Here is a 113,315-nt window from a genome sequence, read left to right as displayed (position 1 = left end):
GCATGTTCTTTTGGTTCTTGTGAAATGATCATTGCTGTGTGTTCTTCTTGTCAGTGGCCTGGGGCAGATAAGTCCAGTAAAACTCAAATAGTGCTGGCATAGCCCAAGAGGATCAGAGCTAATGTCAGTAATACCTTTGGATCAGGTTGTGACTGCATATACACACTGAGTCTGACTGCATTAAGAGAAAACAATCATCTCTGCTAGAGAAAAGAGGCTGGATATCTATGGGGTGATCCAGAAACTGTGCTCAGGATCAGAATTCATGAGAACTGCTCAAAGTGCTTTTAACACTGTTCCATCTAAAACATTACAAATGCAAGAACAGCGTTACAGTACCAGGATGCTGACCTCCATTAAAATAGGCTCAGGCAGCTTCTCCAACGCTGGGCAAAGGAGGCATGGTACTGTATCTGACTGCTGCAAAGACACAAACGTGAAGACAGGGTAGGAGAGTTGGGCTTGCTCATTCTGGAGAAGGCTTCAGAGAGACCTTGTAGCAGCCTCCCAGTGCCTGAAGGGGGCCTAGAGGAAACCTGGAGAAGACTGCTTACTAGGGCATTAAGTGACAGGACAAAGGAGAATGGCTTTAACCTGACAGAGGGGAGGTTTAGATTAGACATTAGGAATAAATTCTTTACATGGGTGAGGGTGCTGAGGCCCTGGCACAGGGTGCCCAGAGAAGCTGTGGCTGCCCCATCCCTGGCAGTGTTCAAGGCCAGGTTGGACAGGGCTTGGAGCAACCTGGTCTAGCGGAAGGCATCCCTAGCCATGGCAGGGGATTGGAACTGAATGAGCTTTAAGGCCCCTTCCAACACAAACCATTATATGATCCTCTGCACAACAGACATATGGATCATTGTGTATCTTCATGGTCACAGTTAGCTGGGACCAGGCAGTGCATGTTTAATACCTGATAAAAGCAGGGCTGCTCTGAAGGACCAGAGGAGCCCTGCAGAGGCATGTGTGTGCTGGTGTGCTCCCATACAAACCTGACCTTTATTTCCTGTAACTCTGCTCAAACGATAACCATCAGTGGTGGTGGTAGCGGATGCCTGAGTTGTGATAGTTGCATCAGACTCAAAGTGGATTTGGGCAGACAGATAACAAGAAAATAGCCAAGGGCTAATGACAGCAACACGCACCCTGCAATAACCAAGGGCTAATGACAGCAACACGCACCCTGCAATAACCATAGTCCCAGTCAAGGTCCAACTCGAGCCAAGTTTAGAGAAAACCCTAATTGCTGTAGTTTATATGCAAACATGACTACAAGTCAATTATCTTACTCCATAAACAGTGGACAGCCCACAGCCCATCAAGCATTCCTGCACAGCAGTGGGCTGCACACGAGGATCTCTCCTTGAGTAGGGACACCTCTCCAGTTTACTCCTTGAGGCCGAGAGATTCCTTGCTGTAACAGATCCTTGGTGAGTGATTATCAGCATGATAAACTTTGAAATCTTAGCTAAGTGACATAAAGGATTGATTGTGCATGTATAATTCTTTAGGCATAAACTGTTGACAAAATCTTAGACTAAGTCTGGATCTAACCACACAAAGACTCCTTTCTTAGAAGGAGTTTAGAACACAAGGGGGTCCTTTCTGAACCTCACGACTCAACGGGAGGATCTCCTTGACAGTTTTGCCTCACTGTGTCCTTTATGCAGTACATACTCAAGAGGACCTTACCATCAAATCTTGCTAAATCACTGTTGCGTTTACTAACAGACTTTGTTAAATCACTCTTTTATATCAATAAACATATTGCTACCTCTGTCTTCTGAATGAAGTGTGTCATTCCACCTGGGACAGCATTCTCTTTTCAGTAAGTAAACTGAGGATCAGGTGGACTTTGCTCTGGTGCTTTGGTACAAACCTGACCCCGTGGTGTAGCTCTGAGTCACTGGGGCTAAAAGTGCAGCCCACGGCCAGGTCATTCTGCAGAGGGTCCTGCCACAGCGTTAAGGTGCTTTGTGTGCTCCCAGTGTCCTGGCAAAGGACTCCCTACTGTAGCATTGACAACTATTACCCTACAGTGAAAGCAGCCCTCTCCCTTACATAGGGTAAAACTAAGGAATTTTAAAACTAGTATGATTTGTATCGCCTTGACCTTTAGATGGGAGTTTGCTTCTTCCCACTTCTCTCATTTTGAGTGGTGACAACAGGTTAGCCAGGATACTTCTGTCTGCAATCAGCTCACAGCCCAAGGTAAGAAAGCTTGGGTCAGAGAGGCTGCAGGAAAAAGTATCTTTACAATCAGTAAATCTGTTTACACTTCAGATCTCTTTTTCACCCTTCTCTTAAAAACACCCTAAACACATTCCTACTGATGCACAGACTCCAAAGCCTTCCAACCTGGAAACAGTCCTGATTTTGCAATGTCATTCATTACATGTATCTGGTTGCATACAAGCTTTCAATGCTCCTTTGCCTCTTTTTCCTCCATAGTTTGTTGGGTTTACAATTGAATTTAACCCTGTATAGTAGCAGCGTCCTGTCTGGACACTTTTTCATGTAAATCACACACAAAATGAGAGACATCACTCGTGACGGACACTCGATAGATTACTTGACCAGCACTTAGGCAAGACCCAGCCTTGAAACTCAGTCATGTTTTCTTTTGTACATTACAAGCAAGCAGCTTGGATTCCCTCTCTGCCCAGGTAATACCAGAGAAAACAAAACAGCCCCCTACATCACAACAGCAGCATTCTTACCTGCAAATGTATATGTTGCTTTTCGCCAGCTCTAAGCTAAAATGCAGCTCAACTCAAACTTAATTAGACTCAGTTGGAGAAGTAGTAGCTTGTAACAGGTTTTTATTCTTACAGGGTTCTGAAGGCACTTCCAGTGAGTAACAGAACAGTGGACATACGGAAAACATCCATAAATCTGAGATAATTCCACTGGATTTCAGCCCTTATGTCTCAATGTAAGCTGGACATCCATACAAGGCTTTCCTTAAACTCTTCAGCCACCTAAAGCAGCTGCGTCATATTAAAACTGGAGCTGGACTGATCATTCAGAATGAATTTAGCCAGAACATAAATGAGCTACAGTTTCTTCTGCTGTTTATGTGTAACCTGCTTGATTTTGCTTCCTTTACCACTTCTACGAACAATTCTAGCCCATAGCTTTTCACTAAAGCTTGTAAGATTTGATATTTCAGCAGCACAGGTCTTACTGCACAGTTGTGATCAGCATCCAAGCCATGAAGAATACCAGCCTGTTACACTATGGACCCTAGTTGGCTTAGGCAGCTAAGCCCCTACCCGCTCCCTGCCAAACAGGAAGGAGGAAAGAATCAGAAGGGCAAAAGTAAGGAAAACATAAAGACAGTTTAATAAATGAAGGAAAAGGAAAGAAAAAAAAAAATAAACCCCAGCCTAGCCTACTGTCTGGGGCATTAGACTGAGAGATGGAGAAGGCCTTGACATCGTGCAAGCAAAGCAGTAACTAAGACATTGTGTATTATCAAGACTGTTTTGGTCACCACTCTAAAACACAGCACTGTACAGGATGCTATGAGGAAAATTAACTTGATCTGGACCAGGTCCTGCACAGACAGATAAGGGTCCATGGAGCTGACTCCAGAGACTGCCAGCCCATTGCCAGTCCAGTACTGCTGGCATTGCACACACCAAAAACTAATTCTTGGCTTTCCCTCTGCTCAAAACATTCAGTCTTCACTAAAAGTCTGGGAATCTGAGGCAGGGAAATGAAGCAAGCTATCCCAAGTTATTCCTTGAAATAGAAGAAGGGGTTAACACTCAGGGCTGGTGTTTGTCTTGAACCATAGTCCCCCCAGCCCCATTTTCCTCTTGCATCAATGGACAATCAAAGATCTTTGAATTCAGTTTCTACCTCTTTGCTACAAAATTACTACGTTGGAATGTTGTAAACTGAGGTTCCAGTCACTGATGCTTTGTGTTGCTGTCTTATACTACTGTGCTCTTACAGGAAGATGAGCGTAAAATACCTGGAAATCACATAAGCAGCAAGGTAGACTTCCCCAGCCCAACTAGAACCAGATAGATTTGTTTCAAACAGAGCATGGATCTCCTTTGGGAGGGAAGGAGAAGGCTAAGGTGCATTTTGGTTTTGGGGGTTTCTTTTGCATAGCCTTGGTTGGCTTTTTAAAAGTTCTAGCCCTGAGTTTCCTGTTCTGAACCTAATTTTCCCAAGGCACAAGAAGTGACTTATCTGGAATTCATAAAGGATGTCACAAAGCTCAACAGCCAGGATTAGAACCATATTTTCTACTATCTTTTTCCTTCAAGTCAGTGCAAAATGTTACCAAAAAGCATTACTACCAAATGACACTAGGGCTTAAGAGGTATAGGCACAGGAGCCCATCTAGATACACCTGTCAATGTCATGTATATCTGCACGGCATGAAAATAGATGTCTAGGCAAATAACAGATCCAAAGCAAAAAAGGTTCATATGTCTCCAGTGTATTTTAGTGTGTGAAATAAAAGTATGAGTTGGCTTTCAGCAGCAGTTAACCTTCCCCCTGCCGTGATGCAAGGTCTCTTTGCAGGGATGATAAGCAGATCTCCTAAATGCCATATTGGGGCTAACTCTGGAGACTGCAGGTCCATTGCCTGCTTATATAAAGCTTCCCAGGAGTCAGGCTGATACCTTCAAGCTTCTCCAAAAACACGGCTGATCCATAGGGTTAATCTCTTTTCTTGGACCATGAAATAAGCTGCAGTCTAAGGGTTACAGCTGATGCGTGAGACACAATCACCAGCTTGCCGAGCAGCCACTGCTTCCCAGGTGATGGCTTTTGTGCCTGCAAGAGGTTTAGCTGAATGATGCTGCTTTCTTGTAGGAGACACCATGCCTGATGTCACCTTCCCCACTGCCTGCCTTCCACCGCCCCAGACAAGTTTGCAGTGATCACCTTTAGCCCGTGTTTTTCGAATAGGAAGAGTTTGGTATAGCATTCGGGTTTCCCAAAAGAGAGCTGAAAAGCTGGCCAAACAACTTCTTCCTGAAACACATCCCTGCAGGTCCCACACACACACTGAGGTAGCTGTTTCTGCTAAGGCAAGGAAGAGCAGTCCCTGTTTAGAGAGCTTTGGCTGTCAGCAGAACTGCTATTGTCAGCTTTGGTGGAAAATAATAAAGCTAGGAAGGTGTGAGGTGCTGCTCAGGGTGTACCTGCTGGGTGCTGGACTTCGAAACTGATGCCAAGTTGTTCAGCTCTTTGAATTTTCAAAGTGCCAGCAACTGGGCACAGTACAGGTGTGAACATGTTAAGTTTCAGGCTCCTGGGAGCTGATTTCCCTTGTGAGCACCAGACAAGGAATTACTACCACTCGCCTGTCATCACCAGTGTGAAAAGTAGGTGTGATATTTCCCTGGTTCCATTAAATAGAAGGAACCCAAGGTCACTACCCTTTCTTTGTGAAATGGGTCCATTCCATTTTAAGTGCTTCCCTTTGTTTCCTGTGCAGAGAGGTGACATGAAAACAATGCCATCTCCTGCCATGAAATGACAGCTTGCTCCAGCCCTTTCATAACCAAAGTCCTTGAGTTTGCATCTAGGGAGCTTGATGAGGTTAGTAATCAATGCAGCACACAGAAAGCGTTTATACCCTTCAACCTTTTGTACATAAAGAGTTATACTGGTTCTGCCTCTAAAGCTGGAGATTTACATATACGGCTTTCTCCCAGCACTGAGGGAGGAGAAACTGAGGCAGTGAAATCCTGAAAGCCAGCAATTTATTCAAGAAGGGATGCTGAGAGCACTCAAAGGCTCAAAGCTTATGGTATTTTACCTGTAGCTTGCAGCACATGAGACAGAGGGTAGGATTTTCATTAAACCCCAGCATTTTTAGAAACACAAACTGTATTTTCTGTCAAGTCACACTGACAGCCCTGTCCAAGTTCTTTTCGAGAGTTGGTACTACACAAGAACTGAGTGCACATCTCTTGGTGACTCACTACCTGTTACTTGTTGCTGTAGTGGGAGCTGCTCTGAAAGAGGCTGGAAAGGAACTTCTAGTCCTAGGGCCATTATCAAGACCCCTTCTGAGGTCTGCTTAGTCTCCTTTGGCAGTCACCTCACTGCCATATAGTGATAGCAATGGATATGAGCCCTGGTTAATGACATATCTCCAAAAGCTGAAGAAACAATTTCTGCCATGTCTGCCTATGCTAAATGCCTGGGAGAGGGGTACTTTGTGACCCAGGGTTCCCTGCTCACAAGTGTGACTGGAGGATTTCCAAACCTTTCCTTCAGTACTTGGGCAACAAGATACCTGGGAAGAAATACCAGGTAACCTTCCTTTTCCTTCTAAAAGCAGTCTCTGGTTTTCATTACCTCCTCTGTTCGTTTGGTAGCAGCACTTCTTGGGAGTCCTCTCTTATGTAGTTGGGAAATTGGGAAACAGAAATATGACACAATTACCTTCAATTCCCAAAACTATAACCTTTATGGAAGAAAAGTAAAAATTTGACTTAGTCCAGATCTGAAACAGTGAGAGGCACATAATGAGATTACGGGGAGTTTTCAGTGATCAAGGCTCACCCGTGACCTTCAGAGAGGAGAAATAATGAAGTTACTGCCTTTCCTTCCAGCTTCACAGCAGTTTATATCCTTTAATCTCACACACTGAATCCTCTGTTTGCTTGGGCTTTGGAGATTCAACGATCCCCATGTGCAGTTAGCACTGAGCAGAATTCCCCTACTACTTGCTGGTTTGATCCTGGCCACAGCCATAAATGACTGCCCTGCCTCTGTATACACAAGATGTACGTGGATCAGATACAGATTCAAAGGTGCAACACATCTCCACCCATGCTGCCTGCAGAAGACAAACTCATCCACAGCAATGAAAAGTGCAAAGATAAATCAGTGTTTGCTGCTTGATCCCAGGTGACGTTTCTTAGCATCCCTTGGCACATCCCTCTTTGTGCACCTGCCTCACCCCCCAAAAGCCATTGAGATGCTTGTTTTGCTAAGTCCAAGCCTTCTTTTGGTCTCCAAGACCCTTCTACCTGTGTTTCCAGTGAGATTAATTCAGTATTGTGCACACCTAAGTTCTGTAGTGCCCATCGCAGGAGCTTCGGTATCGCCCTAAAACATTCCAAGGGTTTTTTTTGCCATGCCTTCTCTTTGAAGGTATGGCCCCCAACAGGCCAATACTGGCTGCATGTCTTGCAGGCAACGTGCGTTGTTCAACCTGGAGCACCACGTCCTTATTTTTATTTGAACGATCCTTCTTTTGTCCCATAGTACACAAGAACCCCCAGTGGTTTTGCATCTGAGCTCCACCTGGTGCATCTTGACTGCGTGTAGCAACGCCTCAGTGCCCATCCCCACTGTGTAAGTCCTCCAGTGGGTCAAGACATCACCATGTCCCAGCGCTGACTCATGGCTGTGCTCTCACAAGGGTTGATGACAAGCTCTTTGGTACTCTCATTCGTGTCCCCAATCGTCTCAGTGTCCAGACAGAAGCGTGAAGCTATGTGTTCAATGTGTGACCCAACTTTACCCCATCGCTGAGGAGGGAAACACACACAAGAGGAGAAACAGGAGTGAGCAAGCTTCCTCCTCATTATGCTTTTACTATGCTGCTCCTGCATCAAGGGGAGAGTTGTCACTAAGCTTTTGTGGCCTGATGCTGGGAAGTACAGGGTCCCCAGTCCCACATGGAGCAGAGCACACACTGAGCATTTCTCCCATCAGAAGCACACTCATTTAAGCTCAGCCTTTGCTTGGCTTCAGGAAGATAACGTATTACTAACAGCTTTTTTCCCCAGGTCGTTGGTTCAAATGCCAGCTCAATGATTAATTGCAGAGAAACCTTAGCATCTGCTGGCTGACTGGCAGCCTGTCTGAACTAAATTGCCAGTTTTGGTTTGACTTTTGCAGATAAGTATCCAGATCACCACCCACACTAATAGACATCCTTATCCACACACTCATTTAAGAGGCAAAGGGCTGAACAGGCCAGACTCTGTACTCCCAGATCGACTGTGCCTCCCATTTGATGTGTGGTAATACTATACTGCAAGAGAGGGAACTTCAAAGAAAAGGGGAGGATGAACGAAATGGCTTACCTGCTTGTTGTCACCTTCTTTGCAAGGTGACATCAGCACTTGGGAGCCAGGGAAGAGGGTGTACACCGACAAGCACAGCTGTTGCTGGCGGACATGGTGGTTGTATGTGTACATCCATTCCTGCAAAGAGAAAGGAAAGAAGGTGAGAGATCAAGGTTCACTCTTAGTATTCTTTCTACCTAAAAGCAAACACTTTGGCTTCTTGGACGCTGTCCCATCTGAAACCAAGCGCAGACCTCACCAACCTCAAGAGGCACCTGGGCTGGTCACTAGGATGTTTCAAGCCTCCCCAAAACTGTCACTGGGGGACTGCACGTGCCAAAGGAAATGGCTACAAAAGCTGATGGAACAAAGTGGCTCATGAGGCAAAGGATTTCATAGCCAGAACTGGGTTGTGGTTGGGGACAAAGTGTGTGGAAAAACAGCAAAAGAGGGACAGGAATACCACTAACCACACCATGCGCAATCCTCTTTTTCCAAGGAAGAGCAACAGAAATGCTTTGTAGCTGGCAGCAGGAGAGAGGTGATATATAACAAATGTCTGCAAGTCCTGGGATTCTGCTCCCAAATATCACAAAAATCAGGGGTAAAATTCCTCTTTGTATCAAAGGAGTGGGACATTTGCTCTACTGGTTTGCTGTGACCACTGGGCTGTCTTGGAGACTTTTATTTCTCATGCTGCTTTTCATGGTCATTTTCTTTATCAGTTCCTCAGCCCAAGAAATAAACTTTGGAGGAGCAGAGACTCTTTTTCCTGTGTAAAACCTGCCATACAACAGGGGCTCTCTGGGATTATCCTCTTTCTCACTCATGGATGTTTTACTCGGGAGAAAAGGAGAAGTAGCTGATAGTTTGACCAGGTTTTCCAGATGCGCTGGATGAAGCATCACCCGGGTACAGATACACTGCTTAGCCAAGGAGTATTTCCCAGAAGTTTACTCCAATGTTTATTCCAGTTGAATGTCTTCTGTCATTCCCAAGAGCATCTCCTGAGGATCTCAGACTGCCCAGGCAAGGGTTATCCCTCTGCTATTTGCATGTGTACAGGGATGAAGTGAGAAGCGATGTTGGTAATGGAGGGGAAGGCAGAAGTTAGTCTGGATCTGGAAAATTGAAGGGCAAAAGATGTTCCTAGGAGACTGCAATCTCTCCTGGGTGCCAGAGGGGAAGTGAAGAATGGCTGCCCTGATCTCAGAGCTGGGACGCCTGCAGCTCCCCTGACTTTGAGTGGTGGAGGCTTTGGGTTGCATTAGCATGAGTTATTAGAGCAGGGAAACACATCCACCCTTTTGGTATTTGTCACTGTCAGCAGCTCTAACTCCTTTCTCTGACTTCAGAACAGACAGCTGCAGGCATTGAATTCCTAGGAGTATAAATCCCGCTTCATTCAGGTTTTTAGGCTCCTAGAAGGGAAAACACACCACTGCACAGCAGGCCGGACCCACAAGGACTTCACACTGGGATCTCACACCCTTCACTTCCTAGCATACTACTCCTTACCAGCTAGTGGAAATCAAACCTGGCTTTCTGAACAGCCTGCCCAGGATTTCAGCACATAACAAGCATTCATTTTCAAAGCCACAGTCTGCACCCAAAGGGCCTCCTGGCTACTACTTCTTTGTCAGATGAAGCAGGGTTTACCTGATCCTACCGTGAACATGTTCCAGTCATCCCAACCACGCACACTGTCAGCTGCTGTGCAAACCACCAGCCTGGGAAATCAGGTGCCAAATTAGTCCTGCATCTGTGAAGAACCAAGCCCTACAGGGCAAGCTCCAACATCTGTTCTTGGCGCCCGTGCTGCTACAAGCTGCTTTGAAAACCTGCTTTACATTTTTAACCAATTGTTCCTCATTTCAGTTGAGGACAGGGCTGGAGCTGCACCCAGGAGGCTCCTCAGCAGCAGCAAGTTAATCCTGTAACTCATGTATATGTTGAATCCCTCAATTAAATCAGGCCAGGCTCTGTTCAAGCTTTCCTAATATCCACATCCTCTCCAGGCAGGACCATCCTCTCATTCAGCAAAGCGCCATGGGATACACAGGGTGGTGATAACCATCTCTCCTAAGCTGTTGTTTTCATCATAAGAAGTGAAGCCTTCGGAGCTAGATATATGCATCAGTTCAATAGCCGACATTGGATCCTCCCCTCTTGCCCCCAGGCTGTCCTGCTACTGTCTTTATCTAAACTGACAGATTTTCACACAGTTCTATTTTGACAGAATGGCTTTCCGTGGAACTCAGTTCCCTTGAAAATGTTTTATGCACTTCTAATCATGCCTTGTCTATTTTCAGCCCTAGATGAAAGCCAGAGAAAATGATGCAGAAAATGAAGAAATTTGAGGGGGGGTGGGAAGAAGTCACTTGAATACCACAGAACCCATGAAAAGCTTTGCGTTAAAAACCAGGCAAATGGCCATGCAAATGTTTATCTTATCCCATCTCTTCCTTTATTTGTATCAGTTGGGATGACAATTCCCCCTTCTTTTTTTCCCCATGAGAAACTACTTTATCTTCTAAATCCTGGCACAGGAAGCACTCACGTGGCCAGCAGGGAAGTAACAGCAGCAGAACTTTGCACCCCAGGTGTTGTAGTGAGCCAGGCAGCCCAAAGGTGCTCCTAAGAGCAGAGACCTTCAAACAGCTAACATGGCTTCAGGGCTACAAACTGGCCTGAAGAGATGCCAATGGGCTTTAGGGCAGCAAGGAAACCAAGCTACAGGAGGTGAAACTGCAATCAGTTATTTCCTGCCTTTCAAAGACAAAGTTGAAGTAGTGGTGGAGCAAGGAGGAAGAGCGTAGACAGCAACCGCAACCAGCAATCTCCACTCTCCAAAGCCTTGGATAACACTAAGCTCCATTTGAGGCTTGTGACTGTTTTTCAAGGCTTTAGCATCATTTGAGCAGGCATCTGTCACTGTTACTCAGCATCACTGCGAACTGAGGAAATCATTTTAAAATGTGACCTCTGGTTTGGTGTAGCCTGGCAGGAGGAGAAAGCAGCCCTTCAGCCTAGCAAGGAGCAGCCCCATGGAAGCCCAGTGTTACGTGACAGCACTGTACATGCTCTACTGCTGTGCAAGAGGTCAGTTGCACCCTAAAGCTGGGGTAGCAGCTAGAGGAAGAAGCCAGAAGCAACCTCAGCCTTCAATGATCTCTGTAAAATCACAGGGAAGGATTTCCTAAGGCATACGACTGCATGAGTCACCTAAGGATACCAGAGTGCTTCACTCATCAAAGGGCCCTGAGATGGAACTAGCACTTAGACACATCTCAGGAGTGGGAAAGCCAAGCACAAACAGTGCCCGCAGCAGCCCGGATGCAGAGTTGACACCGCTGCCAGACAGCCCCTCTTGGTCTGCTGGCTTAGCCTGGCTCCTGCAGCTCCAGCCATCCTACAGCTAGGGCAGGATGTGCCCATGGGGGAGAGGAGCAAAGACTTTTTCTGTGGAGGAAGGTCAGAAGAGAATGTTTATGGTTGAGCTGCCTCAGGAGGGACCTGCCAGGTTAGTTGGAAGGGATGCTAAATATTCACCAAAGAAAGTGCAGATCTAGTCAGCCCACAGAGCAGCTCAAGCCAACTATACCCCGGACTCAATGCCACATCAGGCTGATAATCACATTGCATTTCCTTCATGATAAGAGTCAAGGACACGTCACCAAAATGCAGTGTCAGGCACTCAGCTCCAAGCCCCACATATTTTGGGGGGCAAGCTTAGGAAATGGATGCTGCAACCTTCCCACTATTCCCTCGCTTGTCTAGAAGATGACTAAACTTTGCATTTATCTTTTGGCTACTGCTTACATGTGTGTGAGTATCTAGGCCAAAGTGTCTTTGTTCGTCTGACGTATGTCAGGTTTCCTGAAGCTGCTAATGATTCAAATAAGTCCCAAAGTCAAATGTCTGTTCCAAACATCTATGGACTGATGCCAACTGACACTTAGTTTGAAAAAACACTACTCACGTCTTCATCAGACAGACCAGGACAAGATTATGATCAGTTGTTTTCCCTCAGATGCATTTCTTCCGTGATGAATTAAATCAATCAGTTCACTTAGTCAATGAGACACAAGAAGACGTAGAGTACCAAGGCTACAGTGGGCAGGAGCACAGGCAGAGCCCGCTGTGCCCTGGGGATGGGCAGCACTGCACAAAGATCTCTGCCAGCCATTACTTCAAGAGCAGGTCCCCATGAGGGCCACCTTGGCAGACAGAGCCTGCTACCAGACCTTTGGAGAAGAAAGAGCTAAGCAGATCCCAGGCATGAGAAGACAGAGCTCTCGTACACAAAGATGAGGGTTTTTCTTGTGCCTCAGTGCCCCTTTTAGGTTTTTAGGACTAACACCAGACACCAGCATAGAGGGTTTGTGAGATCTGCTAAGGGTGTAAATCTGATTTTACTGCAATGAACTCTTCTCAATGTACCCAAAGTATGGATGTGGCCAGAGGGCTCACAACACCCTTTCCCTGCACTACAGATGATAAAACACTAAAACGGAGAGAATTTGATTGCCATCTGACAGCTCCTATTCCTCTGTCCTCAAGATGGTGATGTACAGCACCTCAGATCTTCTCACACCCGGTCCCAGCCTTCATGCATGTAATGTTGGTAAAAGGCTTAGGGAGCCTAGCATGGAGACATCTACAGAAGGACACCCAGGCAACCAAATCAATGCTACTAACATGGATAATAAAGGATCTGGATGGCCAGGATATTTTTCCACAGTTCTTACTGTATGCCAGGAAAGCACAGCTTTGATTTAGCTAATCTATTTTTCAAATAATGAAGCTCAGGATAAACAAGATGTCACTTCAGTATGTTAAAAGTGAAGATTATCGTTCTATTCTGGTATACTAAATATGAAACTAAGTGGCAAGAGCATAACCTGGTGACTCTACCCCCCATGTCATCCACAAGTTCAGGTGGTCTTGTAACAACTGTGTAAGTAAAATATAAGTTTCTATTCACAATGAAAATTTAATTTTCTTGTTTCCATCTGAAATATTCTCCATGGATGCAAATAACAGAGAACTACCCTAGGAAGAAAGAGAAAGATAAAGGGAAAAGGTTTTTCTCTATTCCTGCCTGTGTATTGAGTGTGGCTATTCAGCAATCTGTTTGTAGTGCATTTTTCTGTTCCCCTGCAGAGTTAGTCCTGGATATACACAAGAAATGGAGCTGCCATCCAGCTGAAATGTTGACCTATTGCAAACTGCTGTGGAATCAGAATGGGAAGATGAATATTTTGTGGCATGAAAGACTGAAAAAAATTTCCTGTACAGAAATGTCAAACAGAATGTGTTTGGTGGGAATGAAACAATCCAACCTGTTGGCTGTGACATTGCTCATTTTAAAGTATAACATCAAATTGATGTTTTAGAAAGACCAATACGTTTCATTCTGAAGCGCTACCTTGCAGCAGCAGTTTCCATTCTGCGTTTCCCAGATTTGTTTTTTTAAACAGCCAATTAATTGAAAGTTGCAGTTGTCACTGAAACATCTTCTTTTGACTTCAGCAGAGCTGGCCCTGCGAAACATGATGACCTGCTCCCGTCAGCTCACTTCTCTTGCTGATTCACTGTGTAAAAAGCCCATGTAGCAGTGGAAGAAAGAAAAAGAATTCCAAAATGTGGAAACCAACCCTTACTATTCTATGATTCTACAAGTGTAACTATGTGGTACTTGCAGTTACGTTCACCCCATGGTAAATACAACTGCAAGTACCGCATAGTTACGTATCAATGAGGGTGGTAAAACACTGGCACAGGTTGCCCAGAGAGGTGGTGGGTGCCCCATCCCTGGAGGCATCTAAGGCCAGGCTGGATGTGGTTCTGAGCAACCTAATCTAGTTGAAGATGTCCCTGCTCATTACAAGGGGGTTAGACTAGATGAACTTTCAAGGTCCCTTCCAACCCAAATTATTCTGTGATTCTATTGTCTGAACTGACAAAGATTCAAGTAGCCATTGTTGATTTTACCACACTGTGGAGCAGATATTATTTTCCTGACTAAAGACAGGCACCCAACTGCATGCAAAAGAGATGCACATAATGACATGCTTCATTTGCACATACAAATGAGGGGCATTTTCAACAGCATCTCCAGGCTGGGCCTTTTATATGTGTAGCTACATGATTTGAATGTGTAACCATGAGGGTTAAGGATGTACAGTCAAGTGGAAGCAAGCACACCGTTGCCTATTAAATTATTTCATGGCACCCCTGAAGAAGTGAGTGATTGTTATCCTCCCTGTTTTATAGATGGAAATGCGAGAGAGCTGACTGACGTGCCCAAAATCACAACGGGAATCTGAAGCAAAAGCAGGTTTTGAGGCTGTGTCTTCAGGGTCTTGCTTCAGCAACTCCACTGCAAGGCACATGTGCTTGCTCCTGGCTCTAGCAGTTCCAAGAATATGCTTTTGAGAGCACCAATTCATGTGGCTTTTTCTCATCTCAGTGAGACTGGAAAAAGCAACATCCTCCTCACTAAATTCCCACTAGCTTAATGGGCAATCTAATACTGAGAGAATGCAAACTATGAAGTTCTAAATACCACTGCAATTCAGAGCACTTTGAAAGAAATAAGCCTGAAAGATGAGGGGAAATTACAGCTCTCTTTGCCTTTCTCTGATCAACGCAGATGAGCGGCGCGTGGCGTTCCTGAGCAGCAGTAAGTGCTCAGCACAGGAAGGCACACACAATAAGTGGTCCACCCTGTACTGTGGCTCCTGCACCAGTCCCTGCCCAGTGCCTCCATTGAGGTAAGGAGGACTTACCAGGGTTTAACTACATGGTATCTTAGGAAAGGGGCTGGCAGAACAGTTAATCCTTCAACTGAGCTTTAGCAAACTTAGGAAATCATCTTGAAGCTGCCCCAGAGCCTTCTCTCCAGCCAGCAGCATGAGGATACACAGCACGTCTTACCTGTGCCGTTGCTGCTGTGCCTTTGCTGCTGATACAAGGATTTAAGCTCAGGATGGGGAACTCTTGGGCTTCAGACTTGTGTGATTCCAGGCAGCTCTGCCTTTGCCTGATCATCCCAGTCTGATAGAGCGATTCCTCAGGAATCCTGTGGGAACAGCATGAAAACAACATCCCTACTGCCCCAGGCACATGGGTACTCAAAGGGAGACTCAGTGGGGGAAGGAGGGTGCAGGGGCACTATTTCACCTTCAGAAAATGAGAGTGGCAAGTTCTATTACAATGCTGAACCACTGAGAGCAGTACGTGGACCGGGACACTGCAGAAGCAGCACTCAGAGATGGATGGCTGGCCTTTATAAGAGGCAGAAATAAATAACACTGCACAAGGCAAACAGAGGAGCAAGGAATAGATTGTGAGCAGGCTGAAGGTCAGCCTTCAGCTCACAGAAGCGGGGAACTTTATATCAAACCGCCACAGAACCCTGGCATTCAATGTGAATGCTGCTGTGTAGTGCCATGCATGGCAAAAAAGCAAGTAAATGCTGTGATTCTGCACTCGGCCATTGCACCAGCGGGTCCTGGAGGTATCTCCAAAACTACTGCACCCCTCCTGATGGAGGCTGGGGGAATGGATGCAATGGTTTCTGGAGTATTTTTGGTGACTAAAATAGATCTGTGCAAAAGCAACTGTGGAAGTGCATATTAAGGTCAGCATTAGGCTGAATACAGGTCACAAAAAAAATTCTTTTCACAACAGAATAGTCTTATCATGAAACAGTTTGAAAGGACTGGAAATCAGGTGCAAGCAAGAAACTTCACTACGAGGGTGCTGAGGCGCTGGCACAGGGTGCCCAGAGAAGCTGTGGCTGACCCCATCCTTGGCACTGTTCAAGGCCAGGTTGGACCTTAGGGGCTTGGAGCAACCTGGTCTAGTGGAAGATGTCCCTGCCCGTGGCAGGGGGTTGGAAATGGATGAGCTTTAAGGTCCCTTCCAACCCAAACCATTCCATGATTATGTATGGAAACAGCCCAACAGCTCTATGGTGGATTTTCCACCTTGGGATACTTTTGCAAGGGAAACTGTCTACTTCCCTGCACCACCTGTCCTGCAGCATGGACAGGAGGATACCTGAGGAAGCTCCAAGAACTAAGAGAAATAACTAGTGTTTTGCCCCTCACCAGCCTTACAACAAAGAGCCAAGGAATCTGTAACACTGCTTAGAGAAAGCAGGCTCACAAATGAACCATGTCACACTGTGAACAAGCTGCGTTTAAAGACAGCACAAAATTCACTGTGCACTTCTGTGAAGTCCAAAGGAGGAGGAGACTGTGTCTGGGGCAGGGGACTGGAGGTGCAGAGGAAAGCTCTGTGGGGCAGAAAGGACGGGGCATCCCACTGGCCTGCTAGAGACGGGTGAAGATCGCACATCCATACCGGAGTTCAGGATAAACATTTTCCAGGTACCACTTGAAGCTGTGGCATTTCAACCTCTTCCGCAGCTCCACTCTGCTCTGGATGCTGTGGGAAAAAAATACCATAGAGGTACAATGGAAATCATGAAGCTGAGACCCAATGCACCAAAAAGAAAGGCTGAGAGAAACCCAACAGATACTGCACAGACAGCAAACACAGGAGCACCAGCAGCTCTGTTTTCTTCTCTCTTCTGCTAGAGCTTGGGTGGTTGTTTTGATCTCAGTCTCTTTGGTGGCCTCACTTGGTAAAATGGCATGATGGCACACTGCCATTTTAACAAGGAGTCTAGAGTTTGGTGGATGAAAATGTTCATGGGAAAGTACAGCTGCTTAAAAATGGTTAGTAAAAAAAAGGATGCTATCTGCTATGTGCAAATGGCATTAATTTATTAATGCACTAGGAGATTAATATATTCTGTTTTAAGTTTATAGGACTACAGGAGGCCTTGATTTCCCAGAGTGCCTAAACACACCTTTAAGTCAGCAGAAGCTAATTTCATGGTGAAATATTTCTTTCTTTCATTAACCAGGGCATAACTTTTGCTGAGGGATCCTGCTGTATAGTGGCATTTTCCAAACTCCAGCTCCTCCCTGGGCCAGTCTCTACCTACAGAGATGTTCTGAGCTGGCATTTACAGAGCAGTGGGAAGCCTCCAGTACCTTCCCTTTGCATAGGCTATCTTCTCTACACCCTCATACATGTAGTAAGACAGGGCTGTTACTTCATTCAGTGCTGACAGATGGGGAGAGGATATGGATTCAGTGGAAATAGGTTAGTCACCAGGACTTCGATTTATTTAACCTGGAGATTGAAGAGTAGCCACAAGGAATTTGGGATTGAATTTGGAACCCCCTGTGGTCTAAAGGAAACTTCCTAAGGAAAAGAAGAGCATTTAAAATGAGAAATTAACACAAACCGTTTCGGTCCGCCTCACAGAGTGGTGTTTCTGACTGTACACAGAATGAATGGCAAACTCCCTCCTTCCCTGAGACCAGATGTACTTGTACCTGATACCAAGGGCAGGACTTAGGCAGAGGGGGATTTCCCCCACCTTGATTTGATTCACTCACTGGGATAAACTAGCACAGCATACAAACTAGCTCTTTATATGTTTCATTGCTGCGCTCATAGCATCTGCCTACCATTAGCATTTAATTGAGCGTTACTACAGAAACAACACAGGCGGGTTTCCGCAGCAGGGCAACGTCACCGGGAACACACACTGCAGAAGGCAGGGCACAGTGCACTAAACACTTACTTTCCATAAGGTCTCCCCTGGGCTGCAGGACGAGCAGCGTAGTAGTACTGCTTGAATTCATCCATCCACACCTCCGCGGTGCGCTTGGTGTTCCTGAAGGAGGCAACAAAGGACGGTGAAACCAAGGAAGCCCCCAGGGTGATGGATTGACTGATCCATTCTGCTGTCCTCCCATCCTTCACCCAAGCCACCTTTGGGCCACCCCACCACCTAGTAGAGAAGGTATTCCTCTTCCCCATTACGCCAGGGACCAAACACAACAGGCCAAAACTTGCATGAAGAATTCACCATTTCAAACTGGATGCTTTGTAGCTGAAGCTTCTCGTAAGCATCATCTCCCAGGCAGGTGTGCCTGGGGTTATATCAGTGGCTGGGATGGAGCTCTGAAAAGTGTTGCAAAACTTGCCAAAGATTGAAAGCAAGTATTTCCTTTGCATCAATCCTGAAGGGACCCTCCTGCTTTCCGTTCCTGGATTTCACAGAGGCAAATCTCAGCGTTCAAAACTTAAACCATCCCAGCCATAGTGCTGTAGCATAAATGTCAGTCTTCCACATCAGCCAGGTTTCTGCAGAGGAATCTTCTGTTGGCTTCAGATGGCTTTAACTCTCCTTGCAAATGGCTTTGTTGCTCCATGCCTATCTGCCTACCCCTGCCTGGGTCAGAGGAGTCCTCCAAGCCCCTGCTCCAAGGCAGGCCAGGCTCCAAACTATGGTTACCACATTACTAAGCTGCAGTTGCCATGGGGCAGGCTCTGGATCCAACCAAGTCCCATGTGGCCAGAAAAGGGGTTAGTCTGCATGTTAAGCCAGTATATCACTGGAGCCTGAGCCATCTCTCACACAAAGGCTGTGTGGAAAAACATCAGTATCTGGCAGAAAGATACTTTTTGCTAACATCTCTGTTTAAACAGAGCTACCACATTACATCAGTTTGCCAGAAGCTGCTTCTCCTCTCAGTCTATATACTGTAAGATTAAGTTTTAAATTGACAGATACCATAAGGTTAATGAAATCCCAGCTCCTAATGCTAACAGATATGTATCTCCAGACTGCTTCTCAATCCCTTGCTGATTCATGGTGCTTCTTCCTCTATAAGGCCACTGCAGTAGTCTTAAGTGCTTTTGCTCAAGAGATGCCTAAATCACAGTGTCTATATCTGTACCTAGCCTTTCCCAAACTACACGGTGCTTTTGTCTGGCTTCCTGATCTCATTGGGGTTTATAAGAAACATGGAGACAAATGCTGAGGCTGACACCCAGGCGTTGATTCAGACGTCCTCAAAGTCCCAGACACTGGTGCCTGAGGCGCAGCCAGAAGAACTGTACCCATTCAAGCTCCCCTTGCTCCTCCTGCAGGTGATGCAATGGAGATGCTACTTTTTCACTCAGGTTTGCAGCAATTCCATCGCTGGAGGTTTTGCCACATCCCAGCCTCTTCTGCAGGAGTCTTATTTCACTACTAAAAGCAAGAGCCTTCCCCTTGACTCTCAAATTTGTGCCCACCTCCTTGACAACAGCTGTGTCTTGTGCCCCTCATTGCCATCCTTTTGAAGCAAGACGATACAGGTCCCCTTCCTGCCCCACACACTATGTGGCTGGAAATCAAATATAGGTGTAGCTGAGAGGTGTAATTTGCACTCCCCTGGTTAATTGTCTCATGCAAAGCTGCAGAGAGCCCAGGTCAGCGTTAACCCTGCTGCAGGTGGCTGTCTTCACAAACATAGCTGGAACCCCACACTAAAAGGAATTCCTGGTGTGTAAACGCACACATATGCAGTTTAGCTGAAAACCAGCTCTGCATTAAATGCCCTGGTGTTTTCCTCTGTCATTTACTTAACGGACAACGTTCAGCCTCATGCTCTAAAAGAGGAGGAAATCCATCCTGACTTCACTAGCTGCTCCCATCACCTTGCCCATGCCTATTCCCACTTCTGGACTGCCTCTTTTGTTGCCTCCTGTTTCCAGGAGCCTAGCTCAGCTCATTTCAGCTGGCTGTTTCAGTACCAACTCAGTTTATGTTCCTGTGTTTGTGCATGGGATCCCTTCAGCTGGGATGCCCTGGCAGTTGTTTGGTGTCCCTGCCAGCAACCTGCAGCCCAATGCTGACCTAAGGGTCCAATCCATTTGCTGTTATGGTAGCTAGCGCTCAGAGATATGCTGTGGACATCTCTCCATCTCTGTGCTGGTGAAAGGTACCACAGCAGTGTCCTGTTTCTGTCATGTTATCAACACTAGAAATCCCAAGGGTGAGTCGTACTGACTTGCATTTCTTTTGGCTCCGGGGATTCCTGCCCGGGGATACTGTGAAGTTTTCCAAGCAGATTTTCCTCAGTGTCTTGTCTGCTCCGTGCTCCCCACAAGGCAGCACCTTATTCTGTTTCCCCACAAGACAAAGCAAGCACACTTACTTAATGTATGTATTGGCATTTCCCTCTGGAAAGACGTATGGATGTTTCTTCCGGAAGACGTGCCCAACTCGGCTGCAGGGGATGATTTCGAGGCTCCCTCCACACATCCACACACGGAAAGAGATTTCTACAAAAGAAGCAGCTTCAGAATCCATCCTTACTATCCCAGAGAAGGCTGGATCCTGGCATCACCTCTCACTTCATCCTCTGCCACATTAAATCAGGGTAAATCAATTACCAAAGGGGTTTTCTCAGGCACAACTGCCTTAAAAGTGCATTTCAAAGCTTCTTGCGAGCTGTTTGAAGTCAGTGCACTTAAAACTTGCCTGTAGCACACGTGCCATCACAATAACAAAAGTGAGATAGTAAATAGGTCCCTTTTCATGCAGCCCACTCATATCGCAGCATCATCTTGCCAGTTTTGCGCTCCCCTCATTGCTTCTGCAGTGCCTTTTTCAGTCATTTCCCTCCAAAGAGCTGTCAAGTTCACCAGGAGAGGCCATGAATTATGTTTATTAAAGACTACAATAGTCATTATCTTTATGAATCTACCATTGATTGTGCAAAATGAACAGAGAGCTGTGCATCCATCACCTGTCCTAAAATGAGCAAGAGCTTACCCTGCCCAGCACGTACTTCTGGACCACGAGTGATGATGTTGTGCCAACAAGGCAGATACCTTAACAAAGGCTGATGGTGGGAGCGATTACCCCAAAAATCTGGATACGCTGTCAGTACAGGAAATGCCTCCTAGCTCCTGAAAGCCACTCTCTGGCTATTCCACGTGAACTTCTCAAGGCAAATAAGCCTGTGGCACAATTGACACCAGAAGTTATGGGGCTCTTGGCAGGGAGCTGGATGAAATCCTAGCTGGTGAGGTAGGACTGGTGAGCAGAATGGCTGATCTAATGGGTCCATCTGGTCCTAACACCTGTGAAGCTATGAATCCACAGCTATATTGTCAGACAGCCATGCTTAGACAGAACCACCGTGGAAAAGTAATGAAGTTAAAAAGAAAAGGCTTCTGCAGTTCTTTGCATCCTACTTTATCATCTGTTGACAGCGTAAAGCTGTATGTAGCGTGTACCTACTCTAAAGCTACAAATACTTTTTCACTTCCCACACAGATACAGTCAGACAGGAGGACACCCCTTGTCTTTATCAGCTTGTGCTCTCAGCTGTCACCTCACATATGCCAGCACAAGGATGGCTTGTTCCCAGGTCGGATGCTGACAAGACAAACGCTTGTGGCGGTAATGCCATTTGCGCAGCACAGACAGCGCTTCTGCTTCTCCAACACAGGCACTGCTGGCCCACAGAGATGCCACCCCTCCAAAAACAGCTCACAGCTTCAGGGAGCAAAGGACAGTTGTAGCCTGCACCTCCAGAGCCTCCTCAGCGGGCATGGCTCTACCACAAGGTACACACTGCTGCAGAGCGGATGGAAGCAGGAGGATGGCATGGCCTTGATGTACGGGTCTCACATTCAAGGCTTGAGCCCATCTCCAACAGCTGGCTCTGGCAGAAGGGTCCAGCAAAGGCTGTGGTGGGAAAGCACAGCAGGGAGAAGTAATTCTTCCCCTTCACTGCTGTGTTTACAGGCAAGAGTCGCAACAGCAGCTGGAGCCTCACCACTTTCCCCAGTGCTGGGTATTAACAGGCCAATAAAACGTGCCCTTGCGCCATGTCCTGGTGCTATATTGGGAGCAACCTTAATCACAGCTGCAGGGAAATGAGATTGCAGCACGAGGCAGCTGCTCTAAGCTGCTGTGCTCGGATCCCCTCGCACGTGGCTGCTGCTGTCATTTGCCTGTGTGTCACAGCGCTGTCCGCACCGCCAGCGATGCTCTGTAAAGCAGAAGGGTGCCCGATAAAAGGGAACGATGAGCAGAGCAGCTGTGAAGCACAAAGTGGCTGCTGCGATGTGCCTTCGCCTCCTCTGGTCCTCCTGCTCAGCCTGAAGCACTACAAGGGAAAGACTTGTTCCATTCAGTTCCTTGCCTGCTTCGAATTTAAAGCCGCATGAAAAGGTGGGCTAAGGTGATCTCTGTGCACTGTGAAGTGGAGTGAGAGCACAGTGCTGGGGAGGCAGGAGATGGTGAGGAGTCTGAGCTCTCTGCTCATGTTGTACCCTGCAGACCCCGTTCCAGTTCTAGAAGAAGCAATTAAAGCACAGGTTTTGGCAGGTATGGATGACCCATGGAGCCATCTGTGGCAGCTAAAAAGCAAGGTCTCCAGACAGGCAGCCGAGAGCTAAATGCCTTGAGAAGAGGTAAACTGAGGCACCACTGAAGGCAGAGGAGCAGGCGCCAAGTGTGCTTCACCTGACCCTCAAGAGATATCCTCAATGAGAGTGGCAGCTCCAAGCAACCCCTAGGAGAGATGTGAGCAGCATGCACCAGGCTTGGCCTTAGCTTGGCAAAATACCTTTAGCACTTCTTTCTGCTCTGCAAGTCCTTCTGCCGTTACTCATCAACTCGTCTACAGGGAATTAAGTAAATTTAAGGACTAAAACACCTACAATGTCCTCCTCCTAACCCAAACACACTTGCTTTTGTTTTGCCTGAAGACTCCAACCCCCTCTAGCTGCCCAGTCAATAATATCAAAGGCAACAGTGATGCTCCCCTAACCAGAGTCCTTCATCCCCTCAAGACTCAGCTACCAGAAAAAGCAGGGCTCACTATAAGTGCCCCCAAAATGAGCTGCTGTTGGGTCAGCTCCTGTTGTCTGTCACCAACCCCGGACTGACCAGGGCCAGCAGGATCCCAGTTGCCCTTGCCTGTGTTCTAAGGAGAGGTGAGATACGCTGCACTCAATGGGCATCAGCTTTGAGCAGGGCACACTTCTTCTCTCAGGACGATGGGCAGGATGGGATCTGCCCTGCTGCTATGCAGACCTGCACTTCTTTCTTGCAGTGTTAACCCGCCTAGCTTCCCTTTGCCACACCATCCTGAGGCAGCACCATGCCTTGCAGCATAGCCAGTACATGTTTGGTCAGGACCAGCCTCCCTGGGCGTAGCACCAATAAGGCAAACATCACACTACATAGGATGGGCTATAACCACAAGCAAGGGGCACAATGCCTGCTGATATAGGGCACCAGACAAGCTGCTTGGATGGAGCTTCCCTGGAGGGTGAGCTGCCCTGTCACTGTTCATCTCCCAGGAGCAGCTTGGGCTGGCTGCTGTCAGAGATGAAAGATGAGCAGACATGGACAGCGGGTCAGGCACTGTGCAGCAGTTCCTCTCCTCCTATCTAGTTCCCTTCTTGAATGCTTTTTTTGGGCCACTGATCCAGCTCTCCACTCCTAGTTTTGCTCTGAGCTACCCCACTCAGAGGAGCAGATGCTTTGAGTCAGTGCGGTGGCAAGACACCCACCCACAGAGAGAAAGCATGAAGGAATGAGATCCTACTGCATAACGAGATATGAATAAATAAAATATGCTAGAGGGAAAAGGCATGTGAAGGAAACAACAGTGCCAGGCAGCGGATGGGTTACTGCAAGGCGGCAGCATCTGTTCCCTTGGATGACTGACAGCATCGCTGTGTGTGTTAAGACGCAAGATCCTTCCTTCCTTGCTAGCCATACTCCCCAGAGGTGTGAGCTATTAAAACCGGGTTCTAATCTGTCTCCCTGACATAAAGTGCCTCCCCCTTCTTTCATGGATACAGTCTATTGGTCTGACCTGCAGCATCACTAGGACTTCAAAGAGAGAACAGCCCCTCCTGATCCAGCTCTGTTTGACATGGGGGACAAGGGACAGGCTTGTTACCTCTTTCATGTGCCCTTTCAAGTTTGCATGCAGGAGATTTCTTAATGCCCATCTTGGCCTGTGACAATGGGCAGAGGAGACTGAGTTTATCCAGCTCTTAACCTTTTTGCTTTCAGGCAGGAAAGTGATAGCGTGAAGGAGAGCCTGGCAGTGCTCAGCCATCTAGTGATACAGGAATGGAAAAATAGCCATGTTACTTTGCTTGCAGCATGCCAATGGAGCTCCTGTTGCAGGCACTCTGCAAATTCAGGGAGGCACTGATGTCTCAGTTCATAGTTTCCAAATGCTGTTGTCAGACAATGGAATAAGACACGTCTTTGCTTTATTAATGAGAAAAATAAGACCAGGAAGGAATAGGAGGGTGAATTTGGTGTCCTCATCTGTTGGTAATACCAAAGCTGAAAACTCCGTGATTTACGCATAGAAAAATCAAAGCAGCATGGAAAGCAGAAAGTACAAACAACTGCTCACTTCTCATCACTCATGGGTCCCTTACTCATCTGATACCATAACTTATGAATGTAAGAGAGAGAAACCATGCAGAGCATTCAAGGCAAGGTCCAAAATGACCTTGTAACCAGCTGGCATGACATAGGAAGAGAAGCCAACACTGCAAGGCGTATGAGGAAGAAAAGCGACTCACCGAAGTTCTCCCCACCCCAGATGTCCATGGCACTGTCGTACTTCCCCAGGTGGTTGAAATAGGCTTTGTCCATCACAAATAGCCCCCCAGCAATGATGGGAGTCCTGCAGAATACGTAAGGAAGAGGGGACACACACTCAAACACTGCCGCGGCACCTGAATGCACAGAAGCAGCCTTCCACTTCCACCACTGGGACATTACCTAGGCACCTCCTTCTCACCAGACAAGGACAACAGCCCTCAAAAAGCTTCTGAGCCTTTCTTTCAGCTGCCTTGGTACTTTGCTGTCAATCATAAGTTGCCTGGCACTGAATGACTGGCTAATGCACCCGTCAGCACAAGTCCTACAAGCCCCAAGTTCACAGCCCTGATTGCAGGCTTCAGCATCACAAATGCACTTAGCGCTCGGGGGGTTACTCACTCAAACGGGCTTTTTTGCCTGGATCCAGCCTATTAAGAGCACCATTCCACTGGGGAGGGGAAGGCAGAGCCAGTTCAGAAGGGCTTTTTAAAAGCCATCACTGGCTGTGTGATCTTTATTTCAAAACAGAGTTCTTTTTCATTCTTTGGATTAGCCAAGAAAACTGCACAGAGAAGGTCCATGGAGGAGGGGAGGGCAGATCCAGAAGATGTCCTGAGACTTGCCATTCAGCTCAAGTCCCTCCATGCTGGCAGACAGTGTGGATGCCTTAGCATAGGCTTGGGAGGAGCTGGGGTGACTGCTGTGCCCAGCCTAGTCTCCACAGTGCCCTACATGGCAGGACAACCAGGACCACAGGAAGAGCCTTTGGGAAGCTAGTGACAGCTCCTGTTAACAGCAGCATCCTAAGGAGAAGCAGTGCTGGACTAGACATTCACATTTGTATCAAGTGGGGTGAGGACACTGCCTTATTTTTAAGTGATGGTTGAGTTGAGAGAAGCAGGAGTGTAGAGCACTGGGCTTTTCCCTAATCATATTCAGCAAACCATAAGCAGACTCCTTCTACCTTTGTAGCACCCACAGGCTCCAGTTTTGGGAGGTGAAGCTGTACTGCAAAACCCAAGCTAGCCAGGGTCTCATTATAGGTATTAGAAGTTCAGAGCTGTCCTGGAAGGAGTATCACACTGCTATGGTGCATGGTGACAGACATAAGGTGTCAGATGAGATGCCTGTTCCTGTCCCAGGTGCCTCCTTCCCCCTCTTGACTTACTTAATGGGTTCGGTGGGATCAAGTCGTTTGGCTTTCTGCTCTGGGGAAAGCTGCTCCCATTTGAAATGCAGACTCCAGTCAAAACCTAAAACCACAGTAAAGAAGTACCAAGGGGAAACAAGAAATGGGCATGAATTAGGAAGCAATGCAGGCTGCAGAAGCCATGTTTGATGGAGTATTTTCCCCGCTTTCAAATTACTCAAGCCACAGAGATGCAGCTCCTGGGAGAAGAGTCCAATGACTAATATATTTTACTACAGCATATGAACCAGAAACAACCTATTGCATTACAATTGCAAAGTCAAGCACTCCAAAGGCAGGAAAAGTCAGAATTAAAGCTGCTGCTGAAACCTCATTTTGTTCCCTTGTGCACACAGATACACGCTCTGATGGCTATTGTGTGCTACAAATAGCACAGGCATACTAATAAGCACTAAAGTTGCATCCTCCATTTGTTGCCTAGACATCGCCCATCTCCTCCTGTCAGCAGCCCACCTTTCAGTGCTGCCAAGGGTGACTTCTAGATGACCCTTGTTTCCTGCTTGACCGCCTTACCCACTGTAGCAAAGATCATTCCTTACCTGCCTCTAAAATAGCCTGAAAACAGCCAGCGGGGAGCACTGAGGAGTGCTAATGTGCTTTTTACTCGATAGCAAGAGGCAGCCGTGCGGTGCAGAGCCACCAGCTCCTTGGGCCACTGCACGGTCACACCACGGCATGGGTGCCTACAGGGTCTGCCTGCAGGGCATCCATTCACGTGGCTTGGACTTACCTCCTCTGAGGTCCGAGGAAGCCGCCACATAGGCAAAAGTGTCCAAGTTGATGATGTCAATAACAGGGCTGACCACTCGGGTGGGATCCTGGAAAGCAGAAGATGACCCATGACTTCCGATCAGACCACTCAAATTGGTCCAGGGATTCTCTAAACTCCTGGGGACACCAGGTGGCTGGAAATGTTGGCGTTATTCTGGTTTATCAGGGCCACGTGCACGTCACTAACTCCTCTTCCTCAGCCATCATATCCATTCAACCAAGGAATTAATGGCAGCAGCACCAAGAGGTAGAGATGTTGCTGGGAACCGGGGGCGTGATGGCAAGAGGCGTTGGGAAGGCAGACACTGTCCCTTCTGGGACAGCACCTCTCACTGACTTTGGCTTCACCCACAGCCTCTCCCTGTGCAGGCTGTGCATGTACTTGGAGCCCGACCCAGCTGGATACAAAGCTCCATCTACCTTCTGCAAATTCAGCAATGTATTCCCCTTTTGCCTCCCTTAAATACGTTTTATTGGATTTCAGAAGTCAGGCGACAAACAAGCAGCGGAACCAACAGAGGAAAACCATAGGCGGGCAAGCATCTCAAATACAGCTATTTTTTAAATGTACAAACTGTGGGGATACAGATAGAGTTTTGCCAGTGGAGTGAAGGGGTTAAAAAAAAAAAAGACCTGAATTATTTAAAAGAGTTGGTGGTGATTTAGTAAACATCTTGTTATGGGCAAAGAGATTATACAAACAGTTATGAACAAAAAGATCTACGGGAGGAAGAGACTCTGACAGCTTTCACTGGTCTCTTATCTACATTTTTCCTTTCAAAAACCCTGAACTCCAATTATAGCTCACACTTCAAGCTTTCACCCTTGCCAAATCAAATTGTTTTTCACAGCCATGCAAAGGAAAGCATCTGAGCACCACAGGCTTGCTCTCTCCCTCAGAAAACACTTTGTTTTAGAAATTTGTCCTAATAAGGAAGTATTCAGCTGTAACTGTAGGAAGAAGCAACCGAAGGCCATGAGCTGGGAGCTGGACTAGAGCTCAGGTTTTCCAAATAAACATGACAAATAGCTGGTATTCCCAAAACCAACCTCATGTCTGTTAACGTGAGGGTCTCAACATGACTTTCTGCAAGTCAAACGCCTGACCAAAAGGGCAAGGTCTGCTTGTACCTACATCCTGTATGGGGAAACTCAACTCATGCCCAAGTGCAATGAGCTTTTCAAGCCCACCATAGCTGCTGCACAGTGCTCCCCCCCCCCCGTATAGCCAAGCATCCTTTAGTTGCCTGAGGGAAAGGGAACGGTTTTAAGCAAAGCATCTGCTTTGCGCGCCGAACACCGCAGGGATAGGTTCCTACCTCCTCATTTAAAACTTGTCCCTCAAGCATCTTCCATTCCTGTGTATTGCATGGCAAACCTTCATGAAAGAAAATCCTCTTTACGTCTCAGCTGACAGCAGTACTACAAAATGCTAGCCTTCAGCAGTGCAGCCTTCCCCTGCCTCACTTTCCCTACCATATCCTGAGCACATTTATGCTTACTCAGCTTCCATGAAGGTCTCTGTGACCCTGTAAAGAGAAGTCCAGCATGCTCAAGAGCACAGCACTGTTGCTACGATTTACTTTGGGTTGAGCACCAGATCTCATTATAGGCAGCTTCACCCTTATAGATTTTTTATATCCTGCCATGCCAGGGCATGTTACTGTTAACGACACCCGAATCTTCAATCCTCTTTCACATGAAACTCTAAAAAACCTGAGAATCCACTTTTCCAATACACTTCTCAAACAAATCAAACCATGGAACTAAATGAACAGGATAAAACCCTGAAAGTGATCCTGAAGACAGCAGATACATTTCAACCTTGGAAAAGAACCTTGACTCCAGTGTGCTTCCGAACCTCTGTATCATGATCTCGTAATGGACAACAAAAAGGGCCACAGTTGCTTCTCTGGCCCCACAGAAGCATCAGGTAAAGTGAGCGGGTCAGGCTGCCTCTCACCTGCCCCAGGGGAGTGTTTGGTGTGCTTGAGCTGCAAGTGGGGATTCATCCACTGGTTCATCCTATTGTCATTTGTAAATCCTGGTTTGGGGCGAGCTCGTTGAGCCATATTGCAAAAACACCTTGGGCTGCAGAATTACATTTTCTGAAGAGTCATTCGGTGGAAATGCACCGTTAATGGCTTTATTTGCTGCATAAGTAAAAACAAGAGCCTGTGCCCACGCACTCACAATCATACACTTGCAAACACGCTGGTGCAAAACACCCACTGTGTCACTGCTGCTCCCTGGGACACGCACATTCCAAGACATGGGTCTGAGATGCTCTCTCTTCTCCCCCACAGGCCATCACTTGCCTTATGCTCTCTAGCCCTGCTTGTTTCCAAATCCATAAGCTTGGCATGTGCTGCCTAAACCCAAAAAGTGAGTGCCAGACAGGGGGGATGCCATTGGCTGGTGGGAAAGTTCAGTCTGGGGCTTGAGGGGCACCTTCACAAGGGTGCATGGTGGCACACACAGGCTCTGGGGTTTTCCACCATGGAAAGCTGCAGGAATAGCTGCTCTGGCTGTGCAAGTAAAAGAGAAGTGATGCTCATGGTGCTGGTGAAAGTGTTGGGTGTGCTTCGAGGCACTCGCTGCTCCTTTGCTTGAAACTTAAATCACATTAGCTCAAAGCAGACTGCTCCCAGGAGTAACAGAGTAAGAAAATGCTCTTTCTAGGCAGCTGATGCTCACGGCAGCAGTGGGACGGGAAAGCCATCTCTTTAGCACAGCCTGAAGGTGGCAGCAGTAACATTTCATACACTTCATTGATCAATGTTTTAACCCTGATGGAAGAGATGGGTATGGGGGGCCTGGGAAGAAGGAAACGGAGGACTCTGCCCTTATCCTCCAGCTTTTGCAAGCACTTAAAAAGCAAGCAAGCAAGCAGGAGCCCACTTGCTTTGCAAGTCCCTCGATGCTTTTCATAGTTAGTCTCTCTTGCTGCCTGAGGCTGCAAGACACTGGGCAGGGTGAAGTTGGCATGAGCAGCAGTGTAAGCTTTTACAGACTGCCTTGCTTCCAGACAGAGATTAAACCCAGAAGCGCAAATAAGAAGTTCATGGAGGTGCAGCATGCCTTGGATGCTATACAGACCATGATGCAGGGAAATTCCTATGGTGATTCTGCACATGGCATCCATATTCACCTACCCCATGCACGCTGAATGAGGGGCACAGTGTTGGAGCTGTGCATGAAAGCAGGTCTGCCTGTCCCCTTCCTGCTGACACTGCTGCCCTTCTGCCAAAACACATCAAAAGCTCTGCCTGAGAAAGAGGCAAACTGCTCTGGATATTCCTCACTGACATATGGCAGGGCTTCAGCAGAGAATGAGAGAAGCCTGCCTTAGAAAAGCACAGAAGAACAGCCGATGCAGTGAAGTTTACTGGTGCATCCCACATTGGGGCAGGCCAGTTACAAGGCTGGAGTGAGGTATCACAGCACATGTTCTCCTAATGCCACTGGAGCTGCAATCGATAACGTGAAAGGGCCATTTTCACTATATCACCATCTATCAGCAACACTGTGGCCCAGCCTGCAAACCAAGGTTGGGACCTCTCCAGCTCTGGCTGCACTATGAGTAGAAGTACCAAGTGCCCTCAACCACTGCAGAGGGACCTGAGTTAGTGCTGCATCCCACTTCCCCCCTGTCCCATCGCAGCTGCACACGAGGGATGCACACCCCAGCCAGCACAGCTATCACATAGGGAGGTGTGAAAAGCAGCCACCTTGGATGAGGGGCACCATGAACATCAGCTGAGCAGGTTTACCTCCAGTTTACCATTACCCACTGCCTTGGCTTCCCCTTGCTCCTCAGTTGACCTTATATCAACATAATTCAGCAGTGCCAAAATTACCGAGTAATAAATACTAGCGATCAGGAGCCAGAGGCATAGAAGGGTGGAGGAGCAAGGCACAGCAAAGGCAAAGGAGCATGTGTCCATGCTGGAGCTAAAGACTTCATCCCCTGCACCGTGCCAGCAGGTCACCAGCACAGAGCTCCCTCTGACTCGTGGTAAGGCACCCAGGGCCTCCGTGCACAGGTCTGGGGAGAGAGTCTCCAGCGGCGAAAGGCAAATGTCATTGTCTGCTCTGAAATCATCAGAATTTAAATCCTATTAAATCAATTTATTAGTGCTTAATTTGCATGAAATTAAATTCAGCCCCTATTCAAGGAGCCGTCACTCCCGTAAATCATCAGCACTGAGCATTTTACATGAGCTTAATTAAAAACGCTGCTGGAGCACTGCCCATGTATTCCCCTTCCACCACTCAACATGTGCCTGCCGGTTACAGACCTACTGCACCTTGTCCCACCAACCTGCTGCGGAGATGGTCCCACCTGGGTGCTGGGTGTAGGAAGACCAGAAAAAGCCACTTTGCACCCTAAAAGCTCAGTGTTTCCTTACTCAGATGCCTACATGCAGTTGGTTTATGGTTGGGTGGCCATGCCCATTAAGAGGGAAGAGGAGGTGGACATCAGTGATGCGTCCCCTGAGGGCAGCCCTGGTCTCTCAGGATCACTCACCTCTTTGATCCTCTGCAGCAGAGGGAGCAGCCAGTCCTTATTCACCTCACAGTGACTGTCGAGGAAGGTCAGGACTCCTGCTTGTGCCACATCTGCCCCTCGGATTCGGGATCGGATCAGACCTGTTCAGGAACACACTATGTCAGCTGTCACCCAGATAGCTGGGCAACATCCCTGGGTGCCTCCAGCACTGTCTCCTACACTCAGGCATCTCCTGGGTTTTGACCCATCTAAATCCCATTCAGATAAAACATGGCTTAGGTTCATTGCCTCCTTCCCGGCACTGCAAGGCATGCCAACCATTTCTCAAGGTCACCGAAGAAAACAAAGGGCTCCACCAAGGGTTCACCATAATGATTTATGGCATTTGCACCAATCCTTAATTTGCCCAATTATTTCTGCCGTCACTTCTGGGGCAAAACATGACCCAAAATGCTTTCATAACCCCATGCAGATAATAAATCCAACATAGATATAAGTCTGTGGGGAATGGGCCAGGGGAGTCAAGGGTGGGATCACCTCATGCCAGAATTAGGCTTTTCCCTACTGCCCCCTTCTCAATGTCTCAGTGACCCCCAGATCTCTCTTCCACCCTGGGGGCACTGATGATGTACAGCTCAATGGGAACACATTTCCCACTAAGGAAGAGGGTTGGCTCCCTAGGTGCTAAGAGTCTGCTTGTCTAGTGAGGGCCCTGATGGTGAATTCAGAGTCCTTTGGAGCTGGAGACAGATTGCTGTGCGTGTTTGTGAGAGAGAGAAATGAACCAAGGGAGGTCATGGAAAAGAGCTGCATACATGGGCTTCACACGAGGCTCTTCGGCAATATCACTGCTCTTAGAGATGCTCTGTTCCTATTTATACAGGAATCAACTGGCTTTCCAACACTCCTGCTGCTTGCTGCCAATGCTCAAGTGAACCACAACATAAGAAAGGAGATGGTCCATTGGGAAACAAAAGGACATGCATGTTGTTCAAGGGGAGCAGAGCTTCTTGATGAAGGACAGCAGTGGTAATACAAGGGGAGAAGGGGATAGATATAGAGAAGAGTTTCAGGGAGCAGCCACACATCAGGTCTATGCAGAAGGAGGTTGCTGACCTTCATATTAAAGTTCCCTAGAGGAAAAGGGTCAAGGAACAGCCCCTGAGCAGGAGGGAGAGGGACAGGAGAACAGATCCTGGATGTCCCATATCTCTCAATGCAACTTCTAAGATGCTGTAGGTAGGCATGGTCTGTTGCACCCACCTCAGCCCTCCCCAAATCCTGGCAGCTCCTGAGGGGTACAGCTTTAGTGGTGTATTAAGTGAGATAAGCCCTCCAGGCTGGGCTACCAAAACAAAAGAGAGAAAGGTGAGAAGGAGGTGCAGGTCTATGAAGACTTCTCTTACCCTCCTGCCAAAGCAGGTATATCTCTTACATTGAGGGTGTTGCCACTATGATCCCAGACCTGCCGAGCTGAAACCTGCAGAGAGAATCCAGAACCAAACCCTTCCTGCTCCTCGGTCTCCCCAACCCAACCCAAACCTGGGCTTCCACCTTTGATTTTCAGCATGGAAAAACTTCTTTGACTTTGGTTTCAGTTTGTTTTCCTAATGCCACAAAGCAGGACTTGAAAATACCCATTCAGACTATGGACAGCTGGAAAACGTCTCACAAGGCTGCCAGCAGCAGCCCAGCAGGACACACATTCATCCTCCATAGAGCCCTTCTTAATCTTTCAAATATAATTAGTTATTGAAAAAAACCCAAAACAAAAACCCAACAAAAAAAGTCAGAGAAGCAGCAGGAGCAGATCTCGTCTCCTTCATCAGAGCAAACATCTTTAAGCATAAGACCTGGGGCTTTGTTTTGCCTGTTCTAATTTTCTAGCTAATAAGCTACAGCTGAGCCTCACTGGATATCTTAATATCCCATCTTCTCCAGTGAAAGAGGGGGGGGGATTCATTTCAAATCCCAGCCCTTTATCACATTTCCTTTTATCAGCCCCCTGCGCATTGCAGGAGCCACTAACCACCCTTGTCACCCATTCCATGGAGGTCCCCCATGGCTCCAGCTCTTACCTTCTCGCCGTCCGTTCCGCAAGCACTTCACCTTGGGGAGCTTGCACAGCAAGCGGCAGTCATCAGCTTGGGAAACACAAAGGGAGGACACGTCACCCTCAGCCCTCGTGGTGGCTCTGCCTGGTCCTAGGGGAGATTGGCAGCAGGGAGAGGACCCCATCCCACACTGCCTGATGGTTTATTAGGGTGATGGCACTGCTGGGGCACAACAGCCTTACCCCTCAGCTCATGCTACGTAAATCAGCACTGGCACAGCAGCAGTTTTCATTGAACCAGTGAAAACCCAGCAGATTCACTGAATTACTCTGTAAAATCAGAGTAGAAGAACTGTAGTTGGGGTCAGAATCTGACTTTTTGCACATTAATGCAAATCATTATTTTTAGTAGCTGCAAAGCAATGCAAAGCTGTGTGATACATGTGTGCCTGGTGGGACAGGAGCTTCCTGAGGTGGCCTGTGAGCACTCAGTGAAGAGAAAGGGATGGTCAAAGAGAGTTCTGTGGGTTGGCTGGGGGCTCCGCATGCCCTAGGCAGCGGGTCCATGGGGCAGAAAGGCCCAACAACTACTCAAATCTGGGCTAGTTTGGTCCTGTAATCCCACATACAGTTGCTGCCATTGCTCTTACCCTGGTGCCTCCTGCAACCCCAGCATCCCTCCTCACCCAGATTTCTCCCAGCAAGCTGGAGGATGCCAGAGCTGGGTCTGCAGGTAGTTGCACCCATCAGAGCCACCTCTACCTCCGCACACCCAAGCTGTGACCTCCACATCCCCATCACGCCTCCCACCACTCTTCTTCCTCAGCACCACAAACACACGCATGTGTCCCTTCCCCTGTGCTCACCCCCTGTGCCCACACACACCTCCGAGCACTTTCATCCCCTCCATCAATCTTTGTGGGTAAGAGGCACCAGCGCATCCACATCCCTTACAACACAGGTACAGACCTATGTTGCTGTGTGCACACCAAAGGAGCAGAAGTGGCAGGGGCTGGCTACAGACCTAAAATGTAAATTTGCTGCGAATAGTGGGAACCCGCATGTAGAACATCTGCATCCCAGCAAATAAGAGGTCAGCAGGCACAGAGAAGTGAGAAACAAGACACAACTGGGTATGGTATAAAAGCACCGATTGCTTGGGTTGCAGGGAAATAACTGACCATGTGTGAATAGCATATTATGCAAATACCTGTGTTTTATGTAAATGCATGCATAATAGATGCCAGCAGACTCTGGCTATCACAGGAAAGAAGACGTAAGACAGCTGAGAAGCACTGATTTCAATAGCCAAGGGGCTGCTCTAAGTTACATGAGACACAGGCTCCCCACTGGTGCCCTGGGATGAGTTTAAACCCAGCCCTGCTCCTTCTCCCCAGCACATGCCACCGAGGAAGAGGGGAGCTGCACTCCCACAAACCTTTCTCCATTCAGGAAGGCAAATGCTTTGTCTATTTAGCCAAACACCAGGTATTTACTCCCTTCACCCATCAAAAGGCCAGCTCTGCTGTATGCCAGGGCAGCTCGAGCCCTTGTTCCTTCTTTACTCCATTCTGCACCTTCCCAGACTTGCCTATCCTGGCCTCTGCGCACTGGAGTCACTCCAAAGCTCACCATAATGCTTGCAGCCCCTTCCCGTGGCTTCAGCGCCTTCCCAGGGAGGTGTTGATGCTGAGAAGTGGGTCTCGTGTGAAATCTGTCCCTAATGGTCTCCAAGGCACTGCCTATTTATAATATCCAAGGGTAATGCGTAGCTCTGGCTTTGTTTTCACGTTTCCTAGTAAAGGATTACATTTCGCAGCTTCTTGAAATGGAAGTGCCCTGAACCGCTCAGCCTAGGTGTATTTTATCATCTTTTTTATACCTGAGAAGTTTCTTGAGCACTTACTCTCAAGCACATCTTCCACTTGCCCACATCACTGGGCGCGACCTTTAGCTGGGGTGGTTCCCCGGGGCTTCAGATACTGACTTCTGCTGGAGATCAGGCCTATTGATTTCAGCTGAGTGATGCTATTAACCAGGAGGGAATGGCAGGAGGACGTGGGCTGTCTGTGGTGTACAGTGCTATTTATGTAGCACTATCTCAGAAGTTGGCAACCCACACAGGAAATCCTCTTTACATGGGTGAAAAGAGGGCGAAGAAGAAATCAAGAGTTGCTGGCCACCTACGTAAATGTATGCAGAACATACGCATACATCAAGAGGGTCAGACTACCATTATCCTGTGCAGTCCCAGTGTGGTCAACCCAGAATTGCTCCTGGCTGCAGCTGAAAACAAGATCAAGGACACTATGGCTGTGGTAGGATACGACAGTCAGGATTGGATCATGTCTACTGGGCATAAAAGTCATTTGCCATGTGCTTTTCTTGTGTGACTTTCATGAGAAGAGGTCTGATCGCTTGGAATTTGAATTCTCCGCATGGCAGTGCAAACCTTACTCTCCACACCTACAGAGTGTTCCATTTGCTTCCATTCCAACAAATTCTCCCCCCTCTCTGTATAAATCCCACTCTCACAGGCTCTTTCGGTTTGCCCCCTCGCTTTTGAGATAGAAAGGGTCACTTACGATCATCACTGAAGTCATCCACTAGTATGATTTCATGGACGAGGTGCACTGGGGTGCGGTTCAGCACACTAAAGAATGAAGAGAGAAAATCCATGACAGTGCTTGACCAACTCAACAACCCAGCCAAATGGGGTGGAAAAGCCTCAGAACTGATACCTGCCAAAGCACAGAAGACCAGGCTTGGATTTCCAGAAAGGATATACTAGGTAACACCCAGAAACCAGCCCCCACCACCTCCCAGTAACCTACAGTGCCCGACTACGAGTTCCCTAAGACTGACCAAAGAGCCAAGTGCCCAGTAATAGCTGAGATTCCCCTTACTACCTTTGTGAGCAAAAGCAGAGCACCACATAAAGCCAGGAGACACTGCAACATGCACATTACTCCAAGTTTCCTAACGGGGCTTTACAGCAAAGCTGCTGTCACTTCGCCACCTCTCCCGCAGCTAATGATAAGGTGTCTGCCAACACAGAGAAAATTACCCAGCTCAAACCCATCTTTACAGAGCTCACAGCTGTGGTTGGACAACTCCTGTTTTTATGTGTGAGCTGATTGCGTTGCAGACACTGCCAAGAGGATAAGAGCAGGGTTGGAGGCCACCTATTTAATGAAAGAGAGGATGTGGATCGCAGCTCCCTCCAGATGGACAGACACTGTGAAATGTGGCTGCAAGCCACAATCTTCCTTTAATTATGCCCCCAAGGGTGTTTTTTTTTTATTATTATCATTATTAAAGAATCTAGAGCTGTTCTCTCCTCTTCTTGCACGGCGCAGAGGTCACCAGAATTACACGTGCTTGAAGTCCTGCCCCAGCACCCAGCAAAGGGTCGAGGCTGATTTCTTGATGCAGAAACCTCAGGGCAGCCCCAAAATCTCCTAAATGCTTGACCTGGGCTTTGGTAATGCCAGTTGGGTTGTACAGGCTTTTCCAGCCTTCGTCATGAAAGTGGTTCCTTTTTCACACGAGATTTAAAATACCCCCCAAATTTCACACCTGAATCTGCCTTCTGGTCTGGGTTAGATAAAACCTTCAAACCTGCCATTGGCACGAGAGGGCAGACACCCCGCAAGCTAACCCGAAGCCCCTAATACCTCCAGCTCCTTATGGACAGGTTTCCCTGAGTTCCCAGGCTCCCAGAACTCCAGCAAAAAGCCTGGAAGTCTGGGAAAACCACATCACTGGCCCAGACCCCAGTTAAGAGAGCTCCAAAGGGCAGCATCTCTGGAGGACCTGGATGCTCCGGAGGCACGAGCCCAGCAGGCAGGAACCAGGAGGGGTCTCATGGCATCACCCACAGATACCTCAGGCCATTCAGCCAAAGGGCTGCATAACTCCTATGAAACCTTCTTGATGGAAAACCATGAGCCCCCACAACCCTTGGAGTATCTGTGCCTATTGCCAGGTACCTGCTGCCTGTGCTGGTGTACCTCTACCACATCAGTGCTGTGATTACAACCCTCCAGTGAAAAAGAGTTGAGCTGGATTTCTTTGGAAGGAGAACAGGACATCCGATGGCAGATGATGAAAACTGATCCTCTCTCCAAGGTATTTTTTTCTTTCTTTGCTTGTTTTTAGTTCTCAGCAGAGATCTGAATAAAAGAGGATTTTATCTTAGACTGGAGTGGGTAAGGCTGGCAGCTGCCTTGTGGAGCTCCTCAAAAACCACTTCCAAGAATCACTTTGCCTGGAAACACAATCCCTGCCTCCTCCAGCTTCAGGATCTTGGCAAAAGCCATGGTTTTCCCCTACTTCAGGTGCCTTGCATGCTAAGGTCGGGGTGGAGAGGAAAAGAAAGCTGCTGTCCCCTAAGCAATAATCGTGGTGAGAGCCCTACATCCCGGAGCTTCTGTGGCCACCCCAGCATCACTAAGGCAGAGTGAGACAACACTGCCTCACCAGCACCCGCTGCCTGCTCCAAGTATTGGGAAAAATAGCTGCACCCCCTGCTCCCGCTGAGGCACACAGAACAACTTAGATGTGCTGTTCATACCTGTCGAGTGGATTTTTAATTATTATTATTAATAGGTTTGTTATTTTTAAAGAAAATCCCCGTATGTGAGAGCTGAGTTCAGCAAATTGCTGCAGCTAAGCGTCAGTACGGAGAGACAGGAGAGCAATATCATGCTCAGTGGAATATTTAACAAGTGCTGATTGCCTGGAAACCCAACTTGGTGAAACCTGCAGGAAAGAAGCAGGCTTGTGAAAAAGCCAGCAAAATAAATAAATAACCCACTGAGAGCAGGAGCGGGGAGGCAGCGGGCAGCTTGAATATTCAAAGCCTGCCTCCACCTTGTCTCTCCTATAGATTCAGCTGCCAGAAATGCAACGCAGGGCTTAACTCTACAAAAGGGAGGTGGTTACAAAGGGGCTGTATCTGCTTTTGCTGGTAACAGCAAGAAGCTAAACCCACTGCACTGGGCTGTAGACCTAGGCTCTAAGCAGTTCTCAGTGCTTTAGAGGAATTCCCCTCAGGCCACCTCTTATGGAAGAAACTCCAGCATGGATGGTTTTCAAGGCGCTGGGCTGGGGAGATGTGCAGCCCAGCCTCAGCTCACCTGCAGGATCCCACTGTTCCCAGGTCAAGCAGTTTGCTGTCAACTCTGTGCCTATGCTTGCCACTCCGTAAACCAGGGATGATGTCCCCTGATGCCAATGATGGCCATCAGTGGGAGGCAGAGGGGTGACCAGAGAAAGGGAGAAAAAGTCAGCACACTGTCTGACAAGCAAAGGATGTGTCCACTGTCTGCTCTGGCTCCATGAACCCCGTTCTTCCATGGGGTTAATGATGGACACTACCACGGGTGATGCAGAATCCCCTGGAACTGTGAGCAGCCTCCCCCTGTACCACTACAGCCCTGGTGAGGATGGTCCAAAGGCTGGGCTCACTACAGCTCTAAGGGACCCAATGCCCACTGTTTCCAGCGGGCTTTGAGCTCATTATAGCCCTTACACGTCTGTGCACAGACACCTGAAAGCCCCCAGATTACAGCAAAGCTCTGGGCCACTTGATGCAGGCACAAACTGATCCACAACAAAGGGTGAAAACCATGACTGCAGCCAACCTCCCAACGCAGCCAGAGCAAGGGTGCCAGCTTTTCAGCAAAACCAAACTCACACCTCCAATGCATTTTGTACCTGAGCTCTATCAGTCACACTGTAACACACCGAGGCCACTGGAAACACAGGAGGTTATCAATACCCCTCCTGCAGCACCCCTCAGAGAGGATGGGAAACAGAGGCACCAAGTCCTGCAAGTCCCTGTAATGTCAGAGAGTTTTTCCTTTTCTTTTCCAGATAGACTATAAAAGCACTTTTAGCAATTCAAAGGCAGCTTTTCTATTACTTGTGCCTTCGCTCAGCTTTGATTTTTTTATTACATTTTCTTTTCTTTCATATGTGTGTACATGGCTCTTTTTTCCCCATTATATTGGTAAAATCAGAAGACAATATTATAGTGCTTTGAAGTCCTTCTGTTATTTATAGACTTTTTTCCCCTGAAATCAAACATAGGTAGATATACTGCAGTGATGGGCGTGTTTTAACATATCAAACCAGCTTTTAAGTTCTGTTAAGCCAGAGATCACAATGCTTTCTCCTTTAAATTGCCAAAAGACCTGCTACCATTGAAATGAAAACTCATGCCTCTAGTACAGAAAGCGCTTACGCTTACTCAACCCATTAAGATCAGATTCACTGCTGAATTATCTTGAAAAGTTAATGCTGAAATTTTCTGTGTTTCACTGGATTTACCAGACGTTATGAAGATGCAGACATGGAGAATTTCATAGTAAGGTCCTTTTTCTGTCCTCCTCAACAATTTGTTGGGATCCTTTTCCACCTACCAGAAGGTAAGCATTGGATCCAGCAATTTCACCTCTAAATAAATCATAGAACCATAGAATGGTTTGGGCTGGAAGGGACCTTACAGCTCATCCAGTTCCACCCCCCTGCCATGGGCAGGGATACTTTCCACTAGACCAGGTTGCTCCAAGCCCCATCCAGCCATCCCAAGAAAAAAATCAGCATCTGAAGTGTCAGAACCTATAATTAAAGCCAAGTAGTTAATTCTACTATGACAGATAATCACTGCCACTACCTGTAACACACTGTATTATATGGCACACGTGTACACATAATTTACGTACATCCCATAAAGCCCTCTTTCTTTATGTACAGGGCAGGTTCCCTTTTCTCCCAAGCAAGATAAACAACAGGGAGCATGGATGATGCTTATTAATGAAATATCTAGACCAGTGCAAAAGTCACCTTCTGGCTGAAGACTGGTATGGTTTTGGTCATCACCCAGAATACGGGTTGCTTTGTAGAAGTGACTGCGGACGTGAGTCCTTGGGACCCATGAACCCAGTAATTCTCTCTATGGCAACATACTGGGCCTTGTTAGGGATAAAAAACCATCTTTGGGAGTATAATAAACTAGCAAAAGGGACAAAGGTCACAATTACTGAAATCAGACCGAGCGCGCAGAGAGAAAATGCCCGCCAAAAAGAACTGCTTCAACAACCCAAAATGGCTAATTATGTAGGAAGAGAGGCATCACACCAAGAATAACCATAATGAGCTTTGATTACACTGCGGCTTTCGCATTTTATTCTTTCAAATACCCACCAAGCTCTTTGAAATTCAAGAGTTCTCTTATGTTAACATCAAAAGGTAAAAGCGCATGGAGGGCTCTGTACTCAGCCACCACGAGAGATGATTAGCAAATTAAGAAGAGAAAAAAAGTCCAGGGTTTAAGCAAAAAAGAAAGAAATAAAAAAATAGTCAGCACAAAGTGCTAATTATACAGTTTCTGCACAACACCTGGCTTGTTTTTGCTTCTTTAATCAGGCTCGTTTCAGTTATGGCACAGACTCTATATGGTACTGCTGCTGCCTAAGGAAGGAGGTGTGCGGCTTTGTCATTCCCCTTTCTCAGATGTGCGTGGATGCAGACATCTGCAAAGGGGAAGGTGTGAGGTGCTGGCTGTCTAGGACGTCACTTCTCTCACTTATAAGCACCAGAAAATGAAAGGCATGATACTCTCTCTGCTAATTAATGTTCTAAATATTTGATGTGGCATTCACAGCACTCGCATCAGGACTTTTGCCAAAGGATGTGTTTTGGTTTGTCAGCGAGAGGTGGATAATTAAGTTTCCTTATTCCTCCTCTGTGCTTCCCAGCCCAGCTGCAAGTTTGAAGAATAAATAAAGACCAGTGAGCAGAGTGAAAAGGACTGTCTCACCCTCTGCCTCCTACACTCCTCTCCTGCCCAGCCTGTGCCAGTGCTGACAGGCCACCATGCTTCCAACACCACCCAGCTGGAGAAAGTCACAGCATGGTGGTCACTGGTAGTCAGGAGCAGAGCATCACCCCTGCCTGCCTACCTGCAGTTCTGCCTCCCCCAGCCCTGCCTCCAGGGCAGGCAGTGTTTTTCTCCCTGCTGCTCCCAGGGATGCTTCCAGGGATGTAACAAACACCCAGCCTTGCTCCCTGCAGACCTCAGCAGCAGACAACACATGGCATCCAGCCCTGAAAGCACAACTGATCACCCAGTATTGGCCACATCTCGGCATGTGAGCATGCCGATGCCTGCAGAGAAGGGACAGCAAAGGAAAGGAGATGATATTTTCATAGGCAAGCTATGGAGTAGATCTCCCTACCAAATGGGTAATGAGATGGGGAGGCACTATTACCCATTACTGTCCCAGCATGCAGCCCAGCCAAGGTGAAGAGGAGTGCATCTTTCCCAGCCACACTGTTCCTCCTCCTCCTCCAGTGACTGCTATAGCCCTGGGGGCATCCTTAAGTTCTCCCTCTGGAGGAGCTGGGAAGCCAAAGCTGGGCAAGGAGCTGGTTTCCCTTCCTAAATCCATGCTAACACAAGATGGAAAAAAAAGAAAGAGGAAATTGTATTGCTCATTCTCTCCCTTGTCCTGCCTTCCCTCCTTAGGTTTACTCATTTGGTCCCCCTAGACGATTGAAGACTCTCATTGTCTCTAATGCACTGAGCCTTGGAGCTTGAAGTAGGTGAAACCAAGCCATGGGGGGGGGGGGTGTGTAAAAAACTTGCCCAAGGTAATTTGGAAAGGCTGAAACAACAACCCAATGGTAGTTTCTTCACTGTCTGCATAATAAGATAATCTCAAGAGCTACTTTGATATTCACCTTTTTGACCTCTTCTTTCATTTTCTATTTCCCTTTCTCATGACACCTATCCCTTATTTACCTGCACTATTGTATGTATTCACAAGCATAGTTATATCCACATTTATAAATGCTGACTACATCATCTGTAGACATTTGGGCATTCAACTAATATAGCTTCCCCCCCCCATCCTTTTTTTTCCAGCTGGCAAATGGTCAGAGAAAAGATTATGAAACTTAATTCATTATTCAACACAGTCCAGGAGCTTTACTCAATAGCTCTGATGATGCAAACTGCTCATAAACGAACCATCCCAAACGCTCCCAAAGTAACTTGTGTAAGGGGTGCTGTGGAGGCCTCATGCTTGTGCCTCTGCTTCATGGGTCAGAGCAATCACATCCTGACCAAGAGCCACATGCAACATACTGAGCCTGTAAAACAGCTCAGGTTTGATGCTCAGTGAGCGTTAAAGCTCTCAAGCACCTAGAAAAATGGTAGGAACAGCAAAATCCCTCCTGCTCCACATGTAAGTGGCCCCTTCTGCCAGAGCTGATCTCTTCCCCTGCTAACAGGTGCCTTCACCAGCATTTCCCTCTGCCACTCATCCACGGTGTCCTGTAAGACCAAGCAATGCCCCTTTGCCCAGTTTCTTGCTCCTGAATAAGAATATTCATTTTGCAATGAGGCTGGAAAACATGACTTACTGGAACTCAGGAAACCAGGTTTGCAACCCAAGATCTTATAGAATCATAGAACAGTTTGGGTTGGAAGGGATCTTCAAAGTCCAACCCCATGCAATGAGCAGGGACATCTTCAACTAGATCAGGTTGTTCAGAATCACACTCAGTCTGGCCTTGAATATCTCCAGGGACTGCACATCCACCACCAGCCACAGACAAATCACCTCTCTGTTCCTCAGACCATCTGTCACCTGGGTTATGGCAAGAGTGTGCTGTGGAGATGTACTGGGAAGAACAGGGTAGAGAATCCCATTTCACTCACTGCCATGCTAAATGTGCTTAGAGACACTTGGCCACACACTGCACCAAAAGGCACAAAGCAGTATCAGGAGGACAGAGGTTTTTTTCCAATGTCCATGGAAAATGATCCATGTTGTTACAGCCACCATGGGACGGAGTTATCTGGAAGATCTAATAAAACTAACCATTTTGCTAAATAAGGAGAGGGAAAAAACAGAGCAGTCAGAAGGCACAGCAAATTAACCTACACAGGCTGAAGAGGCAGATGAGCTCTCAGCTGGGTCCAAAAACAGTCAGAGAGGTGGCAATACATGCCCTATCGTGGCCAGAGAGAGGAGCAGAGTAGAAACCACATCACCAGCACAACTTGCCACCAAGGGCTGGTACCCCTATGGCTGGTTGGATCGAAAACAAGTTTATAAATACTGCATCCAGGAGGAAAACGTTGAACCCTGGCACCAGGAAGCCACTTCCAAACTGAGGACCAGAAAAAGTAGGATCAGCTCAGGAGAGCTCAGGTTCTTAGCCCAGGGAGAGGCAGGGGAGATAGCGACATCATGACAAGGTTGTCATCTCAGGTCCTCACTGCCTGGGCTTGCCCCTGCAGTGCAGCTCAATGGGATGTTCCGCAGTACTCTGTCACTGTCTAGAGATAAGCCTACAGGAAAGATGGCTCAGAAAGGGCCCCAGAGCTGGGGAACACCTCCCCACAGATAAAACATGGTTGTTGGAACTGCTGGAGCAGGTGAATTTTGAGGAACAGTGCATGGGGGCAAAGTTGTGGTGGAAATCGCATGCAACCAGGTACGGAAGGCAGCAGGGCCAACTAATGAAGTCAACCAAGAAGAGGAACAAGGAAGCAAGTCTTTTTATAGCTGGAAATCACACACTTCAGAGGATTATATCCTCTAGGAAGAAGGAAATATTCTAACTAACTTTGATTTTATTTTTAACTTTACCATTATTTTAGTGAACAACTGTTTAATGAAGCCAGATATGGGGGATCCAGGTATAAGAGCCATATCACAGGTCTAACATTTCTCATGTAACACTTGTAATGCCAGGACAGTCAAGTGCTAAGTTATGGAGAAATGAGATTAAAGTCCGACTCTGCACGTTACATGTTATAAGCATCCTGTATCTCAGGGGCAGAGTACTTGGCTTTGCCTTGCGACCTCCGTTACAATGGTAAACCTATGCAAGGCATTGTAAAGATAAAAGAGAAGGTCCAGGACGAAGGAGGTGGTACACAGCACTAAGCATCAGTGCTATGCACACCCAAAATCCATGCACTCTAGAGAGAGAAAGTGGTGACAGATTATTAAGCGTGAAGTGAAGGAGATGGGATTGGGCATGAAACCATAAAGTAAAGCAGGAATTCAATTTCAGGACTGTCAAAGTCACTTGTGGCACTGGGTGCATTCACCTGAGGAAGGATGCTGTTTTCAAGGAAGAGCCCGGTGAAAACCTGATGATGAATAGGGCACAGCTGAGACCTCCCCACTCCCTTCAGCCAGCAACACCAGTGCTACCACTACCAGCAATGGCAAATGGTCCCCGAGGCTGCCAGGGCTTAGCCAACAAGGCTTGCAGCAGAGCACAAACCTTCCCTACGTGAGCATGAGACACATCTCCAAAACACTTATTGAGGGCACAGAGTAGAAAGCACCCAAGCTCGCTGCAGAAGAACCCACCAGCAGAGACCTGTAGATAGACCCTCAAATGTGTAGTGGACACTTCACAATATCTTCCTACAAGAGAACTTGATTCAAGGCGCACATGGAGATTAAACACTGATTTCAAAAACCTGTGGTGAAAATTAAGTCTTTAGTCTATCCACTACAGCAAAACACAGCCAAGAACAAAGCAACAGATGAAGGAATGGCCACATGCCCAGAGCACTCCACCGTGTATCCAGAGGAGTACACAAAATGTCCTTGAATATCTAGCCTGCGTGTGCACCATTAGGGCTTCTCAATTAACAAGTCTTTCTGGCACTCGATGGGTCACTGGAGAAGCTCAAACGGCACTACCAGAGCAGACATCTGTGGAATAATAGCTGTCCCTAGAGGACTGGGAACAAATACAGCTGAGCACTGACACCCAGCTGATGTAAAACCTCTTATTCCAGGCTCTGTCTAATCTTCTGCTGCTCCCTCAAGAGTGTCCCATGCTAGTCCCTGCAAAGGGAACACAACTACTTACTTTCCTGAGCATCCCAATGTAAAACCTATATCTCAGAGACCAGCTTTCACGTAATCATCTGAGACCATAGCTGGTAGGTCTGATCCCATTGCTGCTGGGAGTGCAGACGCATTCTCCCTTTATTGACAAAAGCCCACTTCACCCTTCTTTAAGAGGAGACTGGGAGCTCTTACCTCCGAATCGTCCTTAGCAGGGTTGACCTGGCCTCATTGTGGAAGGTGATGATGACACTGGTGGATGGGAGGTCCTGGCGGTAGTGCAGTGTCGTACACCTGGAGAGGGACAAAGAGGAAAAGGATGCATGAATCCTTTCCGAAGGAGTCCAGAACCTGCCAGGTAAATCACTGAGGCTTGAAGCAGCAAGGAGCTTAGCTGTCATTAACAGGAAGGGAAGAGAAAGGAGGCACTCAGCTTGCAGCCCTTTAATGTTGCTTCCCAGCTAGCATACCTTCCTGGTGCCACCAGCCACCCCACCAAGAGGCAGTGGGAAGATAAAGGTCCTCCTTTTTCATATTAGCAAGGGCAATGCCACCTTAAGCAGATACTCCCCACTGACATTAGCAGAATGGGATCAGAAATGGGCCCTTCATGGCAAAAGTCAGGCATGGGTGATGTGCTTGCAAAAGGCCAGCTGCCTTGGTGGGTTTGTGAGCTTCCTGGGGCTTTAGGTGTCATCCCAGATGTACTGGTTTAGTGTGATGAGGTTTTGCTTCTTAAACTGAGGCAGGGGCCTAAGCACCCACCCAGCTGGTGCCACCAGCAGAGCTGAGAGCATCATTGCAGCTCCAGCTCCAAGTCACCTCACTCTTGCCTCCCGAGGCAGCAACTTCCACTAGCCAGCTGCAAGGTGAGTCAAGTCCTGCTCCTAGACTGATTGTTTCCTTATTCATTCTGTCTTAATAGCACAACCTGACAACAGGGAAAATTGGCATTTAACACTTTCCAAGCCAGCCTGCAGAAGGTGAGAAACCACTGCTGCAGCCACAGCCCCTGCTGCCTCATTCCAAGAGGAAACATAGACTCTGTAATTACTTTGACCTTTAGATGATAAAATTTGTGGTTTTTAAAGATCAAAGCCAGCATAATCCTACCTCAGGAAATCCATATACATCTCTTACAACTGTCCTGCTCTTTCCAGCTCCCTCTCAGTCCGTGCGATAGCCTTAAGATGACAGACCAGTGGCAGGAGGGCACCAGCCTGAGGAGCTCTCCATCCTAGCCATCATATCCCTTCCCATCCACATTCCACTTGCCTACTCTCATGTCACTGCCCAGGTGCTACCACTACCACCCTCAAGTGAAGCAGTGAAGAGGACTGAGAAACCCATCTTTCAACAAACTATCGCTTTTCTCCCCCGGAGCTCTGGACCACAGTATCTTCAAGGTGAAGTGATAATAGACAGAAACGTTAAGCTGGGGATGGAGAGGAGAAAGCAAGTAAGAGTAGCCAGATGTTGCTGGTTTATGACAGCAGCAAGGCACGTTGCACCTCAGAAATAACAAAATGCTTGAGGTATTCTTTTTAACAAGAATTTTTCACCTTTTCATTTTGAAATTGCATTTATGATTATTCACAAAGTGAACTTAATGAAAAGAAAGTGTGCAACAGGTGAAATGATTCCAAAGGTAAGAAAAAAATGACATCTGAGGTGGGACAAAATATTTGCAAGCTGAATCAGTTGCTGCTTTTCCTCACTGTTTCACTCAAAACCTTACCCAAATCCTGTCTCAACTTGACAAAGCAGATGTCTCACTACTACCTTGTACTTTCAGCATAGTTACCAACCCTAGAAATTCATTGCTGAACCAATTCTAATTCTAGGTGCATCCACAAAGGACACCAAAGTTGCACAGCTACTCCATATGCAGGAGGAAATTCAGTAACATTGCCCTGTGCGTCAACACCCTCATTCATCAAAGTTGCATCAGGGATGCTGTAAGTAGAGGGTTTCAGAATAACTAAGCAGCACCAGGTCATGCCCTGAGCTGCTCATCTGGGTCACTGTGCTCCCTTACATCATCTAATAACCAACTTCAGCTGAGCTTTCCCAGCACAATATGATGAGAAAGAAGCTGCTGCTGCTCTGTGCCTTTTTTTTGCCACGCTCAGCCTCAGATCTCGCTTGCTTTGTGGAGCTGCAGGGACAGACTACAACAATTGCTCTCCCTGAGCTATTTATACACCATTATCTCCTAACTGTTCGCAGATGCGCATCCTTCCACCCACTTCCAGCGCAACATCAGCAGGGGTGTCTGTGGAGCAAACAAGGGAAGTTATTTCTGGAAAAGAATGAAAGAGGGTGGAAAATACAAAGCTATCAATACTTTACTTATGCTATTACAATAGTTAAGGAGCCAATAATTAAGGCTGTAGTGGATGTGTGCTGTATCACCCACCAGAAGGAGTGCTGGGGATACCGCTTGCTGGTTGCCATGAAGGCTCCTCATGTGCTTTTGGAAGTCTAGGTTTCTGTGCACCAGCTCAGCCTACCCAGGCGATGTACATGTGGGAAACACTGAGATGTCATGTATAAGCACCTCCAGAGCTGGGTCACTGGCTCTGCAACTCATTCATTTCTGTAGCATCCCAAAGGTGGGATCCATGACTGCACTGCTGCTACAGAGCAGGCAGGGACACGGCTGCCCCCACAAGCCTTATTCACCTCTGCAGCTAGCACTGCACCAGAAGTGGGACTCACCTCTCCTAAAACCAGCCCAAAATGGGTTAGGCTGAGCTGCTGCGTCTGCCAGGGCTCCTCCAGGGTCCCTATGCGGCCCTGGCTCTGCCCTTGACAAGGATTTTATCCCTGGGCCCATCTTTCAGAAGCTATCCCAAAGTTTCCTATAGTTGGTCCCCGAGTTTTTTTTTTTCCTTCCTCTCTCAGTGTAACTGCAGCTAAACATCCTGCCTCCCCAGAAGGCAGATTTCAGCTTAAGTTGTTGACTACAAGTGTTTTTTTGGCACTTGCTTGGGTAATAAAACCCACAGCTTGGAAAAGCATTAAATCCAGCATGTCCAGAATTATTTTGTGTGACAATTACATCTGGGGTAATTTCAATTTAATACCTCACTGCAAGTGAAAATTGCAGCATGCAGCCCTAAAATTGCTGTAATAATGAAAATAAACCCGCTAAGAGCTGCCTGTGCTACCTCAGGCTGTCACTGGATAAACATTTTGTGCTGGTTATGGGATTTCATAGGTCACCCAATTGCCAACAAGAAAGAGAACAAAAACAACACCCACAACGTTTTCAGGAAACCAATGAAATCATGGGTTGTTTTTTTTTTTTTTAGATTGTTCAAAAAACCCCAAAAGTTAAAAAAAGGAATAACTGCACATTTGCAGTGCGTTGAAATTCACTGGCTAAAGTCGTTTCAAGTTTCATGCTTGGAAAGCTTGCAGCAAGACAGGGGAGCAAGCTTAGCACAGCGAGTGCTAGCAGGACCGCTGCTCTGCTGGCTCATAGCATCCAGGGAGGGCAAAAGAAGACAGAGCTTGGCTGGCCTGCCCTGAAGCTCCAGAGGGAGCATCCAGCCAAAGAGACAATTGTTCTGTCCTAGTGCAAGCCCAGAAGTCAAACTTCTCTCCAATGGGAAGTTTCACTTTTCTGTTTTAAGGTTATTCGCCTTCAAATTTGAAATTGTTTCAGAATCAGGAAAGTGTGAAAGGAGCATTTTGGATGCAGACACCTTCAGAATCACCCTTGGAAAGTCCCATCCTGAACTGGCCACTTGCTGTACTCCCTCCAGGGTGGAAGGCACAGCACATCTCATCTCCTTGTTCCCAATAATCCTGACCTCAGGGATAAATTACTGCACACCCATTTGTTGGGACAGGGAGCAGACGGCCAGAGCCCTTCACCCATCATAGGAATCACAAAGCCCTCCCACAAAGTCCCAACCTTTGAACATTCCAGTGGCCTCCGAAGTCTGTCACTCTTATTTCTTGGGTTGCTTCTGCCTTTGTGCTCCTGTTCAGCAAGGGTGTAGCCCACCCTGGGTGGCCTCTGCACACAGCCATCCCTGCATCCCTATAGGTCCTCCTCATGGGGCAATGCACACCCATTCCTAGGGGATTTCAACCCATTTTACATTTAAAATGGCAGATTTAACTCCTAGTGCCCCTCACCAAAGCAAAGAAACACTGCTACGCAGCACAATGGCAATGACTAACAGTGTGAACAGAGATGGACCCTGCTCCTCAGCACCTCCTGGTCCACCCCGGGCTCATACAGACTGTTTTCTCCTTGACACCATCACATGCCCACAGAGTTGCACCATGTCTCCTGACACCCACCTCTCACACTCACCCTCCCCTGTGCCCCATTAGCTTCCTCCAAGAGATGATTATCCTCATCCCGCTCCTCCTGCCAGGCTTCTGCTCATTCCTTTTCTCTGCTTCAACAGCCACCACTTGCCAGCAGCTCTGCTTTGAATTTTTAACATTCTCCATGAAGTCCAAACTCTCCCTCAACACAGCTCACCACTTCCAACCCGCTCTCTGCACTTTTAGTTTGAACAGCCAGCCTCATCAGACAGAGATACAGCATCTTTAAGCTCCCTCCTGGCTCTTCCCTTCCCTGTGGAAATAAGTGTGGGAGCAGTCTTGTCACCACACATCTAAACCAAGAGTGTTTGGGTTGGTCTGCATGCTGTGCGCTCAGAGGGCTCTCCCTTTCAGCTCAGAAGACAGGGACCTGCCATCAAGTTCAAACTTAAACAGGAGAGATTTAGGTTATGTATAAGGGAAAAGTTCTTTCCTGTGAGAGCACTGAGGAGCTGGCACAGGGTGCCCAGAGAAGCTGTGGCTGCCCCATCCCTGGCAGTGTTCAAGGCCAGGTTAGACAGGGCTTGAAGCACCCTGCTCTAGTGGAAGGTGTCCCTGCCTGTGGCAGGGGGTTGGAACTGGATGAGCTTTAAGCTCCCTTCCAACCCAAACCAGTCCGGGATTCTGTAAGAGCTCCAACTGCATTGCACCAGCAGGTTGCCTGGGCTCTGCATGCCTGCAGATGCAGTATACACCTTGGTCATACATCTCAGGATAACCTCTCAGGGTGACATAGCTCCCAGCCAGTGGGAAACCATTGTGCCTAAATGCTGTCTTTGAGCTGAAGCAAAATTACAGGTGACTTCCACGAAAATGCTCTAAAAATAGGGCCCCTGGGCATGTTGCAATTCAGAGCTGTAGAGCAATGTATGTGCCAGCTTGTATGGAAACTAATGCGTTCATGGAGCTTACTGCTGGACAGCACCTGACCTCTGGGTTACAGTCTGGCATTTATCCTAGCATTTTGCAGTTATCCATGCATTAAGCCCAATGACTTCTGTCTGACTGCAGAGTACCTTTCATAAAGTCATTACTTCATGCCCTCCAGGGATGGAAAACCTCAGGAGCACTGCTCATGTTACAGTCAATGCATCAGTCTTGTACAACAGTGTAAATGGGATACGACAGTTCAGTATTTGTGTGACTAGAGCACAGAGAGGGGTCAGTGGTCTTCTTCATGACATTCACCTCCCATTACAACCCTCAGCTCTTCTCAGCCAAGTTCTTCCTCAAGCCATCCCTCCTGCATGTTACCTCATGTCACTCAGCTCTCAGACACCTTCAAAGTCCTACTTTGTCTTCCCAAGCTTCCTAGTGGCCACCATCTCCTCCTCCTTCTTTGGGAATGCTTTGCCCCACCTCAGTCAGGATGAGGCTGCAAAACAGAGGGCTGACCATGGTCTGCCTTGCGGAACATCTCCAGTACCACTATGCACCACATGCACTGGCTGGCACCCAGGGCCATGCCAGGGGACAGATGTTAGCAGCAAATAGGCTGCTTGCACATCCTGCACTTGGGGCTGGGACAAAAACCTACTGAGAAAGCTCTGGGTTTTCCTCCATAACATCAAGAGCTTCAATGCTGACCACTCCACCAGGACACATCACAATCTGAATGTGAATGTCATAGCTCAGAGCACATACGTGACCTTTATAGCATGACAGGAAGAGCGGTGGCTGTAGAGATTGCCACCAGCTATAGGCCCTCTTGAGTCTATCCTGGTCCTGCAGTTCCACCTCAGCTGGCTGTGACCACAGGCAAGTGGGTGCTACCAAAACACCAAAAGGCCTAGAGCAAACTGAAGCTGAAAAACCAGCTGAAAAACTCCGGAAAGCAGCTATAACAAAAGGAAGTAAGAAGGGATGAAGAGTCAGATGTCAGCAGGCGATGCCACATGATTTCAGGGGATGCCAGCTCAGGTTTGCCTTGCCAAAAGTGAAAAACTACCCTTGAGAAAGGTCAATAGGATTTCTCTGTGCTAGTCTGGCGTGTGCCTTGGGTTTGTGTTCCCAAAAAGGGACTGGAAAACCCTGAGGGTGGCATGCAATAGCCACAGTGCCTGCTGGGGCCGGGAGAATGGTGGCCATCAAAAGAGAAATCCCCTGTTGAGCAGATGATCTGGGGGTGTGCAAGGGCTTAAGCGAGGGTGAGAAGACACATCTGCAACAAATACTCAGTGGTGGTTAACATCAGAGCTAACAAGGAATTATTTAGCAGGCTTTAACTAGACGTAATTGTATAAAACTGTAAGGAATACCATCAGGAAAACACTGCCAGGGCACTGAACCATTTCTGGCTGTAGAGCAGGCTCCAAGAGGAGCCTGTCCAAGTCCCCACCTCTCTCCTCCCCAGCACATGCTACCACAAAAATACCCGAAAACAGGCAAAAAAGAAAAGCCCTCCCAAGGGTAGAAGATGCAGCTGCTAATGAAAGAAGTCTTCTCAGCCTTCCATCGTCAATGTGCCACCATAAATGTGACGGTCACAGCTAGTGCTTGCCTGAAAGCTTCTGGAAATTGAAACAGTGCTATATTTGGCTAGTGCACAATTAGTATTTCCTCTAACTCACTGCTTCTTTCGGTCTCTTTCTTTCTTTTCCCTGCAAGATAGATATCTAAAAAATTAATCAAACAGCTAAATTCGAAGAAAGGGGGAAAAGCAAGACAGCAAAAATAACCCGACGTGCTGCTGCCTGCAAACCTCAAAACTGACATGATGATGCATTTATAATTCATTAAAGATTCGCTGGAGTTTTGTCTTTGAAAAAGGGGAGGGGAGGAAAAAAATGAACCTACTAAAAAGGAAGGAGAGAATAGCACGGCTGCATTTAAAAACAAGTTAAACCAGATTGTGTGTCTTGATTTTCAAAGCAGCTCATGAATAATTCAGTCTTCTAGGGCTCTCAACACAGACTCAGGGTCTGTCTTGCTTCTTGACTCCCCCCCCTCCCCTTACTTCTTCAGAACTGAGGCAAAAAGAAAAGAGCCAAGAGGAGTAAAAAAATAAAGAGACAACAAAAAAATAATAATAATAAAAAAAGAACTTTCCCTGGTTTCAGTAGAATTTTAAAATGTGGCCAGATTTCTGATGCCAGTTTCACTGCAACCAGAGCTGGCAGCAAAGGTTTTCACGTGGTGAAAGTCAAAGCAAAATCTGGCACCTTGCACCTTCCTGGAAAGCCATCAATCCTTTATTAAAGGTCTTTAGAAACCAGGACAACCTAAAACTATATCTCAGAGGGTCAGAACCACGGATGTAAAGATTCAGTAGGGAGGATGCTTTCTGACCAGAGCTTCCTTTCACCATGTGGCAAATCAAAGCAGATAAAGTCCCCATCCCACAACACCTCCTTAGTCATAACTGGAGAAGCACAAACTCAACCCCACGCTGTGATAGCTCAAAAACACTAAAGCATGTAGGGATCTGCAGCTCTTACAGCAAAAATCCACCCAAACGGCCCTGAAATATTTTCTGTGATCACCCTCCTTTTGCTACAGTTGACGGAACAGGATTTTAAGGTGCTGAGTAGCTGAAAAAAAAACCAAGAATTTGATATAAAAAACAGTGGCATGGCCTTAATTATCAATAGTAGTGAGCCTTGGAGAATTAGTTCCATCACTTGCTAATGCTTGACTTTGAATTCAGCCTACACAAACATACTGGGTCGATAGAAATACCGAGAGACACACAAAAGTTAAACAAACAACTTCATTCTATCAGAATTACTTGGGGCAAGTTATCAAAGTAATCGATGGCACGTAATAGCTATGAGACAAGTGGTCAATACATTACAGTGGTCAAAGGCAGAGGATGGCTCTAGCAGAGAGTGATCAATGGCACCCTTGGAATGCCGAAGCACTTGGTGATGAAGCGATGTCCATCATGAATCATCAGCAGGCCCCACCATGGTTGAGGTGGGCAAGGCATTGCTCCTTATGAAGGACACTGAGATAAGCAAGGCTTTCTCTTCCCTGTAAAAAGCCCAGGATCTTCCCTGTGCATTACGGGGAAGGAGGCATATGGATTTTAAAGAGAAGACCCCATGCTTCCATGGATTGACCAGTGTTTGCCCACCTCGAGGGCCACAGCTGGGACTGTGGTCAATCCTCGTCTATCAGAGACCCCCATCCCTCCCTCCAACAGGAGGAAGCTCTCTCCTCAGCTCAGTGACTGCCATGGCCTTCCCACGTCCTCCCACCAGTGGTTCCTGCAGCCGCTGACGCACGGTGCAGCATCACTTCCACTCCAGCACATCGTTTGTTCCAGAGGAGACCAATGTGCACTTTTCATCTGATACTCAAAATCACTTGCTTTTAAATACAGCCTGTCATCTCTAGGACTACAAGCAGCAAAAACATTTGAGATCTAAAGGGTTTTTTTTTTCTTTCCAGGATGAGAATAACAGATCCCTTTGGCCTTCATTTTTTTTGTATTTCGACTTTTAGATTCACTGAAAGCTTTGCTTTCAGTTTATCCTGAAGTTGTCATCTCCTGGCTTTTTCTTTTTCTTAAATAATCAAAGAACCAAAACACAGCCATTCATACAGCTCTGCTGAGCCCTGTTTGCCTGCACAGACCCCACATGCAGGGTCCAGAGACATGGCACTGACAACAGGGATGCAATCCAGGGTGTTTCCATCTTCAGCCTTTCAAACAAGAGCAGTGGTGCTGGTACCCAGCCATAGCTCACCTTGAGATGCAGTGGTTTGTCCTCAGGACACAGAAACTGGCAGGTCATTGTCTGGTATTAAATTCCAAGCCCTCCCTCCTCCCCATTGCCCATCATGACAGGGACATGCAAAAAGATCACCGTGCCACAGACAGATATCTGGGAAACCAGCTTTTATCTCCAGGTGAATGTGTCGCAAAAGTGGAGCTAATTAACTGGGGCTCTGGTTTTGAAAAAGGTTAATATTTTATCACATGTCTTCTGTCTTGAGGAATAATTAGGCCTGGCAGCACTAGCTCTGCTCTTTCCCAAGGGACTGAGCAAGAGACTGGAGGCTGGAGAGAGACACGTGGTACTGATGGAGAGACAGCATCTCAACTCTGGGCTAGCAGTACATCTAACCAGCAGTTACTTCTCAACACTGACCTTCTGCAGAATATTAACGGAGGCAAAGCCCTGCTCCAAAGCCTGTGCCTGTTCTGCTTGTCCTATTCTATGTCCACAAGTACAGGGGATGCTTCAAACCAAGGCGCTGTGATTCAGCCAAGAGCTTCACAGCTCTGGCACCAGAGCACTACTCCAAGTCCCTGCTTCTCCCCAGACACCGCTGCCAGTGCCAGCTCTGAGGTGTTCTGTTCCCTTGTTGCACCACTGCCCTAGCCTACACAAGAGGGAAATCCCAAGGGCTCTCCTAACTCTTCCATCCCAACCACAAACCTGTTCTCATGAGGGTAACCAACTACTGAAGCGAATTCCCATAGGGACTGCACAGAAGAAGTCCCCAGTGCCTGCACAGCAGTTCTCGTCTTGGAGTACAACGCACAACACTCCACAAGGCTACCAACAATAAGGCTGGAATGCAGATGGAGGAATTGGAAAAGGGCAAGGAAAGGGTCATTTAAGATTGACCCAAAACTATTTTGTGCATGCATTTTTCTTGGAGAAACGCAATATACAGTTAGATGGGGAAATTCCAAAATGAAATCAAAACTGTCTCATGGTGAAACAAAACAGAAATAACTTAGTGAAGGAAACCTAACATGGGGCAGGGGAGTGGGGAGGGGGACAGGGAAGAAAGGGTGGGTGTGGAAGCATTTTCAGCTTTTTTTTCCTCTCTGAAACAGCAATTTTTGGCAAGAAAAACATTAGTCCAAACAAAATAAAGGTGTCCTCCAAGGAAGGGACAGCTGGGATGGAAGCCGTGTCTGCTCCTGACTCAGCTCCTAGGACTCTTCCTGGGAGGATGCCTGTGCCATGCAAATGATGTCCCTACCCACTAGGAAGAGGCACTGTGGAGCTGGGACAAGGAACAACTTGGAGAAATAAATCACAGCAGCAGGACATTTAATATTATACCATGTTGTTTGCTGGAACAGTCCAGAGTCACCAGGAGCCAGGCTCCAAGACACCAAGATCCAATGAGCTCCTCAGGTCCCCACACTGCCAATCCTCTTTGCTCTGCAGACACCTTTAAGCCAAGAGCACAGCTCAGGAATGGTTTCTGCTCACTGTGCAGACAGGTGCTATAACTCACCCTCCTCATACAGCTCTTTCAGATACAACTACCTTTGCCCTTCAGGAAAGAAATGAGTAATACAGCCACTCAACTGACACATCCTCCTGCATTCAAAACACCCGCCTGTACATTTCCATCAGCTTCTCATGTGGTCTAGCTCCCTCCTCAACTGCTTCCCAAGAGCTGCCTTCACCCTCCTCAATCAAGACAAGCAGGACAGGGGAGGATAGCATTGAAAACCCACTGCTGCAGAGCAAGCGCTGTCACATTTGCCATTCCCTACAGCATCCACACAACCTGCCCTGCTCCTGAAGAAACACCCTCCTCCCCCTGCCCCAGCATCACTTCTCAGTACCACTTTCAATGAAACCCCCTCACACTGCTTTTTCTCTACACAGCCACTCCAGATACAAAACTGCAGGGACTCACAGCACTTTGGATCCTGTCCCCTCGGTGACCATGAGCATCCAGAACCTGTGACTCCAGGGCAACCCAGGATCAGCTGAGTAAAAAGCAGAGCAGAGCCACTCTGCTGACAGGGTAAGGAAGACATAGGACCTCCAAAACCAGCAGTGTGGGAGTCCTTTGACCTTGATGCAGTTACCCTGGTGGTAACAATCACCCATCGTCTCCATAAAGGAGGCGATGTTCACTGACTGGACCCACCGCCACCAGCTCCAGGGAGTGATTAAGCAGGGCTACAAGGGCAGAGCAGCATCACAGGCTGTCTCAGACATCAGAGCAAAATCTAGGGCTGGGTTGGGATCTCGGCACTTGGAAGTCTCTCTCCTCCCCAGGGAGGCTCAGGGATCACACTAAATCCCAGGACAAGCAACTGCAGAGCCAACATGGACCGTGGCAGGGGACCTGTCCCATCTGAGGAGGGAAGAACAGGCTCTTCAGGACAAGTGGATGTTGGTGTCACCGTCTGGCCATCACCCTATGACCTGAGGTCACCAAACATATCAGCATCACCGAAGCAGCAGCACAGATCCTTGCTTGTGACGCACATGGATGAAGGTTTTCAGTCACCTCAGCAGTCCTCCATCAGGGCAATAACACAGCAATACACAGATCTACTACTGACAACAATCAGTCCTGGAAAAGACGGCAGGCAGTAGGATTGGGAGGCTTTAGCAAACATGCTTCAATGTGCATTAACCCCTGCTCTCATTTAGATGTGCCCGTTATGAGTGCACAATTAGACCCATAGTGTCTGCAAGATAGGAGAGATGGGTAATGCAAGACTCAAGCAACTTCAAAGCCTGTTACACAGACACAGGCAACTGGGGGAGAAGAGCTATGACCTACGTGCGCTGCAATCGAGGTTGGTAAATTATGTCAGCTCTTACAAAATGCTGGGCCAAGCCAGAGAGGCAGGAGCCCCAGAGGGCTCAGTGGTTTCTGCAATGAGAGAAACCTGGGCTGATTTCATAGCTGACCCTGTTTCAAGCAGGAAGCTGCAGCAGAGACCTCCTGTGGTCCCTTCCAACTTGAATTATTCTCTGATTCTACAAAGTGCCTGTTTTTGATTAATAGCTGTCTTGCTTTCCTTGCTTAGCTGCCAACAACTGCAGATCTCAATACTCCTTGTTCTCTGTGCTACCTGAAAACAATCTCTCTGGGTTTTGATCGCATACCTGTTGCTTAAACCTCCTTGGAGTTTCAAATTCACCCAGAAGACTAAGTACAAAATGCCTCTGTGTGTGGCGAACACTCCAGATGGGCTGAATCTACAAAGTGCAGAACTGAGCTCTTTTGTGTGAAAGACTCGGATTTTGGCCCACCTATAGTCACAGATGGGTTAGGTTTAGCCAACAGGCACACAAAAGCCGGTGCTGGCCCAGAAGCAACAGGCAACAAACTGGCCATCAGAACCATGAGGTGTTGGTACAGCTGCTTGACAGGGGCTGGGAGGCCAAAATCACTAGTGTGTAGTAAGTGCACACCCGTACTCAAACTACACCTCACCCTTAAGTCTTTGGCCAGATGGGACCTTCCCAGTTTGCATCCTCTAACTTGTATTTTGGGCTTCATGCTTCAGTTCATCCAAAAGTTTCAGCTCTCCAGCAGCACAGAAGTCTAAACTGTGAGTGACAGCAGGTATAAACTCCAGCACAACCAATTGATAGTGGGTTTTGATAGTGGGAGCTCTGTACTAGGCCTTTTGTTAGCAGACAGCAAATTTTCCCAGCTAGAAAATGACTGTGCTGGTAACCAACCTGTATAACAAAGGTCTGAATTCCTGGAGGGGTGAAGAGCTTGGAAACAGGATAACTATGATGAGAAGAAATAACAATGAAAGTTCCCTAGAAAAAGAAAATAAATCCCAGCATCACATGGCAATTCCCTTTCATATAGATGGCATGTCTGGATCTTAAATGGTTGATCAGTGGTTGTCAATAGTGTGGAGAGCAAGCTAGCTGCCCAAAACTGTGTCTCTCACTGACTTTCAGCTGCCCAGCTGCAGTAATAGAAGATACAGAATATTAGATGCTTTCTCTCACATCACCAACCTGTCCTAGCTATTTCTATCATTGTCAAAGGGTTACCAGGTTGCACAGCAGAGGCATAAGCAATTCTCTCTCTCAAAACATTGCCCAGCCTGTGGAAGTTCCACAGGCCACAAAAGCCAGCTAATCAAAGGCAGAAACAAAACCTTGGCCAATACAGGCAGTCCTAGCTTATCCCCATGATGCACAGCCCCTGCTCTACTTGATGGACAGTTCTCATATCTTCATCCAGAGATCTCAGCCTAAGGAAGTGATGGAAAAACACAATGTAGAGTGCTAATCTCTTGGGATCTGGTGTCCAAGAGACAAAAGCAATCATGCCCCTTCCTAATTTCCTACTTCCATCTCAAATGTGTTTTCCACCATTAACTGCCCTGTTGCAGGGTCATGCTGTGCTCTTGTCTGTCACTAGAAATAAGGAAACCAAGACCAAAAGCACAGGGATCCCAGATCTTCCCTTACACAGCTAATTCAGCCTCAGCATATGCTCTGCAGGCAAGAGAGCCAGGGACAGCCTTCACACATACAGGACTTTGCCCAAATGTGACAAGTCTCATTTTGTAATGAAATCACAAATGCCCTGGCTCTGCCCAGAGAACAGTGGTAACAGCTGGAGCAACAGATCAAGGGATAGAAAAACCCTTTGGGGTATTGCTGGCAGTCACACAGCAGCTAATAATAAACCCCAAAAGCAAGAAGAGACCCTTAGCCCATTGCATCCAGCCCCCTCCAGCCCACACAAGGTGCTGCCAGTCTGCTCACTGCAGGGCATTATGCACTTCCTATGGGTGAGCACTTGCAAGGGACACCCAGCCCACGCAGGAAGGTGCAAGACAGAGCAAAGCCAGCAGCACAGACATGTGAGTGCATGAACACATCTCCAGCTTTCACCAATGCTCAGATCAGAGATATGGGAGCATTTGAACATTCTCTCTCCCCCATCCTCCTCACTTGGCTCCCTCCCTCCCATCTTAGACTGTATCACTCCATCCATCCTCACAGAGAGAGGTCCACCCCACTGCACTCGAGACACCTCTGCTCAGACATGCCCTGCTCCCTGCTGTCCCACCACCCCTCTGTCCCAAGCAGATGCACCCAGGAGCACCAGGCCCAGGGATACCACGTGCCCACACACCCGTATCCACACCACTTCTTGCCCTCCTCTACAAGTCAGCAACTCACAAGACACGGCCTGAATAAGCAAATTGTAAAAATAACAGAATCCCTCAGGACTTAGTCTGCATTATGCAAGGAACTGGATTAGCTCAGCTACAATCCAGAGACCACAGTGAGAAACAGATGCAGGCAGCAAAGGAAAAGGCAACCATAAACCAGGGAAACCTCTAGATTTGGTCCATCTGGGTAACATCCCTGCAAACCTTGCCCCAAATTCAAAGTGTGTTTGGCCACCTGCACTAGGTACCTACTTGCTTTTGCTATGGATGGCAGAGCAGATCCCCACCTCTGACCTGTCTGTGCAATAAGATGGGCTTTTCCACACATCCTCAGACATTTAGTTCCTCCTTTGGGGACTCAAGAAACCAGCCAAGAAAGATAAGAGGACTAAATCCCTATGTGCGGTACAAAACGCATTTTTAGCTGCTGAGACCCAGTGTTCACCTCAATTCATCTCAAAGTGGTTTTGGTCTAGTGGGCAAGGAAGTTGAAGGAAGACAAGGCAATGAGAAAAGTCCAAGGGGATCATAAACATGCTGAGCCAAAGGCAATGCTGTCAAAATCTACTTTTCTCCTCTTCAAATCTTCACTTCCAAGAAGATATTACAATATCCTCAGTGCCCTTGACTGCTTGCCACTCCTGGGATGCAATCATCAACTCAGCCAAAAATGGAGCCACTTCAAAACCTGCCTGCAATACAGCTGCCCTCAAGCAGTCTGCACATGGCTGACTACACACGCTTTCACTTGCTGCACACCAAACGTGTTTGCATGGGGCACAGGGAAGGTGCATAGGAGCAGAGGTAAGCAGTCAGTCCCACGTGCCTCTGGCCATGCACAGGTACCACACCTGGCAGAGGTTCCTCCCAGTCATTCCCCTGCACTGCACAGTCAGGCATTTTTGACCACCCCAACTAGAGGTGCTCCAGTGTAAAGCTGAAGGTGCAGCCTCTTCATCCTTGAAATCCTGACATGTATGGACCTTGAGAATGCAAGACAGCAGCTCTCTGGCCTAGGGGAACATCGCAAGCATCATGTCTTCCCATCCCTCCATGAACAGGTCCTATGAGCTAGCCCTGCACAGCCCTCCTCTGCAACAGACACTCCAGCTGGCACTGCATAGGGGTTTAAATGAAGAAACCAGAAGAAATCTTACAGCATGTGATGTTCCACACAAAGGGAATAGGACAGAATATAAGGACAGAGCTTTTCTAGAGGGCAGAAGTTAGTGTGATCCAGGTCCTGGGCTGCCAGGATGCTCATCTTCAGCAGACGGTGCAATGCCTGATATTCATACCTGCCAGTATCCCTGCCAGCCTTGCATTTCAATCATAATTGGATTTTAGCAGCTGCTTTCTGTCTTTTAGATACATACCCCTCAAGCAGCTGTAAAATTCAAGTTTAACTGGGTAGATAGAGCCTCTTGTAAAGCACTTGGGACTTGGGGAGGGAGGGAGCTTCAGAAATTCAGAGCTTTATTGCCTTATGTCAGAATTTGAGAGGGCTCCATCCCTGGCCTCGTTGCTCCACTAGCTCTTGAGACAGCACTACTGAACTGGTGTCGGTGCTGCAGAGAGAAAAAGCAAGATGAATAGAGGAAAACAGGCAGCGGGGATGCTTGAGGCTGGCTGACGTGATTTGCAATAGCTAGAGAGGTCTGCTGACGGCTCTTACCTCTCCTTCAGCAACTATCCTCTTATCTACTCTCCTTGTCCCTGATTTCACCTCTCTGCTTCACTCCACCAGTGAGCCCAAACCCCAGCTCAGGTTGGTGCTGGGCATAATTCAGTCCCAGCCTAACCTGGCAGCCACAACAGCATCTGCACATCTATTATACCCATTTGGGAGGCGGAGGTCAGCCTAGGCAGCATATGGAGCAACTGATGGCGAATACCGGAGCTCCCCGGGAGCTGTCTGCCACAGATGGAAAAAGCCCAGGAGCCATCATGACAAAACCTCCTGGCTGGAGGCGACGCATCCTCCCTGTCGGCTTTCCAAGCCGCTGAGCAGTACTGCAAACCTCAGCTCCTGTCCTGCTGTGAGCATGCCTGGCACTGACTTACTCCTGCTGCTTTGGTCCTGTGGTTTGTCGGTGGGAGTAGCAGAAGGTGGGATGTGGAGATGAGGTAAACCCAATGGCATGTGGCTACCATGAAGGAGAGGGACTAGCCATCCACTCCAGCAGCATCAGCTGGTGTCGTGTGATGTAGATGTGTCACCTAGATCTGGGTCCAGCCTGCTGTGTGGTCGAGGGAATTTGTAACCCCTGACTTTTGGTGGGGGTGAGATATTCCACCACAGAACCATACAAGGAGAATAGGCATTCCTTTGAACGGTCCAGGGGCTTAGTCAACATACAACCAAGAACACCATTAATGGCAGTGAAATGCAGGCAGGTCACCAGGAGCAATGCTCCAGCTGTGAGATCTCCCAGGACAAGGAACATGATGTAGTCAATAGAAGCCATGATATTTGCATGGCTGAAACCACCCACAACCCAAGCACAAGCTTGCAGCCCTGCACTGGCCAGAGGCAGGCAAAGAGAGCCCCCACGGTTTCTCCAACTCAGATTCCTTGGAGCATTGCAATTCCTCTCCACCTGAAACTATTCCACTGGCTGCAATCTAAAAACAAAATCAACCCAGCAAACATTGCTAAGCAACTGGCTGTCAGTGCCACATCACACCCTGCCGAAACTATTTGCCCTCTCCAAGGCCTTCTGGCAAGGAGCTTGCTGCTCAGCCCTTGCCAGATTTTGTGTATTTAGATATGGTTGGCAAGTCCAAATGCTTGGATGGATTAGCAAAGAAAACTCCAGGAAATCTTCTGCAACCGTCCTGGTGAAAAACATCCCACAGAGAAGCTGTAAGGAGCAGCATTCCCATGTCCCAGACCCTGGATCACGATCATGAGGTGCTGATCTCAGGGCATTACTATGGTCTGCAGGTCTGTGAGTCTTGATGCTGCCACTTGTCATACAGAAGAGAGAATAAATGGAGAACAAACACACTGAAAACCTGACTGCAGAGCAAGCTGCTTCAGGCAGCAACATCTGGGTGGGAGGTTGAGGAGAACCTGCTTGCCCATGGTGATGAACTGAAGAGTTAGGTGAGACCCTCTCCAAAGTCTCCTGACCCCTCATGTGCATGAGCCCCTCAGCATGGTGGTGCCCCTCAGTACAGCTCCTGGCGTGGTGGTGCCCCTTGGTGTGGGGCCTGTGCTAGGATGTACCTTCCCCCAAGGTCAGCTGGAGCAGAATTGAGGTCCCACTCTATGGGTTCCCCCTCAATCAAGCTTGAGCACTTTCAGTCTGGCTCACACAAAGCAGACTGAGCCAGGTTTGCCATTGAACCCAAGTCTCTAAGCACAGCCTCCAGCAGGTCACACAGCTCTGAGGGCTTCCCATCTCTCCTGGTAGCCTGGTCCACGGTACTCTGTTATCCCCTTCACAGGAGGGACCTCTCCTAGTTAGCCCCATGCTGGGCTGTCTTTACATGTTCTTGCACTGTCATCAGCAACTTCCCCCTGCTTCACAAACGGGCCGTGCTCCTCCATGCTCTCCCATCCAGCTCCCAGGTTGCACAGTAATGATTGAACATCACCTGTGACACCTCCTGGCACACCTCTGCCCTTAGCAAGCATTATCTTTCCAGAGAGGGCTTAGCTCTGCACCTTCCTCTCCCCATTGACCACTGTGCCCAGACCCTTCTCTCTGCTCCAACCTCCCCATCAGCTCCTGCCTGCCCCATATCTCCCAACAGCCCCATTTCCTCTGTGGCCACTCTAATGCTCGCCTAATGGTGCGCCATCCGCAGCGCTCTTCAGACATATTCAATAAATCAGAATCCAATTACCGGGTTAAGGAAATTGGAAGCAAATGCAATTAGCTCCAGCCCCTCCCTCATGCTGTGCCCTTGCTTCCTCCTTAATGAGAACTTTTCTTTTGCAGGAGCACTCCGTGCCGCATCCGCCCGCCCAGGAACAAGGTTGCTGCCACCACACAGCAGGGATACAGTGAGGGGGCAGCTGAGTCGATCTTCCCTTTTAATAGGGCAGGTGGTTAATATCCCTGGCATTAATTCTCTCCAGGAATAGCACACTCGCTCTGTGCTCAGCTATAACTGGCGTCCATCAGGGCTGACAGCTCCTCTCTGGAGAAAGGAGCATCTGGTCCTTACTACGAAGAGGAGTTAAAGGGATAAATAAATAAATAAATAAGCACAAGGCTTGCTGTAGGAATGGAGATCTGGTGCTGCTTCAGCACGTCAGCCTAACTGCTGCTTTTGGACTGGAACAGGGGAAATGCAGAGCTGGATCAGATGCTGGGAGCTCAGTTGCCCTGACCTGGGAGCAAGGTGCTGTGGCTGGGTCTAGGACAGAGCTCCCACCAGAGCAGTATGTCCCCAAAAAGGGGTCCCAGGAGCAGGTAAGTGAGGACACCTGCTGCCAGCAGGCTGGGATGTAATGCCAGACACAGCTCCTTGGGAAGCACCAGCTGTGGGCTGGGGATCACCGATGCGGGCCAGGTGTATGCTGTACCCGCAGAAGACAAGGAGGAAAACTGCATCAAGGGAACCTTGGGAGTATTTTCTACACCAGCATCACTCTATCCAGCAGACCAACAATTAACTCCACCAACCATCAACAACCTGCAGCTGCAAAGGGCAGCTCTTCCTTTTTGGCCTCTTGCAAGAGGTCCTTTGGGCTCCAAAGGGTATTTTTGACCCCGATGGTGCTGAAGTGGCTAGTAACCTAACAAGTTCTTACCTTCCTCTCCCCCTCAATTAGCAATAATCCCTTAGTTCTTACATTAGCTCCTCTCTCTGCTGAGCAAAATGAGTTCTCAACAGTTATTTTATCTCCCTTGCACCATACCACTGCCTCATCTGCAGAGCAAGAGTGCACAGCACCAGTTAAGACTTTGCCTGTTGTAGAGGTGCTTTCTCACAATATCCATTACTTTTCTGAAGGAACAGCAAAAAAAAAAAAGGCTTTTCCTTTCTTTTCCTGTAGTCCTGGCATAATTTATACAGGATTTAATGAATGGGTTTAGGGCTTCCAGACATGCCAAGAATTCAAAGTGAAAGGTTCAATCCTAAAAATACAACCCAGGCAAAACCAATCTCAAGTGCACCCACAGGGCATGAGTGAAGGGCCCACCTAGCATCCCAAAACCACATCCCTGAGGAGGAATGAGTCTATGCACCCATATAATACAGTTTAATGAGGAAGATCAGGAGAACCTGTGATGACGGGTGTCGCGGACAGCGCGGTCACTGGGGATCCTCTCGCTCTCCCGCTGGTTAAAGGCATGGAGCCGGTACGGGTCCTCGCCGCCCTTCCACCTCCGGGCGCTCAGGTACCTCCGCTCTTCAAACTGATCCCAAAGGTCGTCCCAGTCCACATCCGAGACCTGCATGCACAAAGTCAGCCCCATTAGAGAGAGAAGAGACCAGAGAACACTTGACCCCATTCCAGAGGTCCTCCCAAGCCCCACCGGAGGTCAGTCAGCCCTGCAGCAGGGGCAGGCACCACAGCAGCAGGCTAACAAGGAGCTTCATTAGGTCTTCAGGGCTTGATTTTTCCTTAGGTCTTGAAACAGCACGTCAAAGAGAGCCTGCCGATTTGAATTTAAAATGACTAATTGGAAACCAGATTTGGGTCCCTGCTGGATCCAGAGAGACAGCACAGGCTCAAGCAATATAAAACTCAAAGGTCTTGGTAGGGTTTTGATCTCCCTCCAACTGCAAAACAAAGGTATTTTACATCCCCCTCACCCCCGTAACCCTTCAGGCAAGAATGAGCCATAGGACAGGAGCAGTTTTGTCAAGCACAGTCCCATGTTTCCATATCCATACCCTGCCCTAGGATTCACTCAAGCAACAGGACCCTGAAATAAAGAGGCCGTCATCCTCCCAGCCCAACTTTGGTCTATGTTTGCCACAACAGGTCTCCCATCGAGGACTTCAGCCCTACTGCAGGAAGAAGAGCAGGCAAGCTGGTGCCCCTGTGGTCCCCCACCTCAAAAAGGATGGAGGAGCTGCATTTGGAGTTACTCGACAGCTCCGACAGCCATCAGGGGGTTTAAACATCCCTTGGCAGCTTGGTGCCATCAGGAGGTTTAAGCATCCCTCAGCAGCATGATGCTGTCAGGGGGTTTAAGCGCTCCTTGGCAGCCAGTGAGCACAATGCAGCACTGATAAGATCTCATCGTTACAGCAACACAACCTCTTTGATCTCAGCCTACCTGTAACACAGAGAGATGCAAACACCTACAGACATCTCAGCCCTAAAGAAAATTGTGATCTTATCCAATAATTGATCTTTTCTTCTTGTCTTCCCTTACCCCCCCCCTTCAATTCACACCATCTCAAAACTGATTTTCCCTGCTAATATTGCAAAATGAAGCTTTTGAAATGGGTGATTTTTATCCTGTAATTGATTTTACTTGCATCTGGTAGCGCGTTTTCTCTAGTCACAGGAAGGGGAGGAGGGAGCACCAGCTCCTGCAAGTGAATCACAGCAGGACCAAGCCAGGCACCTCCAGCAACATGATGCCCCACACCACCCTGGGTCACAGCAACAGAAGCACCCCCAAATATCCAACAGAGCCCAGGGATGCCAGGGTTGTATTCATCCTCCCTCAGTGTGATCCCATGGTCTTCTCAGGAGCAACTCCAGCACTTAACCCCATTGCAGGAAGATAAGAAGAAACCCCCAAGCCACCATCCATACCAAGAGAAAGTTATTTTGGACTAGAGTGAGGTGTCCCTGCCCATGGCAGGAGGCTGGAACTTGATGATCTTCAGGTTCTTTCCAACCCGAACCATTCTATGATTCTATGGATCTGGAAGAAAGTTATGAAACCGGTAAGGCCACTGCAGGAGGTTTATAAGGAGGATGGATGTAACCCGCCTGCGGGCTCTTGGGAGGACCGACGTACACAGGGTGATAAATATTCTTTATGCTTTTTCTAAGGCATCTTGCAAAAGGAGATTTACTGCGGCAGTAAAAGATGAGGGGAAAGTGAGCCGATTGCATCGCCCAGACACCGGCAGCCTGACATTTGTAAGTCTTCATGATGACCCCAGGAGGACGGGCGCTGCTAAAACCACCGCCACGGATTTGCAGACCCTTAATTTTAATACTGTGAAGAAAAGTTGGTCTTACCAAACTTAATAAGGAGAGAAATGGCTTTTTAAAGAGTCCACACGGCACTCCGGTGTGTTGGATGTGTATATATGTTTTTATGTTTTCTTAAATGTCAGTTAAACCCAATAGCCTTGGATCAGCCAGATCTGGGCAAGTCTCTGACAGCTGGTAGATTACCATGGGCAGCCATGGCATCAGGAAAAGTGGAGCTTCTGCACACGCTATAAGGGCAGCAAGGCTCTGGTCAGGCCAGCAGAAGCATGGGGTTGGTGCACTGGAAGAGTCCTGCCACATGCCTAAAGGGCTGGGACAACGTTTCCCCAGCATCCATCTAACCCCACTACCATCCTCTCAGCAGGGGGTCCCAGCTGTAAATGGATACACAGAATTTACCAGTGCCTCATCCCATGGCATTTGTTTCTCATCCTGCCCCGGGTATACCTTGCGTCCAAGGCTTGCATTCTTGGTTGACCCCGCAGTGAATAACAGCCCCATAAAATCTCTACCTGAAAGAGATCAGCCCATCTCGATTCACTCAGGCTCTCGTTTTTGGGTTGAGGAAAGCTATAAGTAGGATGATTCCTAAATATCAGGTAGCTAAATACATATCTGAGATCAAGAGCAAAGAGATGCTCCTGAGAGACTGGAGATTAAAGGGTTATTTTAATCGTTATCTGGCCACAAAACAAGCTCAGGGGCTGGGTTAAGTTTCTCAGCCAGAAGTAGGTATCTGGCTTTGGTCATCTGCTTTCAATCCACATCTCCTAAATCTTCTGGGTGTTCTCCAGTTTTCCAATGCAAACTTCCCTACAAGGCTAACTGAAGTCAGAGCAGGACACTCACACACACACACCCCCCAACCTCGCTGCACAAAGCAGAAAGGGAAAGTGAGGCAGCGTCCTCAGATGAAGAGCTCCCCGCTTATGCAAGTGGTGGGAGGCAGGAGACCTCCCCAGTCTGCACACAGGGACTCCCCTGTTCCTTGGTGCCTGACCAGGGACAGGGAATGCCAGTTAAAGTGTAAGGAGGAATCCCCTTCAGTCACCCAGAGACAGCGCATTGGTCACGGATTACTGGGTACAGTCTTCATTATAATATTTCCACCATGTATTATCACCTCTTCCTCACACCAGAATCCCGTCTTGGGAGTTATTTAACTGATGTGCTGAAATCTGAATTTAATTTATTATGATCTAACTCACTTTAGAAGCCAAATTACCCTGCACTAGAAAAGGATCAAGTCAATACTCCACTTGCCTTCCTATTTATCTTCTACAGGGCTCCTCTCTCCAAGTTTCATATTCATTTTCTCTCATGTACTAGTAATAAATTTTCATTTTTTTTTTCCTTGGAATTAGGTAATTTCTCTTTCAACATTGCAGTTTAATGGCTGGTATTAATTATGGGAAACACAGTCAATGCTTAAGAGAGTTTGAGAGACTCAACGAGTCTGCAGGAAAGAGAGGAAAATAATATCCAAGAGGTAGTCATCCACCCTCAGCCAGCAAACACCACCCTGCATTGAGGGCATCCCTGGGGGGGTCAATGGGAGAGATCCTCCAGGCAAAAAGACACAGAAAAAACTCAATGAGGAGAGGATTTTTTATGTCACATCAGCACGTACTTAAGAGCTTATCCACCAGCTCACTAAAACCACCTGCTAAAGGCACCCCAAAAAGCTACCTGCCACCTCACAGGCAAAGGGCAAACAGCAAACCCCTGGAGCAAGCACGGACGCAGCTTTTCACTGCAACTGTACATCAAAGACTGAAAGCCTCTCGGTGTAAAGATGTAATTCATCATCTGCCTCTTAAATCATGGCTCGGAAACAAGAAAAAAAAGGGGAAAAAATACCAAGAAAACCCAAGGAGCGGTGCTGCAGGGGGAAAGCGGGTCATTAGCAGTAAAACTACAATTTTCTGGCAACTGCTAATGCCTTGTTTATGTGGATTTCTGCAAATATGACATTTTAATGGCATAATAATTGTGTGATTACAGTACAGCAGGGATCGCTGGAGCGGGAAGGAGGAATGAGCAACCTAGCCAGCTGCTGCTGCAGGCCCGCAGTGTCACCATGGGATGCTCTGTCCCTCCTGCCTGCACCCACTGGGTAGGTCACGCTGGTCCCCAGTCAGGATGCGTCTGCCCAGGAAGGAAAGGAGAGGGTGGCACAAGCCAAAAGTGGGCTCTGATTCGCTTTCTTCTTTTGCGGCACTGTTGTAAAAGGAAGAACTTAAGCCTTTGCTAAAATTAATGCTATTTTCCTTTTAGAGATGCTGGATGTTGCCATTAGACCAAGGTGGATCAGACCAGCACCAAGCAGAAAAAACTCATCCCTGCATAATACGGGACCAAACCTGACCAGTGCCTCCATCCTGCCTTCATGGGACTCAGGCATGAAGAAAAGGAGGAAAAGGGAAATAAATACATCAGCCAAGCAAAATGTCCTATAAACAAGCAAAAACTCTAGAAACTCAGATGCTGTGCAACATGTTGCTGCCCAGCCAAGCTCAGTCACTCCTCTGCCTGCAAAGGTTGGAGCAAGCATACGTGCTCGGCACAGCTCCAGGGCACTGGAGGCGGAGGGCAATCTTTCAGCAGGAATTGCAACCAGGCATTATACAAATGAGATTTAAATGTCTCACCGAAGCGTGGATCCCCTGCAAGCAGCAGGTTCAATTATAGAGGTGTTACTGGCCGAGGCACTAATGCCATCTGAAAGGATTATAATACTTCAAACAGGGTAGGGCTCATCCCTCCTCGTCCCCTGATGCCAGCATTGAGAGAGCCAGCAGCCCCAGCTGGGAAAGGAGCAGGGCAGCATCATGGTGCCTCAGTCCTCTTTCCTGTCTCCCTGAACAGCGCAGATGTGCACTGAGGTATGAGATCCTTGAGTTGAACTTTGGTGTAGTTTTCCCAACAGCAGAGCCCAGCAGCCTGGCTTAGCCCTGTGTGCACACTGCTGCACATCCCAGTGGCCTCATCCCCAAGATACACTGGGGAGACACACAGAGAGCACCATGGCCGTGCTCTTTGCCCTGTCTGAAAATCATATGACAGTGCCAAAATCAGGCTGCAAGCCTCTGGATAACAAGCTTCATACTCATCTTGCAGCACAACGTCCTGTACATCAGGTACCACTCAGCAGCAAACAAGCACCGACCCTGGAAGGGTCCTTTCTCTTATCCCCCTTCCCCAAACTACATAGCCCCCCAGGCCAATCAACCACTTAAATACAAACTTAAGCAACTCCAGGCATTTAGAAGAGCCCACAGAAATCCCTGTTTAAACGCTTGAAGTTAAGTACTTGCTTAAGTGCTTCATTGGCTCAGCACAGTCTTCTCCAGCTTTGTGCTGACACCAACCACACATGGGAAATGGAGGAAGCTCTGGGCCCTGACTATCATCCACCCTTAGTTTTCTGCTCCATTGGGATTTCAGTTCCAGTTCCTTTATCTGAGAGCCGAGAAACTCCCCTTCCTCCTGACCCGTACCTGGGCACAACACCGAGGTGCACTTTCATGGCAGATCCTCCAGGACTCCATAAGGACACACAGCAGATCCATGTCTGCAAGGATACCACCTTGCTCCAAGGAGGATTGTCATCTCCCTCTACTTAGAGGTGATTTGCTGCCTCTCAAAGAAGAACTGAGTCTGCTCTCACCGCACTTGCTGAGGAATAAAGGAAAAAACCCACAGAAATATCCCTCATGAAAGCAAAGCACTTCTCCAGCAAAGCCCTAAGGTCCCTGGAGATGCTCTGAGCATTCACCACTAGGCTTCTTGATGACACTGACCTTTCCCTGCTCACGCACATCTCAGGCATGCTGCTCCACCTGCAAAGAACAGAGCATCACCTTGTCCTCTGCTAGCTTCACAGGGAATGCAAGTCCCTGAGCACCTTCTGCTAAGGTCCTTCCCACTTTCTCCCAGGTAGGAGAAAGGCTGTGCTATCACCACCTTTGCTGCCCTCCTTGCCTGCTGCCCAGTTTCCTTTACCTGTCTCCATCTGACGCCCTTCCCTAACGCCCACTCCTGTGTGGAAATTGTCTGGGTTTCTCCTGTGGTGCACGCAGATGTTTATGTAATCAAGACACCTACTGCGTCAGGAAACAGGACCGATAAAGGCTGGCAAGTGGTCATGGAGCAGGACTTAACATCCATGAACTAGAAGATGACAGACTTCATGAACTCCATCTGTAAACACTGCCTGGATGGAAGCATCCCTATCCAGGCTCTGGGAAAGGTTCTTCAGTGTCTTCTTCATATCGCTCCCACGCTCAGCTAGCATCAGCACAGGCTGTTGGCCACTGATTCAGTGCAAGGAGCTGACCCAGGGGTCCGGCAGCTGGGCCATCGTTAAGTGTATCACAGCTAGAACCATCTCTTTGTGTATCTTCTTGCCTGTATCTGTGGTAAACTACATAGAGTCTGAAACACCCTCCAGAGGCTTAAATCTGCTGAAAGTCTCCAGCCAAATACAATGGTGTGAAAAGCCACCAGAGAATTATTGATGCGTTTTCCAATAAGGGCACCAAAGATTTAACTGCAGAACAGATGGCCAGGGCAGCCATCAAAATGGGGAATTTATTTGCAAATCAGGAGCAGGGGACTCCAAGTTGCAAGGAAGAAAAGATGACAGATTCATTGCTTTGATGAAAAGCCAAATGCTGTTTCCAGGGCTTCCCTTAGGAGAAAGCAAGTCAGCTCGGAGGTCACACCAGGCTTATCAGCGACCGCTTGCTGCTCCAGAGCCAGGTTAAAATATACCCTCACCTCCCACAGGCTGCCTGGGCCTGAGCTTCACACGTAGATGATGCTCCTCTCCCTTGTAGCACAGGCCACTGTCCTGCTGGCAAGCATTGCACACCCCAGCCACATCCCAAGGAATTCCCATGGTGATTGCCATCATGCTGAGGAACCTTCTGCCTCCCTGTGACGATGGACAGTAGTGCAGGATCCAGGTCACTGACCTCTAGAAACAGCATCCAGCTACAGAATCCCCTGTGATCCTCCCACTTGGAAGGATGCTCTTCCTTCTCAGACCCCAAAAGCAGGTGTGTACAGCAGCACCTTGCTGTGTAAACACCAGACTTAATTCCTTAAAGTGATAAATTAGCCAGTATGATAGCCTGACATATGAAGACAAATCCTGTACAATTAAAAAGGGAAGGAAGCTGATTATATCCTCCTGGAGAATACTGCTGCCTGCTTCTGTTTTATTTATACGTTACACTGTATAATGAGCTGAATATTTAGGAGGTCAGCACAAACCAAGCTGCTGACTGGACAAAAGAGAAGACCCAGCTCTGTCTGTGCCAGGAACCAAGCAGAAGGATGGAGAGGACTTTTGGTCTTCTTCTCTTCCCCCTGCCTGCAGCAACCCTGAGATGCTGCGGGGATGCTCAGTTAACTGTTCACCTTCAATTGCTTGTGCTCAGGCTGCATCGGTCTTCCCAAGCCTCTATCAGAAAAGGCAGAGGTCTCCATCCTCCCCTCAGCCCCACAAGAAAGGACGAGCAAAACCAGCCAAAGCTTGTTGGCATCTGTGAACACTTCTAGTGGGTCTGCATATGGTAATTCTGGGCGGCAAACAAGATCAAATAGGTTTTAAGAGTCCAAAAGACAGCCTCTGCTTCCACTGAGACAGGGGTTTTTAGAAGATTCCAGGTTTAAAACACAGACAACGTGGACCACATCTGGTCTGGCAGCAGCTCTGCTTCACAGTGAGTCCTTTGGGTTGATGGCTACCATCCCCACCAGTGCCGCCGCCACCACCACTTCCATCAGCAGTGGGACACTCACAGCTCCCTCAGGCCCTCTCCATCCTGTGCTGATGCCATTCTCCCCATGTGCCTTTGCCCCCTGCCAGAGAGGGTTCTGTGTCCTCTCTGCACCAGCCAGGTTCAGCTCAATCCCAGCACCATCAGAAGTCAAACACACTGGGTAGAGCCCACACTCACAGAGGGTAAATAGAGGTAAAAGGAAGCTCCTGCTTGGACAGACGGTGTGTTTTGCTTTCCTTCTGTGCCTTTTCAGGACAGACACGAGATGCTTCCCAGCCATGAAGGTCACACCAGCCTTCCCAGGCTTCAGCAGGAGCAGCAGATGATTTAGTACTTAGAAGCCCATAGCTGCACTTGGTCTCCAGCTGAGCTTCACTTGTCCTTCTGTAAAGGAAGCCAAAGTAAAAGCCAAAACTCCCACTAAACCATGGAGATTGAGCATCTCAGCTGTCAGGAAAGGTCTCCCCCTTCCCTATGGAGCTGCAGGTCCCATGTACCAAAAGACTGCCCAGGATGGGGCATATCAGGGGGAAAGGAGAGCAGGGAGGGGAGAGTAAAGGAGCCAGCAGTCAAAGTCCTGCTCTGAACCCAGCCCTTTATAAAGCAGGCAGCTAATCCGACCCACACCTCCAAAGCAAGGAAGGGATCGTGCTGTTAATACACACAGCATCCTCGACCCGACTCGGCCCTTTCACAGCAGCAAAGCCCAGGGTAATCCATCTGGTAATTGCTTCCATGGGGATCTTTACACAGCTTTAGAAACCAATGCTACTATCCTTCCCGGAGCAGCCACCTTTCCAAACCGAGCAGCAATGTGGGGTAATGGATAACAGCAGCATATTAATGTGAAAGGAAAAGTGCCTCCAAGGGAGCTCAGCCTTTATTTTACCTTGGTTTATTCTAATGGGGGAGTAGGAGGAAAAAATAGAGGTTAAAGAAATAGATATTCAATCAAAATAAAACAACTGCAAATACACAAGGCAGTTGTTTGCATGGCTTTAGCTGCCTTCAGGAAGTCACCAGCTTGCCTTTCCCCTCATCTCTGTCAACTAACTGCTTTTGAGGAGCAGAGCTTTACCAAGTGGGCACAACCTGCTTCAAGGAAGGAGCTCAGCAAGGACAAGAGATGCTACCAGTCAAAACTCCCCATCCCTGTACTCAATTTCCAGCTCTGGAAAAGCCCCAGACTCCCTCCAAGCCATACCTTGGTGTTACTGCTTTCCAAGGCTCCCATTTGGAGCATCACCTGCATTGAACAGCTCCAGCACAAGGGCTTTTTTTTCTCTTCCCAACTCTCAATCTGCCAAGTGGGAAGAGCAGAGGAAAACCCTTGCTGGTCACTAACCAAAACTCCCCAAGCCCTCTTGGAGAGCTTTCCTGATGTACACACACCATGCAGCAATGCACTGCAGGCCAGTACCACCATCAACAAGCAGTGGTGTCCTGCCTCCTCATCTCACACACACACGTCTTACAGAGACAGGAGTTTCTGTAACCCAGAGCTGGTCCTCGACACGCAGGCAGAGGGAGGTGAAGCTCAGGTCACAGCAACGATGCTCCAGGGTGCATGTACTACCCAATGACAGCCCTTCCTCCCCCAGCAGCTCTCCTCAAGGAGAAATTAGCTATAAAACATTTGTGACAGCAAAAACTGATCTAAACCTTTGATCCTTAGGTACCTGCTGCTGGAGTGTCTGCAAGTTCCCGGGCCTGGGAGCGAGATGACTGACAGCACCTGAGATACAGCAGCATAATTTAGAGCAGATGTGTCAGCCCAACCTTCTCCTTTCTCAGCTCAGTAATAGGAATAAAAAACCCAACCCTGGCTAGTGAGAAATGCGCCGTAGTGAGGTACAGTGAGTTAGAAAATAAATAAGCCCATTGAGGAAGGACTGTGGGCCCTGCAAGCACAAGGTGGGAGCATTGGGAAAGCTTTGCTGCTTACATGAGCAAACCCTGAGCAGAGCTGTGGCTGAGCATAGGAGCCATGGGATGTGCATGGCATGGGACGTGCCTGGTCCACGCAGTAGGATGAGCCTGAGGATGACATGAGACGAAGCTCATATCAAAGCCTGAGCAATATTTGAGGGTAAATTTGCTCTCAAATTCATCCCCACTTGGGGGGAGAAGAGATGGTGCTGGGAAAGAATCACAGCCTCTTCTGGAGCAAAGACCCCCTTCTGACACTGCAAAAGCCACCTGCTTCCCTTGAGGGACAGCCTTAAGCAGCATTATGCTTCCCAAAAAACAAAGCAGGCAAATGAGCATGGAGATACACACGCCAAAACCCCTCCTGCTGTGCCCATGTAAAGACATGAGCTCAGCTTCCCACATTGCTAGTGAGATCAGGGATGCAAAATGAAAACAGAAGGGGAGGGAGCAAAACACAACCAGAAAACAACCAAAGCTGTAATTGGGCTTGTAGCAAGCAACATCTGTAATTTGGAGGACAGCAGTGTTACCACCAAGGGCCCATCACTGAAGCTCTCACACCCCGAAGGATGCTGGCTCATAAAGCGCTGCTATATCACAGCCCAGAGATACAGGACAACCTTCCCTTCCTCTTTTCCCTGACACACTGGCAACATCTGATCGATATTTCTGCACATCTCTAGAACCAAAAAACCCCAAACCAAAACCATAAAACCCCCTCACACTCAAAACACAATCCCGCTGCTAAGCCACCTGGTGCAACAAACTCAAAACACTTCCCAAGAGCACATGGATCTGGATGGAAACCAGATAGTAGGCACTAAGCTTTGCTGTTATTATTGGAAGAAGAAATAAAATCTGTGTTTGGCACTGGTTCTCTCGCACACATACACACACGTTTCACTGCAATAAGCAATAGAGCACTTTTGGAGTCATCAGGAAAACAGAGCATGGAAGTCTTGACTGGCAGCTCCTGCTTGCACACATACCAGACCCATTGGCTGATGCAGGAAGAAGTTTCCTTCACCATGAGCAAGGCTAACAGCTCCTGGCATGCTCCCGCTTGGCTCCACCATGACTCCACACAGCATGGAGGCAGCGAGCCTTGCCACGAACCTCAACACATCAAACCCCAAAACATGTTGGCTTTTGATGCTTGTCAATGTCAGGCTTAGAGGGAGGTGGTATCTGTGGGCAGCTTCTCACAGCACAGCTAGGTGGCAAGTCAACACATGCTCCATTCGTTGGCCATAGCATCACAGAGGCATCACTACACAAGGCTTGTCCACCCATATACCAGAAACAACCTGATAGGCAGCACCTTCAGAACCTCCAAACTCAGAGAGTCAACACCCAAACAGCCCAATGCTCTCTTCAATGGAGAGCATATTGTGCCAGTGAACACATTAGTTCCACCAGAAGCTGTGCAAGATATAATGAAGGGAAAGGTCCCTGCTCTCAGAAAGCTATGGGGGAACAGAGGAAGTACCCCACATGGCACAAGGAGAGGAGAGCAGGGGCTTTGCGCACTCTCAGGTGGCCTCACAGCCCGCTGGGCCATAACTTGTCCCATGCACCTTTGATGCCCCTTGCTCCAGCAGCAACATGCTCCAGTTGCTGGCAGCGCTGCATTAAGGATTAGGTAGGATCAGATGAGGGATAATACAAACGAGGTCATGGCTGCTGCTGACAGTAGCTGCAAAGAAATGAGGAGCTGATCTTCCCATCCAGAGGGAAATGAGGTGCTGTTAAACTCCATCCAGGCAGCATAGGAAAGGAGGGATACAGCTGAGACCAGGCTAACGCAGCTTCTTTGCCCACAGGTTTGGATATACCACTGGAGTGCCTGAGGGCCTGCAGCTATAAGGGGAAGGGACTTGCCTTGCAGAGGAGCTATGCCTCCATCCGGACTTCCTGGTTGAAACATAGCAGGGAAGCTCCCAGCCACTGGTGGAAAGTCTTTCACACCATCCCTGCAAGGGTCTGCATAAGTGGAGAAGAAACAAACCCCTTTTGTTTGGATGGTCCTCAAAGCATGAGTCAAACCCCACATTAGCGATGCTGTTTCCCTTAATGGTGGGTGTCCAATGGCTCATTTCTCTTCCTGGGTCTTTTTCCATCCTCACCTTCCACATCCCTCTGCAGCTCTCTCCTCCCAGCTATATACATGCCTCTACCTCCCTTTGCTCCCTGAGCCCTTGGCACCAGCCACCGTGTGCCTATGAACAAACGGGAGAAGATGGCTTGGATGTATGTTCAGGCTTTGATAGGCACACCAGAGCAAGAAGAAGCCACAACACCTTATGGAAGGAAGGGTGGGGAGCAGAAACCCTGTGGATAGAGAAGACCTGCGGAGGAGCAGCAATGACATTCCCAAACCCACAGCAGCCAGTGCAGAGGTCCTACCAGCAGCAGGGCAGGCAGGCAGGCTTGAGTATCAAAACCAGCACCGGCCCTGATGGCTTTAAGAAAACCCAGACAACTGCTTTTATATTTGATTTACTGCTTTTAAAGTTACCTCCAGAGCACAAGCTCCAGCTGAGCATTTCATACTCTTCCTGCTTTTCCTAAAGCCCAAAGGAGAAAAAACTCCCATGAGACTCAAAGATGGACATACCACTGCAGGCTCCCAGCTCTGAGCTCATGACCTGCCACTGCCTCATGCACAGGCCTGGGAAAGTCAGGGATGCAGAGCCCAGGCTCCAATTCCTGCCGCAGCCCCAGCAAGCCTGCACACAGATGGCAATGGGACCAGTCCTTCTGCAGCCGGCAGCATATGCTGCTGCTGCCCACATCGACGCAGATGCTTGGAGAAATGCACCAGAAATAACTGGTTATACAAGCCAAGACTTTCTCCTACGCAGGCAAAGAGTTTTAATCCCAAACTACCGGGTACAGCTGAGTGCCTGAATCTATCTCCCCCTTTTTTCTTGAAGGAACAGCATCTCAAGGACAATGAAATGGACCTATGAAAGAGCTGAGACAAAAGACGGTCAGCGGAAGGTACTGGTGGCCTGTGACAGTGATGCTGGTGAACGTCTATATGGCAGAGCTTCTGCTCTTGGACTGCCAGTGACCTTTATGTCTACTCTGAAACAGGGGCAATAATGCTCACTTAAGAGTTTCATGCTGAACTAATCATTGTGAAGTGCTCTAAGGTTCAGCAACGAGAGACAGGAAAGCAGCACTAAGTATGAACACAGCCGTGCTCAGCAAGACTAACAGCTTGCGCTGTGCTACAGTCCCTGTAAGCCATCTCTAACACCACTTAACGCTTTAGAGGAGGATGCATGCAGTGCTGGTGGCATGGATGCACCCTGCTCCCTGCCCTGGATGGGTACCAGAAACACTTCCCCTACTCCCTGCCTTGCAAGCAGGTCCCATCGCAGACAGGCACAGGCGGTGTGGTTGTGCCCATTGCACCGCCTGGCTCCAAAACTGCTGAGCTGAGGAACGTGGAGGAGCAAGGAGAAAGAAGGGGGGGAAAAAAATATATCTAGTGATGTTAAAGGAAACAAGTTATTTTAAAAGGCCTCCTCCTCTCTGCCAGCTTCTGACCTGCTCCTGGGCTCTCTGCCCAGCAGCAGCACCAGGCAGGGTGAGGTGCAGGCAGTGCACGGTGCAGGCAGTGCACATTGCAGGCAGGGCACAGCACACTGCATGGCAGCGCCTGCCCAGGGTTGGTATGTACCGAGTGATGGCCAGCACAGGGTAACACAGCCAACGGGGGGGGTGCAGAGAAGCAGAGGGGTGAGAATTTCAGTCCTCATCTGGCCCCACAGCATACTTCCCCCTGCATCCTAGGTGGAAAAGACTGATGTGCCCATGGCTTCCCCCCTGCTGAGTTTCTCATTCCCACTCCCAGCCCCAGTTTTCCACAGCCCAGTTTCCTTACAGGGATATGGAAAATTAGACATATCAGTGTATATGCATACACAGGCATGCACACCGAGTCCTTCCTGCTCATTTACACACCCTTCTCTGCAAAAAGCTGCCCCAGGGATGAGCTGGGGGCATAGAACAGGCGTGCCTGGGGAGCAGGCTGACAGTCATGCACAGAAGGGCTGCTTAGAAAGGCAGGGGTGTGCCATCACGTCTGCCTAAATACTCCATCTCTGACGGGAGTCTTGGCAGCGAAGATCTGGAGAACCCCTCTTCTGAGCACCCTGCTGCTGCCAGCATGCTTCCACCTTCTTGTTTAACACCTGCACAGGCCTCTTTCCTATGCATCTGTCCAGTCACTGCTGAACCCACACAGGCTTTCAGCACCTGAAAGATGCTGTTGTGGAGGGCACCACAAGCACCTCGCATCCATCCACACTGAACCTGCCCCGATAGCTCCCTCTGATGATCCCAGCTCCTATCCACCCCTTTTCTGCCATTAATGATCTTCCAGACCTCCAACGCAACCCTGTTCCTCCTGCTAAGCACCCCAAGCCTACTTCTTGCAGAGAAGCCATCCCAAAGCCTTGATCAACTTGCTCTGCACCATTTCCACCCCTCCAAGATAGCAGTGAGCAAACAGCAGGCAGGATTTGCTGGGGATTCACTCTCCTTGCTTTCTCCCCTTGACCACTCATGGTTCACCCACAACACAACTGACCTATGAAACATGACTACAGAACAACAAGCAGCAGAAACCTCTTAACTCTTAAATATGATGAGTCCAGAGTACTAAAAAGACCTTTTTTGAGTGCCCCAGCTGAGCTCTGGCAGGCTCACTGTGGCTTATCCCTAACCCTGGCACCAGTGATTCCAAACGGGAACGAACACCCAGCACTAACCGGAGCAGGGCTCTGCCACCAGCACCAAGCTAAGCCCACCAGCCCCTTACTTTCTGAGACACAAGTGGTGAACATGAGGAATAAAATTAGAATTCTTCTTTGTGTTTTGATCTAACATTTTATCTGTGTTTGGAAGCAGCAGGGAAAACACATGGGAAATGGGAAGCGAATAACCGGCTCAGTAGCAGCAGAAGCCAGAAGAAACACTAGGGCAACTAGGGCAAGCTCTGCGAGGCTCATTTTAAAATGTTCCCTCCGCCAACACAGATGAATATTTGAGCAAAAAAGATATTACAGAAAACCTCAGTTGACTCACGAGGAGCAAGCACGTTAAATATAGAAAATAAATTAAATAATTAAAGGGCAAACGAAATGGGATTTTAGCCCTGTTTTGTGTTTAGTTTTTATTACATAGGGAGCTCCCGGGCTGCTTTTTCATTCTTGGAGTGGATGAAGCAGGTGTCAAAGTGAGGTTTTGCCGTGCTCCTGAGCTCTATTTCCACCCTTCAGGAAGCAGTGGGGCTGGTGCAGGGAGCTCTCCTCTACTGGTGCCACATGCCCCCAAGGCACAGCACAGATTCATCCAGGGTTCCTCATCCCTTCTCCACGTTCTGATGGAGCAGCTGAAGTGCAGAGACAGTGAGTGCTTTGCCCAGAAACAATCCATGGGATGCAAACCTGATGGGAACGTGCTGTAAGCTGTTTGCCCACCCAGGGCTGTGGGTGCGTGTGGCAGCTCTTTGGGCACAGTACAATTCAAGCCTAAAAAACCCCACAGTTCCAAATAGACTTTAAAACCTTGGGGCAGGCCGAAATGTAGGTTACAGATGTTACAGACAGATCCTGTTACTGCCAGGAAGGAACCAAGCACTGCAACTTAAAGGTGCCCTGGCACTAACCCACCCCAAATGCAGCTCCTGGCCTCTGCTCTCAGCCTCATTGGTCACAAGTGGCAAAAATGGCAAACTCGAAGTTCCTGCACTGCTTTTAAGAGCTCAGCACTGATATGGCTCACCAAGGCTTTTACCAGTCCCCAGGAAGAAAAGGGAAGCTCCTTGCTCAGACCAGCAGGAAAGCCTGAGGGTGACCAGGAATAAAAGAGCCATGTGCTCCTATGATCCCAGAAACTATTCCCAAATATTGAAGCAAAGCTGCGCTGACAAGTGCCAGCCATGGCTGGGGGAACAGCAGGGCTGTCGGTTGGGCATCACTGCCCACGCTGATGGCTCTGTGCTTCCACAGCCTGCAGGATGCAGTGGACGAAGGATGCAAGTGGTAGGATAAGAGCCAGGGAGAGGATAAGCTCATAGCCAGGCTCTTTTATTAACATACCCCACCACCCAGAAAGGTCCCTTTCCCTTTCTGGACCGACATCCTCAGAGTTTCCACTGCAATGAGGTCAAGTCCCAGAGCAGGGCAGCCCACAGAGGTGATACAGGAGAAATGGCTTTAAGGCAAATCTGTGTCTGTGATCAGGAGGCTGAAAACCAGCAGCATCAGCTCCCTAAATAACATGCGGTGTCTGAGGCTACACTGCTGATCTTGGCAACAACCTCTTCCCTCTCAGCTACAGAAAAACTATATATAGAAGAACTACAGACATATATATATAAGATCTACAGACATATATATGTGAAAGGCTATATATATGTGACTTTCACATTATTTGCCTTTTCTAAAGAGTCCAGTAAAGCACCACAAAGTCACTTTTCCCAAGAAGGAGACTGACATACCCACGGCTAAGCAGTGTTCCATGCTCACCATGCCACACTCCTCTCTGTCTTGAGTCCCAAGTGCCTTCTCTTTTCTACTCATGCTGCTGGAAGTCATGGAGAGGAAGATTTAATCTTTGCCATGGCAAACTAATTGAAACAGATCCAATATATTCTTTATCTTTGGCAGCCTACCATCTTTGCATTTATCCCAGCATCAGCTTTAGGGGAATGGAAGAAGAGAAGTGTATGCTTAGGAGTGCCAGGCCACAGAAGGCACAGCCCAGGTGGAAGGGACAAGTACAAGCAGTTAGTAACAGGGTTGTGGTTAATGGCTTGCAAATGTTTTATGAACAGGCTTATGAGTGATGCCTGTTGCTCACAATGGGCTCTGCATCCCTATAGCAGCCAACAGCGCTGCTGATGTCCCCTTCAGTGTGTCTGTAATGTACCACACTTGCAGCAGGACAATGGGGGAGAGGAGGTGATGCGATGTGGCATCAGTTTGTCTCCTTCCACGAGGATCTGAAGCATCGGGATGCCACCCTGCACCCCAAGGCATTCTGCCCGCTGCAAGTGCCCCCTAAATCATCCCCTTGGCTCCCAAGGTAGTCACATCCAATCTGAAGCATCACATTTGCTCATTCTTCCTCTGGCTGTAAAGCAACCTTTAGAACTACCAGAAATACTTAAAGTAGTGGCCTGTTGCTTTCCCTGCCCTGCTTCAGCGAGTGTGGCTCAGTTTTGGTTTCAGTTGCAAAGTCCCCACACTCTGCAAGCCAAATGGAGCTGGAATTGATATCGAAAAGTAAAGCCACCTACCATCAAAAATCAAAGCACTGCACTGCCAAAACTGAGCGAGAGGCACAAAGCAGGGAGCTTAAATAGGGAGGGGGGAAAGCAGAATTCCCATTAATATCATATTTTCATCTGTAATAATCTGAGAGACTGGTAATGACACTGGAAGGTGAGCTACCCACAGCCCAAAGGGACATGGCTGTTTATGAAACCATCTGGCTGTCAGCTGCTCCAACACCATGCAGAGGTAAAGTGTCAGCTTTAGATAGAGCCAGGCTGGCAGCAGCCCCCTGGGCAGGGAGAGGGTGCTCCGTCCTCCACCTTGCAGGGGGAAGGCAAAACAAGCCCAGAAATCATCTGCAATATATGGAAGAGTAGCACCCTGTGGTTTATAGGGGTTTTTTGTTCTATGCAACTTGTTTATTTAGGGAGAGGTTTGCTCTTCCTAAAACAAATCATTGTTTTCTCAACAGCAGGCACCAAGGAATGGCTACAAGAGAGTACTTCCTTGCTTGTAAGAAAGCATTGTACAAGAATGATCATATTCTATTTAATGGGCTGTTGAAACAGTGTAATGCCAGCCCTTTGCATTACCCTGCCTGGTTCCTAATGATAGTACTAACCAAAGAGCTGGAAGGAGATCGACTTGGCTTTCCTAGTCTCTGCAATTATATTCTGCTCAGACAAAAGCTGAACAGCAACAGGTAGGATGATATTTAATGCCCACCTCTATACCTTGACATTGTCTGGTTTGAAATAGAGTACTCCTGCCAGTTACTGGCAGTGAAACTAATAGGATTCTGTAAAAATCAATCCATAAAGGCACAGGTGCTAAATGAATGGTTTCCTTTCTGTTCCGCTTACGGGAGGGCTCTTTTACGGATATCTATATGCTGGTGTAAAAATTTCAGGAACAACTTTCTAAGTCTTCATTAAATTCAAGGGGACTTTTGTAGAGAAGGCAGCTTTAAAAGAAACTGTTATTTCACCCCGTGGCTCGTTATTACCCACAAACCTAAAAGGGTGATGCTCAGCCCTAAGAGCTGCACCAACCGCATTGTGCTCCCAATGGAGTAGCGGAGAGGGGAAAACCAAGGCTGAAGTTAAGAGAGAACACCAAGCCCCATGCCCAAATAGGAGCCATTGAACTGACACAACATGCTCTTGTCCATCACCATCCTTGTCCCTTCAAGCAGCTGCTGCACCCACAACAGAACACTGCTAATGACAAAACACTGCCTGGGCTTGTCCCTGGGGACCCCAGGAAAGCTGCAGTGCCGGTGTCTGCCCTGCAGGCAGGAGCACTGCTGTCCATGGAGGGTTTGCAGAGAGGAGAAGTAAATTCGTTAACTAAATCTGAGTGCTTTGGGGCAGGCCAAGGCAGACGGTTCTTGGTAAAGTATTTAGTGAACACAATGAAAAACAAACAGACAAAAAGATATTTCTCCCTCGCCTTACCTACTGTGTTAAAGGCAGGGGTGGGTTTGGAGGTTGTTTGGGGTTATTTTGAGGAGACAAAAAGACTTTGTGACCTGTTTCTCACGCCTGAAAACAAGTTTATCAGCGCAGCCTGCAGAGACTATTCCCATTTCTGCCTCCACAAGAATATTTCTTCCAAGACTATTATCCTGGAAGCACCACAGTGATGCCTGCCCCAGAAGCAAGTGGGGATGCTGGGCAAACCCTTGCATTGCTCACTAAGCCAGCTCTGCTTCCCCTTATCACCTCCCAGGGGTACAGGCTCTGGAGTTAGCCCTGAGTGTCATTTTGTGGTCCCCAGCACCCTGATGCAGGCACGGATGTTGCCACACAGCTTCTCCTGCCTGACTCTGATTTCACTGCTACCACTCAGATACAGCACTCCAAGGGCTGAAAATAGATGGGCAGATAAGAGCCAGGTCAGGCACACATGGTCCAGATGTCCATGGGACATCTCCAGTCCACCCTGATCCACAAGGGATATCAGCTACTCAGCTCTCCTGAGTAGAGGAGGATGGTGACCCCATAGACTGGCTTCACTGCTGCTGGCCAGTAACACTGACACTAGGCACTAGCTAGAAAGCCACTAGCACATCACCAGATCCTCTCCCAGGAATAATTTTCCATGGGGCTTACAACTACCTCAAACACAAACTGGGATAAAGGGAAAACAGTGCATCCACAAAGATGTAGCTGTGCTGTAGAAAAAATACTTCCTAAGTGCTCCTGCTCATGACAGATCCCGAGGCACACAGCAGAAGTTCACCACAGCCTCCTGGCCAGCGGCCAGGCTTACAGAGTTGAATTTCACCTTACCCTCTTTCACCTCCTCCTTCAGCCACACAGGTTTTTCTTCATCTCTCCTTCCTCGCATTTCACTTCCAAGGGCACAGGACTACAACAGCATTGTTTTTTCACCATACCAAGCCTCAGGAAACAAATCATTCCCAATCCATCTGACCAGACGCCTCATCTCCAACACCAGCCAGGAAGATGCGAACCTCCCCATCCCGGTTAGCTGCGTACAATCCCCTGAACAAGTAATGCTCTTCCCCCATTTTCTGTCAGCAAGACACCATCCCGAGTCACAAGACTTGATTTTTGCCATCTCTTTTTCCTCCTCTTATTAAAACCATGGCTGGAGATGGCCACGCAGGTGTCAAATCCTCCTGCTGCCAGCCATCAAACCCTATAGATAACTTTCCATCCTCCATTTCTGCCAACCCAGGACCCACTCCAGCAAGACAGATACCCAAAACTCAGCAGCACAATCAAGGTGAGGGCACACTCCTGAACTACCAACCAGTATTACAACTTCATCAGCGTTAACAACTCTTCATTTTTCCCTCAGATTTCTGCTTTTTCACCAACAAGAATGACAATTCTCTGGTGATTTAGCTGAATCAAGCTTATTTTTAGTTAATTTGGGTAAGATTTTGCTAAACTTAGCTAAGTAGCTAAATTTACAAAGCGTCCCCCATTAAATCTTCCTGTGTCTCAAAAGTCTCCATCTATAAAAAGAGAATCATTATCACCAGTTTGTCTCCAGATGACAGCAGCTTAAATCACTGCCACCAGACATCTGGTTTGCAGCCCGTCGGGAGCCGTCAGGCTCTGTTCAGCTCCAAGTGGATAATTACCCACTGGTGGAGATGCCACCAACTCAGCTCCTAACATCCTTATCCAACCCCAAAGCATGGACCAGGGCTGAGGGACAGGGTCTGGGCAGCCCAAGCACCCAGAGACTGCTGATGCCTGCTGAAATCAGCCAAAGACTTACGCCTTGGGACCTGCCAGAAGGAAAGCGCTTTAAAACTGGGGGGAAAAAAAGGAAACCCAGCTAAGGAAGGCAGCAAATTGAGAGGTTGCAACCTTGAGAGCTGCAGAGACATTCAAGCAATAGTATCTCAGCTCAAGCCTTCCCCGCAGCTATGGACAGCAGGACTATAAATTGGCCTATGATTTAGCTCCATTTAGTGCCCTCTGTGCAGCCTACACTGTGGCTACCAGCTTTCGTCCTTGTCTGCACCATCCATTAGCTGCAGTCAGCCAGCGAGGAGGGAAGGCAGGGTGCTAGTGCAGCTCTGCACACGTGGGAACCCTCTTTCCCTTCCCCAGCAGGTCCCACTGCAGTACCTCGAGTCATCACTAGGACCATGCTGCTGCACCATGGGGCCTTAGTCAGGGTAGCTATTCCATTTCATAGCCCATCTGTTGTTGAGTACACTATTTTAATCCCTTTTTTAAGGGATTAAAATCCCTAATTTTCCCCTTTTTCTAACCCCATTTTTATCTGCTCCGTCTCATGACATTAAAGCCATCATTTATCTCCACAACACTGGCAAGCTGATTTACTGCCTTGATCAGGACAGCTCTGGCATGAGCTGCGTGAAAAAGGGATGCATCAAGCCCAACACACAACAGGGACACAGCAGGAGAAGAGGGAAGGACAGAGAGGGCAGAAAATCAACCCCATCAGAGCACCAACAGCACAATTTTCTTCACTCTGACTGCAGCAAATCCAGGAGGATGGGGCAATAAGAGAGATGGACAGACGCCCTGTTGGGCACCCCATGGAAGATGGGAGGTTTGAGGCTAAGATTTGGGCAAGACCAGGCAGTGGAGAAACCAGCTCCATCAGGATCGACTCAGAGCATTGCTGCTAAGGACCTACTTTCCTCTCCTGCTCCTAATGAGCAGCGTGACAAGCTCAAATCAATGGCAAAGCCTGAGCAAAGCCTCCCGCCGGTGCCTAGCCGGGCATCCCCATCGCGCTGCTCGCCCTAACTGAAACCGACGGGGGAGCAATTAAACAACAGATTCTTTAATGGCCTCCCCGTCAGGACTCTTCTTACCAAGGCCCTGTGAAAGCAAGCCATGGAAATGAGTCATGTGCGGAGGTGCCAGCCTTCTCCCTGGCAATACCAGTGTAGAAGAGAGGGGCTGTGGTGCCCCTGGGAACCAGCCCTGGAAGAACTCCCAGCATTTCCACACAGATGAGGATGCTTGGCTCCACACCCCTCTCCCAGACACTCATGAGCCCTTTGAAAGCCCCTGGCCCATGAGCTAAATACAAATCTTGGTGGCCAGGTGGGCACCACACGTTTTGAGCTGAATGGGAAGCACTGGGACAGCTCTGAGACAAGCCATCCACTTGTGATAACTGCACTTGAGAGGGGAAGAAGGCAGGCAAGAGGGGACATAGCCTTGTGAGACAGAGAGGGATGGGGAACAGCCCGATGAGTGAAGCAGGATACCAAGAAACTGCTTTTGGTTCCTCTCCCTGAAACACCTGGCAGGCTGAAGCCCCGCTCTGCAGTAGCTGAGGCTGTGTGTAAGGAACAAGGCTTAGATGGGGAAATGGCTGCATCCCCGTGCCAGCCAAGAAAACCTGGGATCTGGGACAACTGCACAGGGAACAGACATTCCTAACACCGACTGATCCATAGATTAAAAAACAACAGGGAACAGCTTCCTTCCAGCACCCAGAATAGATTAGTATGGAATGGAGCTCTGCCACAGTAAGCAGCTGCTGGTTTCAACACCGAAAGCCTCTCCACCCCACTGCCATAGTACCCCTGTTACTCCCCCATTTGCTGCACTACCAAGTTATGTATCAGTTTAGGTACATATATATATATATATTACACAATTTACTGCTTTTCCCATCCTCACCTGAAAAAAGGGATGAGGAGAAGCAGCATCACATACATGCATACCCCCCGCTCCGAGTCCCTTTCCCTCGCAGTGCCCGTGCCCTGTTCTCTTCACCTCTCTGCAAGGGGCTCTTTTCCCATCTCATTTCATGGCTCTGAACTGTTTTCCCTGTGTTTTGTTTGCTTAAAAAATGCTATTAAGACAGCGAAAAAAAGGAAGCAGGCAGACAGGAGGGATTTAACTCTGCATCTCCTGGCTGGAGGGGTTTCACACGCTTTTCAATGCAGCATTGGTGATTTAATCATCGGTGCGATGCTATTGCAAACAGCAGCAGACAGCAGAGCCTGCAGGAGTAATGCTCCCTCTAACAGCATGAATATTAAGGGCATTTAACAGCCCTTGTAATCGCACTGTGGATCCTTGCAAGAGCACAGCCAGGCAGCGTGAGGGAAGGCACTAAACCATGCTGCTGGGTTATCAAACTTCACTGTGCTTCTTACAGCGTCTGAAATCAGCCCCGCTTACTGAAAAGCGAGTGCTGGCTTCCCAGTGTGTTCTCTCAAACCTAAATCCCATGCGGAAAAGCCCTCAAGCACGTGTTGGGATGTACGGGGTGGTTTTAAAGCCTCCTTTTTGAAAGCTGGCCTCGTGTGGAGTTTGGGTTCCTGTAACACAGAGCAAATATGAAGACCTTCAGCAAATTAATCCCCAGTACCTGCACCTGTGGGACAAGATTACTGGGGGAGGTAATGAAATCCTGGGCACTGCACAAGTTTAGCTGTGCCTCAGAACTAAAGATGTAGGATACTTTTCAGGTCAAACACTGGTCCATTCTCAAAGGAAACAGATCCCCAGCTTTTACACTTTAAAAGTTTCCACTTTTTTATTGGATTAATATCATTCTGGAAAGTTCCCTGTGATTTTGATGCAGAAATGGCCAGTTATCTATTGCAGCCTTCTGTAACGAAACCCCTGTGAAATACGGACACTCCTGGCCTGTGGACTTGAAACACAGTTTTGGAAATTAGGTAAAAAAGTGGGAATTCATCTGCTTTATCTTTTGGATACAGTAATAGCTGCTAGCTGCCTGAAGATGGGGAGAACATCTTGACATCAAGCCTGCATTCAGAAAGAGAGATGCCAGTTTGCCCAAGGCCATACACACAGCTGGTGCTAATGCCCAAACCAGTGTTAATACCAGGAGACGTGCATCAAAAATCAGTTGATCCCATCTAGAAACTCAGAACTTTCTGGCTGTGAGATGGTGCAGGCAGGTTTCAGCTGGACTAACACCCTTTAGCATTGCCAGGTGCTCCCATCTCCCCAGTTATTTCAGCACACAGGGAAGGGGAAAACATACCTGGCCTTTCATTCACACCTTTAATTATTCGGCTTACATTGATATAAAATTAATTGAAGCAGAATAAGCTTTTATCCCAAATACAGGTGCCTGCCGGCAGGCAGCACTGACATTAAAAGGTGCAAATTACACTTTATTTAATGAGTTTGTTTCCAGCTATCGCACAGGCAAACCCCTGTGCTGCTCCACCTACTGCAAGTGCCTCTATACCAGCCTCTGCCCCAGTTCTACAACACTCAGGCTAAACCACAGATATGAATGGGCTTGGTTAAGGAGCAGAGATGTTCTTCATTTCTGGACTGCAATCCCTTTACAGAGTCAGGATTTGGCCCTGATGCTGGCAGCAGGACCTCATCTCCAAAGCACAGAGAGCAAAGAAATCCTGTTTCACAAAGCACCACTTGTACCTACTGGGGAAGGTCAATGGCACTTCACCTTGCAGCAGATGGTGTCCTCAAGTGCCAATGCATTTTCTTCCTGTTCCACATATGCAGGCAGAACCTCTGCTGGCAAAGATCAAATCGGAGTTGCCTTTCCTTCATTGATCCTGCCTCCAGAAGGGAAGGTGTTTGCACCTCCTCAAGCCCTGCGGTGCCTCAAGTGAAGAACAGCATATGGATGACGCTCCCCAGCATTCAGGTGCCTGCTGGAGCTCACTCTCACTTTGCAAGGTAGACTGTGTTTATATTTTACATTAGATTTTGGAAACACCATGTTTCTCAAGCACACAGATGCATCCAGGAGGTCCCTGTTGAGGAGACACATTCATATCTGTGCACAGTAACGTGTCACAGGCCAACATAACGCTTTTCTCATCATAGAATCAACTAGGTTGGAAAAGACCTTTAAGATCATAAAGTCCAGGTGTTACCCCAGCACTGCCAAGTCCATCACTAAACCCTGTCACCAATTCTGGTTTTACCACTTGCAAATCTAATTTAACATTTCAGGTATTTCACTCAAAAATGTCCCCGTGACTCCTATTTTGAGGCATCCTTCCTTTTCTAAGCTCTGGGGCTGGGACTGCAAATTGGGCAGATGATAGCCTCTCCAATGGGCTCATGTAGTTCACTTTTCCCCCCCAAAAATGCCACCAAACCAGGGGAAGTGAGAAGCCTTTGCAAAGCCCAATTTTGCACAAATACCTGATGCTGAAGCCTCAGCAGATATCAGGCTGTCTGCGTCCTCGATCTTCTCACCATTTCTAGCACTGACCAAACCCTTCAGACATCGCCTCTGCGAGGGGGACGTACTTCCATCCGTATTTATCCAGGAGCTGTGCAAATACAATCATTACTGCTGCAAAGCCCTTGGCTGCTCAAACATCAAGCACTACAGGGAAGTCTATATGTGCACAACATCCTCCATCCATGGGCTATGGGGTCAGCAAGAAGAGGTAAGGGATGAAACAAAAGTTGCTTCAAGAGGGAGCAAATGCCATGCAGCATGCTGGGTGGGTACTCCTGTACATCACCACATCAGCAAGGATTCAAACTACACCCATTTCAAGGGACTAAACTGAAGTGGCGATGGGTACAGCAGCACACACCAAGATCTCTGTCCTGGTCTTTGAACACCCAGAACAGTGTTTTTGTGGGTAGTTAACATTATGGTAAAAAAATGTCAAAACTGGAAGAAAAAAAGGAAAATTGGTTTTCCTCCTTGTTTCCCGAAATTTCAACCCCACAGTAGAAACACTACCAACAGCTTCCTGATGAGACATGTGCCATTACACAACCACAGTAATCTGGCCATCCATTTATCCATCCATCCATCCCTTGCTCCATGCCATGGTAGTGCAGCAGGGAGTGCTGGTGCTGACTGGCCCCAGGCAACATTTGCTGTCTTCTCCACCCCAAAACCCAGCTCCTCATGCACCATGGCCATCAGACCACTGGGGCACCACGGGGATTAGCACCCATGCCCAAGGGATGCACGGTGGTTGGTCTTTTTTGTTCTTTAGAGACCTAACCAGAGATCTCCCTGTGGGATGGGAGGGCTCTTGCAATACCGCAAGGAGCACACCATATGCAGCCTACATGCCGTGCACAGTTTAACTCTGAGCATTATATGGATATTCATCCGTTTTGATCCCAGTGGCAGGAGCAGAAGGCTGGTTAACACATTTGAGTCTCTCTCTCTCCAAATGACACCATATTATCATGCCAGGAAAATGCAATGGGCATTATAAACGCCACAGCTCTTCCCCACTCCCTCCCCATCTAGCTCTGTTGCTGCCAAATGGCAGGACCGTGAGACACAACAGCTTCCCTCCCACCTCCTAAACACCAGCTCCAGAAGCCCCAGTACGTCTTCCCACTGGAAAAACCACCTGCTTTCTTCAACCAGGCCCCAAGTTTCATATTTTTGATGGGAGAGGTTGAAGTGCAACGGGGCTGCATCCCAAACATCCCCTGAGGCAGATCCCAGGATATTATTCCATCCTGAAAGACCCTGAACCGACCCATTGGGTAGAGCAGATTGCCCTCACTCAGAGGAAAAAATAAAAGGCTTTTAAAAATTAAATAAATCAATGAAAACCAACGTTTCATGAAAAGAACTGACCTAAGCCATTGAAAATGAGCCTGCTCGCACCTGAAACTCCTCCCTCCCATCTTTTCTCTGTCTTTCCCAAACCAAGCCACTGAAATCTCAATGTATAAGAAAGGAATGAAACCAACCTCCCTCAGCCTGGGGAGGCTGAAACCAAGGTCCTCACCACTGAACATATTCTTGTCTTATTTGCAAGCCGTGTACTTCCATAATGTGTTATGAGGTGTGCTTGTAACCAGCGGATGCCGACAGTGGTCCTTCAAGAGGAAATGGTGTGTGTCTAAATGCAGGCAAAGCTATTTAGAATGCCAGGACAAAGCAGCCTCGCTCTCCTTGCTTGGGCCAAATTACATCCTTTGGACTTATTCCTTCAGTGGCTTCAAAATAAAAAGAATAATCTGTCTCAATTTCCTTGGCTCTGAGAATAATGTTTAGAGAATAGGAGGTGATTTCATAGCTCGTTTGGTTTTGCACCGCACGAACTCTGTTCTCCTCGTATCGCTTTCCAATCAGTTTTATTGTTGGCACTTTCAGTAGAAAACCAAAGAGGGAAAGGCTAAAGCCCTCAGTCACACTTGAGACAGAGGGGAGAGAAATGAAATTAAAGAAAAAGAAGAAAAATAATGATCCATCTTTCTTTTGTCTTTCAGCCCGATCGGAAAATGAACTTGTTTTGCTTCTGAATCAATTCTCTTCTGGCAATGAACTTCCTGCAGTCCCTTCCGAGACAAGATGCAATCATTAGCTCACTTGCTCCTCCAAATAATAACACAAAGCCAGAGCTCGAGCTGTTTTGCAGTAAATCATCACTAATTTCTGCCTATATGGGGCAAGGCAGGGTTTGGCAGGGGATACAAGGCCCCCCTCCAGCCCCACCAGTGCCACCACCAAGGCCTCTGCAACCCTTCTGGCTGGGCACAGTCTCCAACGCAGCGTGTGCTCCCATGGAGAAGTGAAACCAGTACATTGTCCCTTCACCTCACCCCCTCCGGGCTGTAGTAAGGGTTAATTAAGGCTCATAAGGAGCTTCCAAACAGCAGGATTGAAGGCAAACTATTAGCCCTACTAATGCCGCCTCCACAATCAAAGCGGTGAACTCCAGCTGAACCTCTCACCACTGATCATTTTACTGAAGGCACATGTTAAGGATGAGAAATCATCATCCTCCTCCTCCACCCAGCATCCCTGTGCCACAGGCCGCCCAGGATAACCAACATCCATCCCACAGCAGGTAACTTCCAAGGTTCCCTGTAGACTGATACAGCCAAACCTATGGCTGCCCTCCCCATCACAGCAGTGGCTATACAGGAAAGCCTATATCTAGGCAGCCCAACTTCCCCTGCTCCTATGGAAATACACAGGAAGAGCAGAGCAATACCGATGTAGACAAGCAGAAGATGGGGCCCAAGATCTCCTCTTTGGCACACTCTTCCCATAACGCTGACTCCTGCTGAGATTTTGGAACCAGAAAGGGGAAAAAGGGTGGGAAATCAATTTAATTGCAGCTTAGTAAGCAACTGTGCTTAAATGTAGCTGGCAAAATCTGAACAATTCACTGCGAGAGAAAGGAGGGGGGAAATGGCTTTTTCATTGCATGGGAAAGTGGATTGAGAGCAAACCCCTCCTTATATCATCTGCTCCTCACCCCTTCCTTCTTTAAACAGGAGGAAGCCAGCAAGAAACACACAGCTAACGCTAGCAATCTCCCACTCGCACTACTCCAATTAATAGTCAATCCGCTGCACCCTTTGTCGTTAGGCTACACATAATTACCCCTTCACGCGAACGTCTTTCTTAAACAGATTCTACTTTTGCTTTCTCTGCAGATACACTCGCTGTAATTGGTTTTATTGCACCAAATGCTGGGCTGCCCTCGCAGAAGAGAACACTTATAACTGTGTCTCTCTCTCCCAGCTGCAGGAGGTTGCTTTTGCATTCCCACAGCTTCTCCCAAGCTTGCTTTTCCCACTGGCAAAGAGCCTCGAGCACAGGCAAACACACCCAGAAGGAATGAACCCGCATCCCATGGGCTGCACACGCTGGATGCACACATCCACTGACCCAGCCCTTGCCTTACAGCATCCCTGTTCAAACCCAGGGATTTACCAGCCTGGGACAGTGGCACCACACCTGCACTTACATGGGATTATAGGATGGTTCTATTTGCAAGGCTGCCTCTACCAATGCTGCTCTTCCAGTGCCTGTGCTCAGCCAGCACCTCCTAAACCACAGCAGTTCAGCAGAGCGTGCCCTGGCCTCTGCACCTTCAACAGACCTCTCAGCTGCAGAAGGAAAAGTAAAACCCCAGTTTCACTGTCATAAGATGCTCCACAGACCTACACAGTGTTCCCGTCTTCAGCTCTTATTCTGCAGCCATCCCGTGTGCCAAGCACCCCTACCCATGGGGAGGCAGGGATCATGCTGCAGAGCCACAGTCTCAGCAGAGCAAGAGGAAGTAAACCCAGCCAAGACAGGACCAGGGCCATGAGACCATTAAAATAACTCAGGATGGTGTAGTCTTATCAAAGAAAGAGAGGAGGAGAAAACCGCCTGGGTTTTTGAGTAAATAATCCACTTCTGTACGTATCTGAGGTAACAAAAAGATAAATAAAGAAAATATCATCTTTCCTGAGAGTTAACATCTTTGGAAAGTGTGGAGACACTTATAACATACATGCCATGTCTATTACACCTCGGTATCCAGACACAGAGCTGGTTTCAGAGACCTCCCAGCTCCAAAGCAGGACTTTCCTTGTCAAGCCAACTCTAAGGGTCACGAAGGGCTCAGGGCCACAAGCCAGAGCTGAGCACTCCTACAAGCCCAGCTGCAGGCATAAGGGCTCCCCTGTCACCCACCAAGGGGACGCTGCCACGCCACGCCACACCAGCAGGCAGGGGATGCTGCAGCCCAGAGAGATCCCACCGGCAGCGCACAAGGATCTTGACAGGAGAAGTGGATTGCAAGAGAGACCACAACACCCCTGAGCCCAGCTCATCCCAGGGGCATCACCACCTCTGACACCCCTTTGGTCCCACAGCAGCGGGACTCTTACAGCTCTTTCTGTCCTTCCAGGGCACAGTATTTGTCTTCTGGTGCTCAACACCTCTTGTCAATGAGACACACACCAGGCTGCATAGAAATTTACTCAACACCTTACCTGCAAAGCAGCAGAAACCCTGCATCCTCTCCCTCCTTCCCCAATAACGTCTTTAAAGCACCAAGCTAGGAAAGGCACCTGGGCATCCCAATGCTCACCTTTTCGCAAAGCAAATGGGTCTTGTTCAATCAACATTTATGCCCCCACCAGTCACAGCTGCAGCACAGAGCTCCATCAGAATGTAACAGGAGCAAACCCCATTCGTTGTAATTACCAGTGGCAAATTAACGGGGTTCTCATCGACTGTTTATGGTGTCACAGGTACCTCAGAGAGCAGCACCTTGACGTGCAGTGGGTAGATTCATCAAACAAGATGTACAAGGCAGTACGCTCACCATCTGGCCGCTGCTTGTTTAGCGGGAACATTATTGGGTACTGACTTTGGCAGGGCTTCTCACCTCGCTCCTGCTCCAAGATGACACAGGTATCGATGGCTGTGCTGGGAAAAACCCTTGCCCAAGCCCACCAGAAGGCATGCAAGCACTTGAGAAGTGTCAGACCTGTCCCATCTGGTCCCACAGAGAAGGATGGCTTGGCCATGGTTTTCTATTTCCATACCCATCACTAAATACACCAGCAGGAGAGAGCAGTTGGATTCCACCTCACCTCCTGCAACAAAGCTTCGGACATCCTAGAAAGCCTGGGTTAGCACCTAGCAATATTAGGATGGGCTTTCACCCGTGACAGAAGTTTCCTCTTCTCTCCCACCCTGGACCTACCCAAGCCCCCAGCCAACACGAGCCTTCCCGGCATTAAACATTCTGCCTTTTTGTTCCTGACAGCTTCGCCACTTCACTCCCTTAATTGTCAAGATATGAATTTGTGCAGGATACACAGTTATTTTAATCTGTTAAGTGGCTCTGCTGCTATAAAACTGTCAGGAATTTAATATCTGGAGACTGTCAGCTGAGCTCCAGGTGCCGAGGCTTTCTAGCCGGCGATGATGCAGAAGGAAGCGCAGGCTGGTGCGAGGCACACAAGTGCAAAGCTGGCAAGCGTCCCTCTGCATCAAGGCCCGATCCTGCAGGATGCTGAGCACCTCAGAGCACTCCGAGCAGGCAGTGAGGGTGCTGAGCCTCCCGTCATCTCCCAGGAGCCATCCCCAGCTGCATTTGCACACACTTGGAAAGGGGTTGTTGCACTGTAAACACTCACATGAGCCAAGCTTATCAGGTCACTTCTTTCGATAAAAGGAACCTTTCCTCTGGAGCTTTTCTCCTGCAATGCAGCCCACGATGGCCCCGCTTTCCCTCCAGAGGCTGTCAGCTGTGCTTTAGCCATTCATGGAAATGAAGAGAAACAAAAACCCCAAACCCAACATAAAGCATCTTCCCACTCCTCCTGCACACGCTGCTGGTCCCAGGTGCCAGAGCCCAGACCCCCTGCCAGCCCCTCACTGCTCCCCCACTTGGGTCTGACATGGATTCACCAGGTGAAGGAGAGGAGATGACCCAGGGGCTGTCACCTCCTCCAGCACAAGCTGGGGGAGCTGGCACACAAGCGAAGCATCGCGGCAGAGACAGCCACACGTACTCCTCACAAATCAATTTGGGAATTCGCTTGTAATTAATCCTGTGTATCAGTTCCCCTCATTATTTCTTAATGTAATTAAGTTATTAATTTAGATGTCCTGTTCCCCCCTCTTTCCCAAAGCAAAGCAAAGGGCTGCATCAGAGGGAAGCAGGGGAGAAGCCAGGTAGCATTGTGATACCGTAAACCCAGATTACCGGAGCACGTACCAAGCCCTAGCGCTGCCTCCCTGTGTGACTTCAGGTGGGTCACTGACAGCCTGATTTTCCAAGAGGGTTGAGTGACTCCAATTCCTCTGGAGTTAAGGAGAACCTGAAGGATACAAAGTTCAATTAACCTCCCCGGGTCCCAGTTTATCCAGCCGGAAAACTGCAGGCAGGGACACAGCCTGGAAATAATTAAAGCTTGCAAAGTATCTCAAAACCCTCCACCAAAAGGCAGGGAGAGCAGGAGGCATGGATGAGTCCCAGCTGATCCGTAACCCCGACCAGCCCCACGGACCTTACACCCTCATCCATCAGACCCGATTCTGCTGCAGGCTGAGCCCATGGCTGCTAACCGGGCACCGAGCCAGCCACGAGGGCAACACACCCAGGCAGCGGCACGCACGCTGCTACAGCTCCTCTTCTCTGCCAATTTACAGGACTTTATAAAGGGCAGGCAAAGGGCAAGGGCAGGTTTTCCTCCTGCTCTAATAGGACTTGATCTGCCCTTTGGAAAAGGGAAAATAAAGACAGCCAAACTCCAAGTGACGGCAGCAATAACAGCACTGGATGGACTGGGGAAGCTGTCCCAGGAACAGCTTCATAGTGCTAAATGGTGATGATTTGCTTCCATGCTCTACCAGCCCTGCAAGGTTACTACACCCCACGCCAGGAGGGAATCACACACCCTAAAACTCAGCCTCAGCCTGCTCCAGCTGCCCCGGCACATACGCCAGCAGCAGGGGTGGGGAGGAGGAGGAGGGAAAGGGAGTGACAGGGATTGAGGAGAGCAAGGGCTGTCAAGAAAAGGGTCCTCCAAGCCTGCCAGCCACGGCGCAATGGTGAGAGATGCACAGATATGGGATTAGAGGGGAAAACAGGATAAAAAGAAGGGGAGGGAGGTGAAGCCAGTTTAATTACAGTAGACAGCTGCGCCTGCCTCGTGGGCACGAGCAGCTTGGGAGAGCTCAGCTACTGCTGTCGGACCTGTCCCAGACACCCGCCTGCGCCAGGGCGCAAGAGACCAAGCCACAGCGTGCTTCAGGGGTAGGCAGGACCCCTCACACCAAGGACCTACTCCTCAGAGACCTCGCTAACCCCAACCCAGGGCTCTCCAGCTATAGGAAAAAGCATCCCAAACCTTGCTGAGCACCGGACCTGGTGCAGGGTTTGGGATTAAAGGGAGAGGAAGGCACAGACCAAAATAACAGTGGTGGATGGGCAACCCCTCTGCACAGCCAAGGGTGGCAGCCCTGTGAGCAGCAGCAATGCTGCCTGCCCTTGGCAAGCCACCAACACGAGCTCGGGCACCGCTGCTTTCCAGCATCAGACACGTGCCGTGAGCCCTGCCAGGACACAGCGCGGGCAGGAGGAGGCATTACCAGCTGGAGCCTAACTAGGAGGGTCTAAAGGTTAAATCCACACGAGGGGTGATATATGGTACACATATGGCTGCAGAAATAATGCTTGACAGAGAGAAGGCAGAAAGGAGAGGGGGGAGGTAGAAGCAAACACATCAGAAAACACTGCCAGGAAAGTTGATGTGGATTTGTTCCATTTCTTCACCGCTGCTGCATTACAAAGTTTGCACTGCTGTTAGAAACCTGCTACCTCCGCTCCTTTCTCAAGGAACCTGGGAGGACAAACTCTAACTGCTTGAGTTTTCACCAATGGCAGCCAGTCCACAGGAATGCATCGCCAGGCTTCTCTCCAGGCTGCAGCATCCCAGCCTCTGGTACCCACAACAGCTCTGCACCCATCCAGAAGGGTTAACCAAAGTGATACCACCTTTGCACGCTCACAACCAGCTTATAATACACAGACTGGTTTGGGTTGGAATGGACCTTAAAACTCATCCAGTTCCAACCCCTGCCACAGGCAGGGACACCTTCCGCTAGAGCAGGTTGCTCAAAGTCCTGTCCAGCCTGGCCTTAATTCACACTGCTCAAAAGCAATTTCCAAAGCCAAAAAATGTAATGCATTAAATAGAAGAAGAAAAATAAAAAGACTCTGCACTCTATGGATCTCCAGGGGACACAACTGTTTTGATGGAAAATTCAGAGGAAATGAAGGAGAGGTGATTTTTGCAGTCAGATTGCTGGAGTTACGGCAACTTGGCAGTTGCAGCTTCGAAACTTGGGGGCCTGAGCCTGCATGATGGGAGAAGTTTGCTTTGCCAGCTGTGGGAGCGCAGCCCGGACCCTAACAGATGAGCCTCGCATAGGAGGGGGGAGTTAAAATGGGCAGCAATTCAGCTGCAGCTGATGCGAAGGGAGAAGCAAAGTTCATTTGAAGGAGAGCACAGGAGCTCTCATCAAACAGGGCAGGTCTCATTCTGCAATTCTTAAGCACACAGTTCTGGCAGAAACCTACTAACACCGAAGCATCATTATGGTTAAGAAAGCACTTGTTTAACAACTCCGTTTCCAGTGAGTTATTGCCTCCCCCTGCTTAAATAAATAAATAAATGCATCTATAATTATTTATTTTCAGGCCTGAAATTGCATAGATTCATTCCCCTTTGCTAGGATTGAAAGGTTTCTGAAAGCCTGAGAAATACCTCCTCCATCATTTTTAGTTAAGAAACATGGAAAACCAATAATTCCTCAGGATGAAAAAATCAAAGCAAGCTTTATGAGCTCTGACTTCCCCCCCCCCCCCCCCCAAATCATTAATTCAGTTGCAGAGGTGACACATACATGAGGCTCTCCAAAGACCTGCCCAACACATACTGTTGCCTTATGTCACAGGCCAAAGGCTCAGCTGTGTGTCACTGGTGCAAAAAAGGGCTGAGGGCTCACAGTCTTCCTCTGCCACAATAACACTGAACCACAGAATCATTAGGGTTGGAAGGGAGCTCTGGAGATCATCTAACCCTTAATGTCAGCAGATTTTCACGACCTGGGCTTTACCCCCATTAATATTCAAGATTTACAACTGTATAACTAAGAGCAGCATCCAACCCATGTCCTCAGGAAAGTTAACCCTCAGCTAAGCTTGTTAGAGAGGAGAGGACACGGGACCTTGCTCCAGAGGAGCTGCTTGCAGCTCCCCTGCTTTTCGCAGCGGCTGGGCAGCAAAACTCCTCCGTTTCACTCTGTGTTGAGTGGGATGCTCCTTACATCTGCCCTATGCTGGTACCCCCTGGACCCAAACATGACACACAAACAACGCGATGGCAAATGTACCCTTTCTTCCACACAGGCTGAGACCCACAGGGCAGCACTCCTCCTGCCCTGCAGCTCTGCCACGGAGCACCCAAACGTTCTCCATCTGCTCCCCTCTCCGCGACAGGATTGTTGGAGCCCTTCTTTTGTGTGGGGGGGGGGGGGCTCGGAAGCACTGCGTGACCCACAGCGGAAAGCAGTCGCCTGTCCCCTATGGGGGACATAAAACACGCGCCGGTCTTCCGCCTCCAGGGACCTAAGGCCCTAAGCGAGGGATGCTCAGAGTTGGCGGCGGGGCAGAGGACCGGTCCCCGAGCCTCGGGGAACCACGACGGCTGCGGCCCCCGCTGAACGAGGGACGGGGAGAGGAAGGGGAGCAGATGGGGCTGTCCCTGCCAGAGGCTGCGCGGAGGAGAAGGGCACCGCGACCGGGAGGGGGTAAGGAAAGTGCCCGAACCCCCCCCCCGGGCACAGAGCCGGTGCAAAACTTTAAGGGCAGCGCTACGGGGCGGGGGTCCCGAAAACCGCCGGGAACTTCTTCCCCGGGCAGCTGCTGCGTGCCCTGCCCGCCGGCTGCATCCCAACGGGATGGCCCCGGCCCCTTCCTTACCTCCGGCGTGCGCTCCTCGGCTCCCGCCGCCTCCAACTTCCTCCTCGCCCCGAAGAAGAAGAGGAGGAGGGCGGCGAGCCAGAGCACCCCCAGCAGAGACAGCGCCAGCCGCCGCGTCGGCCGCCTCATCACCCTGGGGAGCGGGGGAAAAGTCCGGTTGAGAAGGGGGATGAAGGGCGGTGGGAGCCTCCAGGCAGCGGGGCTAAGAGAGGAGCGGGGTCTCGCCTGCCCGCCTCGGAGCCGGCGATGCGAGTCCCGGGCTGTGCATGCTCTGCAGGGGAGGGGAGGAGGAAGAGGAGGAGGAGAAGGAGGCGCCGGGAGGAGGGGGGCTGGAGCCGCTCGCCGAAGGTAGGTGCTGTGCGCAGGGAGCCGAGCCGGGCAGGCCCCCCCCCGGCGGAAGGTGCGGGGCCGTGCTGCTGCCCTGCCCGCTGGAAGCAGCCTCTCAGGGGCACGGAGCGCTCTGGCGTGCGGGGGGATAACCGGGACACCCGTCTCTTGACCCCCTTTCACAGTGCTTGGGTCCAGGCCACTTCCCCCCCCCCGCGCCTCTGCGAAGTCGGTCCCGGTCCCCGTCCCCATCCCGGGGCAAGGGGAAGCCAGCGCTCAACAGCACACAGAGGAGGCTCAGACATGATGGGAAGATTAATTTATCCAATTGAAGCAGCAGGGGGAATTCAGGTAGGTGGAATTTAATTACTGGATTTGGAAGAGAAGATGTGAGCCTCCGGAGCTGTCAAGAGCACTTAAAAAATAAAATCATAATCATCATGCTGTTGGTATGCTGGCAGCAGCTCGGTGCCGGGCTGTGGTCCTGCAGGAACAGCCCTCAGCCATCATCCCTGTCCTGTGGGGTGATCCTTGTTGGCTCCGCACACAGCCCCGTGGCAGCCAAAGTGGGAATTACAGACATTGCTAGGAGAGGAAAATAAAACCAAGAGCGAGACTCCAGCAAGGAGCTGCGTTCACCGAGCTGTCCCTGCTCACCTGCCTCACTCACTGCTTTTCCAATCCTGCCACTGACAACTATTGCACAAGCTGAGCAACCCCATGCAGAAGACATTAGAGGATAAATTAAGTATTGGAGCAGATGTGAGTCATTCATGTTAGTACAAAAAGTATAGAACAAACCCCATAAAAACAGGAATCCATGCATAAAGTAACATATGGAATGAAACAGAGATAAGATGTCAAATGCTGGAAAGTCCGATGCACATGTTGTAAACAACCTCTTCCATGCATTTCCCACACACTCCTCCTGGTTTTATTATTTCCTGCAGTTGTTTTCTGTCACTTGCTAATTTATCATTTGCCATCTTCATCCTCTGTCCTCCTCTGATTTATTTCCAGGGCTCAGTAAGCCCTTCTCCCCCAACATCATCCATGCCTCTCAGGCCCAACATTCACACAGAGATACCCAGATAAAAATTTCATTAGCATCCACAAGAAGGGGCATTTCTTTCTGTTTTAAGGGCATCTGACTCTGAAATGTCTTTACCAGAATGATGATTCCAGCTCCAGAGGAGGCTAGGATGAACTTGTTTACTACAACTAACAAACTAACCAGGCTGGGAGGAAGAACTCAGCCCTGGTGGCACATGTTAATCCCCTGAAAAGCCACTTTCTGATGTGCATCACTTGTCACCCAATGAACCCTTCCTCCGTAGCTTGCATCCAGGTAGGCATGAGCAACAGCTTGTGGGAATAGAAAAACACCTGCATCCAGCTGCAGGTGACTCCATAGGCTGGGCAGAGACCTCTCGGCCCGAGAGGTCTCTGCCCAGCCTAGGAGTCACCTGCAGCTGGATGCAGGTGTTTTTCTATTCCCCAAACTGTTGCTCCATGCTTCCTGCTGAAAGCTAAGGAGAAGCACCTGAGCAGCTGAGGCACATCAGCAGTGGCTTTTCACCTGGCTTGTAGCTGTTGTTTTAACCTTGTGCCCACCCCAGCTATTGACACAGCCTGGTTATTGCCTCTCATGTACATCCATCTAGCCCCTTTGGAGCAGGAATGGCTTTCTGGCCATTCTTATCACAGGTAGAAAGTAGCTGCTGGTGCTTTCCTGGCTGGGATGAAGTGCTCTCAGCACTGTAACATAGTGTTGCCCTAGCACGTTTGCAGAGGGTGCTGAGCTTTTCCAACCAGACCTCTCTCTGTGCTAGGAGAGCTTTTCCAGATAAGGGCACCTGGGGAGGTGTTATCATTCAAAGCTGGATTAAAAACCTTGTCTTTTTTTTGTAGATCAAGCTTTCAGCGGAAGTTATTAAAAAATACAGGGGAGAAATATAGAAAATATCAGGGAAATACATTACAAATTAGATTACAGGTGAGGTAATAAATAGGAGATACCTGACAAAAATGCAATCAGATAACGCTATCTTATTACCTTGAGAAACAACTCCCTCTGCTGAGAGAAAGCTTTATTGGCAGGGCTCGGCGCTGTGATGAACAGCCTGCTGTGCCCGTCGCAGACAACGGGCAAAGGCCGGGCTCCTCCCCGCTGGCACTGCTGGTACATCAGCGAGGGGCGACACTGTAGGACCCCGGGACTGATGGAGCCCTTGGCTGCTCTGTGCAGCGGTCCTGTGGTGAAACAAGAGGTTCTTCAGCCTGAAGAAGGAAAGGCTGCAGAGGGACAATAGAGCAGCTTCCAGTGACTAAAGGGGGCCTATAAGAAAGGGTACGAGGGCCTGTAGTGACAGAACAAGGGGAATGACTTTAAACTGACAGAGGGGAGATTTAGATGAGACATTAGGATGAAATTCTTCCCTGTGAGGGTGCTGAGGTGCTGGAACAGGGCGCCTAGAGAAGCTGTGGCTGCCCCATCCCTGGCAGTGTTCAAGGCCAGGTTGGACCTCAGGGGCTTGGGGCAACCTGGTCCACTGGAACGCATCCCTGCCTGTGGATCTGGGTGATCTTTAAGGTGCCTTCCAGCCCAAACTATTCTGTGCTTTTATGTTTTGAGCTCTAGCAATGCATACGATCTAAAAGAAGGATATTCCTCCTGACTGTGTGCTGGGACAGATAATATATCAAGCAGGTGACGGTAACATCTATTTAAACAAGAACAAGGTGAGAGTACAAATCTGGAGGTTCAGAGTTATTTGAAGTCACAGACTTTCAGAGACTCGTATAAAAATCCTACTGCAATTCCATTAAAACCGTGGCAATAAAACCTATCTTCTGTTGTATTATGTAGCCAAATCTTCCCCATTTTTCTCAGTTCTCAACTGCCAGTCTCAGATGCTTCACAAGTGGGGTCCATAACGTACTACCTGTTTCCAAGGTAGAAAAATTTAAGGCCAGAAGTACAACCAGACACAGAAAAAACAGTCTAGGAAATGGATATTTAGCATTTGTTGGTATCAGCATTGCAAAGCTGATGAAAGCGACTGTTTTCGTGAGAGCAAAACCAGGACATCCTTTCTCAGTGGAAGAGGGACTTCTCACAGTTACAGCCTCAGGGGATGGCCCTTTGAGGTCCTGCCTTTAAGGAAAGGGCAGTAGGGGAAAGTAGCTCTCCTTGCTATTTGAGGAGCATCTATAAAGGGAGTTTCCACTCACCAGGTCTACAAACCAGCTGGGCTCTGCTTTAGGAATACCCCTGGGTTTGGTTTGATTCACATCTGAGAAGAGAGAAAACACATCCACAGAGAAAAAAAACACATTTCTTTTCCCAAGGGACCACAAAGTTTGTTGTTTGTTCTGGGAAAGCTGGAACGGGCTTATATTGATACACTCAAGAAGTGATCAAAGGGAAGGATCAAAATCTACCCCCTGTTGCTGAGGGGTCTCAGCTGAACATCACAGGCAGATGCAACAACACTGAGCTCTGGTTGAAAAGGGGCATTTAGGACATGGGGCCTCTCTGCCAGGGGAGGGTCTGGTATAGGCAGGGGTTTTGGCAGCTCAGCTCTCACTGCTGCTTATGGCAGCGTACCTTCCCTACAAAGAGGTGCTGCTTGTGATAGCACATACAACAGAAGGGATATGCTTGTTTGCAAAGCTGAGACCAGTGTTTGAAAGGGTCATCAGAGTCATGTGTGGTTACATAGACAGATGGATTTCATTCACTGGTACCTTTGTGGCCCCTGCTCCAGGCTTGAGAAGGAAGCTAATACAGAAGTTTCTCTCCCCATCCTGTGCTGCATTTACTGGATGTAACCACGCTGAGGCCAGTGCCAGCAGGGGATGAAGAGCACATCGAGCTGCTCCCAAATAGCTGTTTTGGCAAGTGCGGAGCATCGGTATGTTTCACAAGAAGCCCAGCTCTGCCTCATCACCCAGCTGTTAAGGTGCCAGCCCGGGTGCAGGGCCTTGGGGAGAGCAAGCCAACACATGCCCCTGGCCCAGACACCATCCTGACAGCCCCAGCCTGCTCCCAGGGAGTGACTCAGAGCCGCTCGCCTCTTGTCTAGCAGTGGAGCTGTGCTTCGGATGCAGTCACACCGGTGACTCTTCCAGGCTTATATTTAACACAGGAACAAGAATCCCTTTTTGGATTTGCAGCTGTTCAAGGAGCATTCGGGTCGCTTGGTCTGCTCCCAGTCCAGTCAGCGTGGGCAGAAGGAGGGAGAAGCCAGCAAGTCCTTTGCACAGGAGCAAGGGGAGATTGTTGCTTTGCCATGGGGGTTCCCTAGCTCTGCAGCACTTGTCAGCACCATGACTTGGCCCCATGGCATGTCGCTGCAAGGGTACCAGAGTGTACGGAGCTGGGGGTTCCTAGCCACAGCTACCATCACACAGCCTTCAGGGTCGTCAGTGGCAGCAAGGACACTCTGCCGTCTCCATCAGTACCCCATCTTCTCAAAAAGCAGCTTCCATGAAAGCTGCTGAAGGTACCGTGAACATTATCCCGCAGGTTTGTGGCAGGCAAGCTCTGCTATAAAAGGGATACAAAGAAAAAAAGACCAGTGCTTATGCTGAACAATGTCTCCCTGTGTGCCCTCAGAGAAGACCACAAATGTTAGAGACAGCTCTGGCCTAATACCACGAGAATTGTTAAGTTAAAGTTCTTAGAACAGAAAATAAATGGAAAAGCTTTATAGTTGTCTCTCTCCTTTCCCTCTCTGATGTAACAGAACTGCAGCTTGTCCTATATCTACAGCCTAAAACTGGAGGGTCAAACTGTGAAGCACTCACCTTCTCCGTTTGGGTGATGATATCACTCTGCGGCTCCTCACCTACTGCTGCAATTAGAAAGGGAAAAGGAGGAATTCCTGCAGGATTGTGGCCACTTCTGGGTTGCAATCAGATCTTTTTCAGGAGCTGCAAAGGGTTTGTTTTCTTTTTAATTAAACTGCAAGGGTTGTTCCCTAGCAAACTTTCCATGATGACATCTCCAGTTAATTAAAGGTTTAAGCTGATGGGAAATGTTATGCATAAGAAAATAAAATAAAGAGGAGAGCCACTTTAATAGCATTTGTTAATTGAAGTTCCCATCGAGTCAGCTGCAGGAAGACAAGCTGTTCCTTCAGTAGATGGGCACCAGCACAGACCCAGATGTTCGCCTGCAGCTCCTGGAAGTCAGGCTCCCACCTTCAGCCTAGCTGGTGTGGCACCAATGGATGAAGCAGCGCTGAGCTCACTCACCACTGGGACAAACACAAAGACTTCTCCACAGTCAGACTGGGTGAGGGCAGGAGGAATTGTTGCCTATCACAAGGCATTACATCTTTCATCTTTAGCAACTGCCACCCACTTGCACTTGTGTTTAATTCACCTTCTCCCCAGCCTTCATCTCCATTTGCTGCAGCACAGGTTTTTCTGGATTAGATTCTGCCTTTTCGCTATCTCCCAGCATTTCCAGGTACCCAACAGTGCCAGTACAAGCAGGTGTGGGAACAACGGCCAGAGCAATGGGAGATACGAAGTGAGACACATTAACTTAAGCATATGGCTAGAGGACATACTAGGGAACACAAGAACAGATCCCTTGGGCAGTGCTCTTCCACTGTGACCACCGTCAGTACTGTTCACTGCTTGCTTTTGACCAGCCCTGCTTTTACGCATCTTATTGCCACAATAGAGTTAAGGCTTCTGGGTCCTGTCTCCAGCTGCCTCTGGTGGTTGATAGCCTCTCCTGATGCTTTCCAACACAGGCATTTTCTGGGAAAAGCCCATGGATAAATGAAGGCTGCTGATCCCATGTGTTTGGAGCATTTTGGCTGGGGAAGCTCTTTAGCTCCAGGTCACTGCATCAGCAACCAGTGGCAGCCACTGCAAATGGCCACAACAGAGCACTTGGGACAAAAGGCAGCAGATAGCTTCATGGGTCAAGTCACAGCAAAGGACCGACAGCAAACATAGCACAGATGGATCTTTACCAGCAGCACCTGAGTCTCTAAGGTCCTGGGCACCCTACAGGCCTCAGCACCCAGTGAACCCCAGTGCTGCTGTATCTCTGTACAGGAGAAGCAGAGCTGCTCAGCTGCCTCCCAAGGAGATGCGCTCTACGTGCATGCACGCATGTGCACACACACCCATCCGTCGTTAAGGAAGTGGAGAAACCTGCTAGAATTCAGACCAAACCCTTCTGTTACTCTTCATATGCTAAATCAGTCCCGCTGGCCAGCTGCAGGAATATGTCCCCTGCATGTGTTCAAGCCCATAATTGTGGTTAGGACAGGTCACACTCAACAGAATAAAGAACAAGTCAGGTGACGGGTGAGAGAACACATTAGCCAAAATAAAGCTTTGTCCTTAAAGCACCTTTATTGCCTCTGTCTTTTTGTGTGCAGGTGTTAAGCAGGCTTTAGAGCCAAATCTCTACTTGTGGGATATGTAAGTATGGCCTGATGCCAACTGGGGTCTAAGCATTTATTAACACAGCTGGCAACATGTAATACTGCACCAGACGTTTTGTGGGAAGGAGCATTTTCACAGCTGGATGAGAAGTTTTACCCTGTTCTCCCTCCTGGAAAATTTTCCATAGGAAAAATTCTTGACTGTTCATCCCTCCCCTCTCCTGAGGGATCCAAAACCTGAAGGGGGTGAGCCACACTCCCCCAGCTTCTTAAGATCTCAATCCTATCATTTAGGTGAAGTGCCTAGGAATAGACATTTCTTCCAAACACAATCCAACACTTGAAGTATAAAGACATGGTGATCTATATTTGATCAGGCAATCTCTTGCTCTCAAAACTAAAGCTCCAAGGGGCTAACAACTAACCCTACATCCCCTGAAAAACAGGTGAAAGCAAATAGTTATTCTGTGCAGAAAGGGTGAAGAATGCCAAGGTCTATGCTTGCTCCATGTGGATCTTCCCATGAGATCCACTGTGATCTCCTACATGAGAACACAAGCTGCAAATCCTGCTCATCTCCAAGGGAACAACATTCTACCCCGCATGTGCTCAGGTAGATTAACATCTCATCCCATCACCAAATCTCTGCTGTTGTTGATCAGAAAGCAAAGCAGCAGCTAGATTTCCCCACTAGCAGGACAGAATTTCAAGGCTGCTGTTTAGAAAACAAAGTAATGTTTAATTGCACACATTTGTTTTGCTGTTACTGAGCAAGAACAAGTTAGAAGCCCAACAGCATTACTCTTCCTTCCCTGCATAACACCTCATTAATGCATTCAAACCTGTTAGAATTTGTTAGTCCCAGAGGCCCTTCTTGAACCAGAACGATCAATAGATGCAAACAGAGCAGGTAAAGAGGCAATCAGGGTCCTAGAAAGTTCAAATATCTTCCATTAGGACACCATAATAACTTCCCTTGAGCAAGCATTGCAGTAGCTGGTACTACGAGCAAAGGGACATCCCAGGTAGGAGTAACACAGGAGAGGCACGCGAGGAAAGAAACACATCTTGCTTTAACCAGAGCAAAATGTGATCTGGACAGCAAGATGTGCTCCAAACAGCTTGGGCTATTCCATGCAGGAAAGGTATTTCACAGGGAATTGTGCATATGGGAGATAGTTGGAGGAAAGTGCTCCAACGTTTCAGGTTCTGATCTCCACACAGTAATGAGCACACAAGCAGATGATGCATATGCATGAGAATGTAATTAAGACTGGTAAACCTGGAAGATTTTCAAACTCTATGGCAATTACCAACTTAAACACACAAAAAATTAAGATAGCCTTATACCCAAAGGAAAGTTATTATTCAAAGTGCCTTACCTCATTATAGTTAGCTCCAGCTCAAACAGCAGGCTAGTGAGCAGGGGAGAGCTGCCTTCCATTAGCAGCAGGTGCTCTCCCTGGGACAGAGGCAGGACGCTGACATCCTTTTGCTCTTGCCAAGACATCTCAACCGGTCCCAAAATGCTTTATGGGAACAAAAATAGAAAGCAGAGGGAGCGCATGACTGGCAGCTTGGGCTCCCCTGTTGCTCTTTGGGCCTCTCTGGTGAAGAGCATCCATGGACAGGGAGCTACCCTCTGTAAATAGATTCAGTAAATAAATGTGGTAATTATACTAAATATTATTCTCAGTGGAAAGCAGCAGGGAAATGATTTGCATAAGAAATGTGGATTATTCATGTAAATGAATGTGTTATTTGTTTATAGAAAAGATTAAGTCTTGTCTAAAGACCTAGAACTCAGCTATACGTAAAAGCTAACACTTCAAAGAAGGCTCATGCCTTCACTGTGATCTGCCCACCTCCTATCAAATTCATCTTTGCAGGACTAGCTATGCTTTTCTTATCTGTCCATTTTGCTAAAGCTTAGACTCCCCTCAGCGCAGTGGATAGTTAATCTTCTCCAGGGACACTGTTTTAGGTGCCGTTAAAGTATCTTTACAGGCATTCAGACTTTTAATCTTTGTTTCAGCAAGCTGAGTCTAGTGACAGGAGAAAGAGGAGTGGTTTCTGGGTTTGAAGAGCTGTACAAAAAGCCTGGCTTGGGAGAATGGATCCTTTCATTTTCTTCCTCCATGTGCTGGATGCAAGGAGGGGCGAGGTCCTCGGTTGGCTCTGCCCTGTGTAGTCCAGAAGCAGCCTAGAGCAGGGAGGCAATAGGATGTCAGGGCAGGCTAGCATAGCCTTACAGCTCCCAAGAGCTGGGTCACTTATGGAAACAATGTGTGCCCACCTCCCACTGTCTGTGTCACCCCACGTCATGCTCACCACTGGGGTACTTTCATCCCGACACCTGGGCAGTGCAGAAAGGGTTAATCCCATTGCAATCACCTCCTATTAACATCAGGACAACCTCGACCCTCATGGCAGCAATCCCAAGCCCAGTGTTATCCAGGACAGGAGAAACACTGACTTTACACAAAATGCAGAAAGGCACTTTAGCTGATGCTGCAGCACCTTCACCCTGCCACTCACCCCTGCAGAACAGCTAACTCAGCTCCTGGGCCCATGCTGGGAAGGGCATCAGCACCCAGAACAGCCTCTTAGAAGAACAGGTTTACCAAAAATCAGGAGACTTTCTCACTGGACTTTGCCCTCGAAAACCTGCTAACTAGAGGCAAGTCTTAGAGTGGGAAGTGTATCCCGGGCTGCATCAAAAGGTGGTCAAGGGAAGTAATTCCCTTCCTCTAGTCCGCTCTGGTGAGACCCCATCTCTAAAGTACTGTGTTCAGCTCTGGGGTCCTCAGCACAGGAAAGATACGGACCTGTTGAAGCAAGTCCAGAGGAGGCCACAAAGATGCTGTGAGGGCTGGAGCACCTTTGCTTTGGAGACAGGCTGAGAGAACTGGGCTTGTTCAGCCTGGAGAAGAGAAGGCTCCAGCAGACTATAGTAGAAATAGGGGTTCCTTCTACTGGACTCAGCAAGTTATTCTTGCAGCATATTTTTTTCTGTTAATTCATTCCCTAAATTCTTTATGTGCTCAGCTATCTATGTGTTAGTTGGAGAGAGCATCCATTTCTTTTTTTGCATTTGATATAGTTAGCTGTCCAAAACTCAGTGGTTTAAACTCTCAGAAACTTGAGCACATTGGAAAACATTGATCCAGACAATGGAGGCTGTGAAGTGCCCGAGGCTTGCATCTGTGCTGTGCCCTGCACAGGTAGAAAAAACAGGCTGAAGTGTAATTTGAGCTCTCAGTAGTGCTCATCTCAGCTGTTAAAAACCCATGAGCCCTTCGGGTCAAAGTACTTTGGAGATGCTCAGGGTTATTTCTGTTTTCTGTGTTTGCCCAATGAGTGTTGTGAGGCCAGGGGTCATGGTTCTCTACAGTCCCCAAGGACAAGCATCTTACCACGTGGCTCACATTTCTCCACTATCACCACAAGGCAGGCAGCACAATGTAGGTAGAAGTTGGCCACAACGTATGTGCTCAGCACGGGCATCACCTGGGTTTCAGAAAAGGGGTCTGTGACAAGCGTGGATCCGACTTAAAATAAGACTTCCAGTGGTCTGTCCCACCACTCTCATGGATGCAGTCAGACCACAGTGCTGGGATACATAATACGACATGAGCCAGGTCCTGTGCAACTTCAGACATCAGCCAACAACATCTTCAAACAACAGGAGCTAATGTTGATCAGGGGATTGCAGAGAAAACCTTGGCCCTTCAGGTTTAATCTTGTGGTACATGTGCACCCATGCCCTAAGAGTAGGAGACAATTTTAAGACGGGGGTTATGACTCTTCTGAGATGTGTGTAAGATTAAGGCGCACGTAGCAAGAGCGTGTGATGTTGGTTTTGTTTTCTTTTTCCTTTTAAAAGGAAACACAACAGGTGACAATAAACACCCAAGTTACAGAGAAGGGGCAACATAAAATCTCATACCTAAAGCCATGCAGCCCTTCAAGATACTCTGTCCAAAATGATCTGTTGTTGGAAGGGGTGTGCTCGCTGCATGCTCCAAAGCTCTGCATCATCTCCATTTTTAGGGGAAACACACTCACAGGGGGCTGGATCTAGAGTCTTACAGAGCAGGCATGGCCCTGGTTTCTGGAGTGGTATTCCTAGCTGAGACTGGGTTTGAAAGGGTCAGTGGAAAGGGAGGGATAGTGCTCAGGCAAAAAGCCATCATTGCCACTGCTAGCATCCAGGCTGAAAGCACCCAGCTGCTTAAGACCCAATTTCTCACTCATGAGTTCCAGCTCTTCAGCAGCACAGAGCTGCTTTCAAGCAATAAGTGGTTTATGTCTAGCTGCAGTGTATTTATAACAAAGAAATCCTGCTTCTTCCTGAGGAAAAAAAGCTACTTTAGAGCAACTACCTCTTTCATTTCGTCTTGCTTAATGAGCACCAGCTATAGACACCCTTCTCATAGCTACATTTGCAGGAGCATGAGGATCTCCACGTTTCCACAGGGCGCTCAGCTTTTAACCCTTCCCTCCATGAGATGCAAACATGACTTGTTAGAAAAAAAAAGGGTCTTTTTAAAATATGACTCTCCATAGCAATCCACATCATGGGTCTTCTGAATCTGAAAACATAATTCCCACATTTGCTCACAGTAAATATTCCATCAAAATGGGCTTCAGGAGAAAACTGGATTTTTTAATTGCATGCTTTCTTAATAGAGATCCCTTGTGTTAGGTTATGAGGGAAAATGTTCCTCCTCAGCAGCAGTAGCCAAGTCCATTGCCTTTATCTCACAAAACAGCTGAAACTTTGTACAAAACCCAACTTTGCTTTCTGCCTCTTATAGCGAATTTGAGCTCCAAGGACCAACCTGACCATCCAGCTCTAACATTAATAGTAATAAAGGCGACATGTAATTCATAGAATCACAGAATGGTTTGTGCTGGAAGAGACCTTAAAGCTCATCTAGCTCCAAGCCCCTGCTACAGGCAGGGATACCTTCCACTAGAGCAGGTTGCTCCAAGCCCCATTCACCCAAGAATAATTTTCTATGGCACTTCTCACCTCTTCCTCAACAAAAGTTGGAGATAAGCTCAGGCAGAAAGCACTTCTGCCTGGTATCTGCAGCCACTGTAATACCAGGCAGGTGCTTTACAAGTGGCATCTGTCTCTGGCACCACAAGGCTGGGTAGAATTAGTCAGGATTTTGTAGGTTTTTTCCTTTATCTGTGACATGTCAGCTTCCTACATTACATGGCTGATCTGAGCAAAACAAAGGTCTGCCTGCATTGGAAGGGAGTGCGATGGAGACATTCATTTCCCCAGAATAGGTAGTGTAACAAATCAATCCTGACTGCACTGATAAATTGAACTTCAAGCTTGGTGATACTGCTTTTCAGGTCTAATCCAGTGTAAGACACAGCAGGAAGGAAAGGCAAAGGCACTCGTTAGCATTTCATTCTGCAAGGAGCTGCTCCCCTAGCAGGGGAGAAAAAAAGATCATCTTTTTTCCCCTCTTCTTTTTCAGCACAGCATTGCAACTATTCTTGAGGAAGGTGACACAGGGTGCAGGGGTATGTGCAGGGGCTTGCGTGCAGATAGTGAGGTGTACAAGAACTACTCAGTGATTGCTGACCTCGGGATGGGATCATAACTGAAGCTCCTGGATGACAGTGAGAAAGAAACATGGCTTATGGGAAAAACCTGGCTTACAGCAGGATGGGGATTATAGAGCAGCATTGCTTTGGTACACAAAGGAAAGAGGAGCTGCTGGACCGGGCTTCAGGAGACTGAGATCCGGGTCAAGTCTTGACTACAGAGCCCCAGGCTGAACATAGACAGATCGCTCCCCTCAGGCACCGCAGAATCACACAACAGTTTGGGTTGGAAAAGACCTTAAAGCTCATCCATTTCAACCCCCTGCCACAGGGACACCTTCCGCTAGACCAGGCTGCTCCAAGCCCCGTCCAGCCTGGCCTTGAACATTGCCAGGGATGGGACAGCCACAGCTTCTCTGGGCAACCTGTGCCAGTGCCTCAGCACCCTCACAGGGAAGATTTTTTTCCTAGTGTCTCATCTAAATCTCCCCTCTGTCAGTTTAAAACCATTTCCCCTTGCCTTATCCCTACAGGCCCTTGTAAAAAGGCCCTCAACCTTCTGGTCACTGCAAGAAATACTTCTTTTTCCAAGTAGATGGCAAGCCTCAAGTCCTGCTTGCAGGTCACACAGCAGCCAACACCATGGGGACCTGATCTTCCTCCCCTCAACACTGTGGCACTGTACTAATAACAAAGGGGATTTTCTCCCTTAACTTTTCTGAATCTAGATGTAAAAATCATACCTGTGGGAACCTCCAACTTTTCACTCTTCCTCATTGGAGCACAGGGTTGTGTTCAGCCAGAGGCCAGCAGGACTAACACTGGGAAAAAAGTGTCCGTAGGCCTCTGTGTTGGGGCAGAAAGCTTGAAACATTGGCCTGAAAAGTTCACAAAGGAAACAGAAACACTTCAGGTCTCCAAATTTTGAAATTCCATTGATTCGAATTGAGCCTCCTGGTGGGTTGCAGGACTAGAAAGGAGGTGAGCAAGGACTCTTTGGTGGACACTTGGATTTGGCAGTGGTTTTAACTCCATGTTCCCATGTTGTCTCTTGACTCCCATCGCTGCCCTGTGCAAAGGTCTGTGCCACTGCAACACCTTGCACCCACTCTGCTCAGTGGCCAGCCTCTGGATGCTGCCTGCCCTGGGAAACAGGCTTTTCCTTCCAAAAGCTTCAGAGTCCTCATTTTTAGGGCTCCAGTGCAATGAAAACTTGCCCTTTAGAGGTCCTTTTTCTGGGTCATGGAGTTAGGATCACACATACTGCTTAATAATTAAAAACAAAGCAACATTATTCATTCTACATGGAGAATCTCATAATATGGTCAAAGTCCACTGGCACAGCTTGGCCAGCCCTGACACTGCTTTGTGCAGTAGCCACTTATATGAATGTAACACCTCTCTGCAAAGAACTGGAATGTGCTCTTAGGGAAGGCAGGAGTCTTGCTGGCCCCACTGTAAAATTGGTGAAGAGATATGACTTCAGACAGAGAACTATACTTCAGTGTCTCAACAGTACGTAGACCTTCAAATTTTAATTGACTGCCCAGAAAGAAATATACAGATAGGCAGAAATGCTCATCTGAAACCTGGACCAGGTTGGTATCTCTCCAAAGGTGGTCATCCCTACCTGTCCAAAGGCAAGAACCCCATCATCTTGATTTGGATGACTTATCTTGGGGTAATTTGTCCCCAGGGGACAGCTCTTCCCTTTTTACCTGAAGCCAGATGTCAGGTCTCTGACACAGCTCTTACCTGAGGCCGTGAGCACTCCAGCCGTGCTTGTCATTCCTTTAAGTCTTAGACCCTTTTTGAATCCTGTGAAGCTTGAGAGTAGAGCCTGTCTTCTTGCCATCTGGACAGAAATCCTGACCA

The 113,315-nt window shown here is 48.4% G+C and overlaps 1 protein-coding gene and 1 long non-coding RNA gene across 2 annotated transcripts; both read right to left on the bottom strand.

Annotated features, from left to right (window-relative positions):
• Positions 1-2,805: 2,805 nt before the first annotated feature.
• On the bottom strand, positions 2,806-99,491 carry GALNT14 (polypeptide N-acetylgalactosaminyltransferase 14). The gene is made up of 15 exons (XM_061475592.1): positions 99,127-99,491; positions 64,489-64,658; positions 45,216-45,314; positions 35,712-35,779; positions 33,152-33,217; positions 31,092-31,213; positions 26,520-26,607; positions 25,748-25,832; positions 24,558-24,661; positions 20,141-20,267; positions 17,734-17,826; positions 16,437-16,520; positions 15,003-15,147; positions 8,079-8,198; positions 2,806-7,517 (listed from the first exon to the last, which is right to left on the bottom strand). The coding sequence occupies exons 1-15, from the start codon at positions 99,253-99,255 to the stop codon at positions 7,359-7,361; spliced, it is 1,659 nt and encodes a 552-aa protein (XP_061331576.1). The 5' UTR covers positions 99,256-99,491; the 3' UTR covers positions 2,806-7,358.
• Positions 99,492-102,155: 2,664 nt separating this feature from the next.
• On the bottom strand, positions 102,156-104,818 carry LOC133280676 (uncharacterized). Its single transcript, XR_009747263.1, has 4 exons — positions 104,662-104,818; positions 104,266-104,312; positions 102,688-102,749; positions 102,156-102,398 (listed from the first exon to the last, which is right to left on the bottom strand). It is a non-coding gene; the product is annotated as an uncharacterized LOC133280676 (long non-coding RNA).
• Between the last annotated feature and the right edge of the window lie 8,497 nt (positions 104,819-113,315).

Source organism: Pezoporus flaviventris, unplaced genomic scaffold, assembly GCF_033815535.1.
Source record: "Pezoporus flaviventris isolate CSIRO_AGI_PZ_B2104156 unplaced genomic scaffold, CSIRO_AGI_Pfla_v1 ptg000083l, whole genome shotgun sequence".
Lineage (NCBI taxonomy): Eukaryota > Metazoa > Chordata > Aves > Psittaciformes > Psittacidae > Pezoporus > Pezoporus flaviventris.
Note: the sequence above shows the minus strand (reverse complement) of the source record. Positions and strands in the feature narration are given on the sequence as shown.

Bases quoted from the DNA above. Each gene is read 5' to 3' on its own strand.
- GALNT14 (XM_061475592.1), bottom strand. From the start codon at position 99,255: ATGAGGCGGCCGACGCGGCGGCTGGCGCTGTCTCTGCTGGGGGTGCTC. The intron at 24,662-25,747 runs GTAAGTCAAGAG...CGTATTCTGCAG, and splicing joins GATCCCACCGAACCCATTAA to GACTCCCATCATTGCTGGGG. The intron at 17,827-20,140 runs GTAAGTGTGCTT...TGCCTCCTTCAG, and splicing joins AATGCCAATACATACATTAA to GAACACCAAGCGCACCGCGG.